Below are 122,512 nucleotides of genomic sequence, written 5' to 3' on the forward strand. Positions count from 1 at the left end.
AATGGTGATTGTCTTAGCTGATCTAAGAAGGGACCATTCCTGAGCCAGTAGTGGGATAAGGTGAAAACCAATTCAGTTTATACCGCAGAATCCTAAAGAAGGAACAGCCATCAGAAGAACCAGGTATCTCTGGAATTAGGAGTGAAGGAAAGTCTAAAATAATGAGGATTGGGTGCAAGCAGCTTGAGAGCAGTTAGACCCTTGGATCCCTTACCTACTGCATACCTAATGGGCTTGGTTTCCCATTAACACACTCATTATGACCATATTTTCATTTAATTCTTTGGACATATTTTCTTTTACATTTTTGAACTCATTTATAATATTTTCCTTAAAGTCTTTGCTGAATCCAACATCTGGACCATCTTGAGGTCAGTTTCTATTGACTGTTTGTCGTCGTTGTTAGTCTGGGTGACATTTTCCTGTTTTCCTGCATGTGTAGGAATTTTAGATTGCTTCATGGACACTGTGAATGATACACTGTAGATGCTCTAGATTCCGTTATCTGCTAGACCTCTAGTATCTGTTCTGTTCTCAACTCTGTAGCAGCTTCTCTCTGAGAAGCCTCAGGCAGTCTTCCCCAACACATGTGCATCCCAGCTCTCAGGCAATGACACAGGGGACCTGCCACATAGATTTTTGCCTCCCACATGTGGACCAACATCCTTTCCAGTGCCATGACCTATAGATTGTGTCCGCTTCAGCAACTGTGGACTCTGCTCTCTGCCTCCGAACCACAGCAGGGCGTCCCTACTCTGCTAGGACTCCAGCTTGCTATGCTGTGGTTGGAAAACTGTTCCCCAGCATAGCCAAATGGGAATTTGGAATAGCCAAAACGATCTGGGGTCTATCTCCTGAGTTCCCCTTCTCTCAGAGATCACCATCACGCACTGCCTGTTGTCCAGTGCCTGAGAGTGGTGGCTCATATCTTTTGTCCAGTTTTACTGTTGTTTATGGCAGGAAAGCTAATCTGGTACCAAGATTACACCATCGCTGGAACCCTCAAATGCTAGATTTTTATTTTCTTTTTCTTTTTTAAAAAAGATTACATTTACTTATTTGAGAGAGAGCGCGCACGAGCACGAGTTGGAGGAGAGGCAGAGGGAGAAGCAGACTCCCCGCTGAGCGGGGAGCCTGACTCGGGGCTCGATCCCGGGACCCTGAGATCCTGACCTGAGCCGAAGGCAGACGATTAACTGACGGAGCCACCCAGGCGCCCCTAGATTTTTATTTTCTTGTAGTATCCTCCCTCCACCCTGCTTCATCAATTTAAGACAGTTCTGTGTTTGTTGGCTCAGATGAGAGATGAAGCAGTAATGAAAGCAGAAAACAATACAGCAGTCCCCCTCTCAACTGTGCTTTCATTATCCATGGTCGCTGTGGTTCAGAAGCAGATGACTCTTCCTTCTGACATATCGTCAGAAGGTCAGTAGTAGCCTAACGCTACATCACAGTCCTACGTCATTCACCTCACTTTGTCCATCACATAGGCATTCTGTCATCTCCCATCCTCATAGGAAGGGTGAGCACAGAGGGGTGCCTGGTGGTGGAGTCAGTTAAGCGTCCAACTCTTGGTTTTGACTCAGGTTGTGATCTCAAGGTCCTGGGATCGGGCTCTGTGATCAGCATGGAGTCTGCTTAAGGTTCTCTCTCCCTCTCCCTCTCCCCCTCCCTCCTGTACTCTCTCTCTCAGTCTCAAATCAATAAATAAATCAATAAATCAAAGGAAAGAAATGGTGAGTATAAAACAATAAGGTAGTTTGGGAGGGAGGCCAAATTCACATAACTTTCATTACAGTAAACTGTTAGAATTGTTCTATTATTAGTTATTGTTAATCTCTTAATTTGTAAATGAAACTTTATCATAGGTATGTATGTATAGGGAAGAAACAGCATATTGGTTCAGTACTATCTGTGGTTTCAGGCATCCTGTGTGGGGTGGGGGGGGAGGGTATCTTGGAAGTACCCCCTGCAGATAAAGGGGGACTACTATAGTCTGAAAACAATAGTTTCCAGAGGCCTACACCTATTAAGAAGACAGGGTTCTCTACGGAGCCCAGATAAAAGCCCCTTAAGAAGGGGAAAGAGATAAATGAGGAATTGATTTGTGAGAACAGTGATGTGGTGGGTTCAGGAAAGAAAGGCGTGGGACCCTGCTTCCTGGCCAGCACCCCCTGGAATGTGATTGCAGAGAGGGCACTACTGTCTAGATGTCTGGACCGGCCATGCCCCAGGCAGCCTCTCCAAGATCCCGGTATCTCTGGAATTAGGAGTGAAGGAAAGTCTAAAATAATGAGGATTGGGTGCAAGCAGCTTGAGAGCAGTTAGATCCTTGGATCCCTTACCTACTGCATACCTTTGGGCTTGGTTTGCATGCCCTTGGTTGGCACAGTTACAGCAGAAAGATTCCCATGGCCCCTAAACCGGGAATGGAAGTTGGGGAGAGAGTCCCCTGATGGGAAGAAGACACCTGTACAGGAACAGGATCCTGCTTTGTGACTATGGGGAAGGATGATCAGGACCACCCACCCCTTGACACGTTGACGCCATGTGAGCCCCTAGAAATTTGACACCATTTAGCAGAAAGGAAAGAAGACCCCAAATTCCTGAGATTAATGTGCCATCACTCTAGCCAACTGGGAGCCCAAAACATAAAATTATCTAAAAATAAAGAAAATGCTATTTATTGCACACCTGAGTCGGTAAACTGAGACTCATGCCATAATAGGAAAAGCCACATTTGTAAGGACTTTATGGAAAACTTTACACCCATTATCTCATTTAACCTCATTTCATGTGATGGAAGTTCACTGCCTCATACTCCCCTGATGAGTCTTCTGACAAGGCAGATGTACCCGCCTGAGAAAAACTTAATAAAAACAGACGTTCACTCTGTGCCAGGCATTATGCTAAGGGCCTTATGTCACTTAATCCTCATCCTAAAACTGTGAGACATGTACTACCACCTCCATTTTTCAAATGTGAAAACAAATTCAGAGTTGTCAAATGAGGTGGCTTTTAGATTCAAACCTGCTAGAAGCTTTACTTTATGTTATTTATAATCCATGAGAGAAAACTAGATCCAGGAGTCTAATAGGAGCATCTACGATAGGATTTATAAAGTGAGTTTATTTATAGTTTAAATATACAAATTCCCTTTTATGTTCTACAACTATTCTAAGATTAAAAGGAATAATCTTCTTGGCTAAATACTGTATTCTGGGAAGCCATTAAACAAGAACTTTGCAGTTAACATTGTTCTTTCTATTCTTTTATCTTTCTGAACTTTAGTTTGGATGTTCTCCACTGGCCTGTCTTCAAGTTCACTGATCTCTTGCCTCTGCTGTGTCCACTCTGCTGCTCAGCCCATCTGAATTCTTTATTTCAGATATTGTATCTGTCAATTCTAGAATGTTCATTTGGTTTTCACATATTCCAATTCTCTATCGAAATTCCCCACTTTGTCACCATTTTGTCCACTGCTCCCACTATTTTCTTGAACATATTTACTTTTCTAAAAGATTTTATTTATTCATTTTATGGGGGGGAGGGGCAGAGGGAGAGAGAGACTCTCAAGCAGGCTCCCTGCTGAGTGTGGAACACAACTCGGGGCTCAATCCCACGACCACGAGATCACAACCTGAGTTGAAATCAAGAGTTGGATGCTCAACAGACCCAACCACCCAGGCGCTGCCCCTTCTTTAACATATTTAAATAGTTATTTTAAATCCTTAACATCCAGATCAGATGTGGGTCTACTTTTACTGTCTCATTTTTTTTTTCTCTTGATTCTCAGTCGAATTGCCCTGCTGTATTCATTTCCTATTGCTGCTCTAATATATAACCACAAATTTAGTGATCGCAGACAACACTGATTTATTATCTTCCAGTTCCAGAAGTCAGAAGTCCAGAACTGGTCTCACTGGGCTAAAGTCAAGGTGTTGGCAGTGCTGCTTCCTTCTAGAGGCTCCAGGGGAAAATCCATTTCTTTGTCTTTTACAGCTTCTGGGGACCACCTGCACTCCTTGACTTACGACTTCTTCTTCCTGTAACTCCAACTTCCGGCTTCCATCCTCACATCTCTGACTACTGACTCTGACCCTCCTGCCTCTCTCTCATAGGGACCCCTGTGCTTTTATCAGCCCCCTCCCCCTGGGTAAGCCAGGATCATCTCTCCATCTCAAGATCCTTAATCACATCCACAAAGTCTCTGCATCCACAGGCTCCAGGAATTAGGACACACACATCTTTGGAAGGCCATTGTTCAGTCTACTGTACCTGCTCTTTCTATGACTTGTAATTTTCTACTTTATGCCAAATATTGTATATAAAAGAATCACAGAAGTTGTAATCATATTTTCTCCTGGAGGGTTTACCCATCCTCTGTGAGGCAATGTAGCTCAAAGATGATGCCTCAATCCAATCAGGAATTGAGCTGAGTTGGAGTGAGTTGCAGCTTTAATTAGACTCTGTCCACCTCTGTTTTTAATTATCTTGAGAATGAGACCTGCCTTGTGTTTGTTGCAGCCCCTTCCCTCTAGGAGGACTTCACCTTCCAAACACTAAGAGACAGCAGATCTTACTCTGTCTTTCCGGCCCAGACCCCAGACAGGCCCTCCCCTCCCCCCTCCCCCAGACCCAGTCTACCCCAGCACTTACCAAATATCCCAAGGGGAAAAGAACCTCATATCTAGATTCTAGCCTATAACAATAGCCTGAGGGGCCTCAACAGTTCAGTGTAAACCAAGCCCAGGCTTTAGCCTATGCCCAGACTTCACAAATGACCCAGGCAAAAAAAGTCCAACAATCTCAGCTCACCTAGAAAGGGCTCTTCCTTCTCTGCTTCCACTGCTCTCTGATGTCTTTAAAAATATGATTTTTGTAGGGACGCCTGGGTGGCTCAGTTGGTTAAGCGTCTGCCTTCGGCTCAGGTCGTGATCCCAGGGTCCTGGTATCAAGTCCCACATCGGGCTCCCTGCTCAGCGAGGAGCCTGCTTCTCCCTCTGCCTGCCACTCCCCCTGCTTGTGCTTTCTCTCTCTCTCTCCCTAATAAATAAATAAAATCTTTTAATAAAAAAATGTATGATTTTTGTAGTTTATCCTTTCCCCCCACCCAATTATTGCAGCAGGACTGATGACCTACTGATACCTCCTACTTCCTACTCAGAGACGAAGTTCCTTGTGGATAACATTGAATATTCTAGAACTTTGCAGTTATCACTGGATATCTCAAAAAGCTTCTTGCATCTTCTCAGCAAACATAACACAAGGCAGGCTATGTATACATAACCTTAAATTCATTCATTTATTTGTTTAGTTAGTTAGTTAGTTAAGTAGGCTCCGTGCCCAGCATGGAGCCCAACACAGGGCTTCATTCAACTCATGACCCTGAGATCAAGAACTGAGCTGAGATCAAGAGTTGGATGCTGGGGCGCCTGGGTGGCTCAGTCGTTAAGCGTCTGCCTTCGGCTCAGGTCATGATCCCAGGGTCCTGGAATCGAGTCCCACATCGGGCTCCCTGCTCAGTGGGAAGCCTGCTTCTCCCTCTCCCACTCCCCCTGCTTGTGTTCCTGCTCTCGCTGTCTCTGTCTCTGTCAAATAAATAAATAAAATCTTAAAAAAAAAAAAAAGAGTTGGATGCTTAACCAACTGAGCCACTTAGTCACCCCTATTTGTTTTTTTAAGATTTTATTTATTTGAGAGAGCATGCACGGGGGGAGGGGCAGAGGGAGAGAGAGAAGCAGACTCCCCGCTGAGCAGGGAGCCCGATGCGGGGCTCAATCCCAGGACCCTGGGATTATGACCTGAGCCGAAGGCAGCCACTTAAGTGACTGAGCCACCCAGGCGCCCCTATTGACTTTTCTTAAGTTTTATTTATTTATTTTTTTAAGTAATCTCTATGCCCAACTCGGGGCTCAAATTCACAACCCCAAGATCAAGAGTCGCATGCTCCTCTGACTGAGCCAGCCAGGCGGCCCTAACCTTAAATTTAATTAAGATATTTCTCTATACCTGGTCTCTTAACTGTTCTTTTTTTTACATTGTTCCTGGGTGGTTAGGAATATAAATATACTTATCTTACTAGCACACGCTTTGAAAATTCAATGTAGTTGATGTAATAGGATTTGTTCTTCCTAAGGTTTATCAAATACCACTGCAAACTCTAGTTTCTGTACTTTTAGAATTGTTATTTAATACTATGACTAGGTAACATTCTCAGATGTGTAAATGTCAAAAGATATTTCGAAATATACAGTGAAGGCGGAGCAAGATGACGGAGGAGTAGGGGACCTGGATTTCGTCTGGTCTCAGGAATTCAGCTGAATAGGGATCAAACCATTCTGAACACCTACGAACTCAACAGGAGACCGAAGAAAAGAATAGCAACAACTCTCTGAACAGAGAAGCGACCACTTTCTGGAAGGTAGGACGTGCGGAGAAGTGAATCCGAGGCGATATTCGGGAGGATAGACGGCGGGGGAGGGGGCCTCCGTCGGCCGCTTCTGGCAAGTGCTAGAGCCGCGGAGCACAAAATCGGACCTTTTAGAAGTCGGCTCCGCTGAGGGACGTCGCTCCAGTGGCTAAGCGGGGGGTGGAACCCTCCCGGGACAGTGTGGTCTCCGGACCCTCGGGGTCACAGAAGGACCAGGGGTGCCTGAGTGCGGCAGAGCTCCCGAGTATCGGAGCGGGGAAGCCGGCTGCAGAGACGGAGCCGAGGCGCGGGCTCTCAGCTCGGGGTGGCCATAAACTGTGATCCGCGGCCCAGTCGGGCCACTGCGCCTCCAGCAGGGACCCAACAGGCGGCAGAGCCGGGGAGACTCCCCTTCCTTCCCGGGGAGGAGCGGCGCGGGAACGCACCGCAGGGATCTGCTGGGTTTGGAGACTCCACACGGGGTCGGGTGCCGGAGATAGAAACGCTCGGTCACAGGCCGGGTGAGCACGGAGTGCGGCCGGAGACCGGGGACACGGGAGGGACTGCTTTTCTCTGGGGGCGCACTGAGGAGCGGGGCCCCGAGGTCTCTGCTCCTCCGGGCGGAGATTGGGAGGCCACCATGTTCACCCTGGTCCTCCAAAGCTGTACCGAGAGCTTGCAGGGAACAAAACCCCCCGAGAGCAAACCCGAGCAGCTTGCTTAGCCCGGACCGACAAGGGCGGGGCAATTCCGCCTCCGGCAAAGACATTTGGGAACCACGGCAACAGGCCCCTCCCCCAGAAGATCAGCACGAACAGCCAGCAAGCCAAGACCAAGTTTACCGATCAATGAGAACGGCAGAACTCCAGTGCTAGGGGAATACTGCACATAGAATTCACGGCTTTTTCACCATGATTCGTTAGTTTTTCAAAGTTAATTTTTTTAACTGTTTTTTTTTTTTTATTTTTCTCTTTCCCTTTTTCAACCAACATCTTATCAATCCCTTTTTTAAAAAAAAAAACATTTTTTATTTTTCTTTTTTAGAGTCATATTTGGTCCCTTCATAGTAGTTACCCTTATTTTTGGCATATATATATATATAAGTTGTTCTCTAAAATTTTGAGATACAGTTTCTTCTAACAGATCAAAATATACCCTAAATCACTGGTGTATGGCTTTGTTCTAGTCTCCTGCCTGATCACATTCTCTCCCTTTTTTTTTAAATCTTCTTTCTTTTTTCAAACAACTTCTTATCTTATCAATTCCTTTTATAAAATCTTTTATAATTTTCATCTTTACAGTCATCTTCCATCCCTTAATTGTATCAACCCTTATTTTGTACATATATAAGTCTTTCTTCCTTTAAAATTTTAGGAGGCACTTTCTTCTAACAGACCAAAATACGCCCAAAATCCAGTGTGTGGCACTGATCTATGCACTAGCCTGATCATATTTGATCATATTCTGTTTTTTTTGTTTTGTTCTGTTTTTGTTTGTTTTTATCTTTTTCTTTTTTTTTTTCCTCCTCTTTCTTTTTTCTTTCTTTCCCTTTCTTTTCCCCTGGTTTCAGGTCTTTTCTGATTTGTATAGAGTATATTTGCTGGGGACGTTGTTAACCTGCATTTTGTTCTCTCATTCATCTATTCTCCTCTGGACAAAATGACAGGACGAAAAAAATCACCTCAGCAAAAAGAACAAGAGATAGTACCGTCTGCCAGGGACCTACTCAATACGGACATTACTACGATGTCGGACCTAGAGTTCAGAATCATGACTTTAAAGATACTAGCTGGGCTTGAAAAAAGCGTGGAAGTTATTAGAGAAACCCTTTCTGGAGAAATAAAAGAACTAAAATCTAACCAAGTCAAAATCAAAAAAGCTATTAATGAGGTGCAATCAAAAATGGGGGCACTAACTGCTAGGATAAATGAGGCAGAAGAGAGAATCAGCGATATAGAAGACCAACTGATGGAAAATAAAGAGGCTGAGAAAAAGAGAGAGAAACAACTACAGGATCACGAGGGCAGAATTCGAGAGATAAGCGATACGATAAGACGAAACAACATTAGAATAATTGGGATCCCAGAAGAAGAAGACAGAGAGAGAGGGGCAGAAGGTATATTGGAGCAAATTAGGGCAGAGAACTTCCCTAATGTGGGGAAGGAAAGAGGCATCAAAATCCAGGAGGCATAGAGAACCCCTCTCAAAATCAATAAAAATAGGTCAACACCCCGACATCTAATAGTACAACTTACGAGTCTCAGAGACAAAGAGAAAATCCTGAAAGCAGCTCGGGAGAAGAGATAAGTAACCTACAATGGTAGAAACATTAGATTGGCAACAGACCTATCCACAGAGACCTGGCAGGCCAGAAAGGACTGGCATGATATCTTCAGAGCACTAAACGAGAAAAATAGGCAGCCAAGAATACTATATCCAGCTAGGCTGTCATTGAAAATAGAAGGAGAGACAAAAAGCTTCCAGGACAAACAAAAACTAAAGGAATTTGCAAACACGAAACCAGCCCTACAAGAAATATCGAAAGGCGTCCTCTAAGCAAAGAGAGAGCCTAAAAGCAGCATAGATCAGAAAGGAACACAGACAATATACAGTCACAGTCACCTTACAGGCAATACAATGGCACTAAATTCATATCTTTCCGTAGTTACTCTGAATGTAAATGGGCTAAATGCCCCAATCAAAAGACACAGGCTATCAGATTGGATTAAAAAACAAGACCCATCAATATGCTGTCTGCAAGAGACTCATTTTAGACCCAAAGACACCCCCACATTGAAAGTGACGGGGTGGAAAACCATTTACCATGCTAATGGACACCAAAAGAAAGCTGGGGTGGCAATCCTTATATCAGACAAATTAGATTTTAAAACAAAGACTGTAATAAGAGATGAAGAAGGACACTATATCCTACTTAAAGGGTCTATCCAACAAGAAGATCTAACAATTGTAAATATCTATGCCCCTAACATGGGAGCAGCCAATTTTATAAGGAAATTAATAACAAAATCAAAGAAACACATTGACAACAATACAATAATAGTGGGGGACTTTAACACCCCCCTGACTGAAATGGACAGATCATCAAAGCAAAAGATCAACAAGGAAATAAAGACTTTAAATGAAACACTGGACCAAATGGACTTCACAGACATATTCAGAACATTCCATCCCAAAGCAACGGGATACACATTCTTCTCTAGTGCCCATGGAACATTCTCCAGAATTGATCACATCCTAGGTCACAGATCAGGTCTCAACCGGTACCAAAAGATTGGGATCATTCCCTGCATATTTTCAGACCACAATGCTTTGAAACTAGAACTCAATCACAAGAGGAAAGTCGGAAAGAACTCAAATACATGGAGGCTAAAGAGCATCCTACTAAAGAATGAATGGGTCAACCAGGAAATTAAAGAAGAATTTAAAAAATTCATGGAAACCAATGAAAATGAAAACACAACTGTTCAAAATCTTTGGGATACAGCAAAGGCAGTCCTGAGAGGAAAGTATATAGCAATACAAGCCTTTCTGAAGAAACAAGAAAGGTCTCAAATACACAACCTAACCCTACACCTAAAGGAGCTGGAGAAAGAACAGCAAATAAAGCCTAAACCCAGCAGAAGAGAAATCATAAAGATCAGAGCAGAAATCAATGAAATAGAAACCAAAAGAACAGTAGAACAGATCCACGAAACTAGAAGCTGGTTCTTTGAAAGAATTAACAAGATGGATAAACCCCTGGCCAGACTTATCACAAAGAAAAGAGAAATGACCCAAATCAACAAAATCCTGAATGAAAGAGGAGAGATCACAACCAACACCAAAGAAATACAAACAATTATAAGAACATATTATGAGCAACTCTATGCCAGCAAATTAGATAACCTGGAAGAAATGGTTGCATTCCTAGAAATGTATCAACTACCAAAATTGAACCAGGAAGAAATAGAAAACCTGAACAGACCTATAACCACTAAGGAAATTGAAGCAGTCATCAAAAATCTCCCAAGAAACAAAAGCCCGGGGCCAGATGGCTTCCCAGGGGAATTCTACCAAACATTTAAAGAAGAAGTAATACCTATTCTCCTGAAACTGTTCCAAAAAATAGAAATGGAAGGAAAACTTCCAAACTCATTTTATGAGGCCAGCATTACCTTGATCCCAAAACCAGACAAAGACCCCATCAGAAAGGAGAATTACAGACCAATATCCTTGATGAACATGGATGCAAAAATTCTCACCAAAATACTAGCCAATAGGATCCAACAGTACATTAAAAGGATTATTCACCACGACCAAGTGGGATTTATCCCTGGGCTGCAAGGCTGGTTCAACATCCGCAAATCAATCAACGTGATACAATACATTAACAAAAGAAAGAACAAGAATCATATGATCCTCTCAACAGATGCAGAAAAAGCATTTGACAAAGTACAGCATCCTTTCTTGATCAAAACTCTTCAGAGTATAGGGATAGAGGTTACATACCTCAATATCATAAAAGCCATCTATGAAAAACCTACAGCGAACATCATTCTCAATGGGGAAAAGCTGAGAGCTTTTCCCCTAAGGTCAGGAACGCGGCAGGGATGTCCACTCTCACCACTGCTATTCAACATAGTATTAGAAGTCCTAGCCACAGCAATCAGACAACAAAAAGAAATCAAAGGCATCCAAATCGGCAAAGAGGAAGTCAAACTCTCACTCTTTGCAGATGATATGATACTGTATGTGAAAAACCCAAAAGACTCCACCCCAAAACTGCTAGAACTCATACAGGAATTCAGTAACGTAGCAGGATATAAAATCAGTGCACAGAAATCCGTGGCATTCCTATACACCAACAACAAGACAGAAGAGAGACAAATTAAGGAGTCGATCCCATTCACAATTGCACCCAACACCATAAGATACCTAGGAATAAATTTAACCAAGGAGGCAAAGGATCTGTACTCAGAAAACTATAAAATACTCATGAAAGAAATTGAAGAAGACACAAAGAAATGGAAAAACGTTCCATGCTCATGGATTGGAAGAACAAACATTGTGCAGATGTCAATGCTACCTAGAGCAATCTACACATTCAATGCAATCCCCATCAAAATACCATCCACTTTTTTCAAAGAAATGGAACAAATAATCCTAAAATTTGTATGGAACCAGTAGAGACCCCAAATAGCCAGAGGAATATTGAAAAAGAAAAGCAAAGTCGGTGGCATCACAATTCCGGACTTCCAGCTCTATTACAAAGCTGTCATCATCAAGACAGTATGGTACTGGCACAAAAACAGACACATAGCTCAATGGAACAGAATCGAGAGCCCAGAAATGGACCCTCAACTCTGTGGTCAACTAATCTTTGACAAAGCAGGAAAGAATGTCCAATGGCAAAAAGACAGTCTCTTCAACAAATGGTGTTGGGAAAATTGGACAGCCACATGCAGAAGCATGAAACTGGACCATTTCCTTACACCACACACAAAAATAGACTCCAAATGGTTGAAAGACCTAAACGTGAGACAGGAGTCCATCAAAATCCTAAAGGAGAACACAGGCAGCAACCTCTTCGACCTCAGCCGCAGCAACTTCTTCCTAGAAACATCGCCAAAGGCAAGGGAAGCAAGGGCAAAAATGAACTATTGGGATTTCATCAAGATAAAAAGCTTTTGCACAGCAAAAGAAACAGTCCACAAAACCAAAAGACAATGGACAGAATGGGAGAAAATATCTGCAAATGACATATCAGATAAAGGGCTAGTATCCAAAATCTATAAAGAACTTATCAAACTCAACACCCAAAGAACAAATAATCCAATGAAGAAATGGGCAGAAGACATGAACAGACATTTTTCCAAAGAAGACATCCAAATGGCCAACAGACACATGAAAAAGTGCTCAACATCACCCGGCATCAGGGAAATCCAAATCAAAACCTCCATGAGATCCCACCTCACACCAATCAGAATGGCTAAAATTAACAAGTCAGGAAACGACAGATGTTGGCGGGGATGCGGAGAAAGGGGAACCCTCCTACACTGTTGGTGGGAATGCTAGTTAGTGCAACCACTTTGGAAAACAGTATGGAGGTTCCTCAAACAGTTGAAAATAGAGCTACCATACGATCCAGCAATTGCACTACTGGGTATTTACCACAAAGATACAAATGTAGGGATCCGAAGGGGTACGTGCACCCCAATATTTATAGCAGCAATGTCCACAATAGCCAAACTGTGGAAAGAGCCAAGATGTCCATCGACAGATGAATGGATAAAGAAGAAGTGGTATATATACACAATGGAATATTATGCAGCCATCAAAAGGAATGAGATCTTGCCATTTGCAATGACGTGGATGGAACTGGAGGGTGTTATGCTGAGTGGAATAAGTCAATCAGAGAAAGACATATGACCTCACTGATATGAGGAGTTCTTAATCTCAGGAAACAAACTGAGGGTTGCTGGAGTGGTGTGGGGGGTGGGAGGGAGGGGTGGCTGGGTGATAGACATTGGGGAGGGTATGTGCTATGGTGAGCGCTGTGAATTGTGCAAGACTGTTGAATCACAGATCTGTACCTCTGAAACAAATAATGCAATATATGTTAAAGAAAAAGAAGATAGCAGGAGGGGAAGAATGAAGGGGAGTAAGTCGGAGGGGGAGACAGACCATGAGAGACGATGGACTCTGAAAAACAAACTGAGGGTTCTAGAGGGGAGGGGGGTGGGGGGATGCGTTAGCCTGGTGATGGATATTAAAGAGGGCACGTTCTGCGTGGAGCACTGGGTGTTATGCACAAACAAGGAATCATGGAACACTACATCAAAAGCTAATGATGTAATGTATGGTGATTAACATAACAATAAAAAATAAAAAAAAGACAAATACACCGATTAAAGAAACTCAAAAAACAAATATACAGTGAAGTCTTTCTATGATTCTTTCCCCATTTACTCAGTTCTCATTCCATAATAGGTATGCTTGATTATTTGTTTCTTACTTATCAGAAAAGATTAAATGCATTTGCAAGCAGATACATATAAACACTATTTTCCCCTCCTTTTATTACACAAACCGAAGTATATTATGCCCCCTAGTTTGCACCTTGCGTTTTTCAAGTATGAAAGGGAACTTATCAGTTCATGTACTTGACCGCACCGCAGGATCCAGGGTGTCGGACAATCCAATTAGAACCCAGTTTCTCTCCCGCTCTTGCCTGTACTCTCCTTGGTGGTGGTTTCTTCCCAGGCTAGCTCCCTCCCCTCCACCTGGTGCGCCCCTCCCAGTCCCAGTTCCAAGATGACACCCTAACAGGTTGGCAACCTCACCAGAAAGGGTGCACCTGCCAGGCTCCCAGTACATTCTGGCAATGGACTGGCTGGAATCACAGGCCCCTCCCTCAACCAATCACGGAGGCCAAGACAGCGGGAGAGGCTGATTGGCCAAGCGGAAGTCACCTGACCACCTATTGAGCTCTAGGCTTGAGAAGTCAGTCCCGACAAGGGCGTGGCCTGGGAGTTGGGAAGGCGTGGCTCTCCAAAGGGATATCAAGGTGCTGCGAGCAGAAAAGGTGAAATACTGCGAAGGATGCTGTTGTCTTTGGGGTTGTTTGGAGGTTTTTTTTTTTTGCTCCTTCATGCCTGGAAGCTGTGTTGTTATGCCTAACACATGTGTGGCTGACGTGACACATAGCCGCTAGCCCTGGCCTCTTGGAAAATGCCTCAGGGTGGAGAAGGGCTGCTCAAACTATGTTTTCCTGGATTCCTTATTTGTCTCTTTGACATCTGTTAACCACAGGGCCAAAAGAACAGCCAAAGTTGTTTACATCTCGCCTGTGATCCGCTTTTGCAAGCTCGGAAAGCCCTGTAACAAACCCTCCAACCCATCCCAAGTCCACACCCACAGCCACCTCCTTTATATAACCCCACATCCTTTGCCAGTATTTCCCCTGCCCTAAATCAGCCCAGGGCTAGGAACAGACATTTAGGGACAGCCCCTATGCCTTCCAGATCCAAAGAAAGAAAGAAAGAAAGAAAGAAAGAGAAAGAAGAAAAGAAAGAAAGAAAGAAAGAGAGAGAGAAAGAGAGAAAGAGAGAAAGAAAGAGAGAAAGAGAGAAAGAGAGAAAGGAAGAAAGGAAGAAAGGAAGAAAGAAAGAAAGAAAAGAAAGAAAAGAAAGAAAGAAAGAAAAGAAAGAAAGAAAGAAAGAAAAAGAAGAAAGAAAGAAAGAAAAAGAAAGAAAGAAAGAGAAAAGAAAAGAAAAGGGGAAAGGGAAGGGAAAGAAAGGAAAGGAAAAAAAAAGAAAGAAAGAAAAAGAAAGGGTTGGCGGGGGGGACCTTTACTCACCTAGAGATACCGCTGTCTGGCTGTTCTGAAAGATTTTGCTTAAGAGGAAAAAAGGTGTGTGTTGGGGGAGATGGCAACAAGGGGACAGATTAGGCTGTGGACAGGGAGAGGCTGCTGCCTAGAATCAGGGGGCTCTTCCCTTCCCCCTGTCCTCTTACCAGCCAGAGACGGAAACTAAAAACCACTGCTTCCAGCAGCTAGAAGCCTGAGACAGGAGAAAAACGGTAGGCAGAGAAAAAAAGAACAAAACCGAACCAAATCCTAGATACAGGGGGAGAAAATAAAAGGTAACTAAATAAATTATGTGTCTATAGAATATTTTAACACAAATGTGTAATAGATACATTACATACGTATAGATGACATCTAACTAAAAGAAATTTTCTTAATTTGACCCAGTTAGAAATCCGAAATTTGTGTACAGTAAATGTATATACTAAAAGAATTTATGTAACAAAAAGATAAAAATGGTGCTGATTGTCTTTTGTGCGTCTGCAACCAAAGTTCCAAATTAACTTCAGCATTTGCTAAAATGCGCCAATTGACGCAACTTCATGGTCTTAATACTGGGGCTCAAATTATAGTTATAGCTTGAGATTCCACTAAATTTAAACATCGTGCCTGCTATAATCTTAAGAAAGTAACTAAATATAAGATAGAGAAAAAAAGTAGGAATGTCTCACTTTAACTATAGCTTTGCTTAAATTTCCCATAGTCATAATACCCATTGTCCTAAAAATATCCCATATTGGTCACACACACTCTAGCACAATGGATAATAAATTAAAACTAAATCTTTGACACAAATTGGCTTGATAACAATGGCACTCCACGGACCCCTTAGTTAAAATAGCTATTATGGCCCAATGTAAGTTACAACAGGGCCTTCGAGGATTAAAACTTATTATATAAAACCTAATTAACAAAGGGGTGATTATCCCTGCTGCTTCCCCATTTGACAGTCCAATTTCGCCTGTTCTTAAACCTGGACAAAATAAAGGGTGCTGTATTAGTTAGCTTGGGTTGTCATAACCAAATACCACAGACTGGGTGACTTAACCAGCAGGAACTGATTTTCTCACAGTTGTGAAAGCTGGGAAGTCCAAGATCCAGGTGTCCGTTGACTCAGTTTCTGGTCAGACCTTTCTTCCTGGCTTGTAGGCCTTCTCACTGCGTCCTTACATGGCCTTCCCTCGGGTGGTGCAGCGAAGGAGAAATCGCTCTCTTCCTTTTGTAAAGCCACCAGTCCTATTGGATTAGGGGCCTGCCCTTATGACCTCATGGAATCTTAGTTATCTTCATAAAGGCCTTATCTCCAAATCCAGTCACAGTGGGGGTTGGGGCTTCAACATATCAGTTTTCTAAGGACACATAATCAGTCCATAACAGGTGACTCATGGTGGATTACTACATTAGTGCTCTGGTCCCATTTTTGGGTATTTAGATACCCAATATCTAACACGATGAAGATTACTGAATCTATCCAGTCAGTAGTAGGTTTATATTTTGCTCTTATAAATGTGGCTAAGATGTTATATTGAGTGCCTATTCCAAAAGCCTCTCAGCTGCATTTTTGCCTTCACCCCTGAAGGGACACAACTTAACCTTTTCCAAGCATGGGGACCCTCAACAGCTTTGCCACCACCTATGGCCTGTGCAAACAAGGTCTTCACCATGCCCACCAGGGGCACACGTATGCCATGACTGATGACATCCTGCTCAGAGGAGACTCACTTGACACACTCCTTGCAGACATATAAGTCCCATATCGTTTAGTCTTCTGGGGGCTGGTGGTGACATAGTCCTCATTTACAGATTTCCTTCCAAATTAAAATCAGTAGGCATGCCCATTCGTGCCCTCAGAAACTCCTTCACTGTAGAGTCTTTGGCAACCTCTTCTTAGGCCTCCTGGAGCTTTTAGACTACTTATGATGGCCATAAGTTGCCCAAGAGCTTGTGATACAAGAAACTAGCTCTCGGGCGCCTGGGTGGCTCAGTTGGTTGAGCGACTGCCTTCGGCTCAGGTCATGATCCTGGAGTCCGAAGATCGAGTCCCGCATCGGGCTCCCTGCTCGGCAGGGAGTCTGCTTCTCCCTCTGACCCTATCCCCTCTGATGTGCTCTCTCTCTCTCATTCTCTCTCTCTCAAATAAATAATAAAATAAAATCTTAAAAAAAAAAAAAGAAACTAGCTCTCTTAGCCTCATGCTATACACTATTTTTTTTAAAGATTTTTAAAATTTATTTATTTGAGAGAGAGAGCATGAGAGGGAAGAGGGTCAGAGGGAGAAGCTGACTCCCCGCTGAGCAGGAAGCCTGACGTGGAACTCCATCCCGGGACTCCGGGATCATGACCTGGGCCGAAGGGCAGACACTTAACCCACGGAGCCACCCAGGCGCCCCCATGCTATACACTATTAAAACAACAAATAACAGGCTACACACTGGGCTCTCCTGGAAATAGAGGCTCTCACAGACCTTGAGTCTGTGACTTTCCATAGCCAATGTTGCTTTTATAAATATCAGCTCATACCCTCCAGCAACATAACTGGCAAGAAATATACCTGGCCTGAGGGTACAAACTGGCCTGAGAAATACACTGAGACATTATTGTCAAACTCATGTTTTTAATACACTTTACAAACTCGACCAAAATATTGTTAAGAGACTCTAAAAATTTCCGGTGTTTTTCTCGACTAATACTGTACAAATGGAAAACCTGGTTATGGGCTGGCCTAGAAGGACTCCTTATACTTCACCTGTTCCTCCATTTCACGCTCACAGTAAAATGTTTTCTGTGTTGTATGGGGCAACTTAGGCCATACTTCCTGACGTTCTCCACTATCGTCACCCAAAAGTTCCCTTGAAATGATGCAGATAGCCACAGCGCCAACTCGTTTTTTCCCCTCAATTCTGTATTTGTCCTTTTGACATCTCTTAACCACACAGCCAGATGAATAGCCGAAGTCTGTGATCCTGCTTTTTCAAGCACAGAAAAGTCGTATTACAAACCCTGCTCCAATCTCCAGTCTGTAACCACAGTCACCTCCTTATCTGACTGTCACACACCGTGCCAGTGTTTTCCCCTGGCCGAAATCCATTCAGGGCCAGGTACTAGACATCTCTTAACAGACTCAAAGCCCACCAGGATTATTCACACTAGCCAATGGTGAGCTATTTTCCCTGCCCTGGCCTGCCTTGCCTGCACACACCCCAATAAGGGCTCTGGCTTAGGCTTTCCCTTGCTCCTCTCTGCGTCCTGACCAAACCTGTTGCTTCCCCACATGACCCTGTGCGGTGTGCTTCCTCCTTTCAGGAAACACTAACTAATAAAATCTTCTGTGTCCTCATTCAGTCAGTTGCATAAATTAAAATTTTGCAGGTACAGTTGAGACAGGAGCCACTGCTCAGTCGTCAGACCCAGAATACTAGGCTCATGTGTGTATCTGTGTGTGCGTGTGCACATGTGAAAGTGCATGTGACATAAAATTTACTATTCACCATTTTAAGTGTACAGTTCAGCGACATCAATTCCATTCACAGTGTTGCACAACCATCCCCAACATCCATCTCAGGAACTTTTTCACCATCCCAGACATAAATTCTACCTGTTCAACAGTAACTCCTCATTATACCCCCCATCCCAAATCCTGGTATCCACCATTTCACTTTCCATCTCTGAATTCTGGGTACCTGATATGAGTGGAATCATACAGTCATACAATCATACAATGGTCCTTTTGTACCTGGCTGATTTTATTTAGTGTGCTGTCTTCAGGGTTCATATTGTTTCATGTGTCAGAATTTCATTCCTTTTTGAGACTGAATCATACTCCACTGCATGTATACACACTTGTTTATCTGTTCATCCGCCAATGGACTCGTTTGTTTCCACGTTTTGGCCATTATCAATGTCCACTGTGAGCGTGGGTATACAAATGTCATTCTCCACATAACAACCAAAAAGAGCTTTCTAAAATCTGTTCAACTCACTTCCCTCCTGAAAACCTTCTATGGCTAATTAAATAACAATGCGGGCGCCTGGGTGTTAAGTGGCTGTCTCCAGCTCAGGTTATGATCCCAGAAGAAGTCCCCTAGCGGTCTCCCTGCCCTGCTCCCTCTCCCCTTACTTCTCCCCACCTCCCCCATGCTCGCTCGCTCGCTCTCAAATAAATAAAATCTCTAAAACAACAACAACAACGAGCAACAATGAGATACCATTAAACACCCTGCAGAAGAGCTAAAATGGAAAGGATCGGCAATTTCAGTGTTGGCAAGGAGGCCGATAATAGGACACTCACCCAGCATTAGTGGTAGTATAAAATGATACAACCACTTTGAAAACACGACTGTTTCTACCAAAGTAAAATATATACTTACCCCGATAGCCCAGAAATCCCATTCCTAGATAATGTTTACTCAAGAAAAAGTAATGTATACAATTACAAAAGCCTTATACAAAAATGTCCATAGCAGCTTTATTTATAATAGCCAAAGGGAAAAAACCAAAATGTCCATCAGTAGATGAATGGATAAATAAATTGTGGCGTGTTCATACAATAGCTTACTGGTGTTAAAGAATGATTTTTAAAATCAAGTATAATCATGATTCTCATAAAGATTTAAACACATCAAAGGTTCTGTTTAGCTCTTTAATTAATGAGATCCAGAAAGATATTACAACTGATTCAAAGGAAAATTCAAAGTACCGCACATATATATACTGTAGTTAAATAAGAAATAATGAAATACTTTACAAATAGATGAAAAGCTGGCAGGACTGATGAAATTGACAATTAAACGCGGGGCGCCTGGGTGGCTCAGTTGGTTAAGCGACTGCCTCCGGCTCGGGTCACGATTCTGGAGTCCCGGGGTCGAGTCCCGCATCGGGCTCCCTGCTCGGCGGGGAGTCTGCTTCTCCCTCCGACCCTCTTCCCTCTCGTGCTCTCTATCTCTCATTCTCTCTCTCAAATGGATAAATAAAATCTTTAAAAAAAAAATTGACAATTAAATGCATTCCACCGGACACAATTTGTATTTTTCTAGACAAGAACCGTTATTTGAAAAAAACCTTACAGAGTTGTTCTTTATATCGAAGACAATGAAAGGTGTAGAGCCTGCATAGAATCAGATATCCCTGAGGGTATGCTGGACAACACCTTTTCACTGGACAAGAAGTAATACTTTGGGGGCCATTTCTAAGTTTTCATGAATTTTCTCTACACAGTAATAGAGAGAATGAGTCACTGGTACACATAATATACATGAAGCTCACAGACATTATGTTGAGGCAAAAAAGGCAGCTATGGAGGAGTATACACTTTGTGATACCAGCTTGTGGCTGGGGGCACAGAGAGATGGGAAGCTCCCCAAGGGAATCTTACTGGGTGCTGGAAATGGTATATACCCCGATTTGGGTGGTGGAGATACATATATATACACATATATGTAAAATCGTTGATTTTACTTAAAATTAGTGAACAAAGCTCCCCCCAACCCACTTGTTCGCAGATCCCTCCAACAATGGCCATTTATCTTTGGGGTGAAGACCAAACTGAGATCTGGTCCCGGTTTCCTCTCCTGACATCTCTCTGTTGCTCATTTTCCTGACATTTCCTCAAAGGTACCCTACGGTGGTTTTTCCTGTTTCCTGGCCTTTGCCTCCAAATCGTACCTCTTATTCATCTCCCAGAGTCTTACCTAACGCGGCCAATCCGTGTAGGCGTCTCTCCTGGGTGCCCCCAAAACATCCATCAGCATTCCTATCGCTCTTGTCACCTATGGGCAAGTCTAACGTCCTGTGAGCTCCATTAGAAAGCTCCATGAGCTTAGCACAATGCCCGGCACTAAGAGCGGCAGAAATGTGAAGGACAATGAAGTAAAAAGCTAAAGGAAAATTCAGGCAGTGTGTGGCCCAGGCGATTTCAGCTGAGTGTCACCCCTCATTGAGTTCTGAGACGATCCTACTTATCATTCTGGGTAGTAGTACCGTTTGAGTCTTAGGAGCTTTCTCTTTTGGTAGATTTTTCATACCTCCTACTTTGTCTCTATCCTGCTATTTGGCCATTTTTCTGTGAAAAACCTGCTTTTGCTCTTTCCCATTGTGTTTTGTTTGATTGCAGCGTGTTATTTTTGTAGCATTTTAAAATCGGCAGATTTCACACATAAACACATTTTCAATTTTTCTTAGAGAAGAGAAAGGAAAGAAGGAAGAAAGGGAGGGAGGAAAAGAGAGAGGGAGGGGGAAGGGGGGGGAGGAAAACAAATCTGGCATCACAGGGCCCACAGTCCGGCGTGGCAACAATCAGCCGGAAGAGCAGCGTGGTTTCTCACTCGGGTACTGCACACGTCCCCCGAAGCATCTGAGTTTGCGACCCCTTTTCCGGTCAATGACAATTTACAGTCGCTCGCGCGCAGGAGCTCGGGTCGGGCAGAGGCCAGCGTTACCAGGAGGTGGAGGCGAGAATCCGCCAAAGCCTCACAGAGACAGCGGGTAAGAGCCTCAGCGTGGCCTGTGGAAACTGCCACGTGTCAGGCTCCTCTCAAACCCGGAGTTTTTCACTTCCGCCACAGCTCTCGGTCTCAGGAGCCTGTCTTATATCAAAGCCTCCGCCGACCCTAAGAAACGCGGAGAAAACAAAGATCCCGAGGGTCCCGGAAGCCCGGGGTGTAACCGTGGTCGCGTGACCTCGACTTCCGGACTCTGATTGGGCGTTGGGAACGCCCCGCCCCAGCAGCCCCCCCCGGGGGCGGGGACAGGTGCCACTGGGAGACGGCACTGGTCGGTTTCCTCAGGAAGCAGCCAATCGGGATCGGCCGGCTTCCGGCGGGAAGTGAGCCGGCGCTTCGCGCGGGGGCTGCGGAGGCGGCGCGGGGAGTTTGGACCCGGGTTCCCCCCGCTGCGAGCCTGCGGGACAGGTGAGTGCGGCGCGCTCGGACTTACGGGCGGACGGGCCCCAGTCCTGGCCCAGCCCAGGCCTGCTCCCACGACCCGGCCCTGGGGACGGAGTGGAAGGCTCGCCGGCTCCTCCGTTGCCCGCCCCGGTTCGGCTAGGCCCGCAGAGCCCTCCTCTGTCGCGGCCAGTAGCCTGGGAGGAGAGCAGGAAAGCACGCGTGTTCGCAGACCCGCAAACAGAGGCCGAGGGGTGGGGCCAGGGTCGCCCCGGGCGTCGGTGGAAGAGCCGGCCCAGCACCCATTCTGTTCTTGTTCCTGTACTCGGGTGCCTGCCGTGATCCCAGCCCAGTCCTCTGGCACTTCCCACCTCCCCCCTGAAGACCAAAACTCTGTACGCTTCCTGTGCCCTTCCACGGTCACGTGCCGGGCCGCTGTGTTTTGCGTGTGCAGCGTGCCACGTGCTTGGGGCCCTTTATCTTGCAGGTGTAGCTCCACCATACCTCCGCAAAGGGGAGCGGTTAAGGACAGCCTGCATCACATTGCCTGGGTTCGAATCCCGGCCCTCCCACGTACTAGCTCAGTGACTGTGTCCACTCCTCATTTAAACTCAGTGCCTCGGTTTCCTTCTGTCATACGAGGGAAATCTTCCACATCCTGGAGGTTTTGTTAGGATTAAATGGCTTAATATATGCAATAAATGCTTCAAAGAGTACTTGGTACATAGTAAGGGTTCTGTTATCACCATTACCCGGAGAAGTTGGTAAAATTGTCCTGATTTTTGACGAGGAGAATCTGAAGCACCAGGAGACTGTCCCTGTGTTGAAAGAGCTGCCTGACTCCAAGGCATCTTCCACACCAGGCTTTCTCCCATACCCTTCACCTGCCCTCAGGTTACTCAGCACTTTGGACATTTAATGGCCTGAGAGGGAGCAGCCACCCTACAGCTCCTGGTGCCACCAGTGTAGATAAGTAGCATTTCTGTGTCCCTGTCAAGGTTAAGGGGCAGTAATGGCAGAGACTGGTGTAGAGGTCAGAAATTGGGAAGGAAGGGAGGCAGAAGTATTGCATATGGGGAATGTAAATAGAACTAAATTGAACCAACATTTTCTTAGCAAGGCTGCAAGACTGGCTTATAGTCTACTAGGAGGGAACGAAATTTCTGGGTCTTGAGTTCTTTTCAGTGCCAGTCACCATGATAGCCACCATATACATTCTATTTCTGATCCACTAACTGGAAGAGGTAGCTACTGCCTTCATTTTACTGATAAGGAAACCCAGAGTTTAAAAACTGGGCAAAGCCCATAGTGTTAGATGTGTAGTGAAAGACCAATACCCGGAGAAATCATATGCATCCACTTTGGGATAGTCAGTATTATCTATGAGGGAGGGGGAAGAGAAGGAGATAGGAGGAGTGAGTGGGATTTTAAATAAATCTGAAACATTTTATACCTTTGAAAGAGAGTAGGACAGAATTGGACTTCTTAAATTTGGTTGGTGAGTACCTGGGTATCATTTTTTTGTATGTTTGAAATATTTAAAATTAAATATAGGCTATATTAAAATTAAATATATTTTAATACTCATTTTAACTGAATATACACTTGTTCTAACATACAATACCTATTCTCTGTATATACTTTTATATACTTCTTTTAAGGGAAGAAAGGCTGGAACAAAGAAGCCCAAAGTAATTTAATTGCAAAGTACTCGGGAACTAAATGCAAAAAACCCTAGTGGTTCGCCATTGCCGGGAGCATGTCTTTAAGCAGTCTCCTTGTCCAGGCACCTGCTATTCTACCTCAGACTTGGCACAAATACGGCACGGACTACCCTTCACACCTCCACCCTGTCTGGAAGCTTTGACCTGTCCTTCAAGATCCAATTCAGTGTTCTTTTGAAAGCTTCTCTATGATTTTCCTGAGTTTTTCCTTCACCTGGGAAGCTACAGACTGGCCCCCACCTCCACACAGGCCCATTTTGTTTTTTAAATTGAAGTATAGTTGATACACAGTGTTACCTTCGTTTCCCAGGTACAGCATAGTGATTTGACAGCTCTAGTCTTTCTGCGGTGCACACTGCAGTACACGTGTAGCCACCACCTGTCGTCACCCAAAGCTACTACCGTACCATCGACTCTATTCCCTGCGCTCTACCTTTGGTCCCCGTGACTTACGCATTCCGTAACTGGAAGCCTGGACCTCCCACTCCCCTTCACCCATTTTGCCCATCCCCCCCCACACACTTCTCCCCTCTGGCAGCCATCAGTTTGTTCTCTGTATTTATGGGTCTGTTTCTGTGGGAAGTCATAGACTTTGAAGAAGAGACTTTATTTTGTGGGACTTACTTCAGTGAGTTGTAATTATTTGTTGACATGTCCATTTCCTGCCAGCCTAGAAGCTCATTGAGGGGAGTAATTCTGTCTTGCCCGTCTCTGCTCCAGTTCCCAGCATGGTGTCTGGCACAGAGTGAAAAATAACATGCTGAAGTCAGCTTGTGAAAGGTCTTGGGGTTATGACGTATGGACTTTGTTCTCTAGAATTGCAAGGAACTATTGAATTTGCTTTGTTTAGAAATTCCGATATCTTAATGAAACCCATTCACAATATCAAGGAAAATATTGCAGCCATAATCCTGTCTTTCAACCACATCAGCTATTTTCCTTTGTCATGAGTCCTTTCCAAGTTTTAGCTGTACGGTTTTCTTAGCTGTAAACCTAATGCACTCATTATTTACTCTTTTGTTTTTCCAATATTAAATTATTCCATGTAGCTACTCAGTCTTCTTGGTTGTCGTTTATCTTATAAATTATCACAGTATTGCACTCTCTTTGGTTTAATAAGTATGCACTGTTGCTTCATGCTATTAATTATTAGAAAAGAAAACATTTTTTCGTAAGTTTGTGTATTCTGGTGAACAGTGTGTTTATACTCTGATCATTTGTTTGTGGGAATTTGGGTGTTCTTTGTATGTTTTCAATACTAATTCTTTCTTTGTTTTTGCTAACTTTTGTTTCTCAAAGAAATTTTTTTAAGATTTTATTTATTTTAGAGAGAAAGAGCTCATGCATGGCGGGGAGGGGGAAAGGGAGGAGGGTGGAGAGAATCCTAGGCAGACTCCAAGCTGACTGCAGAGCCTGATTTGGGGCTTGATCTCATGACCCTGAGATTACCACCTGAGCTGAAACCAAGAGTCAGGTCCTTAACTGCTTAACCGCTTAACCGACTGAGCCACCCAGTGCCCCTCTCAAAGAAATATTTTGAGAAAGAAGATACATAGTATCTTAGGAAGTATGTAGTATATATATGCAATTTAAAGAATTGTTAAAAAATTATAAAGTTTATACATTAAAATTATATAAACATAAAGATGATTATAAAATTATAATTACGCATAACCATCAAACAGATCAAGAAATAGGATATTACTGGAGCCCCAGGAGTGTGGCTTCTCTCATCATAACCTGGTCCCCACACTAGAGAACGCTACTCTGATTTTTGTGATTATTTTGTCTTCATAGTTTACCCTGTGTATGCATCCATAAGTAATGTAGTTCAGTTTTACCTGGTTTTGAGATGTATAGTTTATGTATTCTACTTTCTCTTGTTTGGTTCGACAATGTTTGTGAGAGTCTTCCATATTGTGGATACAGGGTTTTTTAAATTTTTAAAATAATTTTTAATAAAAATTTATGTTATTCCTGTAGAATATTCCTATGTGTGATTGTGCCACAGTATCCATCCTGGGCTTTTTGGGGTTTTTTGTTTGTTTATTTTTATCCATCCTGCTTTTGATGGCATTTGGATTGTTTTCAGGTTTTGGCTGTTGATGTTGTTGTGAATATTCTTGTATGTGTGTCCTGGTGCACATGTTCATAAGTTTGTGTATGTAGCCCAGAGAACTACTGGGCCGAAGAGTATTGTGTACCTTTTACTTTCCTATGCAGGCCAAATTGTTTTCAAAAGTGGTTGCATTCCCTCCCACCAGCGTGTGAGACTTTCCCTTGCTCCACAGTCTTGCTACTATTTGATATTGTGTTGTAATTTTTGCCTATTTAGTAAGTATATGTATAGTAGTATTTTCTTGTGATTTTAATTCCCTGGATTATTGGTGAAGCTGAGCACCATGTTAGGTTTATGGACTATTTCCTTATTTTTAAAGTGTCTGTTCAAGTTTTCTGTCTTTCTGTCTTAGCAGCTGTATTGCCTTTATCTCATTATTTTGTAGGAATTGTTTAAACATCCCAGACACTAATTATTTGCCGGTTATATATGTTGCAAATGTCATCTCTGCAGCTTTTAAACATAGATTTAGTATATTGTAGTCTACCATTTTTAAACATCTTTTATTGTGAAATGTCATAGAGAAAAGTGCAAAAAACATCTATATAAGCTGTGCAGGAATGAGTTAACATAGTAGGCCTGAGACTTATCTTTAGAATGACCTACTTGCAAGATTGGTTCTTGGCTGGTCAATGGGAATTTGGCTTTTGAAACCTTTCCTGAGCCAATATGGTTGTTTTGCCCACCTGGGACACTAACATCTGCTTTCATTCTGAGAGTCCAAATTTTTAGTGGGCAGAGGGTTTTGGGACCAGTCCCCTGTAAAAACCCTAGATTTTGAGTCTCTGATAGGTTTCCTGGGGCAGAAATGGTGCATCTTCCCTGAGAGAGAGTGTGCTCTCATGGGAGGTAGAGAGCCGAGCCCTACAAGCTCTTCTTGATAGGTCTTTTCCCCTTGCTGCTCTGGCTGTGTGTCCGGGTTGCTATAGAAAATCTTAGCTGTGAGTAGTACTTACTATATGCTGAGTCCTGTAAGTTGTTCCAGTGAATCACCAAACGTGAGGGGGTAGTCTCTGGGGCCCCCGAAATAGCTTAATGACATATTTGGCAAAGCAAATACCCTTGTACCTATGTTTCAGGTAAGAAATAGCAAGGACATAGCTAACACCCTCAGAGGCCCCGTGTCTGCCCCGTCTCATCCTCTACCCCAAAGACAACCATTATCCTGACTTGTGTGTAATCATTACCTTGCTTTTCTTTATATTCAATTGTCTCAAAAGTCTTGGTGCTGTTTTAGGCTATTTGACACATAAAAGATTCTTAAATTAAAACATAATTCAATTTTACAGTCTTTTTCTTTTTTTGTTAGTACTTTTTGTATCTTATCTGAGAAATCCCTTAGAAGTTATGAAGTTATTCTATATTATTCTCCAGAAACTTTCTTGGGTTTTTTTAAAAGATTTTATTTATTTGAGAGAGAGAAAGAGAAAGAGAGAGTGTGCACACATGGGGGAGAAGAGCAGAGGGAGAGGGACAAGCAGACTCCTGGGTGAGCAGGGAGCCGGACATGGGGCTTGATCCCAGAGTGCTGGGATCATGACCTGAGTCAAAGGCAGACATTTAACTGACTGAGCCACTCAGGCGCCCCCAGAAACTTTATTGCTTTGCCCTTTACGTTTAGATCTGCAGTTCACTTGAAAGTGATTTATGTGTTTGGAGTGAATGAAGTAGAGTTTAAACTTCATTTCTTTTCCATGTAGGTATCCAGGGCCGCAGCACCAACTACCAAAAAGACTCATTCTCTAGTGTTCTGCAGTGATAAATGTCATAAATTGTTACAAATTATCTGTGTGTGGGTTTGTTTCTGGGTCCTTTTACTCTTCCACTGGTCTTCCTGCCTGTCCTTACATCATCACCACTTTTTTTGTTTGTTTGTTTTTGAGAGAGCGAACGAGCACATGCAAGCAGGGGGAGAGGCAGAGGGAGAAGGAGAGAGAGAATCTCAAGCAGGCTCCATGCTCAGTGCAGAGCCCAATGTGGGGCTCAGTCTCACGACCCTGAGATCATGACCTGAGCCGAAATTAAGAGTTGGATACACAACTGACTAAGCTACCCAGGCGCCCCATCACTGGTATGGTTTTAAAGATGTTTTTTATTAGTGTTTATGTGTCTGGCAGAGCAAGTCTTAACCATAGTTATTTCCCTTAAGTGGTTATAAGGCTATCAGGTTTTCTGTTGTTGTTGTTTTTTTTAAGGTTTTATTTATTTATTTGAGAGAAAGTAAGAGAGAGCACAGAGGGAGAGCGAGAGGGAGAAGTAGACTCCCCGCTGAGCAAGGAGCCTGATGTGGGACTCGATCCTGGGACTCTGGGATCATGACCTGAGCTGAAGGCAGACACTTAACCAACAGAGCCACGCAGGTGCCCCTTCTGTTTCTTTTTGAGTGACTTTTGATAAGTTAATTCTTTTTTTAAAGATTTTATTTATTTATATGACAAAGAGAGACACAGCGAGAGAGGGAACACAAGCAGGGGGAGTGGGAGAGGGAGAAGCAGGCTCCCCGCTGAGCAGGGAGCCCGATGTGGGGCTGGATCCCAGGACCCCGGGATCATGACCTGAGCCGAAGACAGACGCTTAATGACTGAGCCACCTAGGCGCCCCGATAAGTTAATTTTTAAAGAAGTTTGTCCATTTCATGTAAATTTTAAAGTTTATTGGCATGATGTTGTTCAGGATCTATTATGATATTTTAACGTCTATGGTATATATAGTTAAGTCTCTTCTTTCAGTCCTGTTAACTGGTTTGTGTCTTTTCTCTTGTTTTTGGTAAGTCTTTTCACAGAACAAACTTTTAGCTTTATTGATCCTCTCTATAATTTATTATTTTTAGTTGTTTATAACTTTCTCTTTTCTATTCTCATCAGGCTTAGTTTTACATTTTCTAACTATTTAAGATAGATGCTTTCTGCTCATTAATTAATTTTCCGCCTTCTTTTCTAACCTTTATGGCTGCACATTTCCTGGTCACTGCCTCTTCAATTGCATATCACATTTTTATACACGGACTTCCATTATGTTCAGTTCCAAATATATTCCAGGACCCATTGTGATATCTTATTTGATGCACAGTTTATTTATAAGTATATTTATTTCTAAACATGGAGATTTCCTATATTTTTTTTCTTTTACCTTGAAAAATTAAAAATCTTTGGAAAAGTTGCCAGATTAGTACAGTAATGATCTTTTTTTTTTTTTTTTAAGATTATTTCTTTATTCGAGGAGAGGGAAGAGGGAGTGGGGGCAAGGGGAGCAGCAGGAGGACACCAAACTGAACGTAGGGTCTGAAGCAGAGCTCGATCTCAGGACCCTGAGATCGTGACCTGAGCTGAAACCAAGACTTGGACACTTAACCATCTGAGGCACCCAGGTGCCCCATGATCTATCTTCTTCTTAAGTGTATTTACATTCATAAAAATAGTTCATATGTTAGGTTGCAAGGAAAAAATTAGTAATTTCCATAAAGTAGAAATGTTACAAATAGTCCTTATCACTATACAACAAAACTGGAAATTTAAAATGAAATTTTATTTTATTTTATTTATTTTTTTTAAAGATTTTTATTTATTTATTCATGAGACTCAGAGGGGGAGAGAGAGAGAGATAGAGACAGAGGGAGAATCAGGCTCCCAAGGAGCAGGGAGCCCGATGTGGGACTCGATCCCAGGACCCTGGGATCATGACTTGAGCCGAAGGCAGATGCTTAACCATCTGAGCCACCCAGGTGCCCTAAAATGAAATTTTAAAAAAGCAGAAGACCGGTCCATATGGAAAATTAAACCCTCAATTAAAGAACTATTGGATGCAAGGAACTACAAAGAACTACAAATTGAAATAAAGGATTTCTTAAAATTAATTAAATGAAAACGCAACATCAGATTCTGTTAGATACATATAAAGTAGTGGTTGGGGGAAATTTATTGTCTTACACACATTGTCAATTTAGGAAGGAAAATAAATGAAGTAAATTCCAAACTTAGAAAGTTAGAAAAAGAACGAAAGAAAACAAAAGAAAGCACAAAAGAATAAAAAACAATAAAGACTAAAGCAGAGGTTAATGAGATGGAGAACAGAGAAACATCTGATTAAGAAATCACAATTTTAGATCTTAAACTATTTAACAAATCAGGTAAACTAATAGCTAAGTTAAGAATATTGGGAGAAATCACAAATACAAAATAACAAATGACAAGTGGAAAAAAAATTTTAATGATATTAATTTGCATACTTCTGTGTTAAATGATTTTGAAAATTCAAATGAAATGGAAAATTATTTAGGAAAATATAATTTACCAATATTGACGCCAGCAAAGATTGGAAGTTAAATAACTCAGTTTTCATAGAATAAGGTTATGAAAGAACTGTCCCATTGGACATAAAAAAAATACTAGATCTAAATGGTTTCATAGAGAAATTCTATTGAAAAATTTTTGAGTCCACATAATTCCAGTGCTAAGTACATTGTTTCAGAGCATAGGAAATGAAGGAAAACTTCCAAATTCTTTTTTGATTAGTTAACTTTGTATTCTTACTATTGTTGGTTTAGTCATCTGTCTTGAGTTGTTGAAGGACTAAAGTGAAATAAAATTTCCCCAAAACTTTCAGTCTTCTAGATGTCTTTGGGTTTTGTGTTTTTTAAAGCAGTTTTATTGATCTATAATAAACTGCATATATGTAGAGTGTACAATTTTTTGCAGGGGTGTGGTGGGGGGTGTGCAGAGGGAGAGGGAGAGAATCCCAAGCTGACTCCATGCTAACCGTGGAGCCTGACGTGGTGCTCAATCCCATGACCCAGAGATCATGACCTGAGCCGAAGTCAAGAGTCAGTTGCTCAACCAATTGAGCCATCCAGGTGCCCCTGTAAAGTGTACAGTTTGATCAGTTTTGATAGGAGGTATCATCACCACAATCAGGTTCATTAACATACTCATCTCTCCCAAAAGTTTCCTCATGCCCCTTTGTCTTGCCTCCTTTCTTACTTCCCTTCCCCTAGTCCAGAATGAAGAACTCCTGTAGTTCCTTAAAACAAATAACAGCCCAATTAAAAGTGTGCAAAGGATCTGAATGGACATTTTGTCAAAGAAGATACACAGATGACCAAAAAGCACATGAAAAGATGCTCAACATCACACATTTATTAGAGAAATGCAAATTGAAAACACAAGATACCATCTCACACTCGTTAGGATGGTTATTATAAAAAACAAAACAAAACAGAAAACAACAAGTATTGGTGAGGATGTGGAGAAATTGTGCACTGCTGGTGGGAATGTAGAATGGTGCAGCTGCTGTGGAACATAGTATGGCTATTCCTCAAAAATTAAAAATAATAGAATTACTGTAGAATCTAGGAATTCCACCTCCGGGTATAGACCCAAAAGAATTGAAAGCAGGGTTTCAAAGATAATTTGTACACACATGTTCACAGCAGCATTATTCACAATAACCAAAAAGTGGAAGCAACTCAAATGCCCATGGACAGAAGAATGGATAAACAAAATGTGTTAGATCTATACAGTGGAATATCACTAAGCTTTAAAAAGGAAGGAAATTCTGACACATGCTACAGCCATGAATAAACCTTGAAGACAATATACTAAGTGAAACAAGCCAGTCACAAAAAGACAAATACTGTATGGGTCCACTAAAGTAGTCAAATCCATAGAAACAGAAAGAATGGTGATTGTTGGGCTGGGGAGAGGGGAAGTGGAGAGTTATTGTTTAACAGGTATAGAGTTTCAGTTTTGCAAGATGAAAAAGTTCTGGCAATTGGTTGCACGACAATGTGAATATACTATAGTCCACTGAACCGTATGCTTAAAAATGATTAAGATGGTAAATTTTATATTACATGTATTTTAGCACAATTAAAAATATAAAAGGATACAGGAGTCAGCTTTAAGGAGCTCCATTCCCCCTAATCAAATATGAAAGCATTTGAGCATGAAAATAATGACAGTAATGGATTACAGCCCACCAAATATGTTAAGAATCCTTACTGATAAAAAGCAAATAGGGGAGAAGGGAAAGTTCTTTACAGTTTTATGCCAGCTACTGAATCATGGTGCCAACTACAAAGAATGATGGATGGGGTTATGAAAACCATCATTACACAAGCTGTTTACAATCATACTATTATTTCTTCAGGCATGAATCATCAATGGATACTAAAACAGTTACTTTTTCCAATTATCTTTTTATTACTGATTTCTTGCATAATTACATTTGGTTGGAGAACATCTTGGGACTTCAGTCCTTTGAAATTGTTGAGACTTGCCTTATGGCCTTGGTCATATGGTCGACCCAGGACCCTCGATCCCAGGACCCTGGGATCATGACCTGAGCCGAAGGCAGACGCTTAACCATCTGAGCCACCCAGGCGCCCTAAAATGAAATTTTAAAAAAGCAGAAGACCAGTCTACCATATATACCATATACATGGTCAGCTTCTGTAAGCGTCTATTCTTGAAAAGAACGCACATTTTGTAGTTGTAAAGGTTGTGTTATTCAGATCTTCTGGGTTGTTACTGATTAGTTACTTGTTCTATCAACTGCTGAGAGCTAATTTTAAATCTATAGTCTTTTTCTGTTTCTTATAATTCTTTTTTTAAAGATTTTATTTATTTATTTGAGAGAGAGAGAATGAGAGCTAGCATGAGAGGGAAGAGGGTCAGAGGGGGAAGCAGATTCCCCACTGAGCAGGGAGCCCGATGCGGAACTTGATCCCGGGACTCCAGGATCATGACCTGAGCTGAAGGCAGTCGCCTAACCAACTGAGCCACCCAGGCGCCCTGTTCCTTATAATTCTATCAGTTTTTGCTTCATGTATTTTGCAGTTACTTTATGGGCCATACAGATTTAAAGTTGTTATATCTTTCTAGTGAATTGAATTCTTTATCATTATACAGTGACCCTCTTTACCTCTAGTAAGGCTTTTTGTCTTAAGATCTATTTTGTCTGATATTAATATAGCAATCTCAGCTTCCTTCTGGTGAGTTTTTACATATATTTTTCATCTTTCAACCTTCCTATACACCTGGTGTTTTAGATATGTCTCTAACAAACAGCAAATGTAATAGTTAGATTTCATTTTTTAAGTTCAGATTGATAACCTTTTCAGCCAAAGTAATTGGTCAATTTATATTTATTGTAACTAACAAATACTTGGATTTAAATCTGCTACTAACTTATTTTGTACTTTGTATTATATTTTTCCTTTTCTCTCCTTTTTTATAGCTTTTCTTAAAGATTTACTTATTTTTTTTAAAGATTTTATTTATTTGAGAGAGAGAGAATGAGAGACAGAGAGCATGAGAGGGAGGAGAGTCTGAGGGAGAAGCAGACTCCCTACTGAGCAGGGATCCCGATGCAGGACTCGATCCCGGGACTCCAGGATCATGACCCAAGCCGAAGGCAGTCTCCTAACCAACTGAGCCACCCAGGCGCCCAAAGATTTATTTATTTGAGAGTGAGAGAGCGTGTGAGCAGGGGAAGAGGCAGAGGGAGAGGGAGAGAATTCTCAAGTAGACTCCCCACTGAGCGTGGAGTCCGAGGCGCGTCTCCATTCCACTGCCCTGAGATCATGACCTGAGCTGAAATCAAGAGTTTTAAGTTACTCTATTTTTTATTCTTCAGTGGTTACCTAGAAAGTGCAGCATGCATATTTGTCCTCTCAAAGTCTAAAGCTAAACAACACCGTACACCCCTCACAACACACAGACCTTGGAGCACATTAACTTTCTTTACCTTACTTATGTGTCATTACTGTTGAGTGTTTTAACTATTTATTTTAGTCCTGCAAGACATTATTGTTACTTTGTGCAGTCAAGGCTTTCATAGATTTAGCTACATATTTGCCACTTTCTTGACTTCTTCAGTCCAGCTATCATCTGAGAACTTCCAGGTAGGCTCACTTTTCTACTACCTTAGGTACCTCCTTCAGAATCTCATTTAACGAGAGTCGCTGGGGGCAAACTGCTGGTTTTGATGATCTGAAAATGTTTGTATTTCACCTTGATTTTTTTAGAACAACTTTGAGATGTAATTCACAAAACGTGAAATTCGCCCATTTAAAGAGTACAGCTCAGTGGCTCTTATTATATTCACAGACTTGTGTAATCATTGTCGCGGTTGATTTCAGAATATTTTCCTCAACCCAAAGAGAACCTCCACACCCCTTGCCATCACCCCCCAATCTGATCACCACCCCCACCCCCAGGCAATCACTAACCTACTTCCTTTATACAGCTTTGCTTATTCTGTACATTTCATATAAACAGAATCATACCATATGTGAGTTTTTGTGACTGGCTTCTTTCCCTTAACGTAGTATGTCAAGGTTCATCATTATTGTAGCATGAATCAGTACTCTATTCCTTTGTATGACCAAATAATATTTCATCGCAGGGATACACATGTTTTATTTTTCCATCTGTCAGTGGATGGCCATTTGGGTTATTTCTACTTTTTGGCTATTATGAATAATGCCTCTGTGAACATTCAGGTACAAGTATTTGTTTGAATCCATGTTTTCCGTTCTTTTGAGTATATATCTAGGAGTGAAATCTCTCTCTGTTTAATCTTTTGAAGTACTGCCAGACTTTTCCAACACAGCTGCACCATTTTATACTCTCAACAGCAGTGTATGAGGGTTCCAATTTCTCTGCATTCTCAACACTTATTATCTGTTGCTTTTGTTATAGTCAGTTTTAAAAGTAACAGCTTTACTGAGATGTAATTCATATACCACAAAATTCATCCTTTTAAAGAATATGGTTCAGTCTCGATTTTTGGAGGATATTTTTGCTGGGAAAAGAGTTCCAGGTTATTTTCTGTCAGCACATGAAAAATATCATTCTACTGTCTTCTGATTTTCATTTTTGCTGAAGAGATCAATTTTCTATTCAAATGTTGTACAATGATATATTTTGGTGTGGATTTCTTTTTTATCTATCCTGCTCAGAATTTGTTTGCTTTCTTGAATCTGAAGATTTGTGTCTTTGATTCTGGAAACATCCCAGCTGTTACCTTTTTAAGTATTAGTTCTACACCATTTTCTCCTTTCTGGAACTAGATTTCTGTTTAATTTCTGTTACAGTTTCTTACTGTATCTTCCATGTCTTCTAACTTCTCATATTTTCCATCTGTTTTCTTTATCTGTGTAAGCATTTATTAAGTCAGAAACCATGAAGGATCTTAGATTTTGCCCTTCTTTTAAACTAGCAAGTTAGCCTGTCACAGGTTTTTATACACACATATGTGTACATTGACATAGTACTGACAAGACCCAAGACCCCTGGATCAGAGATATAGACAATTTATTACAGCAAACACAGCCAACAATATCTTGCATCGGTTCCCCATGCCCTAATGCCCACAGGGTGAGGTGATGAGGGCAAGGTGATACCTGTGCATGCATACAGCTTAGTGCATCACAGAAAAGGAACTCCAAAATTTAGAGACTCTGAGCACTTAAGGATTGCTGACACACTGCACATCCTTCCCTCCAGAGAGATTACTCGTTACCCTAGGATGTAGGCAAATCTGCCCTGGGTGAGATGGGGAAGGTGTCTTAAGGTTTATTACCCTGAAATGTAAGGAAATGTCTCCAGGGAGAGAAAGGAGATGGCTTTGTCTTTACTACTGTGGGATGTCTCTGGGGAGGTATGACTCCAGATCTCTCTTTGAGGGACACGCTATGTCTAGCTGCCAAAAATTTAACATGTCCTTTGCTCAAAAGGCTTGGACCATGTAGGAATGTGAGAAATCCCTGGAGACGGATCCTGGACACTTTCTTCTGATTTTCCCTCCCATTTACTAATTATCTCTTTAGTTGCGTGTAATGTACTGGTAAATCCATTCATTGAATTCTTAATTTTGGTTATTTTTCATTTTTAGAAGGTCTCTTGGCAAGATCATTTTTATAGTTTTCTGTTTATTGCAGATACTTCCAAGCTCGTTTTTGATTTTTCTAAACACAATAAGTTTAATTACTTCAAACTTTTATGCCTAATACTGTTTGACTGTTTCTGTATTACAACTAGTTCTCATTCTTGGTGCCTTGTTTTCTTGTGTACTTGCCTATTTTTGTCTGTGTTTGCTACACGTTGTCTTGAAAAATTATTTATGGAAATTATTTAAGCCCTAAGATAAAGGTATATTTCTCCAGGGACATTTTTGCATTTGCTTCTGCCAGGTGCTTTGGAGTTAGGATCACTTTAATCTAAGTTCATGACTCGAAGTTTTAAGGAATTATTCAGGTCTAAAAATTGATTTGAAAATATTCTTGGACTTGTGGTCTCAGGGTCTGTCCCACTTAGTCCCCCAGCAACTGGTAACTTCCCATTGCTTACAGACACCAGGGATAGAAATGGGGTTTACTTTTGGTTTACGTTTTCCCAAATCATATAGCCATTGGGGGTGCTGGTTTTATAGGGGAGCATTTCCCACATTGTTTAGGCCTTAATTCTCATTTTTTCCATCTTTTCCCTCCAAGGCTATCAAAATTGATATCTAGATTCTCGGGATTAGACATCTGTCTTAGGACAAAAGCAATTTCAGTGTCTTCCATAACTCTCTGGTTGCCCACTTTCATTTAGATTTTGGCCTGATAATTTTTTTTAACTTCTTGTCAGAGATTTGATGTATTTAATAATTCCTTTTTTTTTTTTTTAACCCAACAGTAATCTAGAGCAACTATCAACAAACCTTTTCTATAAAGGGCCAGATAGTAAATAGTTTAGGCTTTGCAGACCAGATAGTCTCTGTCATAACTACCCAACTATGGTGTTAAAGCAGCCATAGGTAGTATGTGAACAAATAAGCATGGTTGCGTTTCAGTAAAACATTGCTTACGAAAACGGGCTGCAGTCCAGATTTGGCCCATGAGTCATAGTTTGCCAGCTCCTGATCTAGAATATATATATATTTTTTAAAGATTTTATTTATTTGAGAAAGAATGAGAGAGAGCACGAGAGGGAAGAGGGTCAGAGGGAGAAGCAGACTCCCCTGCTGAGCAGGGAGCCCGATGTGGGACTCGGTCCTGGGACTCCAGGATCATGACCTGAGCCGAAGGCAGTCGCTTAACCAACTGAGGCCACCCTTGCACCCTAGAATATATTGCTTGCTGAACACCCCAGTAACGCTTGTTAAATACTAATTATTTTCCCTATCTTGTTATGTTTCTCTCACCACACATTAAACATTATGTTTTGGAGACTAGAATTTTCTTTTTTAAAGATGCATACCATGCCATTTAAATTACTGTTATATTTAACATAATTGTATTTCCCAATGTTATTTCGTCTTGTGCTTTTGTCAGATGAACTTTAGAAACATTTTTGTTGAGTCTTGTGAAGTGTTCTTGTGGTGTTTTCATTGGAATTTTGTTAAACTCGTGAATTAATTTATGAAAAACTGTTATCTTAATGATACTTAAAACTTTCATTGAAGAATATAAAATACTTGTCTATGAAATATTTTTCCAAACTTTTCTTTATTTCTCCCAGCAATATTTGGTCATTTTCTTTATATCATGAAGATGTATGTCTTTTGTTAGGTTAATTGGTAGTTTAATACTTGTCATTGCTATTGTTAACTGAATGCTTCTTAAAAATTGTATTTTCTATAGTTAGTTATTACCACTACACAAGAATGCACTTGACTTCTGTGGATTTCTATTTATCTTTTATTTAACCACTTTGCTGAAGTTTTAATTATCTATTGTTAAGACTGATTTCCTTTGGATTGTGTTGGTATATAATCATATTGTCTGCATGTAATGACACTCTCATCTCTTTTTTTCTAGTATTTTCCTTTTTGAATATTTTTGCATTGGCAAAAATGTCCAATATGCGAGTGAAAAGAAGAGAACAGCCTTGTTTTTTGCCCCTATTTTTATTGGATTCACCCCTACTGTAAAATATAAGATACTACATTGGGCCTTAATTTTAACTTCTGTGTTTTAGTCTATTAGAAATAGAGTTTTATCAGATGGCTTTTCAAAAATGCATTGGTAGTACATACTGTATAATTCTCTATATATGAATAAAGAAGTTCAAGAAGAGGCAAAACTAATCATTTTTAATAGAGTCAGATAGTGGTTACATCTGGGGTATATTAACTGGGAAAGGGAACAAGAAAGCATATTGAGGTGTTAGAAATGTTCTGTACTATGATTTGAATGTTGTTTATATAGTTGAATATATAAGGAAAACTATATTGAGACGTACATTTAAGTTCAGTGCACTTTACTGCTTATGTGTTTTACTAAAATACACCACTAGAAATGTATTTTTAAAATCTGTTGATCTGATCATACCGATTTTTATTAAGTAAACTGTTAAGATGACATATCATATTAATGGTTTTACTTAATGTTAAACCAGCTTTACATTTCTGAGATAAGCCATAGTTGATCACAGTTAAAGTTCTTTTGAGGGGTGCCCGGTTGGCGCAGTTGGTTAAGCACCTGACTCTTGGTTTCGGCTCAGGTCGTGATCTCAGGGTCGTGAGACTGAGCCCTGCATCAGGCTCCACGCTCAGAGCTGAGTCTGCTTGAGTTTCTCTCTCCTTTTCTCTCTGCCCCTTTCTCCCCCCACCCTGTGCACATGTGTACACTCTCACATTCTCTCTCTCTCTCTCAAATAAATAAATAAATCTTTAAAATAATAAAGTCCTTTTGAGCCATCCTTTCTATATTCTTTAAAATTATTTTTATTCTTTCATTTAATAAGTATTAGTTAAGTGCTATGTACTTAGAGACACTATGGGTTATAAAACCAATAATGGGGATGCCTGGGTGGCTCAGTTGGTTAGGCATCTGCCTTTGGCTTGAGTCGTGGTCCCGGGGTCCTGGGATCGAGTCCCCTATCGGGCTCCCTGCTTGGCAGGGAGCCTGCTTCTCCCTCTGCCTGCCGCCCCCCCCGCTTGCGCACACACACTCTCTCTCTCGCTCTCACAAATAAATAAATAAAATCTTAAAAAAGAAAATAATGGCCCAGTCTGCGTAGTACTTACAATCTAGTAGAAGAAATAACCAATCAAATAATTACAAAAATGAATGTAGAGTTAAAACTACAATAACTGCAATTGAGGAGTATCTGTTATTATAAGAGTGTATTATAGGGGAATTGTTCTTTATCAAACACACACATACATATATTGCTTACTGTCTACCAGAGACCATTCTAAACACTTCACAAATATAATTCACCTAAATTCACATAACAACCACATGAGGTGGGTGGGCACTGTATAGATGAGGAATCTGAAGTATAGAGAGGTTAAATGATAATGTCCAAAGGTACTTAGCTAATAAGTGGCAGAGTCAGGACAGAAACCCATGTACTTTGGCCCAGAACCCATGCTCTTAACCTCTTATGCTACTACCTAAATATGGAGTTTTCCTTAAGGAAGTAATGATTCAGTTGACATGTTGAAGGATGAGTTAGGAGTAAATTGTGTCAAGAGGGTCTGATAGAAGCCTCTTGTTTCAGGAAGGAGCATATAGTCAACTATGTCATATACTTAGAGGTCAGCAAAGAGAAGGGTCAGAAAAGGCTATTGGATTAAGTAACAGAGAGATATTAGTGGCCCTATTAAGCGTTTAGCATTGTGGTCAGGGTAGAAGCCAGATTTATAAGCGGAGAAGAGTGGTTGTGAGAGTGGGGAAATGGAGAGTGAAGGTAAGTCTTTCAGGAAGTTTGGCTCTAGGGGTACCTGGGTGGCTCAGTCAGTTAAGCGTCCAACTCTTGATTTCAGCTCACGTCTTGATCTCAGGGTTGTGGGATTAAGTGCAGCGTCCGGCTCCACGCTTGGCAGGGAGTCTGCTTGTCCCTCTGCTCCTGCTCCTCCCTTGCATGAGCTCTCTGTCTCAAATAAATAAAATCTTTTTTTTAATTTTTTTTATTTTTATTTTTTTATTTTTTTAAAGATTTTATTATTTATTTGAGAGAGAGAGTATGAGAGACAGAGAGCACGAGAGGGAAGAGGGTCAGAGGGAGAAGCAGACTCCCCGCTGAGCAGGAAGCCCGACGTGGGACTCGATCCCGGGACTCCAGGATCATGACCTGAGCCGAAGGTAGTCGCTTAACCAACTGCGCCATTTTTTTTAATTTTTTAAATTTATTTATTGAGAGAGAGAGAGCATGAGAGGGAGGAAGGTCAGAGGGAGAAGCAGACTCCCTGCAGGGAGCCCGATGCAGGACTCGATCCTGGGACTCCAGGATCATGACCTGAGCTGAAGGCAGTCGCTTAACCAACTGAGCCACCCAGGCGCCCTCAAATAAATAAAATCTTTAAAAAAAAAAAAAAAAGTATGGCTCTACAGGAAAGGAGATACAGAGTCATATAAAGTGTCGTGTTTTGGGGTTTTAGTGATAAATAGAGTAAGATTTTTGGGAAGTTGGAGGATGTGTAGGGGAATCTAAAGCTTCAGGTGGAGAACTTGATCTTGTCAAAGAGAGTAGGCTGGGTCCACATAAAGGGTGGGCTTGCATGTTTGGCAGCAGAAAAGTGAGAAAGTTTCCTGTGGTGGTTTCTGTGTTCTCTGTAATGTAGAAAGGAAGTCATATGCTGAGAGAGAGGAGTAGGAAGTTTGAGGAAGTAAGGTGAGAGTAGATTAACCAAAGAAATGTACTTTTCCCCAGCAGAGCTGCAGGCCCATTTGAGGTTGGTGAGCATGAACTTAAGTTTCTTACTTTGTTCTTATGATGTTTTAGGGTCAGGATCATGCTTGTGTTATAGCATGAATTTGGTGCTTTTTAGAGAAACTTTATAGTTCTTTCTGTTTTTGACTGTTCATTTTGGTTTCCTATATCTTGTATCGATATTGAGGACATTTTTTTCAGAAAAGTATTTAATTTGGATTTTTCAAATCAACTGTCATACTTTTGTACTTAGTGTTTATATGTTTCTCTTTATGTTTTATTTCTTTTTTTGTATTTTACCTTGTCCTTTCATATTTTATTTTACTATTTGTCCCTTTATTGTGCTCTAGAAACAACCTCTTAGTGTTATCAGTTCCCCTAATTTTTCTTTATTGGCTTTCATGCCATTAAAAAAAATTTTTTTTAGGGGCCTGTGGGTAGGTCAGTTGGTTAAACATCTGCCTTTGGCTCAGGTTGTGATCCTGTGGGGTGCTGGGATTGAGCCCTGCATCAGGCTCCCTGCTCAGTGGAGAGCCTGCTTCTCCCTCTCCCTCTCTCTCTGTCAGATAAATAAATAAAATCTTAAAAAAATTTTTTTTGAATTGTTATTCTGTGCTTTTTCTAAGATTATACAATGTATAACTAGTTCCTTGTTTTCCTTTCCTTCAGTCATACTCAGATAAAGCAGATTTTTTAAATTTTATTTTATTATGTTAATCGCCATCATTAGTTTTTGATGTAGTGTTCCATGATTCACGGTTTGCATATAACACCGGGTGCTCCATTCAATACATGCCCTTTTTAATACCCATCACCAGACTAACACATCCCCCTACCCCCCTCCCCTCTAGAACCCTCAGTTTGTTTCTCAGCATCCATGGTCTCTCACGGTTCATCTCCCCCTCCGATTTCCCCCCCTTCATTTTTCCCTTCCTATTATCTTTTTTTTTTTAACATATAATATAGAATGGATAAAGAAGATAAAGCAGATTCTTACAAAGGGTTATGGGTTTCTGGTGGGACTCAGAACCACCTGAAACTTATGACAAAATTGTGTTCATTTTTCTGGACAGAGGGTCCATTACTTTCATCAGATTGTTATCAGAATCTCTGACCTAAAATGCTAAGAACCACTGCCAACTAAGAGTTCAATATATAGTGTTTTAATTTTCACTGTTTAAAAATAGTATTATTCTATAATATTGAGATTTTCTTATCAGCTCCAGTTGTTTTATTTAGACCATAATTTAAACTTTCTAAATTTTGCTTTTATTTTCCTTATTAATTTGTTTTTATTAACTTGTGCCTCCAAGTTGAAACTATGTAATCTCTACCTTTTTTGTTTTTTTTTAAGATTTTATTTATTTATTTGACAGAGAGAGACACAGCGAGAGAGGGAACACAAGCAGGGGGAGTGGGAGAGGGAGAAGCAGGCTTCCCACGGAGCAGGGAGCCCGATGTGGGGCTCGATCCCAGGACCCTGGGATCATGACCTGAGCTGAAGGCAGACACTTAACGACTGAGTCACCCAGGCACCCCTCTACTTTTTTGTGTATATTGTTTCTTTGACAGTTTTTTTTATTGCTTATCAACATTTTTTAAAGGATTATATTCTCTACTTCTCATTTTATTCCTGCCAGATACCATTTAGTTCTGGAATCATAGAAGGCTAATTTTAGAAGGAAACACAGAAATTCTCCCACCCAACCCCCTTATTTTACAAATGAGGATGCTAGAGAGAGTAAATGAATTCCTCCAAGGCACACAGTGAATTTGTGGCAGGATTGACCAAAGAAGCTGGGATCTTAGTACATTTCTCATTTCCACTGGTCTTTGCGTTTTGTAGTAAAGTGAAGCTGATCTTACAGTTCTGTTTCTTTCCATTATTTCTCCTTGCATTTTTAATAGTTTGAGCTTTATTCATTTTCTTGCTATGTTGTTTGGGTCATAGAGATTAAGTATAGTTTGGGCTTTTTATCATTCTGCAATGACTTTTATTTATTCCCTTTGCCTTGGACTCTTCTTTGATATAATGTGTAGGTTCTTTTTATAGCTCTTACCCGTTTTAATTTTACTTATCAAATATAACTGGAAGTTAAATAAAAGTCTAAAAGATGGAGAATTACTTTAAATACATTTTTACTACGGGTATTAAAAAGAGAGAGAGATAATTAAAACCTTTGTAATAAAAATAGCGATATGGAAGATCTTTGGGAAAATGGACCTAGCAACCACGTGATACTCAGTAATTAATAAATTTCCCTTTCTTGTGGGATACAGTCAGATTCCACATTTTGACAGCTCTGCTTTTCTTGGATAACTCACACAGATATGCCTCTTCCTAGAAGATAAACTATGTATGACAATAAATGAAGAAAACACACGTTTATGAAATCCTAGTCAAAAGTCCCTCTTCTTCTAGAAATTGTGTTTGCTTGCTGTTTGGTTAGAGAGAGTGTTGCTTGTCCCTGGTGCCTCGTTGAGGTGAAGTTGAGGTTTGTAAGGTTATGATTGGCCCTCACTTTTGCCCCAGGAAAGTTAGCTCCTCCCTTTGAACAGTAACCAAGTGGAGCTCACCCCTGAAACCTCCACTACCAGCAGAAAAGTGGAAACAGTGCGAGACATACCTGAAAGTTAGTTGGCACTGGATTTCTTAAGAGCAGTCTTTTTAAGTAGTGTATCCCCATGTCCTGAAGTAGCCATCCTAAGACAACAAAAAGAATAAAAGAAAGGCTTGACCTAGAAAGAAGGTAGTACTGATTGTGATAGATCCCATAATAGTAACTTTAGTCTCATTTATTTGAAAGAAAAGGAATTCTGCCCTTAAAGAAAAAAAAGGAAGAAAACTTGGCTTTCTCTGTCCTATGTCCTTCTGTTTTTCTGCAGTCTTTAACCTTACTTTTGTTGTAATAACTGTGCATTTCACAGCAACAGTCGTTTTCCTGCCAGTGTTCTCAGAATACGTCTCAGACCTGGTTAACTCAGATGAGCCGCTCCTTCCACGAACTTTTTAAATTTTTGTTTCTATTTGTTTATTTTGAAACACTGAAAGAAGTTAATGGTTTATTATGATTTATCGTATTAAACAACCTAGAAGTTCGCAGCCACCAGCATTTCCAGCGCAGTTTCAGGTGCAGTTGGGAATTCAGGCATTTCTGTGGCGCTGTTAGTGTAGTGAACCTTGTAGGGAAAATACACATGTACTTTTTTTTTTAAGAGAGACTGGTGGTAGGGGCAGAAGGAGAGAGAGAATCCCAAGCAGGCTCCATGCCCAGTGCGGAGCCCCACGCGGGGCAGTCTCCCGACACCAAGATCATGACCTGAGCCAAAATCAAGTCTGATGCCTAACTGACTGAGCCACCCAGGCACCCCCACACATACTTTTGATAGCATACATGAAGGGATCTCTCTGAAATTGACCTCAGTAGTCTCATTCTCAGCAGACTGACTCGGGCCACGTCAACGTGGCTTTTAGTGTTCTGGATGTTAGTGCATCTTCTCTTTCCACATTAAGTTCATGACCATCCGAAGACATCAGTTTGACATCCATGGGCCTTCACAGCCATCATAGGTGTTCTCTTCTCTACCCCTGATGTTCTTAGGAAATTCTGCTTCACTTCCACAGGAATTTTCGTAGTTTCCTGGCAAGGCAGGGACACAGAGTCTGCAAGCCACCCCTTGTGTCTACCAAAATTTGTGTTTTTATAAAGTCAGTGTTGCTATTTGAACATTTCTCTTTTTTTAAAGATTTTTTTATTTTATTTTATTTTATTTATTTATTTTTTTAAGATTTTATTTATTTATTTGACAGAGAGACACAGCGAGCAAGGGAACACAAGCAGGGGGAGTGGGAGAGGGAGAAGCAGGCTTCCCGCGGAGCAGGGAGCCCGATGCGGGGCTCGATCCCAGGACACTGGGATCACGACCTGAGCCGAAGGCAGACGCTTAACGACTGAGCCACCCAGGCACCCCAAGATTTATTTATTTTAGAGGGAAAGAGTGTGCATGTGTGTGTGAGCTGGGGGAGGGGCAGAGGGAGAGAAGCAGACTCCCTACTGAGCATGGAGCCCCATCTATTTGCAAATTTCTTAACAACCAATTTGGGAGATAAGGCTTGTACCTCACAATGTTAAAACTCTAGGCACCTGTGTGGTACAGTCAGTTGTGCATCCGACTCTTGGTTTGGGCTCAGGTCATGATGGAAGGGTTGTGAGATTGAGCCCCCCCATCAGGCTCCACACTCAACCTGGAATCTGCTGGAAATTCTCCCTCTGTTCCCTACCCCTACTCGCTCTCCTACTCTCTCTCGTCTCCCTCTCTCAAATAAATAAATAAATAAATCTTAAAAAAAAAACAAACCAAAAAAAAACTCCAAGAAGGTATTTCTCTTCTTGTCACAAGTGAATGAAAGTTGTTTGGATCTTTTTTTTTTTTTTTTTTCCTTTTAGGGGCACCTGACTGGCTTAGTCAATGGAGCATGCAACTCTTGATCTCAGGGTTGTGAGTTCAAGCCCCATGTTGGTGTAGAGATTACTTAAATTTTTTTCCCTTTTAGTTTAATGTCATTGGACTACTTCTTAGTATCACAGCCTGTTTGTTAAATAAAGGTCCTCTCAATTTCTGGCCTAAACTCAAATTAAGGTACTGTTCAGATAGGACCCCTTTGGTCGTTTATTTTTTGCCCTTGGTTTCTTTTAATTTACAAAGACTTAACAGAAGTCTCGTTTACTGGGTATATGTTTATGTATATGTTTTGTATTCCGGCTCTGGATTGTTATCATCCTCTCATTCCTTCTTTTTACTCATTTATTTATTCTTTCTGGTCTTGTGGTTTATTTTGTTTCATTCAGTAATTTTTTTCTCACTTTTGAATCAGTATTTTGCTTATTACAGTGGCTTAAGAATGATTTCCCTCCTGTAAGTGAGAGAAAATTGTTGATCATTTTCCAAATTATACTTGTGATTTCTGTGGTGAGTCTAATTCAGAAGTTTATTTTACTTTAAGTTTTTTGGGCTCATTACTTTGTTCCTCTTCTTTGGTATTGTGAAACTTTTCACTGGTCTCTATTTTCAATTTATTTTCCTCCTTTAATTTTATATCACTGATCTTTGCTGTTGTTAGTAAACAATTTTTTTATGTGTTAAACAATTTAATGTTCTAATGGAGTAGGTACAAAGGAGACACCTTTTTGCTTCTCAGCACTCACCAACTTCTTTTTTTTTTTTTTAAGATTTTATTTATTTTTAGCACAAGCAGGGGGAGCGGCAGGCAGAGCAGGGAGAGGGAGAAGCAGGCTCTCTGCCAAGCACGGAGCCCAATGTGGGACTTGATCCCAGGACCCTGGGATCATGACCTGAGCCGAAGGCAGACGCTTAACCGACTGAGCCACCCAGGCGGCCCAGCACTCACCAACTTCTTAAGAGCGTTCCCACTAAAGGATTATGAATAGAAAATTGTGAACATAATAAAAAAAAGGAAAATAAAAGAAAATTGTGTGCTTGCTACCATGCTTTGGAATATGTCTCTGGCTAGAGGATGCTGCCCTCTGGGAATAACCAAAGTGTCATGTTGCTTAAAAATAGGGAAAGGTGGTCCAGGGTTAAGGCTGACTGCATGCTAACTATGAATCCATAATGTGTCACTACAGTTATGAAATATTTAATCAAACATTTGTACTATCGAGATGACTGACTACACATATCATCATGCTATGGAGTAATGTTGGAAATCTCTTAGAGTACCATGGCTGGTTTTGATCCAAAAATAAATAAGACATGGAAAATTCATAGAGGGATAAGATAAAAACTTAGAAGGAATGTGGGAAAAAGTTAAGTAATGATGATGCCATGGACCATTTTGTTCTACTTAGTGTCTTAAGGTTGAAGGTCTGTGTTCCCCTGCCTCCGTGTCAGCTGCTAAGGTTGAAATTCTGAGAGGCAGCAGTGTGACTTCACTGTTTCTTGTTTATACCGTGAAGGACTTCCACACTGGACGGACCTTGGAGAGAGCATATTTCAACAAAAGACCATTCCTTTTAACTGGACATAAAATGGGGAGGTGCCAGGGCTTCTGGTAGGCTCAGTCAGAGGAGCGTGTGGCTCTTGATCTCGGGGTCATGAGTTCAAGCCCCACATTGGGACGAAATGGGAAGGTGCCTTTGGACACATACATGGAGACTGTGGTCTTAACATATTCTTCATGAAAAACATCAGGGCTCTTTGGGGAAATGGCTGATTCTAAGTCTGGGGCAAAAAGTGCACAAGATTAGCCTGGAATATCTTTTCATTCCAGATAGCAGGGGAGCTCGCAAAGACTAGTAAGGTTATGTCAAAAGGACTAAGGAGACTCCCACTGGCCAAACATGAAATAATGGGAGAATCAATAAGGACGATAACCATTGGACTAAAATATACCTAATATGTTTAACCTGTGAGTTTATAATACTGAAGAAAAAATTGACCCTCACTGGGGGTTGTTGGAAAATCAAGTCAGGGACACCCGGGTGGCTCAGTTGTTAAGCGTCTGCCTTCGGCTCAGGTCATGATCCCAGGGTCCTGGGATCGAGCCCCGCGTCGGGCTCCCTGCTCAGCGGGGAGCCTGCTTCTCCCTCTGCCTCTCCCCCTGCGTGTGCTCTCTCTGCCAAATAAATAAAGTCTTTAAAACAAACAAATCAAGTCATTGTTTTGGAAATTAATAAGTAAAGGAAAGAATCTAACATTTATCCTGTCTTTCCTGTGTGAACTGTACTATACTAGGTAACAAAATAGTAGATCAGAGGCGGCTTCTCTTGATAGAAATATTGCAAGTAATGAATAAAGAAGGGACAGCAGGATTACAACACATTATTTGAGGAGGTTAATTTCCAGAATGGTAAGGTGAGGACCCTGGGGTGTGTGTACAGATGAAACGATATTGGAGGAGTTGATAATTGTTGACTCTGGGTGACGGGTGTATAGGAGTTCATTATAACCCCTCTGTCTACTTTTTTATGATTACTTTGGTAACAACTTTATTAACATCTAATTCACAGGGGCGCCTGGGTGACTCAGTCGTTAAGCGTCTGCCTTCAGCTCAGGTCATGATCCCGGGGTCCTGGGATCGAGCCCCGCGTCGGGCTCCCTGCTCCGCGGGAAGCCTGCTTCTCCCTCTCCCACTCCCCCTGCTTGTGTTCCCTCTCTCGTTGTGTCTCTGTCAAATAAATAAAAAGTCTTTAAGAAAAAATACAATTCACATTATCAGTGTGAATTATTCAGTGTTTATTAATTAATTAGCTATTTTACCTAAAGCATATTAAAGAGGAAGAAGAGGCAGAAATCATTCCTTCTGGAGAATGTGGAACAAAATTTATATCATAATCGTCTTCATCAAGCTGGACAAATGGGAATTTCTCAATTGAATATAATTCCATTTCCTCCAAGTTGTTTTCACTACTATCTAAAGTAAAATAGGGGCACCTGGCTGGCTCAGTCAGAGGAGTGTGACTTTTGATCTTGGTCGAGAGTTTGGGTTTTTTGGGTCAATAAACTGTTTCGACATTTTTTCACAACTGGGTGGTATTTGAAATATGAAACCCTTAACTCACATTGAATGTAGAGATTAATAAAATAAACAAACTTAAAAAAAATCAAGTAAAACAGTTGTTAAACAGATCATTCTAATAATCAGCTAGTGGAGTGTGATTTATGTAAAACTTCATATTTCCATGAATATCATCTAGTGTTGTTAACCCTTCCTCTTAAGGTACATGGCATAAAATAAACGAAGATCTCTGGTAAAGATGGAATGGGAAAGAGGGTTGTAACTGTCAGCCTGAATGAGAACTTTTGACTGTGCATAGATATCAGCTATCCTGTCTTCCTTCGGCCTCACGAATTTTAAGGTGGCTGAGACTGCATTATCCTGCACGGTAGCGCAGCAGTATCACACTTGTCGCACGAGGGGTATAAAGGTGCATGATGAAAGTACTCTTTCGGGCAGAGACTTAATGATTGTGAAGCACGGCATCTTGCGGGAAAACCATTGTTCTCACTGGTGATGCCTTTCTTCTTTTCTCTTCACCTGTTCCTGTGGTTTTCTGCGTGCTCTCGTCGTTCATTCCCACCTCACTCCCATCCAGCTTGTTTACTCTTCAAGCCCAAGCCGGGTCCTGTTTTTCTCCAAACCCTTTACAGATAATGATAATCTCTTCTCTGATGTCTTTTGTGCTTATTTTAGCTTTGAGGGAAACCAGGTCATTTTGCTATTTGAGTGAGCCGTCAGTGAGTTAAGGGTTTTATATTTCAAATACCACCAGTTGTGAAAAAATGTCGAAACAGTTTATTGACCCAAAAAACCCTAATTCATCTGAGCACAGTTGGAAAGTACTGCACACCCCCGCCCCCAAGAAATACTGTGATTAATGCAAAGTGCGTAACTCCGCTGATAGTTCTTTTCCTCACTGTTTAGGATCATGGCCGCTGTTCCCCAGAATAATCTACAGGAGCAACTAGAGCGCCATTCAGCCAGCAAACTTAATAACAAATTAAGTCCTTCTAAACCAAGATCTTTGTAAGTATTTTGGCTTTCATACACACACTGACCCACAGTATCATACAAATGAAGTATCTTTCAACCCTTTCACTGCGCAGATGAGGAAATGAAGCTGAGGGGTCCTTGATGTTCCCACTTTGCAAATTAACGGTAGAGCATTTGCTTTAGCAGCTCAGGTAATAAATGTTCAGTACCTTCGCATGGTTCCTGGCGCATAATACTTGCTCAGTAAATATCTGTGGGCTGAATGAATAATGAATCTTCTTATAAATTTGGGCACATAGATACTTTTAATATTTTAATATAATTTTATATCCATTCCAAAAACAGTTTTTTTTTTTTTTTTAACCAATGAGCCACCCAGCTGCCCCTGAGCCATATATATATCTTTTTGATGTAGTGTTCCATGATTCATTGTTTGTGCGTAACACCCAGTGCTCCACGCAGAACGTGCCCTCTTTAATACCCATCACCAGGCTAACCCATCCCCCCACCCCCCTCCCCTCCAGAACCCTCAGTTTGTTTCTCAGAGTCCATCGTCTCTCATGGTTCCCAAAAACAGTTTGTAAGGACACTGTAGCTCTCCATTTCTTTTCTTTCCTCCAAGCTAGACTCCAAACTCCTTCTGACAGTATTTAATAATAATTTCTATTCTTTAATAAATATTTCTATTCTATTTGATAATGTAATTATGTATAATATAGTAATATGTTTAATAATAATTTCTAGAACTTTACCAACTGTTCTGGGTGCTGGACTTTATAAATTCACCATTAAACTTCACGTCACCAAGGCCAGCAGACATCCAGGACACTTGTCCCTTTTACTTGTCCTTCAGATTCCAACGTAGCCTGTTCAGTTGTCACCTCTCTTCCCCATAGAACTTGTATCAGAGAGACAAGTCACCACATTTGAGTCTCTTCTCTTTTCCTTTTATGCTCTCTTCTCCCGCTGGACATTAAGGATGACCTCCCTGAGAAATAAAGTAGTGGGAATGGCCCGGATACTCTCAAAACTGAATAATTAGCTTCTAAATTGGAAAGATCAGAGCATACAAAGTGTAACTGCAGTTACCATATAAATTTCAAAATCAGAGGGAGATAGATTCTTTGCTCGTTTGTGATACGGTGAAGGAGTTGCTGTATACATCAGTAACAGATTCTAGAGTTGGTATAGTTGGTGGGTTTGTTAAAACTAAGCAGTCTAATTCAGTTTTTCAATTGTCTTTCAGAGGTTTTACTTTTAAAAAGAAAATAACGACGGCCAACAATGTATCTGTCACTAGTGTGTCAGTAGCAAAAACACCTGTGTTAAATGATAAAGATGTTAATGTCACTGAGGCCTTTTCCTTCACTGGACCTCCGCCCCTCACCACAAGTCAGCAGACAAGGCCCAGCGACTTCAAAACTGCTCCAGCAGGACAGCAAACCAGGAGAGCTGTTTCAAAACCATTATTGCCAGATGTGTTGCAGGTTTCACAGGGAGTCTTATGTAATACCCCGAACACACCAATTGTAAAGAAATCCAGTAATGCTACTTTCAAGAAATTAGAATTTAGTTCTTCATCAGATTCTCTTGTTATCATCAATGATTGGGATGATATGGATGACTTTGATACTACTGGAAATTCAAAAGCATTTGTTACGCCATGCAAAAATCACTTTGTGAGAGTAAGCACTGCTCAGAAATTGAAAAAGTCTAAGAGAAACTTTTTGAAAGCACAGCTTCTCCAAGCAGATACAGGAGAGGCTGATTTGACTCCGTCCTCCTCTGAAAGCAAGCAAGCATGTTTGACTAAGAAACGGAACGACGACTCGGAATGGTTCAGTAACGATGTGATTTGCATTGACGATGACCCCGATCCTGAAGAGCTTATACATGGAGATGCTCAGGAGAGTCATCCTTTAAAAACTCATTTAGGAGAAGAAAGAGGTAAAAATGATATTTTATCTCCTTTCAGTATGTTGACTGTATTAATTTTTTCAAAGCTAGGCACTGGGAACAATAGCAAATAGATACAGCCTTTGTCCTTAGGCTCTGTGGAGGGACCTGTTACACAGTCTGTTGGCCACTTTCTTGAGGCAGGACCTACGGATGAAATGAAAGATTTTATTCTAATATAATTTTTATATAAACACCAAGGGTAGCTCTATAAGGTCCATAGAGGTTAATTGGTTTCTTTTTTTGTTGAGATTTTTATTTATTTATTTGACAGAGAGCGAGCAGGGGAAGTGGCAGGCAGAGGGAGAGGGAGGAACAGGCTCCCTTCAGAGCAGGGAGCCCAATGTGGGGCTCAATCCCAGGACCCCAGGGTCATGACCTGAGCCGAAGGCAGTTGCTTAACCAACTGAGCCACCCAGGCGCCCCAGTTAAATGGTTTCTTGATGGTCTACTGGCTAGCCTGTGGCAGAATTGGGACGTGAAACTAAGCCTTTCCATTATAATTCCTTTATGGCTTGTTTCCACCAAATGTGGATGTATGACGTGATCTAATTATGCTGTTAAAGTATTACAGATGACATTGAAATCATTATCTGTTTAGGTCTCCTAGTTTTTAGGTGTCCAGAACCTCACAGCTGAGATTAGCCACGTGTGGAAGCACCCGCCCTGTGAAGTGGTTGTACGTGCGAGACTAACGCTTCTACACACCCGAATCCCATCAAGGTTACTAGGGGGTGAGAGGGGACAGAGAAGTGATTGATAATAAGTACAACAGTAGTCTAATCAAATGCTGGCTGCTTATGAAGAGAAAATTGGGTCAAAGGTAAACTGGAAAGCAACCATTGGGCATCATTATCCCACATAGTCAAGAGAGAGACACTGACTGTGGGGGACTTTAGTAACTAGGGTGCCTTTGTGGTAAAGTTAACAGTGTACAATTATCAGACTCATCTCTTATACTTCCCTCTTACTGAAATATGAGTGAAAAATAGAAAAACAGGAGTTTCATAATTGAACTGGAGACTGTCATGCAAATCCGTAAGCAGATCTTCAGCCTCATTCCCGCATCCGTTAGACTTAATCCAGGTGACTCCGTCATTATTCATGAAGAAAGCCCCAGCACGGACGTGTGGAAGGAGGGCGTGCAGAGGGTGCTGGCATTGGTGATGACTCGCCCGGAGCGCCCACCCCGGTGCTCCTGCCCTGCGCTTTCTGTCTCAGTAGCGACGAAAGTAACCTGTGTTTATCCGCGGTTTTACTTTAGATGGTAGTGAAAAGAACAACGTGGAAGAAACGGATTTACATTCAATTGAGACGTCTCCATGTATTGAGCTTGACGGAGATGATGACGATACAGACTTTGTCCCACCTTCTCCAGAAGAAGAAGTGATTTCTGCCTCTTCTTCCTCTTTAAAATGTTTCGGGTAAAACAGCATGTTAATCAATGAACATTATTATTTATTTCTGGGATATTTGAGCTAATTCTGTTTAGCTAGGTAGTGTCATTTCTGTTTAGATTCGTTTCATGCTCCTGCAAAGTTTTATATCCACATGAAAGCATCAGAAAAATCCCTATTTACACATTTTATTTAATTGGTGGTATTTAAAGCTGTAAAGTTATGTTATGATTAATTACGTGGGACCTCCAAACAGTTTTATTTAATTGATTTTGACGTGTGGAATATATTCCTAGAAATACTATATTTCCAAACTCCTAGACCTGAAATGACACAAAACTAACGCCTTATTTGGGAAGTGACTTAGTAAATAATATGTCCTCTTCTTTTCTCTTTTCTTTTCTCTTTGCCCTGCAGAATAGAATTGGCCATTTTATTTGTCATTCACTGAATTTTAGTAAGTCAGTGACATGGTTGTGGGTAATGGGCAGTATTATGGGAAAAAGAGGTGGTACACATAACCCATCAATAGCTTAAAATACTAGTAGTCAGTCTTACCTCCATCCCTGACCCAGTCTAGATCATGGTCCAGGTGAGTGGTGGAGTATTTACTGTGAACCAGTATTTTGATGAGAAACATGTCCCTCTAGTATACCACCTTAGTTAAGGAAGGCAGGCAGGAAGGAGGTGTTTGCCTGCATAACCTTGTTTCTCTGGGGTTGTGTTTTAACTGGTGGGTTAGTTGTTTAGAGAGGAGGGAAAAGTTGGAGTGTGTGATTACTATTCGATGACAAAACTAATAAAATACAGGAGCTGCCCTCTCCTCCCTTCCCATAGAAGTTAGGACAGAATTATAGAACATGAAAGAACTGAGCAAGAGTTCATATAGAATGTAGATTCTAAACAAGATTCTCATTTAACAGAGAAGCAGCCAAGGCCCGGGGGGAGCAGGGGATTGCCCAGGATGATACAGTTAATGGCACATGGACTAAGATCCAGTGTAGGGCTATTTCCTGGACCATATGGATTCCTATGGAACATCTGGGGTTTTTTTCTCTATTTATTAAAAAAGTGTGTGTTGCACAGATGACCTTGCAGCCAGCTACCAGGATGCTTGTAGTTTTGCAGTTCCAACAAACCAGACATTTTCTTTACCCATGTTAGGTTTTGATACCCTCTACATGTGTATGTGATTTTTGCATTGCTGTAATCAACATGTAACTATAGTTTTTTATTATTTTCTCCTAACATTTTTAAAACATGTTCCATATTGCTACGTAGTCTTTATTCTTTCTAATGGCTACCTAATTTATTGAGTTGTCATACCATGGTTAACTTTACCTAGATTTTTAAAGCAGTTGGAAAGTGTTTATTTCCAAGGTTATTCCCAAAGTAGATTCTCTCTATATATTTTCCATTGGAATCTCAAATATATATTTGTATATATTTTAAAACTGAAATAGAATTTTCACAAATGATACTCTCACTATGTGCAGTACACACTTAAATTTTATTTTGTATTTTATCTTGTTTTGAAGCACTGATTGTTACTTCTGGATTAATTTTGGAGGTGTAGCGGTCAGGTAATAAATAACAAAAAAGAGAAAAATGTTTGTGTAATCTCCTGCATGTCCGAACCTCTCAAGTCAGCCCTCAAAGTCCTCCATCTTCAGGCCCCACATTACCTCTTCATTTCTATCTCTAGTTACGCCCTTATGATAACCCTAAGCTCCAGTGAGCCAAATGAGACAAACCAACAATCTAGAAAACATTGCTAAAAATATAAGGCCTTTTCTTTAATTATCAGTTTTTAAGACTATATAAAGCATAGTTATTTATCACTGTTCAATTAAGTTAGAAGATTGCATTCTGGGGCGCCCTGGTGGCTCAGTTGTTAAGTGTCTGCCTTCAGCTCAGGTCATGATCCCAGGGTCCTGGGATCAAGCCCCGCATCGGGCTCCCTGCTCAGCTAGAAGCCTGCTTCTCCCTCTCCCACTCCCCCTGCTTGTGTTCCCTCTCTTGCTGTGTCTCTCTGTCAAATAAATAAATAAAGTCTTTAAAAAAAAAAATAAGATTGCATTCCAAAATCCTGCTTTAGGCAAGTACAGTTGATATCAAATATAGAGAATTGTCCTTTGTCTCTCTTCACGGTCCGTTATTTTCCCATACCTGTCATTCAAGGCTTCCTCAAATTTCCCTCTTTGGCAAAGCCTTCTCAAGTTCCAGAAGGTGTTATCTTTGGATTTCCATGGTACCCTCTCTTAACACCAATTTTAGTGCCCATTTATTTTGTTACTTTTAAAGTATTTCTTGTATCCAGTCAGGCTGACCATGTTTATATGTATTAATAATTTTTGTGTAGCATGATAAATTGTCGGAAGAGATTGGACCCCGGGTTTTCCAAATTGAGAGGCAAGCGAGGCAGAATCCCTCAAGTAGACCAAGTAGACCACGCTGGGCTCCTGTGGGGAATGTAAGTCATGCCCTGTGACACCTCACGGGGTTACCGGAAGGACATAATTGGAGGTAGAATTGAAAAGGTCTCTCGGGGCCAGAAGATGGGAGACTTTGAAGGCCAGCCAAAGAGGTTCTAGAATAGAGGAGATAAAAAAAACACGTTTCTCTTTTCTGTTACATATTGTCTGACCAGTTGTGGAAAAACATGAGAGGAAAAATTATACATTTGGTCTAAGTCTGTACTGCGGTTGGTTTTATATTTTTTAATTTGCAGTATGTTAAAGGACCTTGACACCTCTGGCACAAAGGATGGTCCTAGCATATCCGAGGACTTGCCAACGCCCGAGGGGATGACTACGCAGCAACCCACTCAAGATACCAGCACAGATTGTGACGGTACAAAAAGTATTTCGACATAGCACATATTTTAACCACCTAACGTTGGAAAACAAAGCATGGTTGTATTTTTAACCCGTGGCTGTCTGGCATAAGATGGCAAACTTGCCGTTCCTCAGCTCTAACACAGAACCACCCCTGGGCGCTGATTAGCCAGCATTTGCTCGAATAACCCAGAAACTCGTGTTCTCTAAAGATAATCCATTCTCTCTTGTGAAAACACTACTAGTTAGAGAGTTTTTTCTCGCATTGAGCCAGAATTTGCCTTCCTGGAACTTCAATCCTTGTGAGATAAGTCTAAAGCTCCTAGAAGCTTTTCTCCCCCCCCCCCCCGCTTTTTTTTAAGGGCTAAATATTGTTAGGACTTTTAACTCTTCTTTGTCGATACTGGTTTTGAGACCTTCCATCCTCCTGACTTTCCCTTGTTTGTACTCTGGGTTTATGACTTGATGTCCATGCAGAGTTAAATACTTTTTGTTTGATTTGTTTCTAATTCATTTTTAAACTTTCTATTAAATATCTAATATAAAGAATGCAGCCACCCTACCACTTTGGAAAGCGGCAGCCTCCTTTCCCACTCCTGATTTCTACTTCGCAGGGGCTCTGTCAGTTCCGAGGCCTGTGTCCTTCTATCCTGGAAAGTTTTCTGATACCATTTCTTTTTCTTTTCTTTTTTTGTTTGTCTTCTTTTTTCTCTTTCACTCTTCGTGGAACTTCTATTATTTGGATATTAGGCTTCCGTGAGTTATCTTTTCTATTTTCCATCTCTTGCTTCTCTGGTTTCTGGGAGATTTACCAACTTTTATCTTTAACTTGTTTATGGGATTTTTCATTTTAATCAACCCTCTTCCAAAAGCTCTTTTTTCATTCTCTGACTATTTCTGTAATGTGTTCTGGCCCTTTTTGATGGGTTCTGTACTTGTGTGTGTGCACATGCGTGTGTGTAGTGAGGTATGTGTCACACGTGTAGTGCGCATGTGTGGTGGTATGCGCATGTGTGGTGGTGTGTGCACGTGCATACGTGTGGTGGTGTGCATGTACAACATATGTGTGTTGTTTCTGTTTCCTCCCAATTTCGTTTTCTTTATTTTGGTGTCTGAATTTATTGTTAGAGATGTCCCTGAAACACCTGATGTCCCTCGGCGCTCTTCTGGATGTTTTGTGCTATTAACTTCATCCTCTCAGCAGCCCTGTAAGGTAGTTTCTCTTCTCCCCGTTTTACAGATAAGGAAACCGTGGCACAGGAGCGTTAACTAGGACTACATGTGCTCACAGAATTAGACAATGGCAGAACAGGGATTGAAACCCAGTGGTGTGCAGGCTCCCGAGTTCATGCTTGTAACCACACCCTCTGCAGCTTGTGCGGCATGGTCCCACTGATAAAGTGGTGGGCTAGGCCGGGGGCAAGGACAGAATGTCATCAGAGGTCTCCCTCTCAGCTGACCTCGTGTTGTCACAAACCTGCCTTGAGACCGTGCTGCTCTCCCTGGCCCAGAAGGGGGGCTGCAGAAGTACTCACAGGACTCCACAGGTTCAGGGTCTGAGGCGGCAAGAGGGAACGGGGTGGGGGACATGGGCTTCCGAGTGATGCAGTCCCCAGATATGAACCTGTCTCCTGCTCCTGGCTGGGAGACTGTGGAGAATTAGTGAAGCTTCTCTGAACCTCAGTTTCTTCTATGAAATGAGAAGAGTGACATCTCCCTTGCTGGGTTTTTGTCAGGATTTATGGTAAAGGGCCCAGTGTACTCTCGGCCTTCGATAAATGGTAGCTATTGTTATCTGCCAGTCTGGTAATCCCTTTGAAGAAGGAAATACATTAAGATTACTGATTTATTTGTATGAACTCTTGCTAACTCTATAATTGTTTCCTCTTCTTCTTAGAGCTCACAAAGCAGCCATTTGATAACATGTTCTAGAATTTTGCCTTAAATTAACATCCAAAGCACCAGCCTGTAGCTTTTGGCAATCCGTTTAGAATTTTTTGAAAATTAGAACAGTGTTTGCCTGTCTTTGCTCTTCCATTGACTGTTCTGTTCACTGAATGCCTCACATATCAGCGGGATCTTCTTTGTGGGTTTCCTTTGTTTTCTGAGGTGTAATCTGTCTAGACAAGGAGACTTGAGCTCCTTTTCAATAGCTCTTCTCTCTCTGAGCCTATCTTGGCTCTCATTTCGTTCAGACCATTGTTCATTCTCCTCTTTCTAATCTGATACCCGTTCTCCATGTAGAGAAAACAGGCAAAACAGGGATTCAGCAATCCCTCTTCACCATCTTCGACCTCAGGTCCTGATCCGTGCCGGTCACAGTAAAAGTCCATGTTTCCCAAGTCATTCTGACATAGACGTTTGTCCCCCCGGGCCCCCGTCTGTCCTCTCTCCCTCTCCTTCCTGCCCTTTGGACCCTGCGGCGGGCTGCCCTCTTCCAGTGATTTCCCGGTAACCTCATTCTTGTCTCTGAGCGTTCTCTTCCCGTTCGCTCTCGGAGTGTCTCCTGAGAATAGTTCCCTCTGCAGCTCACCTAAACCGTTTATTTCTCCCACATCCCTGAGGTCCTTGGGGTGGAGTAGGCATCTTCCTTGCTTCTCATTGCTACCCTAGCCCTTTCTTTTCTTCCTTCATTTAAAGCCTTACCTCCTTTGACATTCTTTTTCTTAGTTCTATAATGTAAATTTAAAAAAATGTGGAGCGGGCTGGCTGGATTCGACGTGCAGACATCATCATCAGGCATTTCTCTCTCTCACACCTGTCTTCTCTCCTCTCCTCCACCCCCAGCCCCCATCTCAGTCCCCCCGCTCCTTTCTTTCTAGCTTTCCGCTTTTCCTTGTGTGGGTCTTATTTTCAAGCTGTGTTTCCCGGGGTGGTGGCAGGGGCGGCCACCAGCAGCCTGTCCAGCTTATTGAGAAGAGAAGTCTTCTTTTGCAGTCAGAAAACTCCCAGACCTACTTCTCTTTGAGCCGCCTGACATCAGATGCCCAGAGGTTGGGGGCCTCGTGTCTCCACAGAGAAAGTCTCAGTGCTGAGTTGTTAACTTGAAGGAAGCTTGGGTGCCAGGCAGCCCGGGACTGCAGGTGGGGTGGGGGTTCTTGATACCTTGTCTGGGCTTGGTGAGATTGACCCCTGAAGTTAGTGAAAAACAATAGTAAGCTGATAAACCTTTGCATCTTACAAGGACATTGGTTACCCTAAGAGAAATAATTGAAAACTAACCTGAAATGAAATGATGATAATGCAGTTTTGGACTCTTATGAAATAGAGTAGAGATAACGTGATTTCAGATTATTTCACAGGCAGATAATATGGCAATATAGGGTAGTTCATAATCTTGTTGTTAAACTACTGTCAATTTGACATGCGTGACTGTCAGAATTGTAAGTCTTTTTTCAAGGAAAAATACTAACGAAATTATAACACTTTATAGTTAAACAGACAAGTTTGCAGCAGCAGCTTATTCACGTGATGGACCAGATCTGTAAATTAGTCGATACTATTCCTGATGATGAACTGAAAGCTCTGGATTGTGGGAATGAACTGCGTCAGCAGCGGGACATAAGGTATCTTACTTTTTCTTCTTCTGGAATATATCTGATTACATTTCGACCGACCTAAGTCAGAACATACAGGGCAGAATTTCCAGGCATTCTGAGCGGGAAACGGAATAGGCTAATTGTCACTGTGCTTTATATTTTAAATTTATTTACTTTTCAAACGCCCCTCTAGCATTTGTATTCACATTTTCGAGACTGAGGAAAAAAGGATATATTTCGCCACAGTTTGGGATGAAAACTAAAGGTATACTTGAGTGGCCTCACGTTTCATGTGGTGTTCTGTTTCCTCTTCAGAAGGAAGCTCCTGGCTGAAGCCGATTTTAATACAAGGGACGCCAGTATTCTTGCGTCAGGGTGGAGATGCAGGCCTGACTTACCTGGTAGCCCTCCGGAGGAGATGGCATCTGTTTCTGCTCTCGATGCATTTCCAACGGGTGATTCCTGTCCTACAGGGAATTCTGTTAAGGAGTTAAATTTTCCACACCTTCCCTCACATTCTAATTCCACTAGGGAGTGTTTACTGGCTACTACCCCAGGAAAGACAGGATTCTCGGCCACCGCGAAGAATCCCTTTGAAAGACCGTTATTCAGTCCCCATTTACAGAAGTCCTTTGTAAGTAGCAACTGGGCTGAAACACCAAGGATAGAAAAAAGAAATGAAAGCTCTTACTTCCCGGGAAATGTTCTCACAAGCACGGCTGTGAAAGATCAGAATAAACGCGCTGCTCCAATAAATGACTTAGAAAGAGAAATCCAGGCTGCCTGTGATATTGACAATTTTGACATAGATGGCTTTGATGACGATGATGATGATGACTGGGAAAATATTATGTATAATTTAGCAGCCAGCAAATCTTCCACAGCTGCCTGTCAACCTATTAAGGAAGGTCGGCCAGTTAAGCCAGTATCAGAAAGAATTTCTTCAGCCGAGACAAACTGTCTTCCAGTGGCATCTACTGCTCAAAATAAAAACTCAGAGTCAATTCAGAATTACACTGGTAAGTTTAAAATAAATGCTTATATTTTATATGAAAACATAACTGTCCAAAATTGGAATTGTGTAAAAAAACCGATAGCAAATCCTCCTTGCCTGAAAAGTACATTGTTTCTATGCAAATTCCTGCTGATACTATGAATTACAAATCACAATTTCAAAAGCAAGTTGCTCCTTTGTCTCCATAGCAGCTGTAGTTTTATAAAATGAGTAATTATAACCTATTGTAGTAAAGCTCTAAAGTCATTACAAATGTGCTTTGCCTTTAAATTAACATTTTTTAAGTCCCTAAAATAATAAAGCTCATGAGGACCAAGTTTTTAATAATTTGGCGGATGAGTAAAAGCAAGGCTGAATTTATATGTTAAAACTGTAATTGTATGTATTTTTAGAACTCTGAATTGATGAGAATTGATCAATTTATAAAGTAGAGAAACATGCAGGGCAGTCTAAGAAAGACATGAAGTCAGAAATTTCTTAAGACAAATTATTTCTTGGACGCCTGGATGGCTCAGGCAGTTAAGCATCCGCCTTGAACTCAGGTCATGATCCCAGGGTCCTGGGATGGAGCCCTGCATTGGGCTCCTTGCTCAGTGGGGAGCCTGCTTCTCCCTCTGCCTGCCGCTCCCCCTGCTTGTGCGTGCGCGTGCTCTCTCTCTCAAAAAAAAAAAAAAAAAGACAAATTATTTCTTTGGGCCTAAAATCCTTTTAATTCATTCAACAAATACTTATGGAGTGCGCACTCTGGGCCCTGTTCTGTGCTGGGTTCTGATCATAGACAGATGAGTAGCAAGTAGTCCCTGTCCTCCTGGAGCTCACAGTTTAGAAGGAGAAGTTTGTGGAGAAGTGCCGTTAGCCACTGGAAAGGCTGCAGAGAGAAGCCAAAATTAATTTTAAAACCTTACATCGACCCTGTAAAGTTACTGCCGAGTGTTTTTTAACTGAAACAAGTTTCTGTGTGTAAGGTTTTATAAAGTACAGCCTTCCCTATTTTTGCCATTGATGACTTAATACCACGGAGGTTGTTCTTAACGGTTACACTGTCGACCTTTAGAATAACCATTAATGGATTTATTTTTGTATCACGTTAGAATGTGTCATACTTGATGTTCCCAATTATCTTTGAGACAGTTGAGTGTTGGGATTGGAGAGACTGCCAGAGCTGGCGTGAGCACCCCTTGTTCTATGTGCTGAACCAGGACTGCGAGAGCAGGGATGCAGAGCAGGGAGCAGAGCAGGGGGGTGGATGTGAGAGACACGGTGGAAAAAGAGCAGAGGAAGCCGAGATGCCTCCGAGGTTTCAGACCCGGTGACTGAGAAATCTGTGACGCCGTTAGGAGAGCAGGGGAGTCAGGAGGCAGAGCAGATTGGGAGAAAAGTTGAGGAGGGCTGTTTTAAGACTTGTGGAGCTTATAGTGTTGTTAAGTCATTCAGGTAGAAATGTCTTGCAGACATCTGGAGACACGCGCAGGACCGGCACTTCGGCAAGTGTCAGTGGGGCCTTACGAAAGAGCATTCTGTGCACAGAGGTGATGTTTAAGATCAGAGCACTAGGAGAATTCCAAAGCAAGAATGGCTAAAAGACTCCCAAGTCTGCAAAGACTCCCAAGTGTAAGGGGCAGGTGGAGAGAGTGGAGCCAGGAGAGAGAATTTAAGTAGAAAACCCATGATTGTCTTGAAGGTCAAGAGAGAAGGAAGAAGGAAATAAATGAAATAGTAAGTGGTAGGTACTGCAGAAAGATCAAGGAAAAGCCTGGAATTTGGCCTCAGGAAGTCTCTGGCGGCTTTGACATTTGGTGAGGATGAAACCCTGATAAGTGGTTAAAGAAAGATGTGCTGCGAGGACATTGTATGCCTTTGATTTTGTGTGGCAAAGGGTAAATGCTAAAACTGACTTGTTAACAATAATGCACTGATTTTTCTTAACATCGATTATTTTCTCAGACAAGTCGGCACAAAATTTAGCATCCAGAAATCTGAAACACGAGCGTTTCCAAAGTCTTAGTTTTCCTCATACAAAAGAAATGATGAAGATTTTTCATAAAAAATTTGGCCTGCATAATTTTAGAACTAATCAGCTAGAGGCGATCAATGCTGCGCTGCTGGGTGAAGACTGTTTTATCTTAATGCCCACTGGTATGTATTTTTAGATGTAAATTGGCAGGAGTCCATTGGCAGATGTTAAATGAAAGCCCTTTAATAGAAATAAAACAAACACCCACATGGTATTTCCATCATCAAGGGACCTCTAAAGCACCTGTGCCACAGTGAGACAGTGTCTTACCTCATGTCCTCTGTTGACATGATAACACTAATAGCCCTTTAAGATTTGCAGCTCAAAGCTTGTTGTGTTGAATCGATCTAGAACTCCTTTCTCTCTCTCTCTCTCTCTCTCTCTCTCTCTCTCTCTTTTTTAAGTCTAAATTAGTCTGGAACTTGAACAAAAAAATTACCGTCAGAGACCTTGCCTATCTCTGGCACTTTATTTGGCACAGTCTAGTGTTGAAGGGTGGTTAAGATCATCGGCCTGGAGCGGTGGCCTGGCCTCAGCACACAGCTCTGCCACTGGCTTGCAGTGTGACCTTGAGCGAGGCCCTTCGCCCCGAGCGCCGGCTTCCTCCTGTGTGCAGGGAGGGGGATGATAGTACTGCACAGAACGTCGTGAGGATTAAACGGAAAGCGTTTAGCCATAGCTTTCTTGGCCTCCGTTTTGAAGAGATCCAGGACTTTTCATCGTGCCATTGAAGTCTGTAACAGCTGTCTGATGGTTTATAGTCATCCAAGAAGGAATGTTAAAGCCGCAGTTAGCATAGGGAGCTCAGGAATCTGAGCCGCGGTACTTATGTGGAGCCTTCCCTCTGCCTTTTACCCACCTCGTTGTGACCTTTAGCAGTTAGTTTTTGCCATCGTTATTAAATTATGTTGAGCAAGCATCTGAGCTTTTTCAAACTGATTGTAGAATTTAGACAACACTGGTTTAATAATCAGAATTTCATATTTCCTTAACTTGTTGTTCACTGTCTTCTGCCCTGACTTGTTTTGGTATTGCAGAACAGAAGCTGGAAGGGATCATGACAATGATCTAGTCCAGTGGTTTCAGGACTTTTCATCGTCCTTTAGGACTTCGAGAGGCTTTTTGAGGGTCTTCCCACCCCAGTTTCAACCTCTTGATTTATACGGATAAAGATTCCAGATAAGGTTTCTTTTAGAACCGCCCTCCCCCCCCCAAAACACTGATCTAGTACATTTTGCAGGTGATAAAATTGAGGCCTGGTAAGGTTAGCTGGTGTTTCTAAGTCAGACAGCCTATTAAGTAGTGGAATGGAAGCTAAAACACAGCTTCCCAATCTTTCCTTGACATTTACACATACATATATACCAAAATGAAATGTGCTTACCCCACATGAAAAAAAAAAGGTAGAATTTGATGTACAGTTTAAAAAAAAAACAACAAAGTCCTAGAAACTGCCTGGCACAAGCTTCTACCTTTAGTGGATGGGAGAAGTTGAAAATTAGAGACTAATCATTTTAGTTATCATTAAATGTGTACTGATTGTCTTACCATTTTGAATTAGAGTTACACAGAGAGATGGAGGTGCATCTCAGAATGTCTTTCTCTTCATCTTCTGTTAGTACACACCAGTGTAGTTCTACCCTTTTTTTTGTCTTAAAGGAAGATTGGGAATATGTCCTTCTTGATAAGCGTACAGGGAGTCAAAGCACAGATATCTAATGTTGAAAGGTTCATACCAGTGGTTTAAAAAAGTGAGATCCTGCAAGTGTTTTCTGGATCATCAAAGAAATATTAAACATGTTCACTGTGGTCTTAAGTGATGTGTAGTTTATCACGTTTTAAGTGTTTAAAATTAAATATTATACAAAGTAATTATTTTCGTCCTAATACTATGGTAGAATACCCCTTGTATTGCACTTGGATTTCCCAATTCGATTTTTAAAGCAATTCTATTGCCTCTAAGTTTCCTGCCCTGATTCTTGCTTTTGCATTCACGTATGCCTACATGAGATGTCCTAAAAGGTAATTTTTGCACATTTAAATTGTCTAAATATTTTGACTCATTCAAATATGGCAAATTGTTGGCACCGTGGGGACTGTCACTTGGTGTCCTATTACTTAATTGCTTTTTAAATACTACCATATGATTTATTTTGTAACTTTTGCCTTCATGTTCTCAAGATAGAACCTGACAGGTTTTGTTTTTGTTTTTGTTTGTGTCCCTTCAGGAGGTGGTAAAAGTCTGTGTTACCAGCTTCCTGCCTGTGTCTCTCCTGGTGTCACTATTGTCATCTCTCCCTTGCGATCACTCATAGTAGATCAAGTCCAAAAGCTGACTTCCTTGGATGTAAGTTAAAACACTACCAATTATAATAAAAAATACTAATAAACATAAAAATAACTATATTTCAGCACTCTGGGTAACCTTGTTTTATTAAGTAGTTCATGAACTATAAGAATAAAACAGCAGTTTCATTAAGTTGTATGAGTCTTTGAAAACTCTGGTAACAGATAACCTTCTGCAGTTCAGTCTGATTTTATTCTAGAAAAATGTAATTTAGCAAGAACTTTTAACCTGTATTTTGCTGATGTGAATTTCTTTTACTAATGTGAAAGGATTCTTACTACTGCGAGATCAGCGTAGTTCCTGCCTTTCTTCACATCTTAAAATGCATACACAAGGGCACCCCCACACGTGCATCCTTCTTCCTCCTGGCTGAGGTTAAGAACCTACATGAATGCGTTCTGCCAAATCCTGCATATTCTCAAGGTTATGAGCCCCCACCCTTCAACAAGACCACTGGTTTGATTTTTCTCCCAAAGAATGTGTTTGTGCAGTGCCCACCCCCAGTGGCCCACCAGGCCTGATGCTACGGCCCTCTCATCGTCCCTGTGCTTTAAAAATGCCGGAGATACATTTGCCCAAACTCAGACGAGCCATACCTTAGGATGTGACTCTCTTGGGTGCTGAATTCATATTCATCTTCTCACAGATATGAAAAGCAAAGGTAGTAAAGAAAAGAGAGAAAAGCAAGAAAGAAGGAGAATATTTTGAGTTATGGCTAAGAGGTTTTTTTAAATATGTGCTAATTACTTACTTTCACTGCATTGAGATGATCTCTCCTTTGACCCAGGTTTGATATGTGACTTATAAAATATTTATAGAACCTAAGGATAAATATATGCTTACGTTTACCACTTTTGTACTTAGATTCCAGCTACATATCTGACAGGTGATAAGACTGACTCAGAAGCAACAAGTATTTACCTGCAATTATCCAAGAAAGACCCAATTGTCAAACTTCTATATGTTACTCCAGAGAAGGTTTGTATTGATACCATTATTTTTAAAATACGGTATTAAAGCTGTGTTAGAAAAACAGCCCCAGTGCTGCCTCTCGAGGAGGGAAAAACCCAGTCTTCCTCTCCTGTGTTTCCTCCTTTTCCATCACGTAGAGCGTTTCACTTCTGGTGACCAAATATGTGGGCGTTTCTCCTCACTCTGACAGCTCTCTGTGACCCCAGCATGACACTGTCTGCACAGAGATAGCCTCACATCCCACGGGGTAAGGGCTCGGCCCCTCAAGATGGATCCCACCCTTCTTTAGATGCCAGCAGCAAATAGAAGGTCCCCAGGTTACCCATACCTTCTGTCCGATTTGGCTAACAAATCAGAGGTTCCCATGACCCCCTCCTCAGTTCGATTAATGTGCTAGAGCGGCCCGCAGAACTCAGGGGAACACTTAACATTTACCAGTTTATTAAGGGACGTGATAAAGGATGCAGATGAACAGCCAGATGAGAGAGACACAGGGCGGGGACTGGCGGGGACTGGGAGGGTCCCGAGCGCAGGAGCTTCTGTCCCCATGGCACTGGGATGAGTGACCCTCCTGGTGTGCATGCGTTCACCGTCCACTTTGGAACTTGCCAAACCCCCGACTTCTCAGGATTTTGTGGCAGCCTCCTCGCGTAGGCAGGATCATTTCCAGCCCCCCTCCCCTCTCTAGAGGACGGGGTACTACTGGAAATTCCAAGCTTCTGATCATGGCTCGGTCTCTCTGGTGAGTAGCCCCCGCCCAGAAGCCATCCAGGAGCCCACCCAGAGTCACCACACCAGAACAAAAGACACTCCTGCTGCTCTTATCACTTGAGAATTTAGAAGGGATTTAGGAGCCTTGTGTCAGGGATGGGGTCAGAGACAAATATTAGAACCAGGGAGGCTTCTATTCTTATCACCTAGCAAATTACGAGGGTTTCAAGAGCTCTGTGCCAGGAACTGGAAGCAGAGACCAATACATTTTTCTGTTACCTCGTTAAAGCCCACTAGAATACGTATTGTTTTTAAATTTTTGACATGATCTTTTTTTTAAAGATTTTATTTATTTATTTGAGAGAGAGAGCACGAGCACTGACTGAGCCACCCAACTGACTTAGCCGTTGACGTAATTTCTGATATACGGTATAGTTCAAGGATTCCTGTATAACTTTCACCCAGAAACCCTAAATGGTAACATTTTACTATAATTGCTTTATCGTTCTTTCTCTCTCTTTACTTTTTTCCTAAAATATTTGAGAGTAGATTGCAGACATGATATCCCTTTCAACGCTAAACACTTCACAGTGCATTTCCTAAAAAATTACTGGGCGCCTAGGTGGCTCAGTCGGTTAAGTGTCTGCTTTTGGCTGAGGTCATGATCCCGGGGTCCTGGGATCGAGTCCCGCATCGGGCTCCCTGCTCGGCGGGGAGCCTGCTTCTCCCTCTGCCTCTGCCTGCCACGCCCCCTGCTTGTGCTCGCTCGCTCTCTCTCTCTGTCAAATAAATACAATCTTTCCTGGGATCGAGCCCCGCATCGGGCTCCCTGCTCAGTGGGAAGCCTGCTTCTCCCTCTCCCACTCCCCCTGCTTGTGTTGTCTCTCTCTCTGTCAAATAAATAAATAAAGACTTTAAAAAAAAAAATCATTGAAATGAGAAAATGTTTACTGACACAATGACTTAATCTGTAGACCTTATTCTAGGCTCACTAGTTGTCCAATGGTGTCCTTTATAGCAAAAGGAAATCCTAGATTATGAATGGCATTCGGTTGTCATGTCTCTAAAGTTTTTCTGTCTTTCATGATTTTGACAGTTGTAAAGCATGAAGGCCAGTTGTTTTGAGGACTGTCCCTCAGTTCGAATGTATCTTGTGTCTCCTCATGATTAGATTTATGTTACTCATTTTGGCAGTATCATAGGTGCCGGTAGGCGCTCAGTGCATCCGACTGGGACATGCTTGATGTCCGTTCATTCTGTTACTGGTGATGTTAACTTTGATCACTTAGTTGAGGTAGTGTCTGCCTGATTTCTCCACTGTACAATGATTTCTTTGTTGTTGTTGTTGCAATTAATATAATAATTACAAAAATAAACATACTTTTTGCTTTTGTAATGAGTAGGTATCCTGCTGTGGAGTACACTGAGACCATATAAGTATCCTGTTACTCATCAGACTTTTACCCAGGAGAGTCTTTATCATCCGTTGATGACTCCCTGTCAGTGTTTACTATAATGGATGCCAAAGGATGATTTTTCTAATTTAGCTGGCATTCTCCTGTAAGGAAGAGCTTTCCCTTTTACCTACATATATATTTATATCAACATAAAATCATGGGTTCTTAATTTGTCAGGGGGCTATAATCACTTCTCTTTATTTGGATCTTCTAATTGTCCTTGACTTGGCTAGTAGAAGAGCTCCATCTCACTGCTTCTGTGTCCTTTTCACATGTCCCTGTCTAGACATGGATGCCAGATGTTGTCATTGCTACCGGGACATCATTGCTTCTAGGCCCTGTATAGACAGAACCATGAAATAACATACATACGAGAGTGTGCGTCGCCCCCCTAAATGACATGCATTCCCACAACACACATCTGTAACCCTGTTACCAGTGTAAACGTGTGGTGAACCTCAGGTATATTGAGGCAAAAAAAATGTTTTAGAACCATTGACCTAATACATGACTGCTTGCTAAATGAAGGGTGAATATTCTAGAAGGTCTCATTTGGAATTTTCTATTACTTCTGCCAGTTCTCTTCATACACTGAAGTAAGAACTCCTTTTATATGGAGGTGTTGATACAGCCTAAGTTGTAGTGGAACTTAAAGACAACAGAGTCCTTAAGGTGATGTGGGGTTTAAATGTTTTCAGATCTCTAATGGATACATTTCTGGTCTAGGTCTGTGCGAGTAATAGACTGATTTCCACTCTGGAGAATCTGTATGAGAGGAAGCTCTTGGCACGTTTTGTTATTGATGAAGCACATTGTGTCAGTCAGGTAAATACTGGTTTATGTGACTTGAAATATCAATAAATACATACTCCCAATAGGATATATATTTTCAGAATAGAGGGAAATCAGTGACTTATTCTAGCTCACTGAAGAATAAGATAGTTCTCAATACAGTGAGCAGTGTTTGCTTTTTATGGAGGGAAGATCCAAATAGTCTGAAAAGCGGTATTTTTTTTTTCCCAACTAGTGGGGACATGATTTTCGCCAAGATTATAAAAGAATGAATATGCTTCGCCAGAAGTTCCCCTCTGTTCCAGTGATGGCCCTTACCGCCACAGCTAATCCCAGGGTCCAGAAGGACATCCTCACTCAGCTGAAGATTCTCCAACCTCAGGTGTAAGTTGCTGAAAGTCCTGAATTTAAAAACCCTGGGACAGTGGTTCCTGGATTGCTGCACATTAGAATCGTGTACTGAGCTTTAAAAATCCCAGGCACAGATTGCACTCTGTCAGTTAGATCACAGTTTGGGGGGCCATGAGCCATTATGTTTTTAAAAATCCCCAAGTGACTCCAGTGTGCAGGATAATTCAGGAACCGAGGCCCAACGGCTTTTTACTTACTAACATTAAAACTCTACCCCAGTATTTTGGAAGTAGGGGTAAAGTGTGTGCTGTACCTGTTAACTCTAGGATGGTCCCAGGAGTAAATTAGCTTTTATTCATCTAATTTCAGCTCCTGTACATCCTAGAGTATACATCATGAAATAAACAGATGACCCTGCTTTGTCATTTTCCCCTGAAGTCCCACTTATTTTTTTTTTAAAGATTTATTTATTTATTTATTTATTTGAGAGAGAGAGAGAATGAGAGGTAGAGAGCACAAGAGCGAAGAGGATCCGAGAGAGAAGCAGGCTCCCCATTGAGCAGGGAGCCCGATGTCGGACGCGATCCCGGGACTCCAGGATCACGACCTGAGCCGAAGGCAGTCACTTAACCAACTGAGCCACCCAGGCGCCCTGAAGTCCCACTTATGTCCAAGATGTTGAAAACCGTCCAGAAACGATGCGTGACAGCTTTTATACTTTGTTTGCATCTCAACAGCAAAGTGCTTCTTGTTGCCACCAAATCCATAATTACTCGTAACAGAAACTACTATAAAAAAAATATATATCCCCACATATCTAGGTTGCCCTGGATTGTTTCGTACCTCCGCATGAGTTTGTAGAGACAGGTGCATTCTCTGATAGGTTCATTCACTCAGCAAATATTTACTGAACAGCTGCTGTGTGCCCAGTTAAAATACTGTTCCTTTTTTTTTCTTTAAATTTTTTATTATGTTAATCACCATACATTACATCATTAGTTCTTGATGTAGTGTTCCATGATTCCTTGTTTGTGCATAACACCCAGTGCTCCACGCAGAACGTGCCCTCTTTAATACCCATCACCAGGCTAACCCATCCCCCCACCCGCCTCCCCTCTAGAACCCTCAGTTTGTTTTTCAGAGTCCATCGTCTCTCATGGTTCGTCTCCCCCTCCGACTTACTCCCCTTCGTTCTTCCCCTCCTAATACTGTTCCCTTCTAATTTATTAGTGGGTGTTTTGAGTTTGAGGAATGCCTGAAGAAATGACCAGTAGTTGGGGTGAATTGTTAAGGCACACCTTTTGTTCATTTGGAAGTAAAGACAAGTAAAGCTGGCTCTTTAAGTATTGTCGTTGGTAAAAACAGCAGCATCCCTCAGCGGGTTATGGGAAAAACCAAAAGTGCCACATGAAGGATATGGGAGTAAGACAGCCACAGGGATTAGACTGGCATTCTGGAGCACACAAATTTTAGAGTCCTCAGAATTTTGTGTGTGAAATCACAAAATTTGGAATGGAATATTTGACTTTAATCTCACTTGCAGAAGGGTGTTTGTGTAGAATTTGGGGGCGCCGGGAGATTTTGCTTCCATAATTGGTATACATTATAACATTATATTTAAGGTGTCGTATTATGCTTTAGGTTCTAGTGAATAACCTACATGCTAGAAATTCACTTCTGTAAGTACTATATTGATCTGTGAAAGCCTTTCTTTTTTTTAATAGGCAATGTTTTTAGCTTTTTTCCACCAAATTTATGCCAGATGCAGTCTACTCTTTTAGGCCAGTCATATTAATTGCCAAATGCACACAGTTAAAAGAAATTGCATAAATTCAACTCACCTTTTGAATAATTTTCTGTAAGTATGGAATTTGTCGTTTTTGTTTGAGTAAACATTGCACATATGCATTTAGAGACAGACACCTTTAATATCTTTTCCTAGTCGTGTGAGGAGATCAGCCTGGAAAAGCAATAGATTGTACATTTCCTGAGTCTAGCATGTGGCGCCCTGTGCATAATTGGCACTCAGTAAGAATGAATAAATGGAACATATGGAGGAATTTTGGTAAATGTGGGTAAAATATGAAAATTTGGGCAAGTCTGTTGATTCCTTAATATATTTGGTACTTCTATATTTGGGAGAGTTTAAATCTCTTAGTGGAAGTAAAAGATTTTAACAGACACTTTCTGGTACATTTTTTCCTGATCTCTTTTGCCAATAGGCCCTTGTTTGGATTAAATTTACCCAGCTGCTGCTCTGTCGTGGGCCCTGGTGAAGGCAGGTCTCCCTAGGCTTGGAGCTATGGCCCCCGTGCTCCTCTCCTACAGTTAGTCTGTGCTGACCTCTTCTTTGGGAAGTACAAGGATAGGTAATAAAATAGAGACTTTATTGCTTTTCCTTAGAACCTTAAAATATAAAGTGAGAAAGAGGAGACAGACTTAGAGATAGCTGATAGAACAATAATATCGTAATACAACAATAACAAGAGCTGACAGTTACATATTTAGCCTATACAATGTGCCAGGCACTATTCCTGACATTTTATGTATATTAACTCATTTCTCTACACAAAAGGTTAAGGCTTATGCGGTTAAGTACTCCTGTTTTCCTCACTTTGGGATGAGGAAATGGAGGCACGGAGAAATAACTTCAACAAGGTCATACGTTTCGTGAGTGCTGGAGGGAGGACTTAAACCCAAACAGTCTGGTTTTAGAACCCTTTAAATACTTTTTAATAAGTTGCAGAATGAAGTAAGTGGTAATTAGAGATGTAAATTATGACTGCAGGAACTCAGGAAGGCAAGACTGACTATAACCCAAAATAACAACTAGTTGTTAATGAGGAGGGGTCAGATAGGATTTTATAAGGGAAGCGGGCTTTGTAGAATGAGTAGTCTTTTTTGTAAGCAGCTGTGTTGAGATATAGTTTACATACCTTAAAATTCGCCTATTTAAAGTATGCAATTCTATGATTTTTTTTTTTTTTTTTAGTTTATTCACAGGGTTGTGCAACTCCACCACTATCTAATTTTAGAACATCTTTGTCTCCCTTAAAAGAAACTCCATACCCATTAGCTGTCAGTTCCCACTATCCCCCTCATCTCCCAGCCCTAGACAACCACTAATCTGCTTTGTGTCTTTATAGATTTCTGCCTAAGCTGGACATTTCATATAAATAGAATTTTACAAAACATGGCCTTTTGTGGCTGGCCTCGCATGTAGCATCACGTGTCCATGGTTCATCCGTGTCGTAGCGCGTCAGGGCTTCATTCTGTTTCAGTGACAGAAAATACGCCATCGTAAGCGTACTCTCTACATTTTATTCGTTCATTTATCATGTGTTGGATATTTGAGTTGTTTCCATTGTGTGGCTGTTATTATTAGGAATATTGCCATGAGCCTTTGTGTCTAAGTTGTCACGTGGACAGGCGCTTTCCTTTCTCGGGGACATCTGTCCAGCAGTGGCGTCGTTGGGTCAAAGGAACGGCAGGCTGTTTTCACAAGCAGCTGCAGCATGCAGTGTGTGAGGGTTGCGGTTTTTCCCCGTGTCCCCGCACCAACACGTGTTAGTGTGTGTCTTTTTGATTATACTCATCCTAGTGGGTGTGAAGTGGTGAGAATGGCGCTTTCAGGGGTGGAAAGTGAGGATTCAGGGCTGAAGTTTCAGGCATCAAAGTTCAGGTTGGTTCCAAGGAATGGAGAATAATCCATGGGATGAGTGGAGAGACCTGGAGAAGGGCTGGCCCTGGGGAGGCGGCTCGATGCCCGCTCCCAGGGATCTTGCGTTTCGCGATGATTAAGTATTTGGACTTTGTCCTGTGGGCAGAGGGAGAGGGAGAGGTAATTTTAAGCAGGCTCCATGCCCAGTGCAGAGCCCGATACAGGGCTTGATGTCACAACCCTGAGATAAAGACCTGAACCGAAATCAAGAGTCTGACGCTTAAATGACTGAACCACCCGGGTGCCCCACTGACCTATTTCAAACGGAGCCCTCCCCTGCCCACAGTCAAACCTGCTACTCCTCTGCGCTCCTGATTTCAGCTTACTGTGCCAGCTTCTCTAACCTGAACCCTATGGTAGAATGATCCAGCCTGGCAGCAGAGCAGAAGGTGGAGCGGGGGGATGAGAGACCAGAGGCCAGACGGCCCGAGGAAGCCCACTGGAGCGTTCTAGGAGAGGGTGATGGTGGCGGCGGCGGCAGCGGGAGAGGAGGCGGGACAGGGCGGAGGGAGAGCGCGGCCGAGGCGGTAAGACTGGCAGCTGATGGCGTAAGGAAAGCAGACAACGTGGAAGTTTCTACTTGTTTCTGGTGCGGGTGACCAGCACCACTGCCCATACCTGGACGTGCAGGAGGGGAGACGGGTGGGGGGGTGGGTAATGAATTTGATTGTTAGATCTGTGGTGTGAGGGTGTTTACGGGATGAGTGGCGATGGTGATGGCCTCAGTCTTCATACTTTCTTTGGTCATATGGGCCTCCTAAAAGAATTTTGGAAAACCGTACCACTTGTGTATTTCTTTTTTTTTTTTTAAGGTTTTATTTATTTATTTGAGAGAGAGAGAATGAGAAAGAGAGCACACGAGAGGGGGTGGGGTCAGAGGGAGAAGCAGACTCCCCGCCGAGCAGGGAGCCCGAAGCGGGACTCGATCCCGGGACCCTGGGATCATGACCTGAGCCGAAGGCAGTGGCTTAACCAACTGAGCCACCCAGGTGCCCTATCAATTCTTTTTTTTTTTTTTTTAAGATTTTATTTATTTGGCAGAGAGAGACAGTGAGAGACGGAACACAAGCAGGGGGAGTGGGAGAGGGAGAAGCAGACTCCCCGCAGAGCAGGGAGCCCGACGCCGGACTCGATCCTGGGACTCCAGGATCATGACCTGAGCCGAAGGCAGTCGCTTAACCGACTGAATCACCCAGGCGCCCCACTTGTGTATTTCTAAACTGACACCAAAAGTTTTTCCGCATGAGTTTTAAATAAAGAGAATATGGTCTGTTGCAAATAACATTTTAAAATAAAATTGTTACCTAGCCCTTTTAAATGTATCCAGTAGAATATAAATATAATAGCAATTGTGTACCTACTTTCACTCATTTAAAAAACACGTTAACATTTTTTAACTTTAAATTTCTTCAAAAATTTCTTTAACAGATACTTTACATCTTTCCTTTTTCTCTTGGAACTCCTATTTCTCTTTCAGTTTCCCCACAGATTTTTATCCTAAGGTAATATATTTTTATACATGAAGTCTTGTTGCTTACTCTGTCATACTTACCTGCAAGAGAAACAGGTATATAAATTAAAAGTTGTTTTTAAATCTCCCATGCCAAAATTTCCTTCCAGATTGAATTACTATAATCATTAGTTATATATAGCTGATCGGAATAGTTTAACCATATTTTTCAAATTTTAAGCATACATTTTGATTGGGAATGTAATTTAATGAGATAGGACTTCTTTTCAGTTAGCTGATACCTCTGTGGACAAATCAAGACAGTTCATATTTCTTATTCTTATAGATGTAAGCATTGAGAACCATTGCTCACATAAACATGTAGATGGGAATGGAAAGCATTTTATTATAGCAGTAACACTCAGTTATTTGAATTTTTTCTGACATATATGCCAAAATTACATAATGATCTGTCATCAAAAATTATTTTTAATCTGTCAGTTTACAACTTAAGTCCTTTAAATTTTGTGGAAAGCAGAGAATTATAAACTATTTGGCAAAATAAGTCAGATCATTAGTTACTCACTTTACTTTTTCTGGGAAACATGCTATAAAAATATTTTACCAAGACTTATCTAATGACCATTAAATATTGTTGTTGCTGGGGCGCCTGGGTGGCTCAGTCAATTAAGTATCCAAGTCTTGGTTTTGGCCCAGGTCATGATCTCAGAGTTGTGGGATTGAGCCCTGCGTCAGGCTGTGCACTAGGCATGGAGCCTGCTTGAGATTCTCTCTCCCTCTGCCCTTCCCCCACCAATCAATCAGTCAATCAATATTCTTGTTCCTCTTTCACTGAAATGAATCTTGTATCCATTATATTCGGAAGAGTTGGGGAAATCAAAATGCTGTTAGTTTCAGTACACCTTTTTAATATATTTTTGACAGGTATTTTTATTGTGGGATATGCTTTTAAATAATAGTTTTATCAAAATTCTGTGGCTACCAGTTAGCTCTTTCAAATACTGGGACATGACTACTATATAACCTGGTTGGCAAAGCCAGTGTACATCACCAGACCCATCTCCTAAATTAAACTTACTTTCATTTATTTAAAAGGAAAATTCTGACTTTTTTTTTTTTTTTTTTTTAAAGATTTTATTTATTTATTTGACAGAGACAGCGAGAGCAGGAACACAAGCAGGAGCAGTGGGAGAGGTAGAAGCAGGCTTCCCACCGAGCAGGGAGCCTGATGTGGGACTCGATCCCAGGACTCTGGGATCATGACCTGAGCCGAAGGCAGCCGCTTAACGACTGAGCCACCCAGGCGCCCAAGGAAAATTCTGACTTTGTTTCTCAATCCACATAAACTCTTTAGTACACATCCCCACGACAACTATCTCAGTTTCAAAAGCAACAAGAGCTGAGCACAAATTGATTCCATTTCCTGACACATCACTTAAAATGACATGAGTTTGACACCCTGGACCTAATCCTAGTTACCATGTTAAATGTCAGCTGATACAGTGCTCCCTTAGTGAAGATACAGTAGAGTCTCAAGCTTTTTAAAAAATAAGATCTTTATTGAGATATAATTGGGGTGCCTGGCTGGCTTAGTCAGTAGAACGTGAGACCCTTGATCTCCAGGTGGTGAGTTCAAGCCCCACATTGGGCAAAGAGCCTTCTTTCAAAAAATAAATAAGAGAGAGGGAGATAATTGACACATCATAAAATTCACTCATTTAAAGGTTAGCATTTGGGGTGGGGTTGTCTTTTCACAAAGTTATGCAGCCATCTCCCAAATCTAAGCGTAGAACATTTTCATCACCCCAAAAAGAAACCTGGTACTTGTTAGCGGTCACTCCCCATGCTCCCCTTCTCGTGTGTGCCCGTCCGCTTTCCCTGAGCAGAGTTTTCTCAAGGCTTATCCATGTTGCCACATGTATCAGTACTGGGTTCCTTAAGGCTGAATAATCTTCCATTGTATGGGCATTCCGTGTTTGTTTATACATTCATCAGTTGATGGGACCTTTCTCTGACTAGAATATTTGGTAATTCTAAACATCCCATTTTCCAACAGACCAAGTAAGACAAACTCTAAGCAACTGTTCACGTTCTCATCATAGCAAACTGTGTACAAGCTGCTTTTAGCCAGTGGCCCATGTGCTGGGTTCAGCGGGCCTTTTGTAGTAGAGATATCTGTTGTGGTTTTGAGTTTGAGATCGGCAGCTTTATTTCCTAATCTCATGTCATTTTATTATTTTTAGTAATTTGTTTGACTAAGTTAGTTAACATTTCTAAGGTGTTTTTTTTTAATTATGACACAAATATTAAAAATTTTTCAGATTGGGGCGCCTGGGTGGCTCGGTCGTTAAGCGTCTGCCTTCAGCTCAGGCCCAGAGTCCTGGGATCGAGCCCCACATTGGCCTCCCTGCTTGGCAGGAGGCCTGCTTCTCCCTCTCCCACTCCCCCTGCTTGTGTTCCCTCTCTCACTGTGTCTCTGTCAAATAAATCTTTAAAAAAAAAAATTTTTTTTCTTTCAGATTATGTGCCAGTTTTTGATAACCCCTTTATTGAAATGTAATCCACATACCATACAATTCACTTACTTAAAGTGTACAATTCGGTGGGTTTTAGTGAGTTTTACTACAATCAGTTTTAGAATGTCTTCCTCACCCTGCAAAAACACCCGCATCCAGTATCCAGTAGTCGTCACTGCCCCTCCCCCACACCCCCGCCGGCCCCCAGCAACCACTAATCCACCTTCTGTTTCTAGATCTGCCTGTTTTGGATATCTCATACAAATGAAATCACCCGATCCGTGGTCTTCTCTAACTGGCTTCTTTTACTTAACATGATGTTTTCAAAGTTTATTGCTGAATAATAGTCCATCGTATGGGTGTGGCCCATTTTATTTATTGGCGAATATCGGGGTTGTTTCCATTTTGGGCTCGTATGACTAATGCTAAAATATATGTTCACGCACAGGTGTTTGTGTGGACCCCTGTCTTCCCTTCCCGTGGGCACGCATGCAGGAGTGAAGTGCACATTTGTAGGGTGACTCTCTTTTTCACCTCCTGCAGAACTGCCGGGCTGTTTTCCAAAGGAGCTGCACCGTTTCCCATTGCCACCAGCAGAGTCCTTATGCCCCCTGCACTTGATATTGTCTCTTTTTTGACCCAGACCTTTTAAAAAAAAAAAAAAAACATAAAACATTGTTCTGAAATTAAAGCAAAGTGTAAAATGTAGGGAAAGGTAACAAGGCCATTCTTGTCTATGGTCATTTCAGCATTTTTGTGGGTAGGGAGACTCACGCACCATTCCCAACGTAAGCCCAAAGCAACTCAAATGATTTTAAAGACCATCTACAACATTACAACATTTGTATACCTGAGCAATTCTTTTTATGCCATCATTCTGTCAGGACTGTGGTTTCCTTTGCTGCAGCAGTGATTGTAAATAATTGACTGAGAACGATCGATCAAAATAGTCCATAGACGGATCAGTCCTTTACCTACTGCTTTTTCTTGCCACAGCCCGCTACACGTCCCTCTGCCTTTCCAACCCTAGAAAAGAGCTCTCAGTGTTTGGTGCATATAAATAGCAAAAGAGGGATGGTTTCAAAGTATTAGTTAACAGAGATCTCACAAGACTCTTAGAGCAAGATATCCTGTGACAATAGCCAGCTATGCAAGAAGCACCATCGTAAGGTGAAAATCATCTCCACTCCCACCACTTTGCTCTTGATGTATCTGAAATCAGAATATCCCAGCAAGGGCCAGCGTACTTCATTCCTCGTGTCACACTTTACTCCCAGCAGAAATATGTAAAACCCTTACAAGACAAGAAGCCCTACCAAGGGTTTCTGGTACTTTGATTAAAGAAAGTTTCAGGGGCACCTGGGTGGCTCGGTTGGTTGAGCATTGGACTCTTGATTTCAGCTCAGGTCATGATCTCAGGGTCATGGGATCAAGCCCAGCGTTGGGCTCCACACTGAGCATGGAGCCTGCTTAAGATTCTCTCTCTCTATCTCCCCGACCTCTCCACCCCCGCTTATGCATGCACACTCTCTTTTCAAAGATTATTTATTTATTTATGAGATAGCGTGGCGGGGAGGGGGGGCCGGTGAGGAGCGGAGGGGAGAAGGACAAGCGGATTCCGTGCTGAGCACAGAGCCCAGTGCAGGGCTCGATCCCACGACCCTGAGATCGTGACCTCAGCCGAAATCAAGAGTCGGATGCTTAACCAACTGAGCCATCCAGGCGCCCCCCTCCCCTCCCACCCCCCTTAAAGAAAAGGAAAGAAAAAGTTTCAGCTGCACCCATACTATATTCAGTTTGTTCTGTGTGGTGTCCTGGAGGTTTTTACTGCCAGACCAGTGCTCGGTCATGAGGTTCAGAATGGGTGAAAAGTAGGGTTTGTTTGTTTTTGGAAAGTGAGGGGACAGTTGTAAAAGGGAGAGGCGGGGCAGGGGTGACAAGCAGGATGTCTGGACTGCAGGAGCACCCTCAGATCAGTCTTCTGGGAGAAAGTCCGCGTGAAAATGGAGGATCTGCAAATTGATTCCTTTACAGTTGTCTTTGCTTATGTACCTTTAGAAAATCTTTGTGAACCCTTGGGGGATGCATACCCCAGTTTCAGACCACTGATTTAAAAAGAAGTTGGACTGTGGTTTAGAACTCTAAGGTCTGAGCGGGGGACGGAAGTTGGGACATGTGGGGACGACACTTGGGTGCTGCTTAAAGCGGCAAGTGGGGTCCCCAAAGAAGGTGACGGGGAGAAGAGAAGGAGCCGGACGCTGGGGAGTGATCCCCACTTAAGGAGTAAGCAAAGGAAGAAGACAAGGAGACAAATTAAAGGAGCAGGGGGCGGGGGGGCAAGTCTGTGGACTGTGAACTCGACCGTGCCCGTAAGGGGTTTCTGTGCGGAGTGACGGAGAGGTCAGAGAGAAGGAGGTCTGCACAAAGACCCATGCACACGCCACACACGGCGGGACGGTGACCACTCCCTGCTGCGTGGCCTTCTTGTCTGTATAGCAGTCCCTTCACGCACCCGCTGCCCTCCACGTACAAGCCATTCTGTCCTCAGACCAGATGAGCTTACCCTACCACTGGCAACAAAACCTGGACCCGACTATAGCTTGGATTCAGGTACAAAGACAGAAAGCCAGTGTGTGTTTGTTTGTTTGTTTGTTTGTTTGTTTGTTTGTTTGACAGAGAGAGACACAGCGAGAGCAGGAACACAAGTAGGCGGGTTGGGAGAGGGAGAAGCAGGCTTCCCGCCGAGCAGGGAGCCCGATGCGGGGCTCGATCCCAGGACCCCGGGATCACGACCTGAGCCGAAGGCAGACGCTTCACGACTGAGCCACCCAGGCGCCCAGAAAGCCAGTGGTTTTATTCCCCATCTTCCTTCTCTCTGAGCCCCACACCCCCGTACGTAGGCATCCTCCTTAACCATGCGTCATCACAGTTACGGTCTCTTTCTTTTCTTCCATCCACACGGGCACTGACATGTCTTTATGCTCTAACCTTAACTGTTCTGCAGTGTTACCTCTCCTTCCTGTGGAGATATTGGGACCTGGGGTAGTGGGGGGGTCCCTGCAGGGCCAAGGACCCTGTAACAGTCCCCTCACCTTTCTTTAGGTTTGTTTGTTTGTTTTTTAATAAAGATTTTATTTATTTATTTATTTATTTGACAGAGAGAGAGAGAGAGAGAGCACAAGTAGGCAGAGCGGCAGGCAGAGGGAGAAGCAGGCTCCTCGCAGAGCAGGCAGCCCAATGCAGGACTCGATCCCAGGACCCTGAGATCCTGACCTGAGCCGAAGGCAGACACTTCACTGACTGTGCCACCCAGGCGCCCCTATTTAGTTTTAAAAGCCTGGATAGAACAATTTTGGCAGAATGGTAATGGCAAAAGCTAGAATGGAGGTGCCAAGAATTGAAATTGGATGTATGGTTAGTTGGTTGGGGGCCTAAGTGTCTTCTGAGAAACTTGCCATTGGAGGGAAAGAAAGAGATGAGGTGCCAGCCACAGTGGAATATGGGGTCCAGAGGAGCTTGTTTTGCTTTTAGGATTGGTGGTCCTATAGAACATACTCAGACAAAAGGGAAGAATTCGTGGAAGAGACTGAAGTACAAGAGAGGAGAGAATGGAGAAAAGCTCCCTAAGGAAGCGAGAGGGAGGACGTGGGCCACCAAGAGCAAAGGGCCATCGAAAGGGGAGTGCGTCGGTCTCCCGAGTCAGCCACCTCCCCTTTGGGGTCAGAGCAGAGGACGGTGACCCATGATGTGTAGGGCGTGAGCTCCCGCTGCCGCCCTGCCATCAGTTCTTCATGTACACGGTCAAAACTTGGGAACGCCGGTGGCCGAAAGACATGTGTTTTCTCTGATTTTCTTAATCTTTTTAAATAATGTTTTGGCTGCCTCTGCTTGTCAACCTCATCCCTGCGACTGGGCTCCTGATTCACCTGTCTTTCCACACATTCTCTTCTACAGCCCTCCCGATTCCTGGTCATCTCATCCGTAGACATTCGCTCCTTACCCCGTTCTGTGGTGCAAGCTGCCGGTGGTCATATTCAGCTTGAGATGGCTTGATAATTAGGTTGGCATAGTGGAAAATCAGTGTTTAATGTGTGAAGGTGGCCAAAATATATTTTCTTACGATAACAAAATTTTATGTTTGGGACTTCTAGGTTCAGCATGAGCTTTAACAGACATAATCTGAAATACTACGTGTTACCGAAAAAACCCAAGAAGGTGGCATTTGACTGCTTAGAATGGATCAGAAAGCATCACCCATGTGAGTACAGCCATGTGACAGATTATGTCCAGAAGTAATAAATGTCTTTTTGTTACCACAATAGAATATATCAATGTGCATATTAAACATTTCTTTTTTCGTTACAATAGCACTAACTAGCTATTTATAGAACAGAATATTGCAACTCTCTCAATCCTGGAAATTATAAAATCGCATTTGGTTTGATAACAATAAACCCTAAGAAAAAGTATACGAAATATTCCTTCCTACACAGCCGTGTTATAATTCACGGTTTCAGTGTCTCTCCTCTGGCTTCTATTGGTATGAATTACACCGATCTCTGTGTTAGGGCCTTCTCCCAAGAGTGCCTCTGAGTTCTGTTAACTAAAATGAGATCCTGAAATGCCGGGTAGTTTTCCATGTAACCCCTTTTCTACTTTCCCGCGGAGAATTGTTTCTGCTAACCACCTCTGTTTCATTTTTTGAAAACTAGTATACATCTTTGCAGGGCGCCTTGCTGGCTCCGTTGGAGCAAGCGACTCTTGATCTCGGGGTCGTGAGTTCGAGCCCCACATTGGGTGTAGAGATCACCTTTTTTTTTTTTAATTTCATTTCATTTTATTTTTAAGATTTTATTTATTTATTCATGAGAGACAGAGAGAGAGAGAAGCAGAGGGAGAAGCAGGCTCCCAAGGAGCAGGGAGTCCGATGGGGGACTCGATCCCAGGACCCTGGGGTCATGACCCGAGCCAAAGGCAGACACTTAACTGACTGAGCCACCCAGGCACCCTAGGGATAACTTTAAAAAAAAAATTAAATCTTAAAAAAATTAGTATATGTGTTCGTTTGAACAGATCAAACGATGCAGGGATAGACTAAGAAGTCATCCATGATCTCCCTCCCAGGCCTCCTTCTCCCAAGCAGAGAATGTAGACAGCTTGTCTGTCTATACCTTTGGCTCTGCCAAGGAGAGAGGACTTTTTCTTTCATAACTTTAATTTTGTGACTCTAAAAACCGTACCTATAATACGTGCTCACTGAAGAAAAACCATGAAAGCAACAAGAAGAAAGAAGCAAAACGCAAAGCTTACCTCAAGACAAGTCACCGTTACCGTTCGGGGTTTATTTCCTTCCAGCAGTTGTTGTGTGCATTTTTCTTTCCATTAGCATACTGTGTCTGCAGTGTTCCTACCCTTAACCTGTTTTATATCTGAAGCATTTTCATGGGTTTTTTTTTTAAACTTAGAAATCACTTAAAAAGTTTCAGTATATCTTATTTCCTAATGTCCTTTCTTAATTTCCTAATGTTGGCCATTAAAATTTTTCTAATTTTCAAAAGGAGAAGCAAAACTTTTCGTAGAAATCCTTGTACCACTTTATTTCCTAGATTAGTTTCCTAGAAGGAAACCGAATCAAAAGCTAGAAGCATTTGTAAGGCTGATACGTACTGCTACACGCTTTCCACAGCATTTGTGTAAGGGTCCCCTCCCGTGTGATAGCCCATGTTAGAGCCCAGGCTTCGTCCAGGTCCACCCCAGGAGCCATTCGGGGGACAGAACAAAAGGTCACATCTTGTGATTTCCAGTACACGTTGAACTCCTTGCTTAAATTACTCTGTGTGACCCCGCTCTACTCTAAGAAGACTATGGAGTTCTGCTTGTGGTTTGTGTATTTCTAAGAACATAATGAGGGGCACCTGGGTGGCTCAGCTGGTTGAGCGTCCCACTCTTGGATCTCGGTTTGCAGCTTGATCTCGGGGCCGTGGGTTCGAGCCCCACATTGGGCTCCATGCTGGATGTGGAGCCTACTTTAAAAAAAAAGAACATGACAAAAATTGTGTTGTTATTTATGTTAAAAGCTCTCATGTCTCAGTACTGTTTTGGTTTCTTGGCAGATGACTCCGGGATAATCTACTGCCTCTCCAGGCGAGAATGTGACACCATGGCTGACACTTTACAGAAAGATGGTCTCGCTGCTCTTGCTTATCACGCTGGCCTCAGTGATTCTGCCAGGGATGAAGTACAGCACAAGTGGATTAATCAGGATGGCTGCCAGGTAACATTTTTTAAAATAAACAAAGGAAATAATTTTTTATAGTATATGAACACGCTTGTACGTGCTGGATGAAAATTGTTTTTACTTTAAAGACAGCAGACATCAAAATAAGACTAAAATTTAAAAACAGATCTTTTTGAGACTTCTTAAGTTGCTTTTTCTTTCTTAAATAAAAAAAAGTTTTATTCAGTTGTAGTTTACGTACCGTAAAATTTGCCCTTTCATAGCTTAAAAAGTTAGTGGGTTTTAGTATATTCACAAGGTTGTGCAAACATCACCACTAATTCCAGAATATCTCATCATCCCCGAAAGAAACTCCATACCCTTTAGCATCCACTCCCCAGTCCCTGGCAACCACTAATGGAACCACTGCTATTCTGTCTCTATAGATTTTCCTATTCTGGACATTTCATATAAATGAAATTATACAGTATGTGTTCTTTTGTGACTGATTTATTTAGCATAATGTTTTTAAGACAATGTATATCTTGGTGTAACATGTATCAATACTTTATTTCTCTTTGTACACCAGATAACATTCCATGGTACGGATATATCCTAGTTTGTTACCCATTCATCAGTTGGTAGACATTCAGTTGCACCCACTTTCTGGCTATTGTGAATAATGCTTCTGTGAACATCTGTGTACATGTTTTTGTATGAACATGTTTTCAGTTCTCTTGGGTAGATACCTCAGAGTGGAATTACTTAGTCATATGGTAACTCTCTGTTTAACTTTTTGAGGAACTACCAAACTGTTTTCCAAAGCAGCTACAGAATTTTACATTCCTACCAGTGATCTATGAGCTTCCAATGTCTCTTGACTTCTTATTATTACTACTTTTTTTTTTTACTATATCCATCCTAGGGGATGTGAAGTGGCATCTCACTGTGATTTTAATTTGCATTTCCCTAATAACTAATTGTGTTGAGATGACAGATTTGTCACCCAAGTGGATCAAGAGGGAGGAAGCTAAGAACACTCTAGGCATCCCGTACAGTGGCAGGTGCCAGCCTTGGATAGACCTTTCTTTTTTTTTTTTTTAAAGGTTTAGTTCCTCTTTTTTTTTTTTTTTAAAGATTCTACCCATTTATTTGAGAGAGAGAGAGAATGAGAGATAGAAAGCACGAGAGGGAAGAGGGTCAGAGGGAGAAGCAGACTCCCCGCCGAGCAGGAAGCCCGACGCGGGACTCGATCCCGGGACACCAGGATCATGACCCGAGCCGAAGGCAGCCGCCCAACCAACTGAGCCACCCAGGCGCCCTGGATAGATCTTTCTAAATACAAGGATGAATTTGAGAAAAACGACTAATAACTTTTTTTTTTTTAGCCTATGAAGTTTTCAGTTCACAAAAAGAGAAATTACCCCAAAGATTCAATGGAAAAATATCTCTCAAAATTATTTTGTAACAGAAAACAGGAGAAAATCTTAGAGGATATTAGCCTAGTGTCTTTGGAAAGATGTCAGAATACTTGGCGTATATGAACTAGAAGTACTTGCCATAAGAAGATCACAGGCTGCGATGAAGGCACAAATAAAAATGCAATTTATCTAGATAAGAAAATGCACAAAAGGCAAAAAAACAAGTAGAATCACTATCAAGGCACAAATGGTTCAACTCGGTGCAGACATCTGCATCAGTGAGGTAGTGAATAACTTGAAAATGTCAGCCTAAGAATAATCATTGTATCCAAGGAAGAAATGAAGATGGCTGAAGTGGCTAAAGTAGTCAGATGTGTTCTAAATGAATACATAACAAATATTTAACAAATTTAAAAGCATTATCTCAGAGTCGCTGGGGGAAAACTTAACATGTAGACAAAGTTCACCACTTTGTTTGATTTGCAAAGAGCTAAAAGAAATTATATTCACAAAGATACAGAGGTAGGATGCTCTACAAAAAGCAGGCAGGTCTGAGACTGTCTCACTAAATAACAAAAGCAGGAACACACTGTCTTGAATCAAAGGAGGGAAGCTTGGGACTGAAGGATTTCAGAGCCAGCTCATTGTCACAGATGTTGGGCACAACAGAAAGGCACTTTCAGATACGTCAAGTCCAGAAACGCATCACCAGCTTATCTTCACTCAAGTAGTGCCAGATGCCAGTCTTCCCTAATTTGTATATTGAATAAGCAAAATTCTAGTGGGATTTTTTTTCTTTGATAAACTTTTTCTAAAGTTTGCCTGGAAGAATATTCAAGTTAAAATAACTGAAAGAATTTGGCAAGAAAATGAAAACACATGAACACTAGCTTTTGCAGTACATTGCAGACGGATCAGTGACAGAAATCCAGAATTAGGAAGGAAAACATGTAAAACGGGGTGCCTGGGCGGTACAGTCAGTTGAGCATCCAACTCTTGGTTTCTAGATCGTGAGATCAAGCCCTGCATAGGGCTCCGTGCTCAGGGCAGAGTCTGCTTGAGATTCTCCCTCCCTCCCTCTCTCTCCCCCCACCCCCCCCAAAAAAAAAATCTAAGAAAAAAAGGAAAACATGTAAAAACAATATGTGGCAAGGATGCATTGAAAAGTAATGAGGAGGGGCACTGGGTGGCTCAGTGGTCAAGCGTCTGCCTTCGGCTCAGGTCATGATCCCGGGGTCCTGGGATCGAGCCCCGCGTCGGGCTCCCTGCTCCACGGGAAGCCTGCTTCTCCCTCTCCCACTCCCCCTGCTCGTGTTCCCTCTCTGGCTGTGTCTCTCTATCAAATAAATAAATAAAATCTTTAAAAAACAAAAAGAAAAAGAATGAGGAAAGGAGGATGATCCAGCCAGTGGTAGCACTTACCTGCAGGGGGGAATCGTTTTGGATCCTCTTATCAAAATTAATTACAGGTAAATAAAAGTATTGTTTTTTGTTTTGTTTTTTAATTTTATTTATTTGACAGAGACAGTGAAAGAGGGAATACAAGCAGGGGGAGAGGGTGAGGAAGAAGCAGGCTTCCCCCTGAGCAGGGAGCCTGATGTGGGCTCGATCCCAGGACCCCTGAGATCATGACCGGAGCCAAAGGCAGATGCTTAACGACTGAGCCACCCAGGCTCCGCAGAAGTATTGGTATTTTTAAATGTATGAACTCTGGCTGGAAGAGAACCCAAACTTAAAAAGAGCTCAAAAGGAAGTAATTGCTAGAAATTATTAAAAATCTAAATAAACATTTCTATATCGATGAACAAAATTAAAGGCAATAGCAAATAAGAAACAACTAGGGAAATGATGTCTTCTGCAAATAAAACATCCCAAAACTTTGATGAGAAAAACATGGGTCTCAAATAGTAAATTACCCCAGGCTATCAAGAGACATCGAAAAGGAGCCACAAAAGACTAAGTAGAATTGTTTTTCAAAGTGCAACTTTGCTAATTATTAAAGGAATCCAAATTTAAAACAGTGAGAGACCATTTTCACCTCTGTATCAGCAGACTTTTATTAACTGTTGGGGACGGTGCTATAAGAGGCAATTTCCTGCAATGTTCCTGAGAGCCTTTCTGGAAAAGAAGATGGCAGACTGTTACAGGAGCCTCAGATCTGAAACGCATGTGTGGAATTTACATCAGAGTTTGTTTATGGGTTGCTTGGTTTTTTTTTTTTTAATTTTTTTATTGTTATATTAATCACCATACATTACATCATTAGTTTTTGATGTAGTGTTCCATGATTCATTGTTTGTGCAATGGTTTTTTTTTTTTTAATTGAAGTATAGCTGATGTATATAGTATTATATTACTTTCAGGTATACATTATAGTGATTCAACAATACTATACATTACGAAATGCTCGCCACAGTAATTGTACCAACCACTTACCACCATACAAAGTTATTACAATATCATTGACTGTATGATAGTATTATTTTTTTAAAGATTTTATTTATTTATTTGAGAGAGAGAGAAGCAGCGTGAGAGGGGAGAGGGTCAGAGGGAGAAGCAGGCTCCCCGCTGAGCTGGGAGCCCGATGTGGGACTCGATCCCAGGACTCCGGGATCATGATCTGAGCCGGAGGCAGTCGCTTAACCGACTGAGCCACCCAGGCGCCCTGATAGTATTATTTTTAATAGTAAGTAGCTTAAATGTCCTGAGAGAGTGACTGGGTACATTATAGTGCATTCCTGGCATTGAAAATGGTTTATGAAGAATTTCATAATGATATGAAAATGTTCAGATGTCGATGATGGAGAAACATAGGGACAAATAGAACCTAAATGTGTGAAATCTCAACCGAAAAAAAGAAAATTTAGAGGCACCTAGGTGGCGCAGTTAAGCGTCTGACTCTTGGTTTCGGCTCAGGTCGTGATCTTGGGGTCTTGGAATTGAGCCCCACATTGGGCTTTGCACTCAGTGCAGAGTCTGCTTGAGACTCTTTCACCCTCTGGCCCTCCCCACTGCTCTCTCTAGCTTTCTCTCAAATAAATAAGCAAATCTTTAAAAAAAATGAAAAAGAAAATTAATAGAAAAATAGATGAGGGGCGCCTGGGTGGCTCAGTCATTAAGCGTCTGCCTTCAGCTCAGGTCACGATCCCAGGGTCCTGGAATCGAGCCCCGCATCAGGCTCCCTGCTCTGCAGGAAGCCTGCTTCTCCCTCACCCACTCCCCCTCTGTGTCTCTCTCTGTCAAATAAATAAATAAAATCTTAAAAAAAATAGATGAGAAAAAAAGAAAAAAGCTAATTCTTTTCAAGTTCTTTAAATCTTTTTGTACAGTATAAATATTCTATAATACCAATGCACACATATATACATATCTGTATATATGTATATAAAACACTTTGATCAAAAATATAGTTCAAGAAAATGGGTGAATTTTTGTTTCTGTTTTCAGACTAATCCTCACAGTCAAGATATAATTATACAGTCACTGGACAACCTTGATCTTGTTAGATTTGTAAGATAGAATAAAACTTCATTGTTTTTCTTCACAAAGAAATGATTATAGTCTGAAGTTTCAAAAGCAACACAGAAATAAGGAAGTAACAGCTCGACTAAGCCAGTTTTCCCAGTGACAAGAAGTAAAGGCTTTCAAGGGAGAGTTGGCTTTAGGGTTGCCTCACTGGGAGCCCGCACACTGCCTCGTGGCCAAGGCCCACCCGACCTGGGGAGCCGCACCCGCACCCCTGCTTCTTGGATGGCTGTGGGCTGCCACACGTCCCTGCACAGCCTCTCACCTTCTCTCCACCACTAGAGGCTCCAATAGACTTTCTCTTTTCCAAGGACACTTCCTTCGATCAAAGTGCCCTAAATTTGGAGGGCTGACTGGCCTGTAGCTCAGGCCACAGCCGCCCCAGGCACTGCCGAGCACGCCCGTTCGCTGGCCATGTTCTCCACCGCCTGCACTTGCTCACCCTGGTGCTCAGTCACCAAGACCACGTCCTCAGCCTCAGTCTGGCTGCCAGGTAGTTCAGTTGCTTTTGAAATACTGTTCTTGCAGCTGCTATTTATTTTCTTGAGAGCTAAAAAAAAAAAAAAAAAAAAAGTCTTGCAGCTTTATTTGTATAATATAATCTTGCCTGTAGATGAAATGTTTTTGTCTGGGTTAATAAGTCCTACATTTGCAACGGAAATGGATATTCTTGAAAATGATTTTTTTTTTTTTTTTTACTGAAAGCGGATTTATGAAGCTCTTGAAATTTAACTGTCACCTTGCTTGTCCTAAGTAATTTGCATAGGCCAAGATCCACAGTCTCCAGGCTTTTTTTCTAGTATAAGCACCTCTCAGACTTTCACCCACGTGAGTTCCAATAAAAATTTCACAAGTTTTTACTTTGAAATCAGCTGTTGAGGAAAAGGAGCTGGCGTGTGATCCATCAGCTGCTCCCACTGGGAGCACAGACAGTAAGCGCGGGGGCAGGTGAGAATATGCCACGGCTCCCGGAGCATCAGAGAAACCGGCAGAGGTGACCTCTGGGAGCTCAAGCCCTGGGAACCCTCGTTCCTGACCCTGGCACTGGATGTCATGGCTGTCTGGACAGTGCCCCTCACGCCTCCATATCAGAAACGGAAGAGAGCAAGCTGTGGCTGCCCACCAAGACGTCACAGCTCTTGATTCTGGCCCCTTCTATGATGCCAAATAACACAAGGAAGTGCCTGCCGCCATGAGCTCCTCTACCTTCTCGGGACTTCATAGGATTGCAGGTTAACAATAGTAAGACCTCACATTAGTCATGCTAAATAACGGGACCAAGTTAAGATATTAGATTGCTGTACAGAGTAAAATAGAGAGTAGAGCTTTTAGAGGCACCTGTTATTAAAATGTCCCTTTCTATCTATTATGAGCCTAAGCGGCTTTTGCTCTTTCATCAGGTTATCTGTGCCACGATAGCATTCGGAATGGGGATTGACAAACCCGACGTGCGGTTTGTGATCCACGCATCTCTCCCTAAGTCTGTGGAGGGTTACTACCAGGAATCCGGCAGAGCTGGGAGAGATGGGGAAATATCGCACTGCCTGCTCTTCTATACGTATCATGATGTGATCCGGCTGAAGAGACTCTTACGGAGTAAGCTAAGCCCGTCCTCTTCAGTCTCCTGAGGGAGTCTGCTCCTACCACTGTGGTGCTTTTGCTCCAGCTTTCTTTAAATGGTTATAAAAATATTACATGCTTGTCGTGTAAAACTCAAATGATACAGACGTGTGTATACAGACATGTACACGGCAGAAGATGTCCAAACCATGCCCTGCATACAGTCCTGCCCTAGGAAATAACTCCAGCTGTTGGCTTCCTGTGTATCCTTCCAGATCCAACCTGTGCATGCATCCTTGCTTGTAACACATGTAACACATGTTCCAAACATGCAGAAACATGCAGGTAGAATGGGAAAAATAACGAGCCCTCACACACCACCCAGTTAAGAAATAAAACCCCCCGTATATCCCTCTCCTTCCTCAGCCCTCCACTCCCCCATCAGAGAGAAGCAGTGTCTTGTACTTGGTGTTTACCCCTGCCAAATGCATATATTTTGCCATTTGTGCTGGGGATTATATTATATGCCTTTGTTAGGTACATATAGTTTGTTTTCAGTCTACACTAGGATGTAATTATGACTCCACTTGATACATGTAGTTCAGCTACAGGGAATTCCATGTCTGTTTATTTATTTTTTTAATAAAAGATTTTATTTACTTGTCCGAGAGAGAGAGAGCACAAGCAGGGGGAGCAGCAGGCAGAGGGAGAAGCAGGCTCCCTTGCTGAGCAAGGAGCCTGATGCGGGACCCAATCCCAGGACCCTGGGATCATGACCTGAGCCGAAGGCAGACGCTTCACCGACTGAGCCACCCAGGCGCCCTCCATGTCTGTTTAGCCAGTCCTCTTGGAATACATACCTAGATTGTTTATTGTTTTTCATGGTTATCAGCAGTGCAGTATTGAGCACCTTTTGCAGGTATCTTTGGGCATTTGGACAATTGTCTATATAGGATAAATGTCCAGACTTAGACTTGCCAGGTCAAAGTGAATACATATTTTAGAATCTTATTATGCCTTTTGCCCACTGTTCTACTAAGTTGTGATAGTTAAATACATTTCCTAAATAAATTTGCTATTTTGAGACCACTTTTGAATGGATCCTGCCAGAGATACTACACACGGGATATGACACTTACTGGGCACTGTGCCAAATATTGGGTCATCTTTTGTACCCATAACCCCTAGCTTTTGAGGTAGAGTTCATCTCATGGTAAAAAGGAACTTCATTAAGGTTTTGTAACTTGCCTCCAAGAGAGCATTGATGGGCAGCAGCTGTGGTAGGAGTGGGGGGCGGAGGGGGGGGAATACGGTGGTAGCAGTACTGACAGGTGACATTGCTTAGTACCTGCTGTATGCGCTGTCTTAACTGCTTATTATATCCCTTCATCACAACAGGCCCCCAGGTACCGCTGTTACTCTCATTTCACACAGGAGCACGGCAGCTGTAGAACCAGTAGGTGGTAGAGCCCTGATAGGGCCCAGGTCTATCCAGTGGACGCCTCGGTGGCTCAGTAGGTGGTAGAGCCCTAATGGGGCCCAAGTCTATCCAGTGGACGCCTCGGTGGCTCAGTAGGTGGTAGAGCCCTGATGGGGCCCAAGTCTATCCAGTGGACGCCTCGGTGGCTCAGTCAGTTAAGCATCTGCCTTCAGCTCAGGTCATGATCCCAGGTCCTCGGATCGAGTCCCACATCGGGCTCCTTGCTCAGCAGGGAGCCTGCTTCTCCCTCAGACCCTCCCCCCTCTCGTGCTCTCTTTCTCTCTCTCAAATAAATAAATAAAATCTTTTTAAAAAAATAAAAATGAGACTTTTAAACTTAGCGTGACCATTTGTGTTTTTAAACAGAACCTATATTAAGTTAGGCCCAAATAATTCAATAAGCATTTAAGTTTTAAATGCTTAGCAACATTTTGAAAAAAAGAATAGTCATAAACTAGAAAAAACCATTTTATTTTCATTCTTAACTAACCTCCATTGCTTACAAACAGAAAGTATGTGCATGTGATTCTCAAACCTTGAAATTGGATTAGACACTGCCACCCTTATTTCCTGTTTCACATGGATTTTCTGGAGGTACTTGTATTTATCACAACAACTGCCAAAAGTTCAGTTTCGCAGTGATGGCATTCGAAGGAGTGTAGCGCACCATGTCCTCAGACTGGCAGTTTGGGTGGCGTTCAAATATTGCTGTGTTTCCCTTAAAGTTAAAATACCCTGCCAACACCCCCGTGAGTTCACTGCAGCACCCCGGGGCTCCTTGGCACGCGGCTTTGGAACCACTGGCTTAACTACTTGGACCCCAGATACCCAGGGAGGTGCCTGGCCTGCTGCCGTAAGGGCCTGCTCTGCTGACTTCAGACGTCCAGCTAAGGACATGCTTGTCTGATAAATACAGCAAATTTGATTCAGATCTTCATCATTGGGACTCATGCAGATTTGAAAGTTTTTTTCAGCTACTCATTTATTCTTATAAAACTAAAAATTTGAGGGATAAACATAAGTACAAGGTTGGTCATGATATAGAATGATGTCATACTGATCTATAATGCTACTAGTAATTTTATTTCATTTAATATTTAAAGTTATATGAATCTATTCCAAATATTTCTGTGATATTTTCTTCTGTTTCCCTACTCTAATAAGTATTTTTACTTTGTTCTTTACCTCTTTTAGTGGAAAAAGATGGAAACCATCATACCAGAGAGACTCACTTCAATAATTTGTATAGTATGGTGCATTACTGTGAAAATATAACAGAATGCAGGAGAATACAGCTTTTGGCTTACTTTGGTGAAAATGGATTTAATCCTGATTTTTGTAAGAAATACCCAGATGTTTCTTGTGATAATTGCTGTAAAACAAAGGTAAAATAAGAAAGTTTTAAATTCCCTGTAATTCAGGAAATTGCCGAGACTTTATTTTAGCAAAGTTAGATACAAGTTAGGTTACCATAAATGGGCCCTCAGGGATTGAACCGGGGAAAGATGGCTTCCTCCCTATAGTAATTTGAAATAGAAACATTTAATAGTAATTCTGTGGAATAGCTTTTGAATTAGAAGCCTATAAAAAAAATATCCTGGACCTATCTAAAATATTGAGGTTATATGTGTGTACTATAAGGATGTTTTAGAAATATCATTAATCTGTAAATATCCAAAAACATCAACATGGGCAGGTAGCATATTTAGATTCCATCCCAGTATATATTTGAAGTTCTCATTCTGAAGAGTTATAATAACTGGTGTACTATGTGTTTGAATCAGGTCAGTAACATTATACTATAAATTGGTTATTTAAAAACTATAAAGAATTAATGGCAATAGCTTCTAGATGAATTTGCTATCATCTGTCCTAAAAATAACCGTGAGAAGTTGTTAAAGTCAATCATCAGGTACTTAATTTTACCTTTCCTGGTAATTCTGTTTTAATGTCTCCGTACTTTACAGTTTACAGAGCATTTTCACATTTGATACATTATTTGAAATGCCTGTGCGAGGTGCCGGGGACTCACAGACGAGCATGTTATGGGCCAGTTCATAGACGGGAGGGGGACAGACACACCCGTATTCACATGATTGTAATGATGCTGTGTGATAAGCAGTCACAAAGATCGGCGGCACTAGCCAGCGCAGAGGGTGGGGTCTGCGGATTCACGGCCGTTTCCACCCCCCACGCCCTGCCCTGCAGACGTTACCGATCAGTGTCAGTTCTTGTTTAACAAATATTTGAGTGCCTGCTCTGTGGCAGGCACTGTTCTAGGAGATTGACATGCATCACTGAACAACAACAACAAAAAAGATCCCTGCCCTTGCGGGGCTTACGTTGTGGCCGCGGGAGGCTGAGTACGGACAGTGTAAGGGTACGTGAAGCTCAGCAGTGTGGGAGCCAGGAGTAGTGGGTGGGATGCAAGCTACAGAATCAGGTGCGGTGGCCCAGGGAAGTCTTACCACAGAGATGCAGCCAGCCTGAGCAGGGGACACCTGAAAAGGGAGTTAGCTGAGCAGCTCCCTGGACATGGGCATTCTTGGCCCCCAGGTGTGGGGGCCATGCCTGGGCACATGACGGATAGCAAAGGGAGCGCGTGTAGCTGAGCAGGGCTAAGAGTCAGTCGCAGGGAAAGAGATGATGGGCCAGAGCCGCAGCTGGAGGGGTGGTGTGACTGACCCTCAGCCAAAATGCCTCGGGACGGCCATTAGGCAGGGCAGATCGGTTCGGTTTGGGGTGTTTTGAGTTAGATGTATCTGTTAGATTCAGAATTTCTGAAAAGAGGCTCGTGGTACCTGCCAATTTGGGAGTGGTTGGCGTACAGATGGTATTCAGAGCCATAAGAGCAGCTGAAATCTTCAGGGGTATAAGGTTAGCCCACAGAGAAGAAAACCAAACCACCGAGTCCGGGGACATTAAGAGTTTAAGGAGAAGAGGGGGGACTAGAGAAGGAGAGCAAGAAAGAGAATTAGCAGGGTAAGAGGAAAAGCCCGAATCCGTACCGAAAGCATCCCAGGGAGGAGGGAGTGCTTCCGCTAAGCCAGGTGGGAAGGCACTGAGAAGACGCCGCTGGCTTTCACGCCCCAGGAGTCCCTGCGGCTGGATGGGTTTGACAGTTTCCGCAGAGTGGGGCAAACCTGGAGGCGACGAATACAGAGAACTCTTTCAAGTTTTGCTTCAAGGAGGATCAGAGAAATGAAACAGCCACTGGCAGGGAAGTGGATTCGGGAGAAGACAGGAGAAGTGACTTCTGTCTGGGCTGATAGGAACGTACCTGCAGAGGATGAAAAGCTGATGTGTAAGGAGAGGGGAGAACCACTGAAGCAATGCCCTTGAATAGGTTGGGCGGGGGGGGGGGGCGGGATCTAGTGTGCAAGTCCAGAGATTGGCTTCAGGCAGGAACCAAGAGATTTCATCTGTAAGAGCAGCAGGAGGGAGAAGACCGTGTGGGGCGTTTGCTGGTGACAGATGTTGTGAGGGAAGTTTGTGAAAGCTCTCGTGGTTGCTTCAGTTTTCTCAGTGAAGTCGCAGGCCAGGTTGTCAGCTGACAGGATAAGAGAGGGGATCGAAGAGAAAGGAGTAAGTGAAGTAGTCCCGTCACCTAGGACAACGGTCAGCAAACTCTATCTTAAAGTTAGGCTTTGTGGGCCTTGGACTCACAGGCTCTGTCACAAGTACTCAACTCTGCTCTTTTAGCCCAAGAGCAGACATAATAAACAATAAATAAATCGATTTTCCATGGCTGTGTTCCAATAAAATTTGATGTGCGGAAACAGGCGTCCAGCTCATGGGCCACAGTGTGCTGACTCCTGTTCTAGAACAGAGGAGTGCGACTCAAGGATGTGTGATGATGACCGGGCCGCGTAAAGGGTCCGCTTGAGGTTTGTGGCCATGTGTTGAAAGTGCAGACCTTCCACGTGGTTGCATGTGTTTCTCCAGCCAAGGTCAGCTACCGAGGTTGAGGCACAGAATGGTGAAGAGTTGGATCTAGTGTGTGTCGTCAGCGAATGGGATGAATTGACCTGAGGGCAAAGGAGCTGAGGGTACATGAGTGGTAGTACTGTAATGAGGGGCTATGGAATTTAAGCTGAGTTAGGGGAGCCTCCGAGGATGGAAAGGAGTAGATAGTCAGGCTCGGTGGGCTGTTGGAATCAGAATATACTAGATGGCGTGAGGTGGCTGTCAGAGAATGAAGGGGTTGCTGATTTTAGTGAGGCCAAGGTCATAGGCGCGACCAAGGGAGTGAGCGGCTGGAATACGTGGAAGCTGGGGTCAGTGGGGCAGAGGAGCTCAAGATGGCAGAGGCCAAGATGGGAGGACCATCTGTCTGCTGGGTCGCCAAGAATTAAGGCAGGAATGACGTTGGAGAGACTGACAGAGCACTGTTTCGCGATGGGTCTAGATAGAGCCTGAGAATCACTACTAACTGTTAGAATGAGACAAGAAACCTTGAGGTTTGTCTTGAGGTCGTGAGATTGTGGCAGAGGAACAAGGGTTAGAAGGTGAGGAGGCTGCATGGACAGAGGCCAGAAGCATGATGCTGCTTTTGAGAACAATGGCTGGTTAGTGTTGCTAATTTGGAGATCTAGGATGGATGAAAGCAGACAGACCATACAGGAAAGGGGGCTTTAAAAAGTAGGCCGAGTTTGGAGACCAGTGAGGAGATGGAGAAAGGGAACTGACAGGAGATCATTAAAAGGGTTCACTATGACACCAAAGCCCCAAAGGCGATCAGAACTCACACATTTGCATGGTTGGACAGTGTTTTTGATCCCAAAAATCACCGCCCAAGTGACAGAGCACTGTTCTAGAGGGTATGAAGTGTTTGAAAAGGAGCAGAGGGTACTCCTACCCACAGCATGCTGAGAGGTGTGTCTGCAACCCAGTAATAACATAGACGTCGTAGAGGGCTAATGTCCTGGACACAAGCTGAACGTAAGAGCTTAGAGAAGAAAGAATATTTGAAATTTGGGTTTGGATCTTGGTTTTGGTGTGGAAATGGTTTGTTACGAGACTACCACAGTATGAAACCCTAGCAATCTAAGTATCATCTTAATTACAGCAGAAGGTAATCTCTTTTTACTCATAGGATTATAAGACAAGAGATGTGACTGATGATGTGAAAAATATTGTCAGATTTGTTCAAGAACATAGTTCATTGCAAGGAACAAGAAATAAAAACCATACAGGTCCTTCCGGGAGATTTACTATGAATATGCTGGTCGACATTTTCTTGGGTAAGTTATCTTTTTTATTGTTTGAGTTATAGCAATTAAAATTGAACATCTAGGGGCACCTGGGCGGGCTCAGTTGGTTAAGCGTCGGCCTTTGGCTCAGGTCATGATCCCAGCGCGCCCTGGGATCGAGTCCCGCATTGGGCTCCCTGCTCGGCAGGGAGCCTGCTTCTCCCTCTACCTCTCCCTCTGTGTGCTCGCTTGCGTAGGTGCGCACTCTCTCTCTCTCGCTCTCAAATAAATAAATAAATATTTTTAAAAATAAAATTGAACGTCTAAAGAATTCATCACAAGTACATAGAAAAAATCTCTCTTGTCTGTCTTATAGAAATTAAAGATTTCAGAATAAAACTTTCTCGAGTAATGAAAGAAAATCAACTTTATTGAATTACACCAATTATTTATATAGAATTTATATGTTACTAAGGTGAGGTTTTCACATTCAGAAAAGCAAATAATAGGGCAAAATGGGTGAAGGGGATGAAGAGGTACAGACTTCCAGTTATAAAATGAGTATGTCATGGGAATGAGAAGTACAGGATAGGAAATGTCATCAGTGACGTTGTAATAACGTGACTACACCTATCATGCTGAGCGTAGTGTAGTGTATAGGATTGTTGAATCACTATGTTGTACACCGGAAACTGATAAAATATTGTATGTCAACTCTACGATAATAAAGATAATAGTAATAATAATAAATACACAGAAGTTATTATAGCATATACAATTTCATCTGAATTAGTGGAATATAACTTCCTTGGAGAATTACCTGTTGAGTGACTTCCAGTTCCGGATGGCAGCCTGGGTAAAAGCATGTCTTGTAAAAAGGGGTTTGAGACCCTATTAAAATAATAGGAAATAAAATGGGGGTTCAATTCATTAGGGCATGGAGAACCAGGGAGAGACCATCATCAGATTCAAGATTTTTCAAATCTTTTAGGAAATGGATCGACGCATGGTGACATCTGGAATGAAATAACAATAAGCCACCTGCAAAACGAATGTAGAGGCGAGTGTCGTAGAAGAGGGGGGACTATGGACCAGGCAGAGCTCCACTGATCAGGAGGCCTCAGACTGAGTCTGCGGGTCCAAGGGGGTGGGAGTGAAAGCAGAGGAGCCAGAAATGGGGAAAGAACTGCATCAAATGCCAGCCTGGAATTGATTCTAGAACAGAAATAAATGGCCTAAGGAATAGAAAGGCAGCTGAGTTAGGGGCCAGAGCCCCTAAGTGGCATTTGGGGACCACCCAGTCCACCCACTTGCCCAAAAGCAAACCTGGATATTCCCATTCAGGGGAAGAATTTGAGGGGAAAGAGATATAAAATAACAGAGGAAGGGTGCCTGAGTGGCTCAATCAGTTAATCATCTTTGCTCTTGGGTTTTGGCTCAGGTTATGAACTCAGGGTCATGAGATCAAGCCCTGTATCGGGCTCCACACTCAGTGGGGAGTCTGCTTGAGATTCTCTCTCCCTCTGCCCCTCCCCCCGGGCGCTCACGCTTCTCTCTCAAATAAGTAAATAAAATCTTTAAAAAAAAAATTTTTTTTTAAATAACAGAGGAAATCCACCTCAAAAGTTTAACCTGATCCCTGAAGGTAAATACAACTGGGCAATCAGAGAAACCAAGTAAGTTTTTGACCCTGAGGATAGAGAGAATTTAGAAAATAAGCAGTAGCGTTAGGGAGAATGGAGGAGAAACTCCTAATTTAGAATCTTCACAAAGACTTAAGTAATAATAGAATGTTATGGAAAAGAAACAAAGAGAAAGAGCTGTTAAAAGTTTTAGTTATTTTTTGGGACGCCTGGGTGGCATCTGCCTTCAGCTCAGGTCATGATCCCAGGGTTCTGGGATCGAGTCCCACATCAGGCTCCCTGCTCAGCAGGGAGGCTGCTTCTCCCTCTCCCTCTTGTCTGCCGCTCCCCCGCTTGTGCTCTCTTTCTCTCTCTGACAAATAAATAAAACCTTAAAAAAAATAAAAAACTAAAAAATTAAATTTATTTTTTAATTTTTTATTTTTAAGTAATCTGTACATCCAACATGGGGCTCAAACTCACAACCCCAAGATCAAGAGTCACAGGCTCCTCCAGCTGAGCCAGCCAGGCATTCCAAGAGCTGCTAAAAAATTTTAAATGATTGACAAAGTAAATTTAGTGGAAATGTTGAAAGATAAAGTCAAGAAAATTTTCTGAGACCTGAGCAAAAAGATATATGGAAAATATGAGAGAAAAAATATAGATCAAGTCTTAAGAGATGGGAAATCTGACAAAATTTTTGATGGAGTTATCAAATCAGTGATACAAGAAAATTGCCCTGAGTGAAAGAGAAAAAAGCCTTCAGATTAAAATGTTCACTCAATGCCAAAGGAGATGCTTTATAAGATTTGAGAATACCAAGAATAAATTGACGTTGGGGAGGAAAAACTTTTCCTCCATCCTGTTAGATTTAGTGGTTGGGGACCTGTGAATTAAACTGACAAAAGACAGATTTCATCACAGTGTGACTCAAAGGGCCAGTTAAAATTGGGGCTTGTATACCATCTTAATAGCAGAAAGGGAGGGGGAGAAGAACACTTACAGAAAAACAAATGATTTTTTGGAAAGATAAGTGGGCCCTTAGGAGAATAGATGAGAGGGAGATAGAATAGTTTTGTGACAGTGTTTAGGAGTGGCATGGAGACTTCTCATCTCCAGTGATAAGCATTAGTCGTCTTTGGTTGCTCCCAGGGAGAGAATTTATGACAGTTGAGTTTTGGGGCGGGCGGGGGGGGGTCTCTGCTTTTTTGCCGATAAGAGGTTTCAGGAACTCAAAAGCCTGCTCAAAATAATTTTTATGCCACAGGGGCATATTCTGGACCCCTTCAGAGATAATCCTGAAAACTTTGGAAAGAAAGAAACCAAAGCCAAACTGGTGATTAATATCAGCAACCCTAGAGGCTAGAAGGCAAAGAAAGTGAGTGCCCTCATTCTGATACCGTAACAGGGGAGCTGACCGACGGGTCCAGGGAAGAGAAAGCCCGGATCCACGGTGCAGTAAGCAGTCTGTGCAAATTGTAACAAAGTCAAGAAAAATAGGTCCCAAGCAACGTGAGAAGGAATAAGAAATGACATTTTTTGATGGCAGTAAAGAATATAAATGTTAACTCTCAACAGAAGGAGAAAGACATTTAGAAATTCCATGGGAAAGATTATACAAAGAGAGCCAAGGTCGAATGTAAAACAAAGGAAATTGTTACAGGATTTTGAGTAATTGATAAGATGTACAAAAAGCAGTCCAATTGTCTGGGTGCGGTAGACATTCTCCTGAGGGTTGCCCGGGAGTCAGGACCTTCTAAGTAGGGAAGGAAACTTGTCATAAACACTGCTGACAAGCTGCAACAGTTAGAGTCAACGCATAGACTGAAATACGTTTAGAGAACAGGACAGGGTGTGTTAATCTTGATGATGTAAAAATAAAAGTACAATAAATAAAAGGCTTGGGGTGCTCACAACCTCCTACGTAGAAGGTAGAGTAACCAGAAGTTCTGTCTGAAGTTACAAAATAGGGGCACCTGGGTGGAGTGTCTGCCTTTGGCTCAGGTCATGATCCCGGGGTCCTAGGATCGAGCCCTGTGTCAGGCTCCTTGTTCAGCAGGGAGCCTGCTTCTCCCTCCCCCTCTGCCTGCCGCTTCCGCTGCTTGTGTTCGCACGCTCTCTCTCGCTCTTTCTCTCTGTCAAATAAATAAAATCTAAAAAAAATAAATAAAAATTAAGTTGACAAAATAATCAATAGATTAAACAATATTATATAACTAGCCAAATTTGGGGCAAGGCGAAGTATAGGGAGTAGTCTAAATGAGATGAAGCCTCATCTTACGTAGTGGGGGGTCAGTAGGTAAGTGTCAGGCAGTAGCTCTGGCTAGTGGAATGACAGCAAGGGCTTAGGTTCCTTGTGGAGGTGGCCACCAGAAGAGCTGAAAACAAAAGCTATTTAAAACAGGACTGGGGGGGCGCCTGGGTGGCTCAGTTGGTTAAGCGACTGCCTTCGGCTCAGGTCGTGATCCTGGAGTCCCGGGATCGCGTCCCGCATCGGGCTCCCTGCTCGGCGGGGAGTCTGCTTCTCCCTCTGACCCTCTTCCCTCTCGTGCTCTCTATCTCTCATTCTCTCTCTCTCAAATAAATAAAATCTTTAAAAAAAAAAAAAGATTTAAAAAAAATAAAATAAAATAAAACAGGACCGGGGTGCCCAGCTGGCTCAGTCGGTTAGGCATCCGACTTTTGGCTTCCGTTCAGGTCATGATCTCGGTCCTGAGATGGGCTCGTGAGTTGGCTTGGGAGTCTTTCCTTCTTCCTCTCCCTCCCTCTCTGCCCCTCCCCCCGCCCTCCTCTGTGCCCTGTGTGTACGCGTGCTTTCTCTCTCTCAAGTAGATAAATAAAATCTTAAAAAAAAAAAAAATTACTGCCTTGGGGCGCCCAAATGGCTCAGTAGGAAAAGCACACTCTTTTATAATATATATATTTTTTTCTTTTAAGGTTTTATTTTATTTATTTGACAGAGAAGAGAGAGCACAAGCAGGGGGAGCGGCAGGCAGAGGGAGCAGCAGGCTCCCCGCGGAGCAGGCAGCCTGATGGGGGGACTCGATCCCAGGAGCCCGGGATCCTGACCTGAGCCGAAGGCAGACACTTAACCGACTGAGCCACCCAGGCGCCCCAGGAAGAGCACAACTCTTGATCTCAGAGTCATGAATTCAAGCCCCACATTGGGAGTAGAGATTACTAAAAATTAAAATGAAAAAAAATAAAATAAAACATGATTGCTTTCCAGAAGAGAGGAGGATGGGGGGAGGGAAGGGTGGGACAGAGGAATGTTGCTTTTCATCCTAAAGCTTTCTGTACTATATTTTATTTTTCCCATGTACATACCTTACTTTAATTTAAAAAACAGATAAAGCAATTAATAGGTGCATTTATTTTTTAAAACATTAATAACCTAGATTGGTGTAGGAATGGTTTACTCAGTTCCTCAACCATTCCTTCTGGGTCTGCTCTTTCCTCCAGACAAAAGCAACTTTTAGTGCTGGTCTTCCCTTTCTGGATTCTTTTTTCTTTTTTTCTTTTTTTTAAGATTTTATTTATTAGAGAGAGAACAGGGGGAGGGGCAGAGGACAGGGGGAGAATTTTATTTATTAGAGAGAGAGAGAGAGAGCACGAGCAGGGAGGGGGCAGAGGGAGAGGAAGCAGGCTCCCTGCTGAGCAAGGAGCCTGACGCAGTACTCGATCCCAGGACCCCAGGATCATGACCTGAGCCAAAGGCAGACACTTAAGGGACTGAGCCACCCGGGGCGTCCCTCCCTTTTTTTTAAGATAGTATTTATTAGAGAGAGAGAGACAGCATAAGCAGGGGGAGAGGGAGAGGGAGAAGCAGACTCCCTGCTAAGCCAGAGCCCGATGTGGGGCTGGATCCCGGGACTCCCCAGGACCCTGAGATCATCCCCTGAGCTGAAGTCAGACATTTAACTCACTGTGCCACTCAGGCGCCCCCCTTTCTGGATTTTTGCCTTTGAGTTTGGACCTCTTTTGGGAGTCAGAAGGAACAAGGGGTTGCAGATAAAATAACGTATTATAAGAGTGATATGTGATCACTCCACATTGCAGTGTGTAGAAAATACAAGTAACTCCAGAAAAAAATGCTAATATTTTAAGAAGTATTGGTTCACAATCACATATTTATCATATTGTACATATAATTTATATCATTTCTGTATAACAAGATACAAGCATTTCTTAATTTTTTTATTTTAAAGTCGTTTTTAGTAATTTATATTTTATCATATTGATGAGATGTATTTAAGTAGTCTTATTTAAGGACATATTTTTCTATTATACATAATGATGTGATAAATGGCCTTTTAAATATACCTTCAACTGCATCTCTGATTGCACCTTTCGTGTAGTTTCCTAGAAAGATTACTAAATCAAGCATTTTTCTGACATACCCAGTTTCTCATTAGCTCTTTCATGTTTTTAAGAAAATTGTGGTTCAGCTTTATTTTTTTAAGTTCATTTTATTTTTTTAGTAATCTCTGCAACCAGTGTGGGGCTCGAACTCAAACCAGGCCCCCCCGCCTTGTTTAATTTAAGTTTATTTATTTTTCCAGCTTACTTAGTTATCCCCAGTACTAGGGCTAGTCCTGTAATGTGATGTTTCAGGGATACAAACCACCAAAGGAAGGAAAACTTGAATCATGAGGCATATGTGACCAGAAGCCATCTGACATTTACACTAATGTAATTATTTGGAACTCTTAAAATAGAACTAAAGCTTTCCAGAGTAACTGTTAATTCTGATTATAATCAGCGTCACAAGGCTTCTTAAGTAGATTGCTATAATAAAGTTGTGTTTACAATGAAGACATTAATGATTACAGCAGATTGGATGTGAGACCAAAGATCCAGCCCAGTGTGGTGCTTTCAGCCAGTAGGAGGAGGAGGGAAGGACGCAGTCTCCGAGAGTGATGTATTTTTGTCTTACAGTCTATAAAGGCTTCCTCCCTGAGGGTCACAAAAAGTGTGGGCTTCAGTAATTGGACTGCACACGAGTAGTGCTTTCAGTATAGGACCAGATGTAGTATTTGTGAAAATGGTTGTCCAAATTTGTTTGTAACTAGATCAGTAGTGCACAGTTATCCTAATGTAGCACAGTGATATGAAGTGCTTAAAGTTTATGTCAACTCTCTCTTTGATTTCTCTGCTCTAATGTAATTTTATACGTTGTAAGTGCACCATCCTAAAATGATAGCCTTATTTTGCTGCTGGTTTTGGTCACTGCATGTTGTAAAAAGATGAGGAAAAGTACATAGAACCGTAGAAACTTCAGAGTTCTACTCACATATTCTCATTTTATGGAAATGGGTGTGTACTTGTGCTGTGGGTTTTCCTGTGGAACAGATTATCTACCCCATTTATCCAGACCTGTCCATAAATGACTTTTTCAGCCTCTCCTACTAGCGGCTTCTGACATACCTGCATTTACTAATCTAACTCCTTGGGCCTTCTTACCAGGGAGTAAGAAGGCAAAGATGCAGTCGGGGATATTTGGAAAGGGCTCTACTTACTCACGACACAATGCCGAGAGACTTTTTAAAAAATTGATACTTGACAAGATTTTGGATGAAGACTTATATATCAACGCCAATGACCAGCCGATTGCCTATGTAATGCTGGGAAATAAAGCCCAAACTGTACTAAATGGGCATTTAAAGGTATGAGGTTCTAAATGTTTATTTTAATTATCTTAATGTGAGTGGGCAAAAACATATTACTGCAAATTAGAGGGTATTCTCCAAAGCTTATGGATACTGCATTTGTATATACTGTCCTACATGAACGTACCCGGTTCCTCAATCTGGAAAGAGAGCTTAAAATCAAACCCAAGTAATGTAGCACCTGCCAAAGTAAATTCAGTCGGGTCGTCCGATCTCTGAATCATCATACATTCATTAGGTAAACATGTATCAAGAAGCTGTTCTGTGCCAGGCACTGGAGATGTAAAGATGAGAAATGCACAGCCCCGATTCCTAAGGGGCTTGCTATAGCTTACTTAGCATAACAGAAATACAAAAAAAAAAAAAAAAAAAAAAAAGCACACAAACGCAATTAAGAATTAAATGAAGCCTGTATTTGGATACAAGTGCGTGTGTACCCACACCTGTGATCACTTTCTCTCTCACAAAGGTAGACTTTATGGAAACGGAAAATTCCACCAGTGTGAAAAAACAGAAAGCGTTAGTGGCAAAGATGTCTCAGAGGGAAGAGGTGGTGAAGAAGTGTCTCGGAGAACTGACAGAAGTCTGCAAGTCTCTGGGGAAAGTTTTTGGTGTTCACTACTTTAATATTTTTAATACTGTCACTCTCAAGAAGCTTGCAGGTAGGTATGGGTGAATCTTCTGTTATGTGGCATGAATTAATAAGCCAAAAGTTAATCTTGCTAAGGAACTTTTTTAAGTGCATAGATCTAGCTCAGTTTATTTTCATTATTTGTATTTAATCTCTAAATTGAGAGCTCAAAGAAACAACTTGAACTTGAGATGAAATATGGTCTTTAGGATGTATACAGTGGGAGGTGTGGGTGGCTCAGTCGTTAAGTGTCTTCGGCTCAGGTCATGATCCCAGGGTCCTGGGATCGAGTCCGGCATCAGGCTCCCTGCTCAGTGGGGAGCCTGCTTCTCCCTCTGCCTGCCACTCCCCCAGCTTGTGCTTTCATTCTCTCTCTCTCTCTGACAAATAAAATCTTTTAAAAATAATAATAAGATACATAACAGTACTGTGTTGTTCGGACACACAGCATAGTTTTAATTTTATACTTCTCCCTCTAATGCCGGATGTTAGGATTTGGATAATTGTAACCTCTAATACCAGCTGTCACTCAGAGATTTTGTCTTCATTTTCCGCCTGCTTTATGATGTTTGGCTGTGTTAAGTACAAATGTCTTTGCAAGAAGGAGCTACGTTCCTTATGAAAAGACATTGTTTCATGCTTCTTTGAACCCAGACCTAGCACACTGCTTATCTTGAGTTAAGAAATACATGCTGACCTGAGTTATTTCCATAGCTTCTGACAGCTCAAACCAGAATCCTAACAGGAAAGCCCCTGGAAAATAAAATAAGTCCTTCACATAGTTGACTGATTAGTGTACATGTTACCTTCTACATTCCTCCTTCATGAAATCTCATGATGCATGCCTCCTCTCTGTTCTATTCCCATTCCTACCACCCTAGGTCATCACGGCGTCTCATCAACTCTGAGATGCTGTTTTCAGACACTGTTATTTTGTGGACTATTAAGAAAGAAAAAATTACGCTAATTAAACTGACACAGTGCTTTTATGGAAAGAATTGTTTCTGACTTATTTAAATACAGATTTTTATTGTATGTAATAACTGCATATATGAAAATCGCATAAAATCAAAGCAAGTTGATTTAGGTGCTTAGAGAAATTCATAGCCAAAGCCCGACTCTTGGGAATTATTTTTGGACTCGGCTGTCCGTGTCTTTCCCTCGTGTCATTGAGAACGATAGTGACACAGACTTTTTAGCACACTCCAGTCTTCTCCCCGGCATTTTAACCAAATCCCACGCCAGCTGCTCTGATACGATGGTGGCGTGTCCCCCGATGATGCCAGAAGGCGTCGGCAGGAGGCTGCACATCTCTCGGGGACGCAAATGTAACGCTGCTCCATCGGCTGCCGGCGTCCTTTTCGGGTCCCATAAGCACTTGGCTGTGGCTCGCAAGAAGTTAGGGAATTGTGGCCTTTTCCTCAAAGGCAGACATCGGCTTTATTCGTGCCAAATCCGTTCCCTGTGACCCTGAGCTTTTCTGCACCACGGTCATCTTTCCAGCACTCTCTCGGTCTCTTCCAGCAGACATTTCGTGTGGCAGCCGGGACAAGGCCTCGCGCGCCCAGGTGGCGGCGGCCGTTTGGCCAGCAGCCCCTGTCGGACGCATGCTGACCTCAGGAACGGCACAGCGTGGAAAGGCGTGTGTCTTCGAATTGAGGAAATACAGCATTTTGTTTCTAGGCTATTAGTGACTTCCCTACCTGGTCTCTAACTCCAGATATGAACAGGAGACACATTTTAATCTCCCACAGAGTCCTCTAAAACTCCAACAGCTTTTTCGAAGAGGGACAGATTTCTGCTTGCCTGTCCAACTTCATCTTCCTTAACCCTCCCTAAAGCTGCAGGTCTGTCCCACAGGTCTGTTCCTTTTCCTCTAAACATAGAAATGATGTGAAAATCACAAATTTGAGATTGGCCCTTTCTTTGCTCAAATAGTAGGAATTATCACTTCCTCATGCCCCAGAGCCGGACCCGGCCTCTGAAATGTGTCCGGATCGCTCTCCCGCCCAAGTCCAGTACCGAGCTGTCAGTTCACGGCATCTTTGCCTGCTCGCGCAGGGGCTCCCGCCAGGCTCCCAGTCTCCTCTCTCCCTGATAGCTCGTTTTCCACGCGACAGCCAGGGTGATCTTTAAAATGACAGGCTTGTCTGGCTGCAAGACTGATGGGCCATCTGTATGCAGAGGACTCTTAATGGCCCACTTGCTCAAGTCCAAATACTTGTTCCCCGCCCGCCCCCCCCCCCCCCAATAGGGAGACTGGAGGAAGCACGGGGCTGGGTTGGGGGCGGAGGGAGAACTCAGTGACAGCCCTTATGGAAGAGGATATCCATGTCTGGAGTGCTGGGGAGCAGTCGGAGCTGGGAAATACAAATGTGGGCGTTCTCCAAAAACAGGGAGCATCACTGTGGCAGCTAGACAAGTCTTTGTTGTGAGAACAGCAAGCGAGAGCAAAGTCTGGTTAAACTCTGAGGCGCGTAGCACAGGTACCTGCCTCCGGTCCCCCCCCCCCCCCCCCCCCGCGCCCTTCGCTCTCCACCCCCCCCCCCCCCCCCGCCCTGACTTACACACCTCTGCTGCTGGAATTGCTCGAGGGGCTCCTGTCCTCCAGGCCTGTTGGCTGCCTCTGTTAGCACTCACTGCCTTTTAGAAAATTGGCCCGTGTGCCTGGTGCCCTGCAGTGAGTTGGCACTTCATAGGCATGTGCTGAATGAGTGAATGAGTGTGAATTCAGTGGGTTTTCTATGGGTGGTAATTTAAATTCCTAATTTTATGCCCATGCACAGAATCTTTATCTTCTGATCCTGAGGTTTTGCTTCAAATTGATGGTGTTACTGAAGACAAACTGGAAAAATATGGTGCAGAAGTGATGGCAGTATTACAGAAATACTCTGAGTGGACATTGCCAGGTTCGGTACACAGCTAACTCTGTGTTTTCTAAAAGCCTGTTTGAATGTTAAGCAATGCATCTCACTGGATTAGAATTTTGTGGTTTCTGGGTTGTGTTAATGCTTCCTCCACCTTGTCACACTGACATTCAAGTGCAGAGCAGTCCCGGTGCTGTGCCAGGCACCTCTTAGAGGACACTGGCGCTTAGGCCCCCCTGGGGAACGCCCGTGACTGGACCTGCTGGTAGGACCCAGAGAAGGATCTTTGGGCCCAGGAGTTCCAATTCTGTTAAGGCAAGTGCCCAAGGACTCCCATCTCGACTCTGCTATCCTTGGCAGTCCACAAATACCCTCTTTGTGCTTGGTTTCCTTATCTGCGGGAGGAACATGTTATCTGACAAGCGTGTCTAAAGATAAAATGTAAGAGCAGAGTTTAAATGTTTTGGGAAAATGAATGTGCAGTTGGAATGCTAGATAATCATGGTTATCAGAAGGAATCTGCCCAAGGGCGCGCATCGTTAGCAGACAGCCCCAAGGGTTACGGTGGGCCGGTCATGTGGCCCCTCATTGTGAGCCTCCTCACTGAGCCATAGACAGCATTAACTTCGAGAAGATCGAGAGACAGATCTTGTAGGAGGTGTGAGTGACGTCCATGCCCTCCTCCCGCACATGGCCATGCAGTTAAGACACAATAGACAAGCCAAGTTCAATGTTTCTCCCGTTTCTGTAACAAACGGCGGGGGTTTCTTCCCAAGGCTGTTGGAAGAGGTAAGCAGAATGAGGAATGAGTGAGCGTTTCTTTCAAGTTTTGTCCCTCCTCTTCCGTTTTTTATCCATTAACAAAGTGCTGAAAAGTGGGGTTTTTATAAATTCCTCTATGTGGTAATTATTCCATTAAGAGCCTTGCTTTGAATATTGATAGGAACTTAACATTTGTTTAGTGTAGTAACTTGTTTGGAAGGGGATTTTTGCCCACATAAGACAGGCTGCTCTGTGGAAAGAGCCCACAGTGTGGTGATGATCGCTCCCACTTTACTGAGAGACAGACGCCGTGCCAAGAGCCTGGCCTGTTTTGTATCATTCAGTCCTCACAACACCCCATTTCGTAGCCTTTTTTTTGCCAAGCCCCACAGCTAGGATGACGGGCTGGCAGCTTTGCCAGAGCCTCACTGCCTCCCCGTGTGAACCAGCGCTGGGCGGACACGGGGTCCCATGGATTAGGGCCCTTCGGGTCGGGCAGTAGCAGAGCCCAAGGGGGAGCCAGACCAGCCCCAAAATACCTTCCTTTGAGAATGGAGCCGGGATCCCTGTTGACCCACAAGGAGGTTTCATGCTTTTTAGGTGCCTTAGGCTGCCAATACTCGTGGAAGTTACCACCTTCTTTGCAAACTAGCGCTTTCCTCCCGACCCGTTTCCTGCATGGTATGGGAAATGTTCCCAACCGGAACAAGAAGAAGCGTTTTTTGTGTTTGAAGAGCATGATAGGGTCTAGGGTTTTCTGGCATGCGTTTGCTACGTAGCCGTTGCTCAAACATGAAGTACAGAGCATAGTTTGTTATGTTTCTCTTATATTGGGCTTTTTTTTTTTTCCCAGCCTGTGTTAAATGATAAATAAAATTGTCTTTTATATAGCACTTGATACTTTTCAAAGAGCTTAGCAGGATTAACTGCCCAAGCGATAACAGGGACACAGACCATGTGCAACAGACACTTGATGTCTCTAGTTAACTTAAAGAGTTTCACAAATTTCTGGGGCGCCTGGCTGGCCCAGGCAGTGGAACATGTGACTCTGGGCCTCAGGTTTGTGAGTTCGAGCCCCACGTTGGGCATAGAGCTTACTTTATATATATCTCACCAGCTTCTTTAACAAATTCTGATCTCCTTACATTAAAAGTAAATTTCCGTTGAGGACTCTGGGGCTCTGACATAAAAGAAATCGTCCATTCTTGCGGAATTTTTGAACCCATGTGGCAGGAGGCCCCCAGGAAAGCAGCTGGGTATCAGCCCAACTGCACCCCTGCTGGTGTTCCTCCACGTGGACATTCACAGTGCGTGGGCCTCCACAGCATCAGGGACAAACGTCTGCGTTGTCCATTTGTAGCTGAGGACGGTTCCCCGCGGGGAAGCCCGGGCAGCCACAGAGGCATCAGAAGAAGCGGCGCGGAGGAGGTCGATGAGGGAACACCCGTATCTTCTCACTACTTTGCAAATAAAACGAAAAACGAAAGAAAGAGGAAGAGAATGCCAGCCTCCCAAAGGCCTAAGAGGAGGAAAACCAGCTTTGGTGGCTCCAAGACCAAAGGGTAGGTCCTGCCCCAGGGCTGCGAGGCGGCACCAAGTTCACTCACTGTTAAATGTTGCCTCTCTGGTGAATGGAGTAATGATTAAGACTGAATACAAAACAGAAACATTTTTCAGATTTTTTAAAATCTCTTACTCCTAAGTTATCATTCAAGTTGTCTACTTTGCCAAAATGGCTCCAGTTTTGAGGTTACCTTTGAAAAAAAAACTTTTTGTCTTTATAATTTCTCCTCTTCTTCTTCCTTTTTTTTTTTTTTTTTTAAAGATTTTCATTTATTTGACAGAGAGAGACACAGCGAGAGCGGGAACACAAGCAGGGGGAGTGGGAGAGGGAGAAGCAGGCTTCCCGCGGAGCAGGGAGCCCGATGCGGGGCTCGATCCCAGGACCCTGGGATCACGACCCGAGCCAAAGGCAGACGCCCAATGACTGAGCCACCCAGGTGGCTATAATTTCTCTCTTAAGGGACTTTTCCGCCTTTTGAGCCACCCAGGTGGCCTATAATTTCTCTTCTTAAGGGACTTTTCCGCCTAAAATGCTACAAATCCTGTACTAGCTGAGTAAACAAAGGGTTTTGTTTCTCCATTGCCTTTATGATTCCATCAGTACCTGCTACACTGCTTTCATTGGTGTGGCATCTCCAGGCCTCTGCCCCCAGGCCCTGCTCTGCTCCCTGCCCTTCCGTAAGACCTGGGAAAACCGACCTCCCAACCTGTGCAGGGTAGCAGAGAAGAGGAAACCAAAAGGTCCGTTAAGCCAGGCCTCCAGGGGCTGTGGCAATGTCTTCCACCTCCCCTCTCCCACATTTTCCTGGCCCCGGGGCTGGGATGCGGCACCTTTGGGGCACTCCCTGCACACCAGCGGGGACCGAGGCCCTGTCAGGTCCTGGCCGATGATCCGTGCAGTGTTCTTATGTCTTCATAATTGCACTGCCCTTGCCTTGTAGGTGAGCAAGGTCTGGCAGGGTCGGGACCATCCCGTCAGCCTGGAGAATGTGGCCCCCCGAGTAACCGCATAACCTAACAGAAATGCTTACAGGAAAAAGGAAGCAAGTCCCCAGTAAACTTTTGCAAGCTGTTGTGTTTTTTTGTTTTTTTTTTTGTTTTTTTTTGCAGTTTTTCTACCTCTTTTCCTTCTGGGTGATTAAAAAAAAAAATTGAGTGGGGGAAGAGAAAGGAAGGCAAATGTTACCAAATTGTCATTTTCTTGTTAAGCCCATAAACAAACATCTTGTATGTGCTAATCCTTCTGCCAGGGTACAGAAATTAAAGGCATTAGTAAATGTTAGTTTAATTCTGTGGTTTTTCATGCGCAAGTGACCAGCAGATGTTCTTCAGTGGGGACATTTTCTTATTTTCCTCATTTATTCCTCTGTTTTGGGAAATACTCATTTCCTCAGGAGCTCAGGGAGTAGAAGGAGAATTTAAAAGGCATCTGGGGGCGCCTGGTGGCTCAGATGGTTAAGCGTCTGCCTTCAGCTCAGGTCATGATCCCAGGGTCCTGGGATCGAGCCCCGCATCGGGCTCCTTGCTCAGAGGGAAGCCTGTTTCTCCCTCTCCTTCTTCTGCTCCCCCTGCTTGTGCTCTCTCGTTCTCTCTGTCAAATAAATAAATAAAATCTTAAAAAAGGGGGGGGGCGTCTGGTCCAGCCCCCCTTCCCCCCCCCCGGGGTTTATGATGAGGAAGCTGAGACCTGGCCTGGGAAAGGCTTGTGTGAGGCTTTTCCCAGCTGGGTCTCAATTTCCCAGCCCAGGTAGGACCGGCCTCTGGCTCACCCACGCCCACCCAGAGTGCTTTCATTTCTGCACGTTGCCCGTGGAGCTCCCTTACACATGACTGTGATCTTCCCATTCTTTCTTGTTCGAACAGAGCACGCCATATTTCAGTGTTCATTGCCCTTGGCTCCCTTTGCAGTTTTTCCAATTTCTGTTTGTAAGAGTGAAGCACCTCCCCCTGTGGGTTCGAGCCTAATCTAGGAAGAAGTAGTAAAACTCACACTTCCCCAAAAGCCAGTACTGATTTGAATGCTAGTTGTTAATTAACCTACGTGTTTACCATGGGATTCTCTTCTAATCCCTTCTGGCCCAAAACCAGGGAGTTTTGTAAATTTTTTTTTTTTTTTTTGACCCTCGGTAGCAGCCTCTTTGTGCACGTGCTGCATTCCCCTTGTCGCCGCTGAACCACTGTGACCGTGGCTTCTTCCGGGCTGCTCACCTGGCTGAGAGGCAGCCCCGGAATACCGTGGCTCTGTGCCAGAGACCTTAACTCCCCGCCCTACCTTTCGAGCTTTACATCTTCCGAATAACACACAATGAACCAGTTGTGTTCTGGGCTCTCAGAGTGGGCGTGAAATGGTTGGCCCGGGCACCAGAGACCGCTGTTGGCAGATTCGTTCTGTAAATCAACATAAACAGCAGGTTTTCACTCAGGGCTTAATTTCTCAGCAGGAAATCAGCGTAGGGAAATTTAAGGCTGCTTCTCTGGCTGGGTGCAGCAGATCTTTGCCAGTTCTGCAGTAAAACTGCCCTCAAGCAAGAGTTTAAAAATGTTAAAAAAGGCACTCCCCACCCCCACCCCCGGCCCAGCAGAATGCCTTAAGCGCAGATGGGTGGCCCTGAGACCCCGGCCTCTACATTCAGAGATGGGAGGCCGCTTGCAGGCCCTGATGTTACCGATTTAACTCTGGGCACAGACTCAGCCCCGTTACAAGCCATGGGGAATAACCCGAGCAGTTTGGAAAGGCTTCTCCCGTTATCCTTGTAAAATGCTAGCCCGGTGGCTCTTTTCTTTCGTTTCAATAGCGGAGAGAAAAAGAGCTGGTATCTTCAGGTTGGGGGCGGGGGGGGGGGCAGTGAGGTGCTGGCAGGACTTTGTAATAGGCTGTGGTGGGGCTTTTTGCCTGGTTTTAAAGGCAGCGAGTAGGAGAGGAGAGTGGGCAAGAGAGCGAGCTGCTGGCGACCCTGACAAGGTGCCAGACCCAGGCGCCTCCCCCGGGGGCCGCATCTGCCGCCCTCCCCCCTCCCGGCGCTGGGGCTGCTGACCTGGAGGAGTCTCCCCTCTGTGCTCTGCTGCCACCCCACTAGGCAGAAAGCAGGACCCCAGTTCCACTCAGCCACAAAGCTACCTTTCTCTGAGCTGGGCAAGCACCGTAACTCCACCGTGTCTATCGTCCGGGCATCTGGGACCTTAAATCAAGGTATTCTCCCTTCCTTGGGCAGAATAGATTGAGCACTGTGGATCTGGGCTCTGTTGTCCAGAGGGAGGGGTTTATCTCTCAGCCGTAATGGTGTGGGTGGGGAGCAGGCACAGGGGGTTGGTCTCAAGTCCTAAAATTAAGAAACAGTCCTTGCCATTTTAAGAAGACAAGTTGAGGACAGAATTGCGAGAAGGGCAGCAGTCCTTTATTCCTTGAATTGTAAAGGAAACTTCCAGGGGATTTATAGGCAGGAAATGCACAGAGACACAGAAGAGCAAGGAAAATCGCAGACTGATTATAGAGCTCTGCGCAGGTGGAGAGCAAGTTCACTTCTGATTTTATTTAACATTTTAATTCTCTTTTCTTTGTCACCTTTTAGGGGATCCACCGTGTGCAGAAAGACATCTTCTAAAAGTAAATCTTACAACATATTTGGACCCCATTCCTCTGTGCAGGGTTCTCAAGCAGCATCAGGAGCCACTAGAAAATTGGGGATTATGGCTCCACCACAGCCTATAAATAGACCGTTTCTTAAGCCTTCATATGCATTTTCATAACAACCAAATCTCAATGTACATAGATCTTATTTCTTGTTTGTCAGCATCTCACCATCTGTGAATATAAAGCTGCTAGTTTTGTTATACCATTTATAATTTTTACCCATAACTATTAATATTTGAATAAATGCTTGGGGTGACAGTTCTTATTTTTAAAATAAACATTTTCTTTTGAATAAGCATGATTTGCTGCCACTGCAAGCCTTGTGGCCGTCATTTCTCAGAACGTCTGAAGCAGCAGTTGAATCATCTCAGCGAGAGAAATTCTAAGCACGACATGAAACACAGAAGCCGCAGGAAGAGACATGCATGGGACATTGTGAAACTGTAAAACTCTGCAGAAGGTGACATAAACAAAATTAAAAGACAAATAACAGAGAAAAATATCTGACGAAGAACTAATATCCATAATACAGAGTACCTATATCAGTCATTTAGAAGAAAAGAAAACCAGCTCAGTAGAAAAATGAACAGAGGCTGTGACAGGCTCTTCCCAGAAGAAGAAGTACAAATGGCCCACAAATATGTGAAAAACGCACAGTCTCCCCAGTTACAAATATAAATTAGAACAATGAGATGCCATTCTTCTGCCACTTCAGTTGCCAACGCTGGATAATATCCCAAAATCTAGGGCCAACAAGAGAATGGTCAGACATTCTACTGGTGAGAATACAGGAGCTGTTTGTGGTTAATATTAGGGAGGCCTCACTTTTCAAGACTTTCCCCAGGTAGGCTGCTTGGCCAGAAAGTCTTAACGTGGGATTTTTGCACCTCTTTTTGGAGCTTTAGTGCCTCATTTTTGGAGACCTTTCGTTTCTTAGCTGTAAGTTATCTTGGTGACCTGTTTGGCGTCCCACTTCTCTCCTGGACCTTAGTCAGGAGAGTGGAGCACAGGAGGCCCTGCCTGGGCCGAAGGTCCTGAGGCGGGATGTGGCTAGAAGCCTTGTGGCCTCTGCCCAGAGGCTCAGTAGCGCTGTGGAGCCTGCACCCACCCCGAGGGCCAGCCCTCAGCTGCACACTGACTTCCTGCTCCCGTGACTGCCACCTGGGGCTTCGGGCTCCACACTGAACGGAGGAGACTGACCCAACAGGACTCTGCTGAGCACTGAGCTCTGTTCTCTCAAGATGTCTTCCAGAGCTGACATTTTCTCTTTCTTTCTTTCTCTCTTTCTTTCTTTCTTTCTTTCTTTTTCTTTTTCTTCCTTCCTTCCTTCCTTCCTTCCTTCCTTCCTTCCTTCCTTCCTTCCTTCCTTCCTTCCTTCCTTTCTCTCTCTCTCTTTTTTTTTTTAGATTTTACTTATTTATTTGACAGAGAGACAGCGAGAGCGGGAACACAAGCAGGGGGAGTGGGAGAGGGAGAAGCAGACTCCCCGCGGAGCAGGGAGCCCGAAGCGGGGCTCGATCCCAGGACCCCGGGATCATGACCTGAGCCGAAGGCAGACGCTTAACGACGGAGCCACCCAGGCGCCCCCAGAGCTGACATTTCGAAAGAAACCATCTTTCCAGCCAGCTCTGACTCGAACAGCCAGAAGAACCTCCTCTGGGTGAGGAAAGGACACAGGACAAAAGTAGCCTGTAGCTGAGGCTGCTGGGATAGGATCACCTGGGAATGTTGACAATGCATGAGGGTGTCTGGCCGGAAGTCACATCCACCTGTGGCATCTTCAGGGGGGTGACGGGGCAGCTCTGCACAGAGACATTGGTTCACTTCCTGGCTCCAACCTAACTTGTTCCTTTCCTGAGGCCTCTTCTGCCCAGATCCTGGAGAGTGCTATCTCTGGGGAGTGCCCCTATCTCCCAGGCCGGGGGGGGGGGGTGGGGGGGGGTGGAGAAGGGCCATGCAGAGGGAGCCGACTCTGACCCTAACACTAACCCCACCTCGCAGCAGGAACCTGGGGCCAGCCCAGGGTCCAGTAGCAGAGCAGGGCCCCACACCCACCTCTTTAAGAAATTCTGGGTTGGAACAGGCTCTGGTCAATTCATCAGGCCCCAGGAACAGGCACAGAAAATATAAGTGGCCTCCTCCTCCATCTCAGCCTCCAGCCTTCTCAGATTCCCCCTGCTGGAGGACAAGGGGGTGCGGGGGGGGGGGTGTTGGGGGTGGAATGAGGCCGCATCACATCCACGTGGGGCAATCTCAGGACAACAGAAGCACACAGACTTTTTGTGTGTGCCCCCGGCAGCCAAAGACAGCCCATGACAGCAAAGCCACCGGGCCCTACTGGGGTCTTCCTGCACAGAAATCACCATGGCGCGGAAGGAAGGTGGGGGACAAGTCTACCAGAGTTCCAGCCTAGGACCTTTCACTGTCCCACCCTCCCCAGGTGCAGGAAGGCCTGAGGATGGGGGCTGGGGGGTCCTGGGGCTCTACCACCTTCCCCCATCAGCCCTATGGAGGACACAAGGGCTAGAATCTGACTCCAGCTGTATACGCACCCTCGCTGGGCTCTCCCACCGTGAGGACTCCCAACAAGTGGACAGGTCCTTGCTTGCTTTTAAGAACAGGGACCCCACTTCTTCACAGGAGGAGAACAAACCTGCAAACGCCACTCTCTGCCGAGGGCTGTTCCATGAATTTTCACATAGTTTACTTCACTCCTTTAATCCCTCCCAACAGCCCTGGGAGGCAGGCACAAGACATTAGCCTTTTTTATGCAGAAACCACAATTCAGAGAGGTTATGTAACTGCCCGAATCCGCACGGCTAGGAAGCGGTGATAAGTAGGGTAACGTACATCCCGGTTTGCCCGGAAGAGCCCCAGTTGGTGTTTGCTCTCCCAGTGTAGTATTTAAGACCGCTCCCTTTCATTCCTGAAAGTGCTCCAGTTTAGACAATAGACTGAGGAATCCAGGTCTATGCTCTTTGCCTGGACAATCCAGCCTCCTCTCCCAACCCCGTTTTTTCCATCCAAAGCCCCAGGGGCCACCTGCCACTACCTGCTGAAACATCAGGGATAGAGCTGCAGAATTATCAGCCAGCACAGCTGAGCTGCGGTTTTTCTCCAGAACAGAAGAGGAAGTGGAGGCTGTGGTCCAGGGCCCCTTGCTCTTCTTAAGAAACTGTTTCTCCTGTGACTTGGAGCTGCTCCCAGCCCTCAGGAGCCTCTCTCGGAGCCCCGGCCCCATCCCTCCAACTCTGAGCAGTTCCCAGTCTGCATGGGCCTCCAGCCTTGGGCTCCCATCCTGGCAGAGACATCTGGGCGGAGAGACACTGGCCTTGTGGGCCCTTTGTGAGGGTTAGGGTGGAGTCCCCAAGAGCCTGCAGTGGCCACTTCCTCAGCGCAGCTGCCTCGGCCCCCACGTGGCCTCATAGACAGTTCGGACAAGCCGGCCGGCACTCGAGCCCTGACCAGACCCCCCTCTTGCAGCGTCCGCAACTGTGCAGGGCACCGCAGAGCGGCTAGGACAAGCACCCTTGGCCTTCAGAAAGCTGCTTTCCCCAAATCACTCATACTCCTGTTCTTCACACCCGCGGACCCGCTTTCCCTGCGGGGGGGTGGGGGGGGTGGGGAGAGGGAACAAGACTCCACCGTGGTTTGGGTGGCCGCTGGGCCCTTGTTCTCCTGGTTGGTGGGGGAGGGCAGAGGACAAGCTAACAGGGTAGACAGAAATGCAAACTTGAGTCCACAGAACCCTGGAGAGGGAGGCATCCCTCAAGCAGGGATGGGGGCCTGCCGAGTGTTGGTGTCCTCACAGCTTGGCTGTGGTTCCTCCATCCCACAGAGGGTCCGGTGACCACTGGTGACCATCGGTGACTCGGATGGCCCCTGGGCCTTCTCAGGATGCTGGAGTTCACCCCTGTGGGCCTGTCCCTTTGAGTCCCACGCAAGGCCCAGCAGACACACAGGCCACGGGTGTCCGCTTGTCCCCGGTCCCGGACAGGAGCCCTGGGGCCCCACAAAGGTCAGACCCTGGCCCTTGGCCCAGCTCCGGGTTAGAGCGGAGCATGCAGCTCCCTGCCGCCCGCAGAGAGCGCTCCCTCCGTGGGGCAGAGCCCTGGAGTGGAAGCTAGGGCGGTGAGCTGGGAACCCTGACCCAGCCGACCTTCACGGACTTAGGCAGGGTCCGAAGAACCTCCGTGAGACTGAATCCCAGCCGGGAAGGAAGTGCGTCTCAGAAACCGAGACCTCTCGCTGGAGTCCTGCCCACGCCCGGCACCCTTGGGCCTCCCCAGCGAGGGACCTCGTGCCTCTCGTGACCCTCGGGAGGCTGTAACCCTTCTAACCTCAAGACAGAAGCGTGAACGTCTGCGGCGGCTGTGGTTTAACAGTTGGTGCCAGAGAGAAGTCGCCCACGCGAGCCCCACTGCGACTCAGCATGCACGTGCACCGCGGGCGCAGGGACAGCCGTCCCTCTGTCACCGCCGGCTCCTCGGCACCCAGCCAAGCAACCCGGCGCCCGCCACGCGAGGTGAGTGACCTTCGCGTGCTCCCTGGCTTCTCTGGGCCTCCGTTTCTCATCCGCACATTAAAGGAAACACGGGGTCCCTGCGGGCTGTGGTGGCGGTGCGCGCCGCTGTGGTCACGTACTCCATGAACCTGTGCTGCCCGGAACCCAGAGACTCGGGCATGACCCTGGCCCTCGGCAAGCTTCGGTCAGGGAGGGAGGCACAGGTTCTCACGCCCCAGGAGAAGGCAAACAGAGCAGTATTTGGGGAGCTGTGGGAGCCCCCCGGGGGCGGCCTAGTCCAGCGGGGGAGGGGGGGGCACGAGAAGTGAAGTTCAAGCCCTGAAGAATGAGGAATTCAGAACAAGAGAAGGAGGCCCCAGGCCAAAGGGAGCCGCAGAGGGGAGGGCTGGAGGTGTGACAGAGCACGGCCCCGTTAGGGGGCCTCCCCGGGCTCAGGCCAGGCTGGGGGAGGGAGAGAAGCCAATCCACACACGGTCCTTGCGCCCAGGCAAGGTGCTAAAGCAGCAGAGAGCTATGATCTGGTGTGAGGGTTAGAAAAATTGCCCTGACCGCAGGGTCAGGAAAGACCAGAGCGGGTGAGCGGGACGCCAGCAGACAGGCAGTAGGCCTTTGGGTGTCCAGGGAGACACCATGGCAGCTTTCAGGGTCACAGGCGACAGGAGCAGACCGATCCCAGTGGCCAAGGAGGGAAAATGGGCAGGGCCAGGGGTTGCCAACATGCTCTGGTGACACCCCAGAGAGATGGCGTGTCTGCCTGAGTGATACCAACAGCTCCCCGCTCCCCGGCGGGAGGTCCCTGTTGCCTGGAGGGTCCATCTGGGGCCCCCGGTGCAGCCCCCTGGGCTCGGGATCTCCCCCGATGTGCGTGCGTGTGTGTGCGTTTGTGTTCTCTCGCCCACACCGCCTCCCCCAAGCCCAGGGAGTGATCCCTCAAAGGCCACACACGCCCCTCTGTGCTAAGTTATGTTTTTATCGAAGAGCATGTGGTGAACGCACTGCCCATTGGCCCGGGGAGTCACCCACAGCAGTTACTGGGGAGCAAGGAGGGTGCCACCGCCTCCCCGCGAGTCCCTGCTGCCACACCGCCCGGCCCGGACCCCCAGCCACACAGCTGCAGGGAGGGCTCGGTGGTCATACAGCTTGTAAACATCAGCTCTTCTTTTCCTAAAAGCAGGCTACAGAACAGCATGGCTACTGAAGAGAGAGAGCGTGTGCGTGTGTGTAGGAAGGTTGCTGACCAAAACAGTAGAAGTGGCAGGATTGAGGTGATTTTTACTTTGCCGAACTGATTGACTTTTACAACAAGCTCTGTATCATTTTGATAATCAAATAAAGCAAGGAGACAGCCACTCCGCCACCTTTGCTGAAGGGCTGTGGGGTAGGAACCCCTGTGGACTCGGAACGGGCTGTGGGGCCCTGGGCGGCCACCCCCCCCCCCCCCCAGAGCCGCGCCGGGCCTGCTGGCTCCAGTGCGGTCGGCCTCGGGCTGGGGGAGGCCGAGCCGCCCTCAGGCCGGGGGTCCCAGGGCTCACCCAGGCCCCCCGGCTCTCCTTCCCTCACCTTCTGGGAAGGGTGAGAGGATCCCAGAGCCAGCCCAGGAACCCACTTCTGAGAAGAAAGTGACCCTTCTCCACCTGACCGCCCTCCTCACTTCAAGGGGACAGGCACCCTGGGCTGGGTCACCTGCTTAGGGGGCCTCAAGGAGCACAGCAGGAACTCCCACGCAAGGAGCCGGTGTTGCACAGGGGCAGCGGGAGGGGGCCCCGGCCGGGCTTCAAGGACCCCCGCCTCACAAGCCCCATCACCCCCTCCTCAGTCCTTACGTTAGCTTTGTGCTTTGCCCCAGACTGGGGTTGTGGCGGGAGAAGCTGCCACACAGCAGGTGCCTCACAACGTCTGTTTGATGGGGGATGGCGGGGGCGGGGGGGTAGAGGGGCGGATGGGCGGGTGAAGAGGGCCACTGTAAAGGCATCTGCCTGGACTGCCCCCTTCATGGGAGGATGAGCTCGGAGGGTGGGGACGGGGGCCTCGGGCCTGCCGAACCTGGAATCGCACAGCCCGGTGGCCAGACCCGCCCCTCCAGGCTTCCCTCACCGCTTCTGCTGGCTTCGCGAGGGCGAGGGGAAGTTGCCCTCCAGTTGGCCTTGTTCACTGAGATCCCCTTTTGTGTGTGTTCGCTGATATTTTTGGTTATCAGAGAGCTAGCTGATTTACCCACTTACTGATTCGGAGGTGCATCATCCCCTACGTGCCAAGCTTTGTACCATCACCGGCATCTGTTGCCAGCTCCCTATTCTCTGCGACGTATCTGGAGTCATCACGCGTGGGAAAGGCTCCAGGGAGGGACCGAGGTGCGGGGAGGGTGGGAATTCAAACTTGAGTCATTCCTGCCTGGACAGGGCTTCACGTCGCAGCCGAGAAGGCGGAGGCCTACGGCAGTGGTTCTCAGCTTCGGCATCACTACAGAAGTGGTGCAGACGGTTCCTGATTCCGAACATCGGGGCTGGGGCCCGAGGGTCTGCAGTCCTGACAAGCGCCCCCCCGCCGTGAGGCAGATGCTGCCAGTCCCTTCACCCCCACCCCCACCCCCCCTCCTCCGCCCCTCACCCCCCCCCCCCGCCCCCGTCCCAGCCCCTAACCCCTGGCCTCGGGTAGAGGAAAGGGCACCAGGGGTCAGCCCTCAGGGTGAATACAAACCTCAGCTGCTGTGAATTCTAGCTTTGGGCCTCGGGCAAGGCATTCTCCTCTCTTTCACCCTTGCTTTCGGCGGATGACTAAGCTCCCTCCGTGCTTGATGTTGGACAAGCCCATCGGGTCGGGTAGAAGCGCCCGGAGGGGTTTAAGGAGATGGCAGTGCGACAGCCTTGCTCAGCGGGGGGGCCCTGTGCAGGCAGGGGTCTGGTGTCACAGGAGAGCCAGGCTCTGCAGCCCCTTCCAGCGCCAAAGTACGTCTTCACCCGTGGCTCGGCTGCAGGGAAGCAGCTTTGCAGAGCGCCCCGGGGGCAAAGGAAACCCCCTCGGAAAGGGTGGAAAGGAGTGTAAGCTGACATTTCCCAGGCCTTGCCAGCCTGCGGGGTCAAATGGGATCACGTTACCGGCCAAATTTGCCTGAGAGCGGAGTTCTGTCTCCCCGCCGGGGCCAGGCAAATGCCACTTCATGATACGGTCCATCGGGGACTCCTAGACAAGGGGGCCGGGGCGCCAATGTGTTACAGAGGCTTTCCAGAAAAACGCCATTTCGGTGTTTACTTGGCGCCTGCTCTCTCTGCCCAGACCCAACAGGATCCAACGGAGCTGGGGACAGAGTTGTCTCAGAACAGATCGGGGCCGGCCTCCCCTGGCTGTGAGTGTCACCAGCTCACAGAAAGGAAGACTGTCACAGGCTCCTGGGTCAGAGTATTTGAGGTCAAAGGCCACCAGTTGGGTCAGTGTATTGCGTGACCTTGAGTAACTTAACTTTCCTTTGCCTCAGAGAGATCAGAATAGCATGACCCCGTGGGATTGCTTGTTAGGAAGATTTAAGATAACACATGAGCAGCGTGCAGCACGGTGCCTGGCACTCACTGAACGTGGGTGGCTGTCATTCCGGCAGAGACCCACGCTATATATTTGTTGTCCTATGTGGCCTCTATCTGTGCCAGAGTTGGCTGGCGAACAATCCGGACGTCGTTCTCACTCAGCGGGGTCAGCCATTCTCAACATAATCCTCTCATAAAATTGTTCTCTCCAAAAAAGATGCCTGCTTCAGGCATGGCCACACCCAGCTATCCAAACATCATAAGCATCCGGATTCTGGGGTTCTGGAGCTTGGCACACAGCACCCCGTAACGTAGGAGGCCTTAATCTAGACCAGGAGCCCCTGGGAAACCCAAGGAGAGATGTCAGAGGGTGTATCAACTCCTAAGTTATAAGTTTATGTTTGTGAGTCTGTGCAGATTTCTGGGAAAGAGGCCACGACTCTCATCAGGTTGTCAAAGGGGCCAGCGCCCCTGAGGTCCTGGCCAGGCTCCCCGGACAGTACAGCCACTCCCAGGAACACACAGGGCCTCCCCCAAGCCAAGCCCCTGGGGCAGAGATGGGGGGAGCCGCTCAGCCCTGCCTGTCCTTCCCTGAGAGCCAGGCTTCCTCCACAGTGGGAGGAAGACTCCACAGTAAGATGGTGAGAGCAAATGAGGAGGGTGAAATCCCAGGCAAAAATGTGTGACGACGGTTGGCCGTAATAACAAGGCGGTCTGGGCCCCGTGAAAGGGGAGCGGGCCTGCCCCTCACAGACCCAGCGATGACCTGCTCAGTGGGACGGCTGGGCGGCCACACTGTCAGACGTGGAGGGGTGTTCCGGGTCTGTGTTCCTCCGCCACATGAGCCCTTAGCTTCTCTTCATTCGTTTCCTCATCCGAAAAACGGGATTCCTTGGGGCCAGAATTGGCGGTGGCTGCCTGGCCCCTCTTCCCCCTGGGGTTGCTGTGAAGAGCCAGGAAGGCCGTGCACATGTCCCCGGGGGGGGGGGGGCAGGGCGGCGGGGGGGGCGGGGGGGGGGACATGTTCAGCATCCGCTGTGGAAGCAGCTGGAGCCTGGGTGCCTGAGTTTGAGGCCAGAGTCGGCACTCCCTCCCCGGGTGCTCCTGGGTCTGGTGGGGCCCGGAGAGTCCCCGCCAGGTACTTGCTGGAGCCTGGCGCCAGTTGCAGCCATTGTCGTGATTCACATGCTCCCCAGGACACAGTTGGGGGGGTGCGTGAGAGGCCTGGGCCTGGGCCATAGAAGGGACGCTGGGAAGAGGTGGGGGGTGGGGGGGGGACTTAGCAGAGAAAGATCAGAAATGCCCCCAGAGAGAAAATTGCAGCTCTGTGGTGGACAGTGAGATTCCCTTTCCCCATGACCTCACGAAAAACTCCAGTGAGATACTTCTTGCTACCTTGTGGACTGGATCTATTTTGGGCTTGGTGGCCCCGTTACCGAGAGCCTTGTCCCCCGTGTGCCTTTGCAGAAATCAATCCCTGCCACAACCCCGTGGAGAGGGTCCTGTTATTTCCCTGAGCCAGTGGGGCCGTGGAGGGCCGTGGAAGGAGGGAGGGGGTGGACCTGGGCTTCTGCTCGCGCTGCCCGATGTCACCAGGCCGGTGGGGTGCGACAAGAACGGAGCCAGGGGCCGACGAATAGCCAGGACACGCCGAGCGGCTCTGTCTGACTGCCCTGAGGGCCCCGGCCAGGGCCCTAGCTGCTCCGGCAGCCCCTTCCCCTGGCAGCTGGGGGACCCTCTGAGAGAGGCCTGAGCCGAGGCCTCGCCGGCACTCATCCCAGATTCCCTGCCTTTCCCGCCTCTGCTTCCTGACCAGGACCGCTCCACCTGCCGCCTGGCCCCGGGTCGTCAGCAGGCCCTGGGCTCGTGCTGAAAGCTGGTGGAGGGGGTGCGGGCAGGCGTGAGAGGAAGTGGGGCCACCCCTTCCGGGAGGGTTGGATTTGACAGCGTGCCTCCTGGGGTGGCCACCCTCCCCCCAAGGAAGCTCGTGACCACAGTTCCCCAGGAGCAGGGCCACAACCATTTCCTCTCCGCGAGGCCGGGAGATGGGAAGGGGGGGCTCCTCATGCCACCGACAAAGCCCTTCCTGCCCTCAGAGGTGGGCTACCCGGACCCCCAGACCCCACGTCTGGGGTTGGCATTTCCAGTTCTTCAAAACTGTTGCTGGCTCACTGCATGACCTTGGGCCAGTCACTTGCCCTCTCTGGGCCTCCTCGGCCTCACCAATAGAATGAGTGATCCGATTTGCCCACCCACTTAGACGTTCCAAAACTGAACCGTTCAGAGCCACGTGGTTTCACATAATCGGAGCCGTCTTCCCTTAATGTGACCAAAATGCAAATGGCCCTGGTAGATGACTCAGCAGTTCTCGCTTCCAGGTCTAGACACCCCACCACTCTAGGTGGGGAGGTAGAGGTCCCATGCAGACCCACAGAAGCAGTCTCTCAGGTCCTGGACCCTGGCATTTTTAGGAGGCTGCCCAGGAGAGGAGCTCAGACTTTGGGGGACAGAGTGAGGGGAAGATTTCAGGCTCCCCTACCCCATACAGACGAAACGAGTAACAATGACC

The 122,512-nt window shown here is 44.0% G+C and overlaps 1 protein-coding gene and 1 pseudogene across 4 annotated transcripts; one reads left to right on the forward strand and one right to left on the reverse strand.

The window, feature by feature from the left end:
• Positions 1-21,521: 21,521 nt before the first annotated feature.
• Positions 21,522-112,198, forward strand: BLM (BLM RecQ like helicase). Of its 4 annotated transcripts, XM_028122157.2 has the most exons (22): positions 21,522-21,688; positions 48,596-48,697; positions 49,911-50,611; positions 51,885-52,044; positions 54,749-54,870; positions 58,288-58,420; positions 58,709-59,412; positions 61,353-61,544; positions 63,651-63,769; positions 64,634-64,747; positions 67,636-67,734; positions 67,937-68,085; positions 79,912-80,018; positions 81,874-82,034; positions 88,324-88,519; positions 91,158-91,348; positions 95,059-95,206; positions 102,244-102,443; positions 102,916-103,108; positions 105,864-105,986; positions 108,067-108,268; positions 111,839-112,198. In XM_028122157.2, the coding sequence occupies exons 2-22, from the start codon at positions 48,600-48,602 to the stop codon at positions 112,014-112,016; spliced, it is 4,290 nt and encodes a 1,429-aa protein (XP_027977958.1). In that variant the 5' UTR covers positions 21,522-21,688; positions 48,596-48,599; the 3' UTR covers positions 112,017-112,198. The 4 variants fall into 4 exon arrangements, with proteins under 4 accessions (XP_027977958.1, XP_027977959.1, XP_027977960.1 ...); XM_028122158.2 differs by lacking the exon at positions 61,353-61,544; XM_028122159.2 differs by lacking the exons at positions 102,244-102,443; positions 102,916-103,108.
• On the reverse strand, positions 43,240-43,699 carry LOC114223282 (elongin-C-like; annotated as a pseudogene).
• Positions 112,199-122,512: the final 10,314 nt, after the last annotated feature.

This window comes from Eumetopias jubatus, unplaced genomic scaffold (genome assembly GCF_037043125.1).
Source record: "Eumetopias jubatus isolate StellerSeaLion01/CBP00866 unplaced genomic scaffold, mEumJub1_p1.0 scaffold_7, whole genome shotgun sequence".
Taxonomy (NCBI): domain Eukaryota; kingdom Metazoa; phylum Chordata; class Mammalia; order Carnivora; family Otariidae; genus Eumetopias; species Eumetopias jubatus.

What these genes read in the sequence shown, in the direction of transcription:
- BLM (XM_028122157.2), top strand. Translation starts at nt 48,600, where the DNA reads ATGGCCGCTGTTCCCCAGAATAATCTACAGGAGCAACTAGAGCGCCAT. An exon ending in CCTTCTAAACCAAGATCTTT is followed by an intron (nt 48,698 to 49,910) that starts GTAAGTATTTTG and finishes ATTGTCTTTCAG; the next exon opens with AGGTTTTACTTTTAAAAAGA. An exon ending in TTAATCAGGATGGCTGCCAG is followed by an intron (nt 82,035 to 88,323) that starts GTAACATTTTTT and finishes CTCTTTCATCAG; the next exon opens with GTTATCTGTGCCACGATAGC.